This window comes from Corvus hawaiiensis, chromosome 3, assembly GCF_020740725.1.
Source record: "Corvus hawaiiensis isolate bCorHaw1 chromosome 3, bCorHaw1.pri.cur, whole genome shotgun sequence".
Lineage (NCBI taxonomy): Eukaryota > Metazoa > Chordata > Aves > Passeriformes > Corvidae > Corvus > Corvus hawaiiensis.
This window is the reverse complement of record NC_063215.1, coordinates 4,995,895-5,131,425: the sequence shown is the minus strand read 5'-3', so window position 1 is coordinate 5,131,425 and position 135,531 is coordinate 4,995,895. Positions and strand designations below refer to the sequence as shown.

Sequence of the window (135,531 nt, the reverse complement as noted above, 5' to 3'; positions counted from 1 at the left end):
AAACCTATTCCCTGTTCAAGCAATTTTGATTGGTTGTTAATTCTTCTGTAAAATGAGATCTCAGCTAATACCGATCAGACTCTTTAAGATCGGAATTGTGGCAACAGTAAAGCCCTCCCTCGCTGGGGACAGACAGAATCACAGAATAATCACAGGCAGAAGTCACAAAATTTATGGAAACACAAACCAGCACCATGAGTTTCATCAGCTCCTGCAGTCTCTCCTCATAAGAGAGATGCTCCAGATGCCTCATGATCTTTGTGGCCTTCCCTGGATCGTCTCTAGTACCTCCTTGTCCTCCTGCCTGGCTCCCAGCACCCTGTTCCTGACAGTGCTTTTTCTCCACCTGCAGCTGTGATCCCACATCCTGCACTGCTAGAGGATTCCCAGTTCTCATTTTCCAGGCTCAGCACTCTGTAGTGGTGCCTCCAGAAGAGGATGGAACATTTAGCCACTCCGATGAGAGGAATTTTCCCTATTCCCTGTCTTCTTCCTCCAATAAAAAGCACATAAGGAATCAATTATCTGTCTTAATTTCAGAGCCTTGTCCTTGTTGTACATGGAGGTGCACCCATTTGTAGAAACATTTGTTCAGTTTGTGAAACTTAGATGGCATCTTATTTTCAAATAACCGTGATGAAACCTCGAGGCAGAAACATTTCCAAAATCCTCTTAACTGGGAGTATTAAATTAGGCAAAGATGAGAGGAATATTGGCTTCTGAGTTTCAGCTCTCAGGGAGTTTGGGAATCTCTACAGAGTGAGAAGACTTGTTGATACTCCAAGGTGAGTGAAACAGATGCTGGGCTGAGCAGGATGCTCAGCCTAGACATTTTGCTGCCTCAGCAAGCCACAGCATGTGAAAAAATAAAAGTAATTCAAAAGTCTCCTCCTGGTAGAAACATCTGAGTCTCCCCCACAAGATGGCTCTGCAGCCACAGGCTCTGCAAGGGGAGAACCTGTAAATACAGGTTATTTCTTTGTTTTAAAGCATTAACTTTAAAACCAGCTTCTTTGAAAAATATCTCCCTCATTAGAAAACCTGCAAAATTCTGTGAAAGCTTTACAAAGATGTTAATGCCAAGCCTTTTTCCTCAAAAGTGGCTATTTCCCCTTTTTCTTAAAGGAAGAAACTCTGTCAACCTAGGATTTCATGATGCCATCATCCAGTGAATAAAGTGACCATGACATGGCTGAGGAATAAATCTGATGAGTCTGGGGAAGGCTGCATCTGTCCTTACAAGTCCATTGCAAAAATTACCTCCTGCAAATTCAGCTTGCAATGGAGTGATCAGAACCTGCTTGCAACTGTGCTTGCGCCCACACTCCAGCATGAAAAGAGTTGTGGAAAGTTGCTTGTAAGGAATAGGGGGGAAGTGGCTTTAAGCTGAATGGGCATTAGGAAGAAATTCTTTCCTGTGAGTGTGGTGGGGCCCTGGCACCAGTTGCCCAGAGAAGCTGTGGCTGCCCTATCCCTGGAAATGTTCCAGGCCGGGTTGGATGGGGCTTAGAGCAACCTGGGATAGAGAAAGGTGTCCCTGCCCATGGCAGGGAGTTGGAACAAGATGATCCTTAACGTTTCTTCCAACCCAAACCATTCCGTGACTCTGTGATGTATGGGATACTATGAAAAATTGAAGCAATCCCAATAAATTGTGATTAATTGAAGCATGGATTTTTGACATCTTTGTGGGCAGAACGGTGGCACAGACTTACCTCAGCTAACATAAGACATTGACCTAAGAGGTGTAACTTGAGAGTGTAGTCACCTTAGGCTGCTTCTAGAGCAAGTGGATTTTATCCTTTTGCATTTAATGCTGTAGTTTGGAAGGGCCTGTGACAGTAATTTCATAAGGTCTCACATCAGTATCTCTCACTTTGCCAGCCAGGGCACATGACAAAAAATTCAGCTGGAAATATCTTAGTTGAGCAAAAAGCCTGGAAGTCGAGGGATAATGTCACTTTTAGACCAGGGAGAGTCAGAGAACTGTGCCTGGGAAAATAACATAACTTCAGTTATGGTTTGGCAGTAAGAGCAGAAGTGGTATCTGAATACAAATCCAGCTAGAAAAGCATAGAAAAGAGGCTGGATAAGTTGTAAATGAAGTTATTAATCAATATCAGCTAATGTAAAGAGGGAAGTATCTCCAGAAGGGTTGCTCAGCCCAATTTCAACTGTATTAGGATTGTGAACTACAGGGACTGGGAGCTTTTTAACAGCCCAGATATTACAGTAACAAACCATGGCTTAGTAACTAAATGGCTTCTTTTGCTGTAAAACCTGCTGGGTTGCTTTTATCTTTCTCACACTCCCATTGACTCTTTTTTTTTTTTTTTTTTTTTTGGTCCCTTTTTGAAAACAGCTCCACTGAAGTCTGTTCCAGAGGGAAGAGAAGAAAACACATCAGTGAGGACAAAGAGCTGAGCAGCACTTAGGGACAGAGCCTTCTCACACCAAACGCCCACAGAGAGATGCAGCTGAGGATTGAGTCACACAAAATCCCAGCACACTCTGCTTTCCGATACCTTCTGCCCCAAGCAGATCTCCTTATCACTCAGTTCACCTTGAACTTGTGGAAACTGCAAGACTAGGAAAAAAAATCAGTCTTATGGTTAGGGCACAGGAGCCAGAAAGTTTGGTTTCTATTTCTGGCTTTTCTGCAGGTTTGTGAAAATCCCAATTGTTTGCAGAGTGTTTCGAGCTCTTCACATTGCTTTAAGAGAACAGAGCAGTGCTCTTATGTGTTTTCAGCTCTCAGCATTGGAAGTAGAGTTTGATTTATTGCCATACACAGCATTTCCCTAAATTGGGAGACAAATATATCCAAGCTAGAACTCGGGAAAACCTGGAAATACAGAGCCTTTTTTTCTGGAAAATGGAGCATGGTACATTGTGGTGGCCGGTGAACCTACATTACAAGGGACAGAGAGTTTTCAGTAAGACAAGTCCCTAGTACCCACAAGAACCACATCATGTTAGGGTGATCAAAAAAGGCTTCTCCCAGGATGCTTGTTCTGTTGTGTTAATCTGTCCCAGTTTGGATTCCCAGGTTGGCTGTCGGCTTCTACCCCTCCTCACTCCCCCAGAACTCCCCATTGGTCCCCGTTCCCTGCTCCCGCCTTTTCCCGCCCCCGGATAAAACCGTGAGCTTTGGGATCATGTTCATATTTGCTTCTGGAACCTTCGACAGTGTAGAAGGAGTAAATGCTCCTGGCGGAACGCAAATGCCCTTCGCGACTCTTTGCTACCGACTGTAACACTGAACCCACCCGTGTGTCTGTGGGAGCACGCGGGACCCCACGGAGCCAGGAGGGACAGTGTTAGTACATTCTACCGAGTTTGCTCTTTTTCTCTTCATAGAATCATGGAATAGTTTAAGATGGGAGGACCTTTTAAAGGTCATTGAATCCAACCCCACTGCCGTGGACCAGGATGCTTTCCACTATCCCAGGTTGCTCCAAGCGCCGTCCAACCTGGCCTTGAACACTTCCAGGGATGGGGCAGTTCTCTTGTGCCTTTCTGATGTGAAAGACAGAGATTGTCTGCCAACAAGGACAGCAAAAATGATTGATTTTTATGAAGCCACACTGATCTGAACAAAGTTAGCCCAAAACTGAATTATGGAGTTTGTTGCAGTTTGAGGGAGAAACAAACGTGGCAAAGAAAATTTCAGCTTGAAAGTTCCAGCATAGCAAGACCTCATTGTGGAAAGTGTGAGGAAATCTTAATAGAGGGTGTTGGTGCCTCCACCTTCTATGATAATGAGAAAACTGAACATTAAAATACTGGCAGTAACAGAGGGTAATGAGCCATCGCTTGTCAAAAATAATATTGTTGGAAAAGGTCAGCTCTTTGGAAAAACAAGTACCTGTGGATTGACAAGGTTAATCATAAAAATAAGTGCATTGCTGCTAAATTGCCAGTTACTGGGCAACCCACAGGTGAATGGAACTGCATTTGTGTAGTGGCAGGAATTAAATGATTCACCATCTGGGTGAAGTTTTCTTCAATGGAGTGTGTAAGACTTTTATTTAGGCAATGCAGTCTACCTGCTCCACTTGACCAGCTAATCTCTCTCTAGACTCCATTGATAGTATTGGCTGCAAGCTTAATTCACTTGTCTGAATATGAATAACAATAAAGAATTCCCTTATTAGTTTCCCTTATTAGTTTTGCTGTATCCTTAATGGACTTAAAATAACTTAAAATATCACGTCCACACCAGATAAGATAAAATACCATAATTAGTTTGTGGAAAAGCTGCTTCCTAGGCACAAGGTTTGGAGGCCAGCCTGAAAACATGATAAACTTTTTTTTTTTTTTTTTTTTAATAGAACAAGGCAAAAGTGCCTCACTCAAAACAGAGAATGTTCTATTTGCTTTTAACTGGATATTATTTTATTGTTTAGCTGTTTTTTCACATAGCTTTTGCATTAAATTCTTCCCTGTGAGGGTGGTGAGGCCCTGGCACAGAGAAGCTGTGGCTGCCTCATCCCTGAAAGTGTCCAAGGCCAGGTTGGATGGGGCTTGGAGCAACCTGGGATAGTGGAAGGTGTCCCTGCCCATGGCAGGGGCTGAAACGAGATGATCTTTAAGGTCTCTTTCAACCCAAACAATTTATGAATCTGTGATTTTATGTGGCAGGGCTTTTCTTCTGGTTTGGAGGCCTTTTGCTGTGATCTGGTCGTGGCCTATTGTGAATTCCTGTTACCTTCCCAAACTGGGTGATTAGGGACACCTTGCACTAGCCAGATTACTCTGGCTTGGATCCAGGCAAACTACAGTTCTCCTACACAATTTCCAGGTGCAGTTTAGGAGTTAGCATGGGCCAGGGCTAGTTTCCCAGAACAGAAATAAACAGAAGGAATGAGCAGAGAAGATTGATGCCTGTACAAAATCAGACAAGAACCTCTGGCATGTGTGATGCCATCTAGACAGATGTTTGCTGTAACATGTAAGTAACGTTTTGGTAGTGGGTTTCAAAAGATTCCTTTAAAAATCCCCCCCCAAACCTGAACTATATGCTGATCAGATGTAGTTTATGGAATTATAGTCAGCCTGGTAACTTGTCTGCAGCTCTGAGGAGTGTTTCAACTACAAGCAAAATAGATGAATGGTCTTTCAGCTGATTTTCAACTTTGTTTTGTATTCTGCAGCTGCTTCTAAATCACAGCAAAAACCAACAATATTATTTGTGCTGACAAGCCTGAAAATGATGAAAAATTATGGAAAAGGAGAAGCCAAAGATTTTTGTGTTGGCAACCTTTTCCTCAGCTAAACATGTCAGGTCCCTCCTAGCCTATTTTTGTATTTTCCTTCCAGCTTAGATGATTCCATCTTAAAATATTTTAGGTACTTTTTGCACTTTTAGCAAGTGCAAAACACTTGTTTTTTTCTGTAATTTTGCCTCGCATAAGTGGCAGTTACACATCGTGTTTAAAGTGATTGAGACATTCACCAAGTGGTATGGATTTCTCATTAGAGTAGGATCATTACTAGGGAGACTGAGCAGTCTAAAGGCATTATATTTATGTTTTTACTGTGAAGCTGGTGAGGCCCTGTCACAGGTTGCCCAGAGAAGCTGTGGCTGCCCTATCCCTGGAATTGTTCAAGGCCAGGTTGGATGGGGCTTGGAGCAACCTGGGATAGTGGAAGGTGTTCCTACCTTCAGGAATCTCATTCCTTATCTGTATTCATTCCTTATCTGTATTTCCTTATAGAACATTTAAAACCAAAAACGCTGTTCTTGCCCCAAACAGATCTGCATTCCCTGATAGAAGATACACATCCATACATCTCAGATACGTCTGTTAAGTTCACAAAGTGCTCTGAGATTTCAAAATACAGCTATTATGGAAATAGCCATTGTTATTCTTGTTTTTAGTAGCTGCTGACAGTCAGGAATATTTTGAGGTAAGTGCCAAGTTAGAAGCTGTGATTCTGAATAGAGTTTTTCAAATACTTCAGGGCTCTATTATGTTTGAGGTAATTTGTCTGGACTGTCATCCCAGAAACATCTGGTGGAAGGGGATCAGACTGTCACAACAAGGACTGGCAGTGGTACTCACATGTGCCCTTGTGGAGCCAGTTTATGGGTTTGGTCGTGCTAAAGATGTTGAACACTCTGCAGGGCTTTGCTGAATTTTCTTGAGCTGTGTGAAACTCAGCATTTCCATTTCATGGCAAATGTCGAAGTTTCAGTATGTTTTCATTCTCAGTATGAACAAACCCACAAGTATAAAACCTTTCCTGACCATTTAGAAAAGTGTTGCTTTAAACAAAGAATAAATATGTATAGAGAAACTTCACTTAAAAATTAAATTACTAGTTCAAAGCTTATTTTGTTTGGGTTTTAATCTTAGTATGAGATGCTGGTGCATATCTGAAGAAGGACAACAGAGCTGGGGAAGGGTCTGGAGCACAAGTCTGATGAGGAGCAACTGAGGGAGCTGGGAGGGCTCAGCCTGGAGAAAAGGAGGCTCAGGAGGGACCTTCTCTCTCTACAACTCCCTGACAAGAGGGTGCAGCCAGGTGGGGGTCGGGCTCTGCTCCCAAGGAACAAGTGGTTGGACAAGAGGAAACGGCCTCAAGTTGGACCCGGGGAGGTTTATACTGGATATTAGAAAAAAAATTCTTTATTAAATAGGTCATCAGTTATTGGGACAGGCTGCCCAGGGCAGTGGTAGAGTCACCATGCCTGGAAGAATTTAAAAAATATGTAGATGTGGCACTTGGGGACAGGGTTTAGTGATGGACTTGGCAGTGCTGGGTTAATGATTGCACTCAATGATCTTAGAGGTTTTTCCCACCCTAAACGATTCTGTGATTCAATGATTCTCTCCTGACACAACAGTCGTAATGGTTCAGGACATGGCACATCTCATCACACTGTGTCCTGTCAGGATAAGAACTAGATAAGGATGCTATTGCTGGGCAACCACGTGGCAATTTCTAGTGGATGAGATTCATCAGCAATTACCTAATTTTAGGCAGGTTTTTTTGTGTTGTGACTGCATTGGAGCTGGTAGCCAAATTCCTGATTTGGAAACGGATTTTCTACAGCCAACAGAATGTAATCCAAGTCAGTCTTAAATCAGATACCTACATTTAGACAAGTGATTTCCTGTCTCTGTTGCCTGTATTGAGTCACTCTCTACTGAGCATAATGGGAGTCTAGACTCTGTTGTAGACATGTCCATTTAGGTTTGAATTTGGTGCTAAATTTCCTCCTATTCTGTTCACCAGTGGGATGAGAACCTTCTGAGAACTAATTAGAGGCAATAACTTGAAGCCTCTTGTCCATTTATTGTTATTACCTTTCTAATATGCCTGAGATCATTTTGGGCCTGTGATCCATGAACCTGTAACCAGAGCAGGGTACCTTAAAGGCTGTCTTGTCACTGGAATATTTTTAAATTGTTAATATAAAATCCTACTCAGGCAAAGCTCTGTAGTTCATGCAAGACAACTCAAAACCAACTGGGTTTATCTGAACCTGTCTCCATTAGGATCTTGTGTTGACTTTACTGTTTGATTTAGCAATCAGCTATAAAAGACAACATTTTGGAAGCCAGTCTAATGAAGATACTTAGAGTGATGTTCTTCCAACCACATGTTTGAATCTGAGAAAATTACTTCAGGCTTTATTGTTGATGGGAATAGTGTGAGTCATCTGACCTATTTTAGATGTCCATTTTGGAGTGGTGAATTGCAGATGAAATGCTGATTTCTCCCCTTTGAGTACCAGAGGAGCAGAGGGGGATTAGTTTAGATGCAGGTGACTGATGGGATTGGATAAACTCATCCCATCCCCACTTCAGGGTACAATGTTTGGCCTTATCAGCAATAGCTTTATAACCCAGCAAATGCCATGGCCGATATGGATCTCTCCCAGGACTAGTCTGCATGGAGATGAGACCAGCCACTGGAACTGGAGCTCCATTTCCATTTGAGAATGATTCGCACTGAGGTCAACAGGAATCTTTCCACTGGCTTCAGTGGGCTTTGCAAACCCCAGGGTTTCGGCATACATTAATTTAGCAGCTGGGGGCCACAATTTAGGGTAACAGCATTATTATTGTCTTTATTATCAATGTTGTGACAAAGGGCAGCACTCTTACAGCCGAGCTGGCAGGACAAAGTGAGTCACAGACTAATACAAGGATTCACTCGGTCATAAAGGCTGTGCATGTCCTGTCCTGTCCTAACAGGATATTCTTTCACTTAGTACCTGAGTCTCTTCTACTTTGGTTGATCTAGCCCAGTCTTCATTATCGCAGTAATCCATACCTAATCCCTTTGTCTGTCTCCTCCAAGGCTGCCAGTGGTCTGTGGTTTACAAAGAACAGCCTCCCCATCCAATCCCCACTCCCTGACAGACGATCTCTGTCCTTTCAGCCTTTTACCACCTTGAAGCTGCATCTCAGTAGAAAGTCTGTGGATTAAACAAATCACCTCTGGTAAAGAGGGGACTGAAAGAACCTTTGATAAGAATTCAAGGTAGACAAAAAATTTGGGGTAAAAACTGGATGTTTTTCCTTTCTGTCAGGCAGTCAGAGCTGTTGCTTATTTGAAGGAAAACTATTAAGAGAAAATTCAGTATTGATTGTATAACTGAAGCTTGAAGCTTCATTAATTAACAATTTAATAACTTGAAAGGATATTGTAGCTTTTGGGGCAAGTGAACACTTTGGAGAGAAAATAGAAGGGTTTAAGGATTTGTCTTATTTTTGTGACATTGTGGGTGCTTTTGCAATACTTATACTTTTACTCACCCCAATTCCCCAAACATCCTTTTCAGTATCTGGGAAAGATTATTCTTTTAGAGCCCACAGAATGCTTTAGAGAACACGCTACTGCCTTACTAGAAGAGCCTTATGGGTACCAACAATTTTCTGCATCAAAAAAGGGATAAACCCATGTTCCGTGTGTTGTCCAGGCTGGTGTGATGTGACTTTCACAGTCAAACCAGGATCATTCAAATACTAATAACATTATTATCCTGGTCATGTTTCTACAGGAAGGAACTGGTAATTAAAAACCTTTGGGAAAATAGCATTAAAGTTGGACAGCTAAAATACTTTGTTTTGTTTTAAATAGCAAGCAGGCTTCGTGACTACTGCATGCTCTGAGAAGTTTCAGTTTTGGTAGTAATGGAAACAAGGGGAATATAAACAAAGTTGAAAGCCTAAACTCAAGATTTGAGAGCATATGTTCCAGTTCATCCTTTCTTACAGGTTTTTTGTGTTGCTTAGAATGTCTGTCAGAACAGGATTCAGATCAAACAAATTTAGCCCCCTCAAACTGAGTGGCTTATTTAAGACACCTCTCTGGGTTCTCTGTAATCACAGAATGGTTTGGGTTGGATGGGACCTTAAAAATCATCTTATGCCACCCCCTGCCATGGGCAGGGACGTCTTCCACTATCCCAGGTTGCTTCAAGTCCATCCAACCTGGTCTTGAACATTTCCAGGGATGGGGCAGCTACAGCTTCTCTGGGCAGCCTGTGCCAGTGCCCTCAGCACCCTCACAATGAATCATAATAATGATGGTATTATTATTGTTGTTATTCTTGTTATTGTTTTGTTGTTGTTGTTATCATCATTATCATTATTATTGCTGTTATTGCTATTATTGCTGTTATTTCTATTATTAAGTTTAATGCAAATAGACACTTCCAAATAACAACTGATCTCATCTAGAAAAGGTGTGTATTTCTCCACCAAGAGTGCCTTTCACTTCTATGATCTTCCACCATTTACCCAAGAGAAGTCTGGATGACCAGTTTCAACCAGATCTGAAACTTTTAAATGGTTTTATTTAGCTGAAATACATTCTGTGGTGAAGTTAGGGCTATAAAATCTGTTTAAGTACATGTGACAGATTTTAATATATTCAGTTACAAGCTAATAAATGTTTGCTTCAAATGTTCAGGTTATCAAAACCATTTCAACACATGTGACAGGAAAATATTTTAATATATTCAGGTACAGGCAAAAATAGATTGATATTACTCTGTCAACTCCATGCATTTAAAATGGTCACCAGTCAGTATCACAGCAATGAGTGAAAAAAGGGTCATAATTATGGCTCTTTATTTGCCTCTTGGTTTTTGCGCCTGTCGTATTCATGCTGTCAGAGTTTTTCTAAATAACCATAATGGATATAGATGGCCTAGAATTTCCCCTTCTGATTGAATACAGAGATTCTCTCCTGATGAGGACATGGAGTCTACAAACAAAGAAACAATGTTTGCAATGCAGACTGAATAGAAAATGCATCTCCACTTCCAGATAAGCCCAAGTGAGCCGTGGGAACCTTTGTCCCCATGTCCTGATCTGAGTTCAACAAGCCCCCAGCACCAAACCAGTGTGAACCTCATGAAATTCAGTGAGGCCAAGTGCAAGATGCTGCACCTCAGGAAAACCGCTGGTATCAACCCAGAGAATGAACTGGGAGCAGCCCTGACGAGGGGGTGCTGGTGAATGAAAAGCTGGGCATGACTTGGCAATGACTGGTCATTTCTTGCACTAGCAGCCCCAAAAGGGAGCTGCGTCCTGGGCTGCATCAAAACCAGCCTGGGCAGCAGGTCAAGGGAGGTGATTCTCTTTCTCTGCTTTGCTCCTGTGATATCCCACCTGGAGTGCTGCATCCAGCTGTGGGAGCACCACCACAAGAAGGACATGGACATATTGGAGCAAACCTATAGGAGGCCACAAAGATGCTCCAAGGGCTGGAGCCCCTCTGCTCTGGAGCCAGGCTGGGAGAGCTGGGGATGTTCATCTGGAGAATAGAGGGCTCTAGAAGACCTTAGAGCCCCATTCTATGCCTAAAGGGGCCTTCCAAAAAAGCCAAAAAGGAATTTTTTACAAGGGTATGTCGTGACAGGACAGGGGGAAATGGCTTCAAACTGACAGGGGGTATATTTAGGTTAAATATGAGGAAGAAATTCTTCCCTGTGAGGGTGGTGATGCCCTGGCACAGGTTGCCCAGAGAAGCTGTGGATGCCCCATCCCTGGAATTGTTCAATGCCAGGTTGGACAGGGCTTGGAACAACCTGGGATAGTGGAAGCTGTCCCTGCCTATGGCAGAGGCTGAAATGAGATGAGCTTCAAGGTCCCATCCAACCCAAACCATTTGGTTTCTGTAAAAGTGTGACAGTGATTTAAAGGTATAAAGAAGAAAGCTTTTATTTGCATCCATAGTTCAGTTCTGGGGCATTAAGGCACAGAAAGATTTAATCACTGGCCAAAAAGCAGTGACAGGAAGACTGTGGCAAAGCAAAGATCTGAACCTAGCATGCCCCAGGGCCCTCACCACAAGATTTTTTTTTTTTCTGAGGTGGGTTCATCTCTGTTTCAGTGTAATTGAGTGCAGGAAGTATTCACAGTCGCTGTTGCTGTTTTTGAGCATGGTCTATTAGAGAATAATTTGAACCAGCCTCTTAGAAGCAAGAAAATACTTTTCTGATGTACAGCAGGTTACCTGAGCAGCAGAGGAATTGATGTCATCCCTACCTGAGAGGCAGGAGGCTGCAGTGATGCTTTTCTGAGGCCCTTCTTCATCTTTTGAGTTTTTCACTGTAGAGTGGCCTGTGGAAGGCAAGCAGAGAGATGACACATTATTAGCAAAACAAACTGAGCACTGTGTAAACGTGGGGGAAAGAGCTGGAAGTTTCTCTGTGCACATACAGGGAATATCCACTAAATATTTAACTTACTCCCAGTTTTGTTTCCTGTCAAGTATCAAGAGCAATGAGCAGAGGACCTGGCTGCAAGTCAATAAGACTTGTGGAATTAATCTTTTTTGCAAATTTAGTCTCTTATATCCTTGCAAAGGGCATTTCACACCACTGCAAAGGAGTGAAGTGCAAAGAAGTAAAACCTAAAGTGCTTTCCAAGGTGTGGAAAATGCTCTCTGAAAGCAACATGTTGCTGTAGCTCAGTTAACCTTGAAAACTCAAGTAATTAAAATGCTGGTGACTAACAAATAATAATTTTGAGAAAGTAGTTTTTCTTCTTTCCCTCACAGTCCTACTCTGTGCCATATTTACAGCCATCTTGAACTGGCAATTTTGTATGAGGGGAATTAAACACTACTTGGCTTAAAGGGTCAAAAGACCTCAGAAAGGAAGTCAAGACAGAATAGCTGTGACTTTTCTCACTCATATGATTATAATCTGAAGGATGGAAAAGAGACCTCAACATAATTTGATGTACTAAAGTGACAGAGGGTTGTGACATGAGGCTTCTGGTGCTCTCCCTGCTTCCAGGGACCCTTAAACTCCAAGCAATATTTTTCACTGGATGTTAAAATCCAGGGAATTTGCCTTAGCAATGGGTTGTTCTGATAGGTGTCGGTCAGGCAGCTCTGCTCAGTGCTGTTCTTAACAGGGTCATTGTCAAAGTGCTGGTGCTGCCACCAGTTTATTGCAGAGCGGAAGTTTTGTCTTCCCCATTCTACCTATATGAGATTTGTTATCATCAAGCCTCTGTTGTGCCTTTGTTTCTTTTTTATTTCTCCATTAAACCTCGTGTTCCAGATTGAACGAGGAAACCTGTTCTTTTCCACCCAAGAGAAACATCTCCATGAATTTCCACTCTTATCTGCCTCTATATTTTTACAGGATTCAGTCTCAGCTATTTTTCTTTTCTCTAAATAATAAGTTGTAATCCTGCCATTTTTGAATTCCCAGCGTGGGTCTATTTAGAAATTAGTAAGAGTAATTCTAATATGAAAGAAAATTGGCCTCTTTAAGCTATTGTTGTGTCACAATGGTACTGAGAGGCACAAGCCAACAATGGCACTGCTTTGTTACCAGGCACTGGACAGAAATAGCTGGAGATTGGTCAGACCTTGAAAAATGTACAATCTCAGCGGGTCAGTCAGAGGCAGCAAGAGGAAGGAAGTGACTTGAGGAGTGTCACACAGTCAGCAGCATCAGAGCCAGGGCAGTGCCAGCGAGTTCATCTGTAGTGCCACAGGATTGCACCCTTGAACCCTGCCCTGTTGTCCGTGTGGGATACACAGCCATGCCTGCTCTGGGATCACATCCCTGGACTGCTCTATTCCTGCCCTGGTGGAGAAACTGGAACAGGGAATAGAAGTGGGTGCACCCAGACAGTGTTCACAGCCCCCACGGTGTCAGCACAACTGGGTTACACCATTTGGGTAAAGATTATCAGTATATAATCAGCTCTGTCCCCAGCAGTTGTATAAACACCTTGATATCTTATCTCCCAAGACAAGATTCCAAGGGGCTGGAGTGTATTGCTTCCCAGGTCACCTTTCTCTGTAGCCACACTCCTTGCCCAGAGGTGTGCTCACCCTAGAGGTGTGCAGAGGATGATGAGACAGAGCTGCTGCACAGCAATATTCCTGTGGTCGCTGCGTCCTGGCTGCTCCATTCTACAAATCGTGGGATTTTTTCTTGTTGTCTGAATGACACAAATGAATTGTGAATAAATGGAGTGCAGGACTGAAATACGAAAGAAAAGTCAGTGGAGCTTGCTACCAAAACCTACATGTCGATAAAAGGTTGAAAAAATACTTCAGCTGTAAGAAAGTGTCCCTGTGTGATTATTTGTGCAATATCCAGCATAACAGGGCATGTTTTTGTCTTTGAGCCCTTGAAAATGAGAGAGTTAGTGCTGTTCATACCACTGTTAAACTGAGATATGGGAGCACTGTCACCCTATTAAATATGAGCAGGTTTGCAATGTCAAATTCCATGCCATGGGCAATACATTTTATTTTTCTCTTTTCTTGATGCAATAGTAGCTTTCATTTTATTTTACCACCTTTGGAGCCATTTCCTTTCCGTTCTTAGAGTATTAGAGTCTGTCTTCTCACGCCTCTGAAATAGCTGCAGTATGCATCATACTTGCACGTTGAATTAACCTTTGCATATCTCATTCTAATCTCTCCCTTCCCCCCTCCTGCTGTGTTTCTCCTTTGCCTTGTTTTCTCACATTAGAGCCTTTCATTACATATTTGGGGAAAAAAAAAACTTAAAAATTGTCCCTGAGAGGGCAGCCTATTGCCCAGTTGAAAAGAGCTGGCTTGTTGTGTCAGAGACATCTTTACTCCACATGTGACTTTCCTCACTGCTGTACCTGTTTTTTTTCACCAGTGCAGCATGAATTTAATGGTTACAACAAATAATGACTTTGTTTAATAAATGTGAGCTTCTGGCTTCAGTTCCACAGCCTTTCCCCAGCCCTGTTCCCTTCCCTGGACACGCTCCAGCCCCTCAATGTCTTTTTTGTCATGAGGGGCCCAAAACTGAACCCAGGATTTGAGGTATGGCCTCTGCAGTGCCCAGCACAGGGGGACATCACTGCCCTGGTCCTGCTGGCCACACTATTGCTGGTACAGCCCAGGTGCCATTGGCATTCCTGGCCACCTGGGCACACCTGGCTCATGTTCAGCCGCTCTCACCAGCACCCTCAGGTCCTTTTGCAGCTTTCCAGCCACTCTTTCCCCAGCCTGCAGCACTGCAGGGGTTGTTGTGACCTTACTCGCTTGGACTGAGTTAACTAACAGCCAAGTTGGTTGTAGTGAAAGAGCAAAATGTATTGATCCAACTGAACTCTTCAATTCCTGCCAAGGGAAGTTAGGGAGTTTGGTGTCCCTAGACTGAATTTAGACTTTGTAAATAACCCCTCAGGCAATAACATGCAAGTCAGTGCAGGAATCCAGAAGAAAACAATTTAAAAATTACTGTGCTTGAGGTAACAAATACCAGCTTAAACAAGACTTAGCTGTTGAAAACATACAACTCCATGAGCAGACTCTGAGAATTCCACTTAAATGCTTGTTCTGGTTTTCATAAATAGAGGTGAAAGCTAGAGAAGCTCAGCTAGAGGTCTCAACTCAAAGATGAGCTTCCAAAAGTAAAACTGCAGAAATAAACGAATATTTAAAAGGAAGTGAGTTGTAGGAATTCTTGGAGAATATTACGAAGTAGCCTCTTGCAAGGAGTTTGGAAAAGGTGGCATTTTTTAATCAAAAAGCTTGAATTGTGCATCGTGGCAGAGGTGTTTTGCAGCAAGGAGAGGGCACCCAAAGGAACTGTCCCCACAGACTGTTGCACACGCTCTGCTCACTTGAGATCTCAGAGTCTTCACAAAGAGAAGATCTGGACAGAGCAGCCAGAGATGAACAGGAATAACAAAGTCATGTCGTCTTCTAAATCATACACAACTATTTTTGATAGACGTTTCTGATAAGGACCCAGATTCTTAGCCCTCCCCACATATCAGGAGATACCAGTGATTTTGATACATGGTACCAAACACAACCCAGTATTCATGTCCCAAACAGCTCTAAGCATTGAGACATTTTATCTCTACAAAATGAACCACTACATAGTGGAAAACTGGTAATTCATAGTAATTCCATTGTTCCTATGCATTCAGAATAATCTTTTTATTTTTTTTCCCTGTGGAAAGTAAAAATAAAGTTGTAGGACATTCTCACTTGGTAGCATGAAGTAATTCCTCAACTCATACCCTGTTTTATGCCAACAATGGGAACTTGTTTATATATATGTCCGTATTTACATCAAATATGTATAATAGTTTCATGGTGAGTTCATTTTTTGCTTGAAGTTTCACATAACCTTTCAGAAATGAGTAGGTAGCAACTTCATCCTTCCATCTCGTTTTAAGAGTACTTTATTAAATTGAAAATAAGTTTCACAAAACAATTCTAAAATATGAACACACACACCTTACACGCACCTTGCTCCCTGCCCAACCCCCCCCCCCAAATCTGGGTGTGTCAAGATGTATAAACTCGGGTGTTGTAAACAGATTTTCTGGATTGATCTGATGCGCAGGAAGGTGGTGATGAGCACAGCTTGCTATTGTTAAACAACACATGAATAATGCACTGGGTTTGGGATCAGTCAACTCTTCTGGTTTTAATCATTCATTTTCTTTTCTCCCATTTCGTAACTGGACTGCTGATGTAATCCTACCCCATGTGAATGCCAAGTTGAGGGTTTCACAATAAATGAAATGCTGTCTAAACCAGCATGAAAGAGCCACACAGTGTAGTCTAAGGTGCCCACAAGAGCTGGCAGAGGACTGGCTTCTGATGTAGCCAGTGGAGTCTCCAGTAATTAAATAATAATTAGCAATTAAATTCTCAGCAAAACGTTTTAATCTTGCCCTCGGTCTCCTTGCTTGCCTGAAGAAATGCAGTTTTATTTCAGTAGAGAGAGCATGGACTGTACAACAAGTGTGAAAGCAGCAGATCTGGCTGGGATTGGGTGACACCAGGGTCCTTGAACTGAGCCTTCTGCCATGATTTCACCAAGAAAGGCCAAAAAAGAAACATTAAGTGAGATGATTGCATAGTACAGGCCAGGAATTTTATCAGAAAGAATTTTATCAGAATTATAAGATCTATCTGAGAACTTTAAAGCAGACAATTCTCATCCAATGGCTGCACCTTGAGAATCTATTTGTCACCTAAATGTTTGAACTCAGGATAAGAGCAAAACCCAGGGGCAACATCTGCACCAGAAAACAAAACACTTCGTTTTCAAAGCAGATGGTGTTCCTGCTTGCTGGGAACAATTCTGGGCTCGTTTTAGGCAACCTGTGCCTGGGAATGACAGGACAGTGCCAGCTGGTCCAGCCCAAATCAGTGTCAGGAACTGCTCTGCAAATTTAACAAGGTGAGCAGTCAGGTTCCAGCCTCTTTGTGGTGATCTGGCATTGTTTAATTTACCAATACAATGGTTTTGTGTGTACTGTACTGGATTAAGTGTCAGAATGTGGCAATTTTCTACTTCTTGCCAAAGGATTTGTGTCTTATGCTACTCTAGCAGACATTTCTCCCTGTACTAGTTCTGCCCAGATGCTATAGAATCTCCTCCGGGTCCTGGTCATGCTCCTCGTGGCTACTCCAAAAATTAACCCTGTCCTGACCAGAATCAGGACACTCCCCCACAATGGGATGAAATGGTAGCCTCTCTTCCTTGCACAGACCACACTGAATTCACCAAGCTGTTTGAAACTCTCAGTACTGGGCATGTTTTTGAGGTGTCACCTCTGTACTTTTTTATTCTATTCTGGTAAAAGAACTTCCTTTTATAATTAATACTGTATATATCCTGCCTTCCTATGCTAAAATGAGTCTTGCTCATACACCCATGGCTTGAGAGCATTGCAACAACTACCCACATTCATTCAGCTGAATCTCTGCTGCTGAGGAACGTTCAGTGAAGGACACCTGCACTGAACATCTCATGAGCAGGTGCTGGATTTCAGGAATTAGGTGGTGTCTTTATTCCAAATCTGGGTGAGACTTTGAACAAACAGGCACTGGAGCAACTGTTGTGGAGTCTCCATGCTTGGAGATACACAAAACCCTGCTGAAACTAAAGGCTTTTAAAGTCTCCCAGATTCCTAAGTTTTTCACAGTTTAGGCTGTTATACTTGAGCACCTAAATTCCACCTAGATTGCATTTGAGATGCCTCCATGCTCTTGTGAATTTTAGAATTCCCTATCATAGAATCACAGGATGGTTTGGATTGGAAGGGACCTTAAAGACCATCTAGTTCCAGCCCCCTGCCATGGGCAGGGATGCTACCCACTGAATGGGATTGCTCATTATGGTGATTTTAGGCTCAGATACTATAAGGAGAAGGAAAACACAGAGCTGAGGCACTGCTGTGACTGCTTGCCAGGTCAGAACTCTGGAGTGTCACAGAGTGACCTCAGAGTTGCTTCTCCCCTGGTGCACTACACTGGACCGAGCATCCTCTAGTTCTGCACTGGAGCAGCTCTGACAGTCCTGTCTTCAGTGGTGTGACTTTGACCCTGCTGAGCCCCTGCAGCAAACAGCTTTCCTCTGACGCCTCAACTCAGAGACCCCTGCCCCAGCCTTGTGTCTCCCCTATTCAGCCATAAAGCTGGAAAACAACACTCCCAATCTTCCTTGCCTTGCCTGCCCCCCTCAGCCTGGCTTTATTTCCCAAGGCTGCTGATGGTTGAACAACAACTGGTTTTGCTCATCTGAGGGGATTTGCATTGTGAAGCTTCCTGACAAGCCAAGCAACAGAAGGGTGGGAGAGGAGGGATGGGAGGAGAGATGCTGTGCCAGCCAGGCAGGCAGGATCGCTTTGGCAGCAGCTCTGCCTGGCTTTCACTCTGCCTCCCTGGGGGAAATCCTTCCTCTCACTCCAGGCTTCTCCCCTGCCACACCAGAGGCAGGACAAGGAGGCAGCAGAAGGGTCCCTGCGCTGCCAGTACCCAACACCAGCTCACACCTGCAGCAGGCAAACCATGAGGACGAGCTCTTTGCTCCTGCAGCATCTTCACCTTTGACTGAAAACCTTCACCCACCTCCACAAGGGACCATGGAGGAGCAGTACATTTCCAAACTCCACCCAGTCGTGGATTATGGAGCTGGGGTCTTTCTTCTAATCATAGGTGAGTTCAGCTCATTTGCTTGGAGCCAGGGAAGAGGGAGACAGGGATTCCCTGTCTGTGCTGTGGTCAGGCAGAGGAACCTGGTGGGAAATGACAGCGAACGTTTCCCCACAGGTTCCCCTGCATTGTGCCTTGGAGTTGGTTGGCAGCCAGGATTAATCTCCACTCTTGGATCTGGAATCTTTTGTTTTAATGCTGAAGAATGGCCAGCACAAGTTTGCCTCTGTGGCATCACAAGTATTTGAAATAAGCTGTCAGTCACTTTCCATGACTGAACCAGGGCAGCTCAGGGGAAAGCAGCTCTGGGCTGACCCTTGGTGGGGGGAGGTGTTGTCCTGCTGTGTCTCGCTAGGATGAACTGCTGCAGAACAGCAAAGTGTTTCTAGATAGCAGTTCTGGGTTTTGTAGCAGCCTGTTTGCCCTGCTGCAGGCAGATTGAAAATGAAATACAAGTGGGGATAGCTACCAGCCCATGGCTTCAGTTAAGTGTTTTCTTCCTTGTCTCTTTCTTGCATGTACACAGGCATTTGTTTTCTACTCTCGTGGATTTGGAGAGGAGTGGAACTTGTTTAGGCATGCTTCCCACCTGAATTTTTGCTAAGATTCCTTCCTTCAGCTCACTTGCAAACCCAAACCCTGGCTGAGATAACAAGGACAAGCCTATATTTTGCAGTTTTAATACCGAGGCTCTGGGCAGCAGTGCTGGGCTTTAGCACTTCAAATTTCCCCTTGTTCTGCACAGCAGAGCACAACTCAGGGTGAGAAAATCCCTGTTTACAAAACAACCAAGGGCTTTTTCAAGTCAGGGTGCCAGGTCCCTTCTCTGAGAAATGTAAATACATAGATGCAGTTGAGGCAATGGGAAGGGGCAGCAAAAAAGGGCTGGAGGCTGGGGCTCCACTTGCTGACCTTGCTCGTGTGCCACCATGCTGCAGTCTCACACCTCTCCTAAAGCACTTTTAGGCACTGGAACTCCAGGCACAGCTTCCAGCATTGGATCCAGAGCCCTGTGTGGCAGCCAGGTTCACTGCATCCTGCAGGGACTCTCAGAAATAAAGCAGTGAGCTGAATTGGGAACAGGTGTTGTATTTACCCATAGCTCTGCCACCTCACTGGGGCTGCAGGTTAGTGCCCCGAATTGATGTTTTTGTTAGGAACAAGGCCAGGGCATGGGCTGCAGCACTCACCACCAGCTATTTGATTACTGGCCCACAGTTACAATTCTGTCCTGTGGGATGGAGGGGAAGAGCTTCTGTCATGGTAAAAAAGGGGCTGGGCCTGGATGTCACCTGATGGCAGAGCTGCTTCCTACCTCTTGTTTAGGGGTTAGGCTCTTACAGAAGAAAGTGAACTGGATTCATTTTGCTCCTGAAGCCTGAGGATGTTCCATTTTGGGAACCTCACTGCAAGAAACAGAATGAGGGGCTGGAGTGAGTCCAGAGAAGGGAACGGAGCTGGGAAAGGGGCTGGAGCACAAGTCTGGTGAGGAGCAGCTGAGGGAGATGGGGGGGGGGCTCAGCCTGGAGAAAAGGAGGCTCAGGGGGAACCTTCTGGCTCTGCACAACTCCCTGACAGGAGGGTGCAGCCAGGGGGGGATCGGGCTCTGCTCCCAAATAACAAGTAACAGGACAAGAAGAAATGGCTTCAAGTTGCACCAGGGCAGGTTTATACCGGATGTTAGGAAACATTCCTTCATGGAAGGGATTGTGATGCATTGGAACAGGCTGCCCAGAGCAGTGGTGGAGTCACCACCCGTGGGAGGATTTAAAAGCTGTGTGGATGTGGCACTTGAGGACATGGTTTAGAGGCAGCCTGGTCAGTGCTGGGGAATGGTTGGACCTGATGATCTTAGGGGTCTTTTCCAACCCAAATGATTCTATGATTCCATGATTCCCTGTCCCAGCCTGTGGAGAGTGCTCTGCCCACCAAGCCACAGGTTGCTCTGTCAGCACATGGCCAAGCCCCCGTGGGCATCATCCTGTGTGTGCAGGCACAGAGATCCTGAGAGCTCAGGGAGCTCTTCCAGTGCATCCAGAGGTGGCAAGTGAACGTGTGTGGTTAGAAAGTGAATGAATGAGGGATGTGGGGTCTCAGATTTGTGTCCCCATTTTGGTTAAGCCTTCTCTTGACACCTCTGTGGTTTTTGTACTTTTGCCGATATATTTATTCCATTTTGCTGCACGTGCCTCTGTTAACCCCTCTGTGGGCACTTCAAGTGGTACCTGTGAGCAAATGCAGCCTTCCTGCACTCACAGCCACAAGGGAACATGACAGAATCTTTTTTTGTCTCCCTCTTTCACATCTCACTTTAGAGGACACCTTCTCAGGAAAATCAAAATTTTTTGATCAAAAATGCTGCTCCAGCACCATGTTCACTTGAAAGAAGAGAGAAAATGAGTTGTTTGGTGCATGTACTTCTGACACTGCTGTCACCAGCACTTTGAAATCCTGTGGCACACCTGAATAATGTATGTCTGACAGGTCCTTTTGCAAAGCAAGCTCTGGGTCTTGTTGCACGCCCCTGCCTAAACAATTCTCAAGGTCCCACTGCTCTCAGAGACCACCAGAACAGTCACACTATTTCCCAGGGATCAGCAAGGATCCTGAGCTGCCCAGCCAGCACATGCCAGGCACTGAGGCAGCTGAGAGTCAGTGCTGAGGCTCCAGTGCGAGATGAGAGAAGTCACACAGAGGAGAGGCTTTGGGAAGTGCAGGACACCAGGTGAGAGGAGGGGACAGGCAGGTGGGACACCTGGAGTACTTCACCAAGAAGGAGAAATAAGGATATTTTTTCTCAGCACAAGAAATACGTGGACCTGCTAGAGTGGGTCCAGAGGAGGCCACAAAGACGCTCTGAGGGCTGCAGCCACTTTGCTCCAGAGACAGGCTGGGAGAGCTGGGGAGTTCTCCCTGGAAAAAGGCTACAGGGAGACCTCATTTTGTCCTTCCAGTACTTAAAGGTAGCTTATAAAAAAGACAGAAAGTGACTTTTTACACAGGCAGACAGAGACAGGACATTCCAAACCCTGCCATAGACAGGGACATCTTCCACCATCCCAGATTGCTCCAAGCCCTGTCCAACCCAGCCTTGGACACTTCCAGGCCTGGGGCAGCCACAGCTTCTCTGGGCACCCTGTGCCAGGGCCTCACCACCCTCAGAGAGAGGAATTTCTCCTTCATATCTAATGTAAACCTGCTCTCCTTCAGTTTGAAGCCATTCCCCCTCGTCCTATCACTACATAACCTTGCAAGAAGTCCCTCCTCAGCTTTCTTGGAGTCCCTCTCAGGCACTTCACATACTTCTGATGGATTTCACAGGTGTGTTAACTGTGTGATACTCTTGTCTGTGCTGATCCTTCCCTTTCAGCCATCCTGACGATCCTTGGGAATTCAGCTGTCCTTGCCACGGCTGTGAAACGCTCTTCCCTGCTGAAGTCACCAGAGCTGCTCACAGTGAACCTGGCAGTGGCAGACATTGGGATGGCCCTCAGCATGTACCCGCTGGCCATCGCCTCCGCCTGGAACCACGCCTGGCTGGGGGGAGATGCCTCCTGTGTTTACTATGCCCTGATGGGTTTCCTGTTCGGGGTCTGCAGCATGATGACCCTGTGTGCCATGGCCGTGATCCGATTCCTCATCACCAACTCATCCAAATCCAACGGTGAGTGAATCGCCGCTCTGGTCACCTGGTGGTGCTGTGTTGGGGCTGGGCTGCTCAGGGAGGTGCTTTGTGGAATATGGCATGGAATATCAGGTCAGTAGCAGCAGAAAAAGCCTCAATTTTTAGTGCATTATCAAATCCTGGTGTTCCCAGAAGGATTTGATTAAATTCTTTGTTAAACAGTGAGGTTTTCCACTTCTCAGTTTTGCCAAGTGAAACTACCTGAGAATGGAGAACACAAATGTTTTCCTGGACCAGACTGCCTTCCCTTTCTACTTGTATCCAAGCAGATAACACTGGAATTTGAAAGGAAGGAATATTCTTCTGGCATTCCTGGGCTGGGACCACAGCACATTTGAGGTGAAATTGATCTTGTAAAGCTCCCTGCGTTACTAAGCTCTAGATGAGCACTGAGGGCTGTATTCAGGTCTCACCCAACACACTGACACTGTTTCTCTAGAAGCCCAAAGGTTAAGGAACTGCAGCAGCAGCCCAGGTGTATCTGTAGCCACCATCCTTCTGGTTGAGGAGAAGTTATGGCAAAACCCCCCGTGGCTGGGATGGGATCCATCTACGCTTGCTCTTCCTCTTTCTTGCAGGTAACAAAATCACCAAAAACACCATCTGCATCCTGATCACTTTCATCTGGCTCTACTCCTTGCTCTGGGCCATCCTGCCCTTGCTGGGCTGGGGCTACTACGGCCCTGAGCCCTTTGGCATCTCTTGTACCATAGCCTGGAGCAAGTTCCACAACTCCCCCAATGGTTTCTCGTTCATCCTGAGCATGTTCCTCCTGTGCACAGTCCTGCCTGCGCTGACCATCATTGCCTGTTACTTGGGGATTGCCTGGAAGGTTCATAAAGCATACCAAGAGATCCAGAATATTGACAGGATCCCTAATGCAGCCAAGCTGGAGAAGAAGCTGACCCTGGTGAGTTATCCCCGTGATGGGAAGTGTTGGGGAAGATGAAACAGGAAAGCCTTGGAAATATGATTGCCTGACAAAAGATTTTGGGAATATGAAAACTACAGGCAACATCGAAATGAAAGCCACTTTTGAAATACCAGGTCTTAGTTACTGAACAACTAGAAAACAATGGTATGGCCGACTGAAGTAATCCCCTCTTGATGGAACAATACCCTCTGCTTGCAAACAGGTCCAAGGGTCAGAGCAGACCCTACTAGCTCAGCAGAAGGGGTCCAAAGAGTAGTTTTTAGAAGTTAAGATGTAACACTCTATGGTAATATAAGAACTCTTATAGGCTGTATGTAAATGCTATAGGATTTGTATCTTGTATTAGATTGGTTAGTGACAATTAGAATATTCAGTACAGAAGATGATTTATTGTATTGTAACCAGGACTTCAGACATTCCTCACTTCCACTTCTATTCTTGCTCTTACTCTTACTCTCTCTCTCTCTCTCTCTCACCCGTTCACTCTCTTGCTCTCTTGGGCCTGCTCAGAGCTGAGTCTACCAGCTCTGAGCAGTGCCCCAATACCCACGCCCTTTACAATAAACCGGCTGTGTCCCAAGACCTGCCTATAGAGATCTCTCGTCTCCATCCGTCACCGTCTATGTCCGGCCGTCCCGACTGGACCCCAGAACCCCGTAACCTACAGTCTGGCGCCCACCGTGATTGACGAGCCCACACCCAGCACCTGCAGCCTGGCACACAACGTGATTGAACGCCCGGTTCAGCTTTCTCCATCTGTAGGACTTTTCTCCATGGACGGTAACTAAAAGACCAGTTATAGCCACCTAGAACGTGTCGTGAGCACGGCATACCGATGCTGCGCATCGTAATAGCTGGAGCTCTGTAATTCTGCTGAGGCAGCCTTCGAGCACAGGGTTTACCTGGAGCTCTTGGAGGGAATTGCCTGGCAGTCCTCGAGCACGGGCCGCCACTGCTGCGCAGCGGCCCCCTGGAGCTCTTTGAGGAGGTCTGCCGTATCACCCCTCGAGCACGGACACGCTGCTAAGCAGTACTGACCGGAGCTCTGCGGAGGGAAATCTGCCGCACGCCCCGAGCACAGGCGAGTAGTGCTGAGCACCGCCTGCACTGGAGCTCAGTGCGGATCCACCCGTGAGGTCCTGAGCACGGAAAGCCGTTGCCAAGCGACGCCTGAAACCGGAGCTCTGGGAAAGGACCGAAAAGCGGCGTCCTGAGTGCTGAGTGGAGTGCCTGGCCAGCCCCCCACGACAGACATCTGAGTAAGGACACTGCTCCTGCGACATCACCTAAGTGAGTATCATACTGGTCTAAAAAAATGGGACAAACCCACTCTGCCCATGACAGAGATCTCTATAAGCAACTTAAGCATTTACTTATAAGCTCTGGTCCAAGTCAGTTGCCTAAACACGAGCTAAAAAATCTTTTAGAATGGACCCGACTTAATTTCCCAAATGCTGACCGTTCAGCCGTCTTTACAAGAGACTTTTGGGACACAGTTGGAGTTAAGCTCTTTAATAATATCTCCTACCGGGATATGGCAGCTGCACAGCTGCTCCCAGCTTGCAGAGCGCTGGTAGAGCTGTTTGCTGCGGTGGCGCCGCCCGCAGCAGTCACCCCGCCGAGCCTGGTTCCAGCTGCGAGTCCGCCCCTTGCCGTGGCGAGCCCGCAGCGGAGCACGGCCCCCGCCCCTCCGCCGGACCCCGTGGCTCCGATACCCGCGGTCCGGCTGACGCGCGCCGCCCCGCCCCCCGCGCTCGCGGCCCCCGCGCCCGTTACCCCGGCCCCAGCCACCCCACCGGACCCTACGGCCCCTCCCGCCATCCCGTTCCTCTCCGCTGCCCCATCCCCCGCAGCCCCCGCTGCCCCATCCCCCGCGGCCCCCGCTGCCCCATCCCCCGCGGCCCCCGCCTTCAGTGCCAGCGTCTCCGCGGCCCCGCCCCTTGCCCCTGCCCCCCCGTGCCCCCCCCCCGGTTCCGTCACCGCGGCTCCACCCCCCCCTGCTGCCGTCATTGCTACCCCACCCCCCCGCTGCTGACATCATGGTGGCCCCGCCCCCCGGCGGTACCCCGGCGGGGCCAGCGCCTATCCCCCTGCTACCTACGGGTGTTACCCCTCCCCCAGCCGCGCCGGTTATGGCCATGGCTGCCATTATAGCCGGCCCCCCCCAAAGCCAAGCGGCGACCCTTCTTCCAGCCCCCCAGGTCCCCCCCCCCCACACGGCGCCGATGATAGCCATTGTTCCATCTGCGTCCGCCGCTGCTGCGTCTTCACAGTCCCCTGCCGCTCCCGAAACACTGGTGCCCAGAGCGCCGGCCACGGCTGTCCTGCTGTCTCCGGCACCCCCTCTGCACGTTACCACAGGAACCCTACCCCCCCACCCTGCCGTTCAAGCGCACACAGCACGCCCCGAGCGGTCCCCCGGCCCCGTGGCGGCACAGCAGCCGCCTGTGTCTACTTCCGCTCCTCCTGCCGTTTCTGTGCGGTTCCCCGATCCCCGCACACCATCGCTTGCGCTGGGAGCGCCCCAGCTCCGCGAGCCACTTGATGCCGGTGCCGCGCTGCCTGCACGGATGTCTGCAGTCTCCTCCGTTCCTGCCCCTGCTCCAGCTACGTCTCCCGGCACTGCAGCCTCATCTCCCGCGGCACCACCACCCACCCCAGCCCAGCCTACAAGCTTCCAGCAGCAGCACGCCGCCATCCAGCCACCAGCCCTCCTGCCTCCCGCGACCGCAGCCCCAGCCCCTGGTTCTGCAGTCCTGCCATCTTTCGCTCCGCCCGAACCGCCCGCCACACGGACTGCTGCCCTTACAGCCTACCGCGCGGACCTGATGACGCAACACGCGCATGCGCCATTGCTGCAACTCCCGGACCAGTGGTATCAGTCCGCTCAGACTTCTCCAACCTCAGCACCGCTCCCGGGACCAGCCGCGCATCCTCCCGCGACTCCGCCGCGCAGCTCCACCCCGCCTCCTCGCCCGCCGCCACCGAGATCGGCTGCACCACTCCCGAACTCTGCCGTTCCATCGCTGCCCCTGCCGGGTCCCATCCCCGCGCCGCAGCCGCCCCCGCCGGGGTCCCCCGACACCGTACAGCCGTATCCCTCCGCGCAGCGCAGCCTTGCCTCAGAAGCCGCGAGCAGGGGGGGAACCGAGAGCAATAATGCAGCTCCAGTGGCAGGGGAGATGGAGAGCCCCTCTGCCGGAGCTGATGCTTTAAATCTAACACAAGTAAACTCTGAAAAGCAGCCAGATTTGTTTGCAATAAGCCCCAGAGTCCCGCCGGCAAGCGGCGGGGATCTTGCAACCCAGAAAGAGAAAACGAGTTCTGAAAGTTTGTCAGCCCTACCTTCTGAATCAAAAAATCCTCCAAAGTGCTCAGATTATTCTAAATTAACAGATTGCCATGAAATAAGACCCCAAATCTATAAAGATGAAAGTCTTAGTCTATTAACTAAGCCTGTGATAGCTAGCCAACAGCCTGACAGTCCTAAAATGTGGGCTCCCATCTCCACTCTCCAAATTAAAGAACTAAAAAGTGCTGTAAGATACAGTGGCATTTGCTCACCGTATCTTAAACAACTGCCAAAAAGTACCCTAAAAGGAACACATCAAACTTTAAAACGCATTTTAAATCAACAGAAAAGGGGAAAAGCCCAGGCTACACCTCAAAGAAGGTTGAATAAAGCCTTGTATGTTTTTAATTTCTTGAACAGCTCTGCAGAAGAGCCTGAACCCCCCATCTTCAGACATTTCTTAAACAACAAAAAAGCAAAACTGAAAGAGCACCCTCCAGTTTTAATTAAGAATTTAGCATCAGGAAAAATAGAAAGACCTTATGATCTTATAATGTGGGGAAAGGGATTTGCATGTCTCTCCACAGGTGAAGGAACCAAGTGGATTCCAGCAAAGAACGTGAAGCTGTACCATGCATCAAAGCCCACTGTCTGTTCCACTTCAGGCAGTGACCCCGCGAGTAGAAGCCGAGAAGCCGGCACTGAAATGTGAACTCGGCAGAACCACTGAGAGAAGATTGTCTGCCAGAAACAGCTCGAGAAAAGAATGGAGTTTTAGCATTATTTGTGTAGATGCATGTTGCTTTTAACCTTTTGTTTTTGTTTTTATAATGAAGCTTTACCTGTAAATCAACCAAAGACAAAACCTAAGGGACCTAGCTAACCAAATTACAACAGATAACTCGTCTTGGCTAGACAGTTTGTTTGATGGTTGGAGCTTTGCACCCTGGCTAAGGGAACTCTGTAAAATAGGCTTGATTATTCTTGTAGTAATAATTATAGTTTTAGTAGCAGTACCTTGTATACTTCAGTGTGTGCAAAAAATGACGAGTAAGACTATGTCTAATATCTTAATTGTCCGTCGAAAAGGGGGAGATGTTGGGGAAGATGAAACAGGAAAGCCTTGGAAATATGATTGCCTGACAAAAGATTTTGGGAATATGAAAACTACAGGCAACATCGAAATGAAAGCCACTTTTGAAATACCAGGTCTTAGTTACTGAACAACTAGAAAACAATGGTATGGCCGACTGAAGTAATCCCCTCTTGATGGAACAATACCCTCTGCTTGCAAACAGGTCCAAGGGTCAGAGCAGACCCTACTAGCTCAGCAGAAGGGGTCCAAAGAGTAGTTTTTAGAAGTTAAGATGTAACACTCTATGGTAATATAAGAACTCTTATAGGCTGTATGTAAATGCTATAGGATTTGTATCTTGTATTAGATTGGTTAGTGACAATTAGAATATTCAGTACAGAAGATGATTTATTGTATTGTAACCAGGACTTCAGACATTCCTCACTTCCACTTCTATTCTTGCTCTTACTCTTACTCTCTCTCTCTCTCTCTCTCACCCGTTCACTCTCTTGCTCTCTTGGGCCTGCTCAGAGCTGAGTCTACCAGCTCTGAGCAGTGCCCCAATACCCACGCCCTTTACAATAAACCGGCTGTGTCCCAAGACCTGCCTATAGAGATCTCTCGTCTCCATCCGTCACCGTCTATGTCCGGCCGTCCCGACTGGACCCCAGAACCCCGTAACCTACAGGGAAGAGAGTGCAGTAATCAGGAGCTGGCAGAGAGCTGGCTCTGCTCATGCACAGCTCACAGAACAGAGAGCTACACAGAAATTCTGTATGGAAACAGGATTTCAATATATTAATATTAAATATTATTTTTTATTATTATTATTACTATTATTTTTATTAACTTTTTTTTTTCAAATATGCACTTCAGTTGTGCATTTCTTGTGGAAAAGCAGAATTGATCCAAGCTTTCTAGAGGCCAGTCCTAGACTCACTGAATCATTAAGGTTAGAAAAGGCCTTTAAGATGTCAAGTCCAACCATTAATTCAGCACTGAGAGGTCCACCACTTAACCATCACCCTAAGCACCACAGCTACACATTTTTTTAATACTACTAGGGATGGTGACTCCACCACTGCCCTGGGCAGCCTGTCCCAATGACTGACAACCCTTCCAGTGAAGAAATGCTTCCTAATAACCAATCTAAACATCCCCTGGTGATTCCTTAGGTTTTAACTTTTATATTTTTCAAATCCTGTACTCCCTAGTGTGTAACTCTGAAGTTTCTTGTGGCTTGCTGTTCTCTTATGCTGGTTAAACATAACAAACCTCTCTAGGTTTCCACCTCAAGGACACCAGGCCCCAAAATGTGTAAACTAAAAGCCTCTGAGAGGGGGGCAAACTTGGGGTAATTCCAACATGAACTGAAGTTATAATTGGACAATTAACCCTGATATGCAAACGAACCAAACTTATAAAAGTGTGAAGAACTCATGACCTGGGATCCATCTTGGGTGTAGCCTTTGGCCTGTCTAAGGCATACCTTTGAAGGCCCTTCAAATAAATACCTACCTTTATTCCCTTATTCTTGTCTAGTCTCTGTTTTTAGGTGGCCATCTCAGGCATCCCCAGTGCAACCTGAAGACATTTCCTCTCGTCCTTTCATTTTTTAACTGGGAGCAGAGCCCGACCCCCACCTGGCTGCACCCTCCTGTCAGGGAGCTGTGCAGAGCCAGAAGGTCCCCCCTGAGCCTCCTTTTCTCCAGGCTGAGCACCCCCACCTCCCTCAGCTGCTCCACATTAGACTTGTGCTCCAGACCCTTCCCCAGCTCCATTCCTTTCTCTGGACATGTTCCAGCCCCTCAATGTCTCTCTTGTCATGAGGGCCCAGCAAGCACAGCTTCAGGTGTTGCAGGTTCAGGTGTGGTCCCACCCACACCTCATGTGCCAGAATATCCAACCCTGTCCATGCCAGCTGCCAACAGCCGCCCTGTGTTCCCTTGCAGATGGCCGTGCTCATCTCAGTGGGGTTCCTGAGCTCCTGGACTCCCTATGCAGCTGCCAGCTTCTGGTCCATCTTTAACTCCAGCGACTCCCTGCAGCCTGTGGTGACGCTGCTGCCCTGCCTGTTTGCCAAGTCCTCCACAGCCTACAACCCTTTCATTTACTACGTCTTCAGCAAGACCTTCCGCTGCGAGGTTAAGAAGCTGCAGTGCTGCTGTGGCTGGAGGGTTCACTACTTCAGCTCCGACAACTCCACGGAGCATCCCGTGTCCACCATGTGGAGCGGCAGGGACAACGTCCGTCTGTCTGCGGCGGCCAAGGCGGAGAACCCGGGAGCTGCAGCCAGGGCTTCACAGCACAGGTCAAACCTGGCCTCACTCCCAGGTCCAAAGGAACAGGGGAGCAGCAAATGAGGTTGTCATTGCATATCTTATGGCAATACAGAGGTTCAAGTATATATTTTTAAGCAACTCTCAAATATTGTCCTTAAGCCTCGCAGCAAAAAAAAAAAAATCTATTTTTTCCCCAAGAAATTCCACTTGAGAGGAAATAGATTTATGTACCAATCATGAAATCATGTAAATTAAACTTATTTTCAGGTAAAAGGAGATTTATTATTTTTGTGGGATTTTTTTCCTATACTTTTGATTTCTAACACAATCTATCTGCCAGCTCTTGGCTCTACCAGTAAAACAGCCATCAGAGAAAACCATAGGTTGCACACAGTGTTACCAAATAAACACAGCTGAGTGTGTAGTTTTCCAGCAATACAGACTGAAAACCATATGGGCAGCAAGAAATGTTCACTGCCAGGAAAACGTGAGAATGTGACTGCTCCCAAAAGGATGTAGAGCTCTCTGGTTCCTTGCTCTTTCAGAGGTGCAGCTCCAACTCCTCCAAACAAGTCCAAGGAGCTGAGCAGCCTTGGTTGGATGAGGTTTGGTGGGAATGTGGCAGTCAGTGAAGGATGCCTTCTGTGTATCCCAAATGGCACAGTGGGAAGGCAAGGAAGCTCTCAGCAGGAGCTCTGCAGCTCTCTGCACTTGGGCTGTTTGCTGGCTAATGTACAAAAGCTCTTCTGCTGCAGAAGCTGTTGGAGCATTTTAGGATCGTAATTGTTAAGGTTGGAAAAGACCTTTAAAATCAAGTCCAACCATCAGGCCAGCATCACCACCATGTTCACCACAAAACCACATCCTCAAGTGCCACATCCACACATTTTCTGAACACTTCCAGGGATGGTGACTCCATCACTTCCCTGGGCAGCCTCTCTCAGTGCTTTACCACCCTTTTTCTGCATAGGATGACACAAAGAATTCCCCAGGAAGCCTTCCTAGCAGTGTCACCCTGCAGCTGCAGTCCTCCTGGCTCTCATGGCTTCTATGGGAAGCTCCTGAGATCCCAGATTCCCCCCTGGCTGGGGCACTGACATGAATTTAACTGAGAACAGAGTTTGCTGATTCAGTACCACCATAACACCAGGTTTAACCAAAGAGGTTCTGAGGTGGGAATGATGAGCTCCTACACCTTAAAGATCTCTCTCTCTGACTTACTGTTTGTGATTTTAAAGGACATAAACCCCTATATTTAGGATTTGAAATGTTGCACAAGATATGGCTTGGCAGCTGCAGCAGTTCTGGCTGCCCCTGACCACATAGAATCACAGGATGGTTTGGGTTGGGAGGTACTTGAAGCTCATCCAGTCCCACCCCCCTACCATGGGCAGGGACACCTTCCAATGGAATCTTCACCAAACCTTAGCATTAGGCTTAGTCAAGACAAGAAGACTTAAGGCACCGGCAGATTTGGCCCAGATTTTAAACAACCTAAACCAACAGCAAACGAACTCTGAGCTCTTGAAAACTTTTGTCACCCTCAAACCCGAATAATTATTTTAATTTTATAAATTACGGCTAAGGGGAGGTTACAAATAGGTTTAAAGACTTCTGTGGCTCTGAGAATTCCAGTTACAGCAGAGTCTGGATAAAAAAAGAACAGAAAATGAGGCAGGAGCTGCAACATAGATTAAGGCTCAAATTAATTCCTAAATTGGGGGTTAGGAAACAATAAGGAAATCCCATGAAATCCTACACTGACAGTATTGCCAAGTCTCATAAATCTTCCACTAGATTAAACTAGCTAGATTTGTAAAAATTTGTGAAAAATTCCTAAAGTAAGTTGGCCTCCAGGACAGTATCTTGTCCTGGGTTGTCACTCATGGATGGTCCATATGGAATGAGGTCAGCCTCCTCTCCCAAGTGTGGTAAGGTGAAGCATCCTCTGGGAAAAAATATCCCATGGACTGGAAAATCAGGAAAGGGAAGAGGAAGAGGGGGAGCAGGAGGAAACACCAGTAACAGAGAGGGGAGCATGTGGAAGCTGAAGGAAAAGATATGGGAAGTAGGGAAGAGGCAGAAGAGCTTTATGGAAGTGTGGGAAGTTTCTTACTGTAAAAGTTGGCTATCAGTATTTCTTAATTTTTAAAAAATAACCTGACAGGAAAATGAAGCTGTATTTCAATAACCTCCTCAGAGTTTTTGCTTTTACTTGCTCAATTGCTTGGTGTGTAAAATAAAGAGTAAAATAAATAGTCCCATCTGCTGCTTGCAGACCAGTGACTGGAACAGTGACATGCATGTTAAAAATGTAATGCAATTGAAGCTTCCACTGTGAGAAATTTAGGAACAGAACAGGTCCACATCCATTCGTAAATGCTTTTAAAATGTATGTGACATGAAAAATATGCCACTCTACAACAGAAAAATCTCTGTAAACCCCAAAGATGTTTACTGTTCATGTTTAAGTACAATGCTTTAATAGCCTGATTTATTAATAACTGTTTATGTACTTAGTTTTTAAAAATTGAAGTGTTTATGTATCAAGTATGGTTTAAATTTATTTTTCAATTTTCATATTCAGTAAGAAGCAAATCTTAACTTTCCCAGTAGAAAACTCTGAATTTTAGATGGTTTTATGTTATTTATGGCAAATTTAAAAGGCAGGGCTGCCCTTGACCAAAGAACCAGGAAAGCAAATATAGCATTACTATCAGGGAACTAGTATGTTTGGTTGTTTTTTTTAAGTTTTGAGAAGGTAATTTATGGTCAAATTATGATTTTAATTCCATGGTATTTCCTACCCAGCCCTGGACTGTGCTGTCTTTTCAGAGATGGAAGCAGGATGCAAGTACTGAGTTCAGGAGTGAGTCTGGGCACCTGATGTTTGCAATCACCAGTGCAACCACCTCAATACAGACATATTTAATCTAAAAACTCCAACAAATCAGACCTCTCACTTATCAGGAGTTTTCTTACCACACTGAGGAAGTTTACCATGCAGACACCCAACCTGAGCAAGCTTTGGCTTCTTTCTTTCCATTGAGGATGAATAGAGCTTCCTACCTGGATGATATCATATAAAGTTAGATAACGCAACTAAAACCCTGATTTGTACTAAAAGAAATTGGAATTCAATGCCTTACTTTGAAAAAGCTTCTAGGCAGTTTCTGCCTATTAAGGGATAAGTATAACTTACAGAATTTTTATAGAAAATTTCTGTTAATGGTCAATTTTCCATCTGTAAAATTAAATGTGACTCACTTGAGAACAAAGATCAATTATTTGAGAGAGGTCATTATTCCAGAAGTTGGAGCATGAGGATAACACTGCAAAGGCTTGGATTCCACCCCATTACTTTGCCAGTAATACTGTGCAACTGGAAAAATAATTTAAACTTTGTCTTGGGTTCTTCTCTCATGCACATAACAGAGACAGTTTTGCTGCTCATGAATGTAAAACAAACTGTTTGATGAACAACTTCACAGAATCACAGAAACACAGAATCATAGAGTGGTTTGGGTTGGAAGGGGCATTAAAGACCATCTCGTTCCAGCCTCCTGCCACGGGCAGGGACACCTTCCACTATCCCAGGTTGCTCCAAGCCCTGTCCAACCTGACCTTGGACACTTCCAGGGATGGCGCAGCCACAACTTAACTCTCTTTATAAACCTATAGGTAGATAAACCATAATTTTTGAATTTCATATCTTAATAAGATACAAATGCTGTACATGGCAGTAGCTGTATAGGAGCAACTGTGCTCTGTACCCATCACTGCCCTTCCCTGATGAGCCACCATTTCTCAAATCAAAGTGCTGCTGGATTCAATCACATCTCTGCTGAACAAGTGATCTTGCCTGAAGACTTCTAGGTCTCTGCATGCAAAAGAGATCAGGCAAAAGAGACCAACCAAAGAGCTGCAGCAGTTATTTTATTTATCAGTATATCTGGAAAAAAAACCCAAACACACTTATTTGAATTCCCTTCACTTCCTGAAGTCATAGTTCTAGAGATAAAATTTTCTTGTGGGTACCTATATAAATAATCCTCAAATAGAACAAGCAGAGAGTTTAGAACTTTCTTAGAAAGCACAAAACACGAGGCCAGGGGCAGTGGGAGCAGAGGTTTGTGGTTGGCCATCTCTTGCTGACAATCAAGTGGTCAGTGTAAGGCTGCTGAGTGGTGACATTTCAGGGTCACATGGATTGCTGCCTCTTCTCCAGGCACTTCTCAATATCCTCCAACACTTGCACAGCTGCTTTCGGAATACGAGTCCCTGGCCCAAATACATTGGCAACACCGGCTTCATACAGGAAGTCATAATCCTGTTGGAAAAGAGATTTAAGATCTACAGTTAATAGTGAAACGGACAATTGATAATTGATTAATAACTGGTGCATGCTCTGTCCTCTATGCTGGGCCTGAGAAAGCAACAAGTCCCAGAGACAGGCAGCACAGCTTCAAGGAAATGGGAAAAGTGTGGAAGTTAGGAGGTAGAAAAGAAACACTAAAAAATATCCATAGGAAACGGTTTATTTCTTTAGAGTCAGACTAATGTCAATCTTTGGAAAGTATTCAAAAGTCAACTGAATGTGACTCTGAATAACCTAATCTAAATTTGATCTAACAATTTTGAAAATACTACTTTAAACAACGGCTTGGAGCAGATGACTGCCAGAGGTCTCTTGCAATCTAGAGTTAATCTACTTTTATGACTGTCCTGAAATTTCAAAAAGACTAGAAAGCAGTTCTGTATTCTCTTTCTTCTATATAGGACATATTACACCTTTTCCAACCACAGGGTAGTAGCATCCCATTGAGAGATACTGGGCAAAAGACAAATTCTAGAATACTATGGGTTTTGCTTTTTCAATTTAGAAGTCTGTTATTCTTGAGTATTTACTTAACTGCCTAGAAAAGGGAGAGATGTGGAAAAAGGGAATAACAGGAGATTATGTGCAAAATCAATTCAAACCATTCAAGACAGAGGATGACCCTAAAGGTGACACAGACAGGCAAACTATGGATGAGTTAAGGAAAATTTAAAGATGAAAGCATAGATCTGACTGCAAGGGAATCCAACAAACTGCTCAACAGTTTAGGAGAAAGCAGAGGGAATAAGGGGCAACACCTGCCTGACGATGGGGAAGGTGAGGAAAGGCTCAACAGGGAGTGAGATCTGCAGCCTACAGGTGATGGGACCTGCCAGGGGCCTTAGTCTCTGGCTGTGCCTCTTCCCAGCTATTGCTGGAAGTCATAAAGTGTCTTAAGACAGAAGCCAGCCTGTACTAGTGACATGTAAAGACTCATGATGGGAAACAACAGAGCATGAAAAACATCTCCCTGAGGCTCATCATTTCACAACACAGCTGCATACTCCATCCCACAAACACTCTAAGTTAAATCAGGGCATGGTGTACAGAAAATCAGATAGGGGGACCCCACCTTGCAGATCTGTGCTGGCCCTGGTGACTGCAGAGACGAGCCTTCAGCGCTCTGACATTACAGAATAGAGGAAACAGCTCAAACAGCACAGACAGAGATAAATCAGTCTCTTAGCTCGATGCAAATGATGCTGCCTCATACCTGAGGGGGGATGACTCCTCCACACATGACCAGGATGTCTGGGCGGCCCAGGGCGTTGAGCTCCTTGATGAGTTCAGGCACCAGGGTTTTGTGCCCCGCGGCGAGCGTGCTCACCCCGACACAGTGCACGTCTGCATCCACCGCCTGCTGCGCCACCTCCCGAGGGGTCTGCAGGCAAACAGGGCGTGGGACACGGCACAGCCCCAGCCCGGGGGCTAAGCACACATTCCAGGGAGAAGGAATGCATCGGGAATGCTCTGGGTGCCGCTCAGTCCTACCTGGAAGAGGGGACCTATGTCCACATCAAAGCCGATGTCTGCGAATCCGGTAGCGATGACTTTGGCTCCTCTGTCGTGGCCATCCTGACCCATCTTGGCAACGAGGATTCGAGGCCTGCGGCCCTCACGGTCCATGAACTTGTTAACTCTGGTTGAAAACACACATTCTATCAGTGTAAATCACTGAGAATCGTTGGAAGTATTCCTACACATAACAAAAAACTTGCTGCAAGTGTAGAGTAATTTCTGTATGTCAGATAAAAAGATCTGCTAAGTCATGGCTTGGCTGTGCAGTCTGCACACTGGTAATATTCATGTTATGCTATTACTAATTCACTTCTTGTATTTATCAGCCTCAAAAATAAAATATTAATTTAAAAAAACTCCTCCACTACTCTTCTGCTTTTTAACAGATAAAATCCTGAATTCTCTGAGGGCTTGATGGGCTGAATTACAACTCACTAAAACACAAGTTTTAGTGTTTAAGAATAATATATGACCGATTATTTCCAAAGTACTCACACACAGATGGGTCCTGGCCATCATATTGTGCATCATCATTCCACTGGGCAAAAATCTGTCCAAGGAAGGATTATTGTCTCTCCTATTCTGTCCACTCATTCCACTGCCCCTCTTTTTTTGGATAGTGGCAGTTCCTATTTCTGTTGTATTGATGCTACTGTGTAACCACAGCCTCAGAAATTACACTGTCATCTTACTGCTCATTATTCAAGTACCACCTGGATCTGTCTGTGGTCACAGGTTGGACTGATCTTAAAAGTCTTTTTCAACCTATATGATTCTGTGATTCTATGTAAGAAAGGGAGCTACATCTTGATTTTCAAGGGGTTAGTTCAGTTCTCTTTCACATAAAAGCATAATTACAAATAGCTAAATTTAAATAGTTAAAAGAACAATGGTGACATTCCCCAGCACAACTACTTTGAAGTCAATCTAATCATCTCCACTTCCCTTTCAGGAGAGCCTGAACTCTTTAACGGGTAAACCCCAACACTGCAGGGACTGATGAGAATCGATTTGTGTTACAACACCTCCCACAGCAGCAATTCAGGCTCTTTACCCCTGAGGGCAGCAGTGAAGGCCCAAGCTGAGAAAAGGCACAAACAGGCAACTGTTTTCACACATACCAACATCTTCGGATGCTTTATCCATCGGGATATGAGTAAGACCCAAAAACTGGAGGTTGTATGTGGATATCCAGACAGATTTTAGCAAGTTTTAGCAACAGTAAGAGTGAAATTGCAGGAACAATTTATGCGTAGATTAAAACGAGGCTTTGTGGTATTAACTGCTGGAAATATTTTAGAGATGACTATTACACAGCTTTTAAAAGAAACAACCCAATGTACAGGGATTTCAGGCAATGGTTCTCAGCTTCTTAATCCTGTGGCTGCTTAGGTTATTTAAACAAAACCCTCAGATCATAACTTCACCTCAGTGAATTTTGTTTGCAAGCAAATACAACTTCAATTAAGTTTTGACTATTGTCTTATTGTACTTAATCCTTGTCCTTCTACTTCCCTGCTTATGAGAGTCCTTTTGCAGGTCGTTGTTTTCCCCAGGGATGTCACCCAGGTTTGGGAAATTATGTTTTAGGGCGCTGTCAGTAGCACGTGGATTAAATACCTCCTGGACTAAATGTGAGACTATTACACGTTTGGCTACCTGGGAAGAGTTCTCACCTCTTGATGGCATGGAGGATTTCGTCACTCTCGCCGAACTCCTGGCGATAGGCCCCGCTCACCATGCGGTCGCTGGCTTTATGCTCCCCAAACACCTCCTTCATGGCATCTGTGATCTCCCCCACGGTGCACCTGAGACACAGACAAAAATTATTCATATTGTCAGCAGGCTGAAATGAAAACAGAACACAGACATCACTGGCACTAGCCCCACCATATTTGCCTTGCTGCAGGACAAATTCATTTCACATTCATTTCCCTTTCAGTGCTGCAATCCTGAACATCTGACTCACCCCACTGCCACCCACTGACAGAACATGCAAAGGTATTTTTAAGAAAATAGTTTATTGCTGATGTGAGAATTGATTTACAGCTGGCAAGGCAATGGGGATCACTGAATGGCAAAATGCTCTACTCCTGACATAGCTCCTTTACCCACTGAGATGCAGAAAGATCTGGGAAATTTATTTACATTCAAGTTACAAATTTTGTTTGGTACTGGACACACTGTGCACATTTGAAATAATTAACACTGTGCATGTTTGAAATAATACATGCTTTCCTGTCATAACACAAGTGAGAAAAGCTAACTAGGCTGTGCTGTCTTCTTGTACAAACATCAGCAATAACAGCCTCTATTCCAAAGCAATTAAAAATCTGTGCTGAATACAACTCGCTGCAAACTTTGTCAAAGGAAAGAAAAATACTACTCTTCTAAAACACTTTAGAAGTGTGCTTACAAATACAGACACCAAACCAATTAATTAGGCTAGTGCTAAGCCCATTTCAAACCGCTGGAATTCATATTTTCTCCTGCCATATTATATTTGTTCTCTAAAACTCCCTGAAAGAAGGGTGGAGCCAGGTAGGAGTCAGGTCTCTTCTCCCAGGTAACAAGTGACAGGACAAAAGGAAATGGCCCTAAGTTGCACCAGGGGAGGTTTAGGTTGGATGTTAGGAAAAATTTCTTCACTGAAACTGCTGTCAGGCACTGGGGAGAGGCTGCCCAGGGCAGTGGTGGAATCACCATCCTTGGAGGGATTTAAAAGATGTGTGGATGTGGATCCAGTATTAACCAGTGGGACACGGGTTAGTACTGGATTAGCAGTGCTGGGGGAATGGTTGGACACAATGATCTTACAGGAATTTTCCAACCTAAATGATTCTATGATTTAACTATAAGCTACTCTGATGCAAAATTAACTTAAGCATTCTCTAAAGGTTTTATATAAAATGCTCAGGAAAGACGGGACAAGATGCACCTTGTTGTCCACACACCTCTACAAGGAGATAGACAGCTAAGTGAGCTGTGCTCAGTTTTCCTTCTGCTGTTTGCAGTTTCAGCAGCTACTGATTCCTACATGTGCAGTCTGCCCCACACACCCCCAAACTAACAGAACATGGATTTCTGCTGCATTCCCTGAATCCTTCAGTAAATTTCAGAGAGATATTTTACTCCCTGTGACCCCCAATTAATTTGCTCTTTTGCTGGCTCATACTCAGCAAACTTAGTTATAAACTTAAACTATGGAAAGGTAAAATGTCAGAAATCCAATCCTGATCACATAGGCAAGATCTGTACAACTCAAGACATCTGAAGTGGCCTCTTATCTCTGGTATCACTTTTCACAGTCAGCCTGCTTTGCCAAAAGACAGCATCACACTGGAACCCACATTTTTAACTCATGTTATTGACACTGTCTTGGCCATTTTTGTTATTTCCCCTCCCATGGCTTTCTGGAATCCTGTTTAACTCACTGTTACTCATTCATATCATTGGGTTTTGATTTTCAGGACATCTAAATAATCTTATTAATATTACTGCTTTCTGTAATTACTAACAAAGAATGAAAAGTAAACTGCAAAAGTGCATTAGGTAAGGTGACTTCCCCAAGGCTAAAAAGCAAGTTTGCAGCAGACTTAAAAAGTGTCTATAAATACTGACTCCCTTTCAGAGTGCCAGACATCACAGATTGCAACCCAAATAAATACATCCCATACATAAACACTGAGGGCTTACTCCTGGCAGTGTGGTGAAGGGCTACACTAGCATAAAACACATATTTTCTTCTAGAGAAAACTAAGCTTAGATAAATCTTTCTCCTCCTCTTCTGGAGAAGCAGTATCTGAGTATACTTCAGTATTAAATAAAGCCTAGCACGTGTAGCTAGAACTGTGGTGTGCTCTTCTGTTCTTACGACATAAAAATGTGAATGAAATTTTCATGTTACAAATGAAAAATAAATGAGGCCTAACCTGGTGGCTGGGAAATGAAGTTGTTTTTGTCCACCGTAGAAAAATGAAACACACTTCTTTCTTCTATGAACACTGCTTCTGATATCCCTGTGTTTTGAAAATGGTGCCCCAAATTTTTGCAACCCTTTAAATCTAAAGTTTTTAAAGTAATAACAGGAGTTTTGCTTTTAAACTGCTCATGAATACTTTCCTTCTGTTTACCAGTAAACTTTTTTTTTTAGTCTCTGCCACATATGCATCCACAATGGAACAGCTGTCGCTGGAGCCAGGAATACAGCCTCTTCTCTTAACAGAATTGGTTTTATCAATCTGTATTTGTGTATGACTCTCTCCCAGTGGTTCACAACCAGCTGCAGAGCCTAAACACCACTTTGGAGAAAGTCAGTGACCATAATGTGCCTGCTAGAGCTGTGTCTGCTCAGCCTCAGCTGCTGCTGATGCTCTGCATTTTCCCTGTAAGCAGAGTGTGAAATCAGGTGAGGAAGTACTGCAAGGACCCAGACTGGGCAGACAAAGCAGCAGTACGAGAAGCTACACTGCACTTCTGCCTTCCCATTCCATGGCTGAACTGCAAGTCTGGAGAGGGACACAAAAACAGCACAGCAGGTGAGGGAAGAGAGAAGGAACTTGGCATAACCTGTCCCATTTTCCTGTAACAGGGCTTCTAATGAGAAATGAGGCACAGAAGGGAGATACTGCTCTCATTCCCCATAACTTTAGACCTGCCTTATTTCTTGGGTTAGAGTAACAACATTAACTTTTCTACTCGTGCTTGTCAGCACTGAAATCTCTGTACTAGTCCATGGAATCTTTTCCATAGTTCAGCACTGACAACTCTGTGCTACTCATTTTATTCCAAGTGAAATTATATTACATCATGCTCAAAATCCATCATTTCCCATTTAGCAGGAAAGAGGCATCTGTCCCTCTCATGCTGGTGATACTGGCCCTCTTGTCTATTGCTTGTGAAGGGCGAATGTGTTAATTTTGAAATCTCCCCCAATGTTGCCTCCAACAGGAAGGCTCCCTGAACATGTTCCCAGAGCTCACAATCCTCCTTCAAACACTCTGTATCAGATGCCAGGACAGTTTCTTTCTGTGGTCACACTCCATACATAGTTTTGGGGCAGAATTAACTTTGTGTTTGCAACTTACAAAGTGGATCTGCTGCAGTCCATTAATGCTTTTACAATTAATAAAAACAAGGTCACCAAGGAGAGAAACTAGGAGTTAACTGGTCAGTTTTGGTACAGAAGATATGAATCCCTTGTAAATCCAACTGCCCTCCTGGGACCTTCCCAGTTCAAAGACAAATGTAGACATACTACTGGAGATTCCTGACAGGCTGTAGTTAAATGTATTTAAAATACAGTTATTAAGCATTCTAGGAATGGGAATGAAGGAATTTGAGATGTGGCAGTAAAAACAGGGCAGCACCCCAATAAGGACTGAATTTGGTTTGCTCGTATTTGGGGCATTTAGTTAATTAAGGAACAGACAGACAGGATCCATTCTAGAGACTGATGCTGACCTTGAAACAGGAAAGAAAATAGCTTCAAAAGCATCTTGGCTGAAAAAAGTAACTGTTCCACTGGACTCTAAGGATGCCTCACACTGCTCAAGAACATTTCTTACAGCTCTGTCTGACTAAGCAAACTGATTTCTCCTTCAGCCAAAAAATGTTTTCACACCAATCTGTGGTGCAAGGAAAGATGAAGCAACAGAGCATGATAAGACTGTGAATATCCATTTTCACATCTCAGATGCTCCTTAAGCTCCTTGACCCATGAAACAGCCGAGTGATAGAGAAACCCGGTTACATCCTTGAACTGGTAAGAATATGAATTGTGAACACCAGAATGTATGAACAGCCTCATTTCATAAGAGATTCTTTATATCTGTAGTGTTCCTTGTGAGAAATCAAAACATTATATTTTTATCAGTCTGTATTTGTATTTACAGCTTAAGATGCTGTAAAATGTAATAACAGTATATCTTACAATGTGACATTGCAGCCATTATTTATTTCCACTTCTAAAGAAAAACCCCAGAACTCCAACCTCGCTGACACCACACTCCAGAAAAATTAAAAGGTGAAAATGAACCATGGATTTTTAAGCAAGAATTGACTGTTCAACCCGACCCCCAGTACCTGGCACGTGCTGCTTCCACTGCCAGAGCAAGTAAGTTGCCGTCCCCAGTGGCAGCACACTGTGTGAGAGCAGCCAGACACTGCTGGGCTGCTGCTTGGTCTCTGCTGGCCTTCACCTAAAGTGCAGGAGAGAGACATTCAGGTCAAACAAACCACAAAGTGAAATGGGAAGTGTGGAAGACTGTCTAATTTCAAATATTAATTCTGGATGTGTGGAATTGTCAGTGTCTACTTCATATTTCAATAGGATTGGAAGTCAGAAGGATCTCGGACCTTGAAATGTGTACAAGTCCATAACATAACTCTAAACCAGTTTTATCTACATTTTTATTGATTATGAAAGTGGATGTTGTTTTCTGGTTCTGTAACCCTCAGTAGGCACTTGACAAGAAGCACCCATTAGTAAGTGATTAAGCAATATTACAAGCTTTTAGAGCAAAATATTGCATAGCTGGTTTCTATCTTATTTTTAGAACATGTAAAGCTCTCAATTATTAAAGGTTGGACATATATATTCTAGTTTCTCCACTAACGACCAGAGTGGACTCTCAGAAATTGGAAGGTCAAACTTCTGGCAAGCTGCCTTCACTCAATCTCTGTCTGCAATTACAAGAAGTTTCATTTTCAAGAAGGCTGTTCCCACCTTGTTGATCTTCTCGATCTGCTTGGCACGGACTGCAGAGTTATCAATGGCCAGAACTTCTACTGTCTCCTCTTTCTCTAGCTGGTGCTTGTTCACTCCAACGATTACTTCAGACCCTATTTCCAGTGGAAACACCAGAAACTGAGAACACATTTGCAACTACTGTGAAAAGACACAATGTTAACAGGACAAGAAGATTTTGAGCATTATAAGGCATTGCTTTGCTTTATAACCATATACATTTCAAATACGTAAAATTTGCTCTTGTAGAAAGGATTTAACTCTGTATTTTCCAGATTTTATGATGAGAGATGATTAGATGCATGAACATTCAATTCAGTGAATACTGAACCAGAAAAAAACCAATAAAATATAACAGTATTTATCTTGAAAACTGATTTAGTAATGAGTCCCTAAAATACATTGGCTATTTTTCTCTTTTTAAGCTTACATAAGTGAATCTGAGAGAACCAAGCAAAAGTGCTGGTCTCCTGCATTTACTTTTCTGATTTAGTAGATAAATAAGAAAGTGAAGTTCCTATCTAAAACTACTCCATGCGCATAAAAATTCATTTATCATGTTGGTAAATTATATTTTATGTTTCAGTCAGTACAGACTTATCAACTTTTTTTTATTTGCAGTGCCTGATAACATTAATATACTCTTTGAAGCAACATGAAATAATTTACCTTGGAAGAGAAAACACAGAACTTCACTGATTATTCTTTACTGGTCTTAATTAAGACCTGCTTCAAATTTATTCTCCGTACAAAGAAGTCCATATAACTTCTTTCACGTCTGAGTTATCCCTAGTTTCTGTTCCTGGATTACTACTGGAATGCAGATTACAAAAAGTGGGATAGAGTTTCAAGCACACATGTATAAATATCTCCACAAATACAAATATGAGTATGTATATATATATATAGCAAACAAGGAACTGGATCATCCTCTGATGTGATCTGGCCATTCAGGAAAAACGGGCAGTTCGCCAGAAAACCCAGGAATTTGGCCAGCTACGGTGAGTGTCGCCATCTGGTGGCATTCCTGCTTTTAAAGTCAGGAATCACAGCTTAAAGCTCCTATGAGGAATCAAGCTATTCACTCTTGAAGGCTCCAAACACTCCTTTAAAATGCTCTTTCTACTGCTTTGTCTAATCTAGTCTTGAACTTGTCAAGCACGACTTTTCACACTGGTGCTGTATCTTGTACATGCTGTCTCTTTCCAGAAGCTTTCACTGACATAAAACCATCACCATTTGTTTTATCACTCACAATCTGATACGCCTAAACTAAGAAATAAAAAACCACAATGAGCATGTGTGTAAAAAACCTTTATACTGAAGTATTCTATTGGCAATTTTCCCTTCTTTAACCGCCCTGCTCCTACCAGAGTCAATCCTGGCTTGTCTCCGGGCTGCACATTCTTCAATACGAAGTTTGGGGATCCCCTCAGCAACAGCTTTGGCCATTCCACCCATTTCTTCTATCTCCTCAATAAGCTGAGACATGAAGAGGATTGAGAAAGTGAGTAGTAGCAAGGTTTAAAAATCGAGCTTTGTACCTGTGCTACCACCCAAATTTTTATTAAACCTTTTTTATACAGTTTTGTGCTCTAAACTGAGATTTGTAAAGTTTATTTACAAAGACATCACTGAACCAGAAGTGTAAAATAATTCCTTGATTAGAAGTTACCGATTTATCAAACAGGACATTTCTCAAAACTCCTCTCCCTAAAATTTTCCCAGAGAAGGTTTTGCAATCTGACCTTTAAAGCAGCTTCATAGACATCGTTGGTGAGGCACTCCATGAGGTAAGATCCCCCCCAGGGATCTGCCACTTTGGGAATCCCTGATTCCTCCTGGATTATGATCTGTGTGTTCCGGGCAATGCGAGCACTCTTCACTGTAGGCAGCCCCAGGGCTTCATCAAAGGAATTTGTGTGCAAAGACTGTGTCCCTCCAAACACTGCAGCCATGGCTTCGATGGTGGTGCGGATGACATTGTTGAAGGGATCCTGGAAAGAAAAGTGGAGCTCTGAAGCTCAGTGGTTTTGCCATGGGGCTGAGGCAGGTTAGTCATTATTGCAAAGAAACAAATGCAAAATTCCCCACTGAAGCACTGTAATCAGAACAAAAGCTGAAAAAAACCCAGGCATCAAATCAAACTGATTTATCATTTGTTGAGATCTTAAAAAAGATTAATCCATAAAGAAAGCCAAAATGATCACTGTGTGAGTAAACTGGTCACAATAACAAATCAAAGCCCAATTTATATTTAGTGGTGTTTCAAAGAACTTAGTGAATCCAGATCAGAGAGGATGGAACAGTAGGCCTGATGTCTTCCATCCTCCAAATACTGAATTCTTGGAGCAGTGAACACCACATGTGTCAGACAAATTACTAGTCAAGATGTGTTTTGGAACTAAATGTGTTTTAATATTTTCTTTAATGACAGCATCGCATAAGATAATTATAGAAAACTGATTTGGATAGGTAAGAATGTAAAACATAATTTATTAGTAGATACCTATCTAAAGGCATGTTAAGTGTATTTGCCCTCTGAAACGTATAAGGAGAAAATACTGCACACTGAGAAGCTATATTAAGATAAACCACAATGTTTAGAAAAAAAGAAAGAGTACAATCTAGCCAGAAATATATTTACACTGGACACTGGAAGACAGTTGAATATAGTTTTGGTAATAATAACATTTTTGTACTCACACTGTACTTTTAATTGGAGGACCCACAGAGGCCACTGTTCAGAAAATTCCATTGTTTTCGTTTTACTGTGTTGTTGTAATGTAAGTAAACAATACATTTACTTCAGGAAAAAAAAAAACAAACTAACAAAAAAATCCAAGGCACAGAAGTCAACAATGGTTGCAATCACAACCTAAAAGTAACTCCTATTGCATGGCTTTGGTTGAGGAGCAGGCCTTGGGATCAGAGCTCTGGAACCCAGCTCTGACCTCACCTGGGAGACTGTATGCACTCCAAAGATTTATTTCCTTGCTGTAATGTAACTGAGCAGGAAGAGCAGAGAATGAACCCAGTTTCAAAGGAGCAGATGAGCTGTAAGCATTACTTCCCTCTTCAGCACTGAATGACTCCCTTGGCTGCTCAAGTGAATTCTCAAGCCAGTGATCCTGAGAAAACAATGCCTCAAATGCCTCTGCTTCCTCACTCAGCTGCATTTTGAAAGGGTAACTCACAGGACAAATCCAAGAGAGAGCTTCATCCTCTGAGTCCTGAATTGACATAAAGGTGTTTCCAGTGCCGGTTGTGTGCATTTCAGACTGACAGGCCAGCTGCTGCACCTTTGTGAGTAATACCACCAGCCCCCTTTAAGATGCACACCACAAGAACACCTTTAAGTGAGGAAGTTGATGAGAGTCCAATTTCTAACCTGCTCAGTGAGTGACCAGCCCGAAGTTTGACAATGAGCTCTCAGCAGAAGAGACTTGGGATCCTTGGGCTTAAACATTTTCTCAATCAAGTGAGCCCACAGCCGCCTCCCAGCTCTCAGCTTTGCTATTTCCATATAGAAGTTCATGCCAATTCCCCAGAAGAAGGAGAGCCTGTAATAATATCACATAAACAGCATATAACATTGAATCACTCTAATAACTCTGGATCAGTAATGGAGAAGCCCTACAGCAAGGTCTCTAATTAATGTACTTTCACAGATAATGGGAATGTTCCTATTGCTTGTATGTGCAAAAATACTGAATTTGATAGTAAACTCTATAAATATTTTACCAAAAGTGAGTTTTATCCTTGCAAATTCCTTGAGCTCACCTTGGTGCAAATTCATCAATAGTGAGGCCAGCTTTAAGCCCAGTTCTGCAGTACTCCAAGCCATCTGCTATGGTATAAGCTAATTCCAGGATGGTGTCAGCTCCTGCCTCTTGCATGTGGTACCCACTGATGGAAATGGAATTAAATTTTGGCATATACTAGAACAACAAAAAAAAGAAAGATAAAACAGGGTATAACAGCAGAGGGGGGGATCGAATACTTGTTCTATCAACATTCACACAGAATCACAGAATGGTTTGGGTTGGAAGGGAATTAAAGGTCATCTAGTGCCAGCCCCCTGCCACGGGCAGGGACATCTTCCACTATCCCAGGTTGCTCAGAGACCCATCCAACCTGGCCTTGGACACTTCCAGGGATGGGGCAGCCACAGCTTCTCTGGGCAGCCTGTGCCCCTGGCACACCACCCTCACAGGGAAGAATTTCTTCTTAACATCTAATCTGAATCTCTCCTCTTTCAGTTTAAAAATGTTCCCCCTTGTCCTGTCACTATCTGCTGGTGTAAAAAGTTGCTCTCAATCTATTTTATAAACCCTCCTTAGGTACTGAAAAGCTGCCATGAAGTCACCCTGGAGCCTTCTCTCCTCCAGGCTGAACACCCCCAGCTCTCTCAGCCTGTCTCCAGGGCAGGGTGCTCCAGCCCATTTTTTTTAATTCCTTGTTGACTGCAAATAGAACCTATCTCTACAAAGTGGTGTTTACAGATCTGGTCTGACTTGAACTTCAAATTTATATTGTAAGTGATGTTGGATCTTAACTTCTCCTGCTGGCCGTTTCCACAACCACATTAATGTTCACTATGACAGCTCTTCCCATCTTTCCCTTGCTCTCCAAAGTGGCTCATAAGCAGTTAACCTAATAATAGAAGTAATATATTTAAACCATGAATACCTTTGAGGTGTACTGGAAGATGTCAGCAATGATCCGCATGGATGGTTCGGGGGGGAAAATGTAGGTATTTCTGACCATGAACTCCTTCAGGATGTCATTTTGGATTGTCCCTGTCAGCTTGGCCTGAGGCACTCCCTGCTCTTCCCCAGTCACAATGAATGTAGCCAGCACAGGAATGACTGCCCCGTTCATTGTCATGGAAACGGACATCTTCTCCAAAGGAATTCCATCAAAAAGGATTTTGGTGTCTTCCACTGTGTCGATGGCAACTCCAGCCATTCCAACATCTCCGCGAACTCGGGGATTGTCTGAATCATAACCACGGTGGGTGGCTAAATCAAAAGCAACAGATAATCCCTGCTGGCCAGCTACATGAAAAAGAAAGAAAAAACCCCCAAAAAACAACAAAGAGAGATAATTAGAAGTGTTGAACAGACTTGCATTAGGATGGGATCTAAATTTATTAACTCTATTTTACATGATTACATCAGTCATGGATGGCAAACTAACATATGATATTAAACACTTGTTCCCTCCCCAAACCTGTCCAAGCTCTAGTAGTCTTAAATTTTACATGAAAAAACTTTTAATTAAGAAAAAAAAGTACTCCTTACTGCGCTTAAAAAATTGCTGAATAGCAGGTCACCTAAGTTATAAATGTGTGTAGACAGGAAGTATAAGAGCTTATACACAGAAACTCAGCTTAGCTTAGCTGGGAGCAGAAGTGTCATAAACTGCCACGTTATCTCCTCTTTATCACAAACTAAACACACACAGACTGTTCCCGGGCTCTACTGACACACATTGTTATTTGTAAATCCGCAGTAAGAGAAAATTATTCATATAAAGCAGGGAACAGAACAGCCAGAGCTCTTGTTGCTGCAACCTGAAAGCAGAACCCAAAACTCTGCTGTTCCAAGGCATTCACCCTCTGACCAGTGACTGAGCTGTGCTACCAGCTAACTCAAGTTACCACTTCTGCTTCAGCTCCATGATCTCAGCTGCTTGAACCCTGGGATGGAGCCAAATTATGTCTATGTGTTAAGGTGCAATAACTAAAACCAGCATTTAATACATTCATTTTCCATAGCAAAATGAAGCAAAGGCACTTCCAGAAATGGTCTGATTTCCCAGTAATAAAGAAACACGGTGCCACTGGGAAGATCTTATCAGAAACCCAAACTCACAAGGCAGAATAATCCCACTTGTCATGTAACTGACTGAATTCATGCTCCCCATTGCTTCACACAGCAGTGTTGTTTCCCAGACCAGCTGCCCTACCTTTGATGTTGTCCTTGTAGAACTTGTTGCTCTCCTCCACTGTACTGAACCCAGCATACTGGCGGATGGTCCACGGCCTGTACGTGTACATGGTGGGGTAGGGCCCTCGAGTGAAAGGCTTCACCCCTGGCAGCTCCTCAGGAAAGTCCTCCGTGTCCCTTTTGGAGTATAAAGGCTTGATGTCGATCCCCTCTGGGGTGTGCCAAATTAAATCCTTTGGGTTCTTGCCTTTCAGCTGCTTCTGAGCCAGAGCAGCCCACTCAGGGTGCAGCGGCTGCCTATGCAGGGAGCACCAGGCCAGGAGCGCGCAGCGGCACGGCCGCAGCCGCAGGACAGCATCGCTGGCCCTCAGCATGGCTCTCCTCGCAGTATGGGGCAAGCTAGACAAAATAAAAACACATATTTTGCATTATCATATGCATCTGACATAGGAGAAGTGAGGATGGAGAGGCCAAGCTAAAGCCAGAGCAATCCCTCAGGAGAAAAACAAAGTGGGTTTAGTCATGCACTGGTTTGACAGACAGCTGTTCCTCGTGCCTTTCAACCAGACAACATATAAGACAGAGTTCAGGAAAAATCCTACATTTTCCTCTAGCCAAGGAAAACATACCCACAACTTATCTACGTCCACATCTGAGATGTGTAACTTATTTCAGTCCCTCAGCATCACCGTCATTAATCAGTCACTGAAAAGCCAGTGTGAGGCATGAAGATGGCATGCCCAGCTACCCTCTCACCTTCACATCTCTCTCATCTAGGAATTCCTTAATGTCAAAGAGGGATGCTTTTCCAGGGATGGGGCAGCTTCAGCTTCTCTGGGCAACCTGTGCCAGTGCCTCACCACCCTCACAGGGAAGAGTTACTTCCCAGTATCCACCATCAAGGAGGCACTCTGCAGGAAGGGCACTGTCAGAGAATTGCTGATATATCATACACTTAGGAAAAGGTGGCTTGGGCTGGATGGAAACTAGAGATGGGCTGAAAAAGAAAGGAGGAAAAAAAAAGTGGTATGTGAGAACACAGGGACAATACAAGCTGCAGAGCTTGTTCCACCATGCATAACTGATATGGGGGTAACCTGAACTTTCCCTGTGAGGTTGGTGAGGCCCTGGCACAGGTTGCCCAGAGAAGCTGTGGATGCCTCATCCTTGGAGGTGTCCAAGGCCAGGTTGGACACGGCTTGGAGCAACCTGGGATAGTGGAAGGTGTCCCTGCCCATGGCAGGGGTTGGAATGAGATGATCTTTAAGGTCCTTTCCAACCCAAACCAGTCTGTGAGTTCAGTAATTCCTAAAAGCTGTAAGCTTCTTTGCTTCTGCTCTCCTTGAACTTCCTTACAAAAACAAAACCTTTACAGCTTGTCTCCAAGGGTCAGTCATCCCCTCACTGCCTTATCCCTTTCACAACTCCCAAGAAACATGCACTTCCCTGTACCTTTATGAGAAATCCTTCATAAAACTGGAAAGCACCTGTATCACTGCAGCAACACCCTCCAAACACATGCTTTAATAATATATATGCTAAGTGTGGGATGCCTATAACCTGATGAGCGCAGAGGAGCACCTGAAGAGCGCTCATTCCCTGCGGGGATGTGATGCTGCAGCCAGGATGGAAGGTAACCTGTGCCCATACCATGCATCAGGTCACAGGATGGGTCAGGTTGGAAGGGACCACAGTGGATCATCTACTCCCACCTCCCTGCTCAAGCAGGGCCATCCCAGAGCACAGGGAACGGGACTGTGTCCAGACAGTTCTGGAATATCTCCAGTGAGGGAGACTCCACAGCCTCTCTGGGCAATCTGTTCAGGGCTCAGTCACTGCCCAGGACAGAAGTTCTGCCTCATGTCCAGGTGGAACTTGCTGGGCATCAGTCCCTGCCTGTTCCTCTGGTGCCATTGCTGGGCCCCATGGAGCAGAGCCTGGGCCCTGCCCTGAGCCCTCCCTGCAGACAGGAACAGACAGGGATGAGGGCCCCTCTCAGCTGTGTCTCCTCTCGAGGCTGAACAGCCCCAGCTCCCTCAGCCTTTCCTTGTCAGGGAGATGCTCCAGTCCCTCCATCATCTTTGTCACCCTGTCCTGGACACGCTCCAGGAACCCCACGTCTCTCTTGTCCTGAGGAGCCCAGAACTGCACACGGCACTCCAGATGGGCCTCAAGCAGGGTTGAGGGGCAGGATCACGTTCCTGCTGGCAATGCTCTTCCTAACGCACCGTGGGATTATTCCTCCCCCGGTGCTGGACGCTGCATTTACCCTTGCTCAGTTTCAGACAATTCTTCTCTGCCCATCTCCCAGCCCCGCACCACGAGGGAACCCCAGAGCCGCGCTGTCAGCCCCTATCCGCACCTCTCCCTCCTCAGCAGCCACAGCCGCACAGGAACGCTCCCCTCTCCGTCCCGGTGCAGCGCCCGCCGCCGCCGCCCGCCCACAACACGCCCCTCCGGCGGCCAATAGGGACGGGGGGCCGGGACGAGAGCTGCGATAGGGGATTAGGACAAGGACAGGGGCAGGGCTTGGGGCTCCGGACATGGACAGGGACATGGGAAGGGATCCGGAACAGGACAGGGATGGGATCCGCCCCGTTACCTGCCACCGGACCCTCCGTCAGCGCGCAGCCCCGCGCACGCGCGGTGGGCGGGAGCGGCGTTGCGCGTGCGCCGCGGGGAGCGCGGGTTTGTTTTGTAACGTCCCAGCGGGCTGAGGCGGGAGCGGCGGCAGCGCTGAGGAGGGGGAGGCAGCGCCGGGGAGGTGAGGCTTGGGGCGGGATGATCTGGGAGGAGAGGAAGGGTTTTGTGGAGGTGTTATCCGCGATGCTATCCGGCAGCACCGGGGGAGCGGGCATTTAGGGATGTGAGGGAGTATGGGTGGGAAGGACTACAACTCCCAACGTGCACTGCGATGGAAGGGTAAGTGTCCTAGGTGGTGGCGAGGAGCGATGCATGCCGGGAGTTGTAGTGCATGCCTTATTTGCAGTGGGCTGCGAAAGCTATCCCACAATATCGGTAGTTACGGAGGAGGGGAGAGGCATGGTTTAGGACTTATTTAGCTTGTGTGGAGCTTATTTGGCGTATATTTACCTGGTATATGGTTTATTTACCTGTTATAAGCCTCACTTACCCGCCCGGGGCTTATTTGTCTGGTGTCAATTTCGGCAGTCTCCTGGTGAGAAGTAACAGGACCTGAGTGAGGGGGAAAAAGTGGCCTGAAGGGGTGAGGGAAAAGCTGAATAAGTTTGAGTCGTGGTGCTTTAGAGACGAGAAGGGTGGCAGGATTTCTAGCTACTCCCTTCTGTGTGACTGCTTTTTCCTCTGTCTCTATAGTAAGTAAGAAAAGAAGCTATAGGTTCAAACTGTAGCAGGGACCACTGTGCTTAGGTGCTAAGGTAAAAAGTTCTGGTAATTGGATGACTGCTCTGAACATTAGGAAGATAAATCATAGAATCATAGAATGGTTTGGGTTGGAAGACATGTTAAAGATCTTTTATTTCCAACCCTCTGCCATGGGCAGAGATACCTTCCAAATGGGGATGTTTTTTTAGTGGTCCTACATTTAGGTAAATTTACAGGATATAGGCTCTAGGTTAGAAAATATGCAAACATTTCATCTCATTTAGGCTCATTTGGGGCTTATTGGGTTGAGTCCAATTTCCATCATTTTGCTTTTTAAAGTATGGTTTGTACTGTATGGGTTCTAATTGCTGGATTTTAATTTTGTCTTTGTTTCCTCCTGTTCCTGTTGGTTTACAGATAATGAAACCCCGCCACACATCTTCCAATAAAATGGGGAAATCAACTGGTGGGAGATCATCAAAAAGTCCTTTTAAATCACAAAATCAACAAGGGCCTTTCAGCAAACAAAAGGGAGCAAATGAACAAGGAAGAAAACAAGGTCAAAAAAGACAGGTATTCATTATTTTGGATCAAACAAAGTAGAAAAGTAACCAAAGTGGGGGGGAGGGGGAAAGAGGTTTTTTTTTTCCCCATTTTTTAATTGGAATTTTTAGAGAATAATTCATTAACTAGCGTAGTCCTCTCGAGGAAATGCCCAGTGTGAAGAGCTCTTTTGAGCAGCCTTTTTTGTGGCCAAAGACTTCTGTCAGGCACTGACTTAGTGTGTTCATAGAAGAAGATGAATGCACAGCAGAGGATGTCTCAAAATTGCCACGTTTGCTGTAAATTTTTCTCTTCAGCAGGTCCCTCAGATAGCCAGAAGGGAAGTTAAGGAACTGAAGGACAATTCCCCTGCAGGTAGGGTCCTCTTCTTCCCTGTTAAATCTGAACTGTTACACCTTTGACTCCAGTCTGACTGAACTGAGTCACAAAGCTGTCTATCCAGGTTTGACAAGTCATACCTTTCCCTTTTTTCCTTTGTGGTAACAGGAGAAAATGGTTCTTCAAAAAAGGTGAAGCTGTCCAGTGCTACAATAGGATCTTGGCAGCCTCTCTCAGAGAACAGCAGGCTTTTCCTGGAAAATGTAGTGGATTCAGTAGTACTGTAAGTGCCGAATATCCTGGTGGTTCTTCTTTGTTTCCATGAGGAATAAAATAAAAATCATAGTATTAATTGAAGTCAATTTGTCTTTTGATGTGTTCTCTGTGGTTGCTGGCTTTGTGATGGAAATTCTGCCTTTATTTTCTTTCCAGATCTGTTTTGTCCCAACAGAGGGAGAGAAAAGATGATGTTCAGAAGCACCTCAATGTACTGAAAGAAAGGTAAGAAATTATAAATTAAAAAAAAGCGGGAGAGAAGAGATTTCTTCTACCCAGTTGTTTTGTACTTTGAGGGCAAGCTGAAACTCTCACTCTGACATAAAGCTATATATCGTGTTTCATAAAAGCATTTCCTGGTTTTACTAAAATGGTCATTATTTGGAAGCAGTTAAAAATCCTCCTTTTAGAACGTAATTTGAAAAGCAGAAGGGTCAGAACTGGGAAAATATTGATTAATGTCAGTTTATAGTCAGGGAGTGTAGAGGCCAATGGAATATAAACCACACAAGGTCAGTGCAATAGCGAACATGAGAATATTGGGATTTCTTGTTCCTGGTTCCTTCCTTCAACACCTACTCCATGTGATTTTGGAAAACAATTCAAGACAGTTTTTATTCCTCTCTTCATCCTTTTACTTCATTAACAGCCAATGAACTTAAAACTAAAGTGATTGGTTTTTCCCCAGAATTTTCTTTTTGCTTTGCAAAGAGCTCCAAACAAGTCATGCTTTCCTTTTCCTGTAATTAAAGGGTGCTGAGAAGTTTCAAGACTTTAAAAGTCCCTCCAGGGAAGCTGGGCAACCTGAAGAACATCCTGAGCCTTCAAATGGCAGAGAAACAAATGCTTGAGACAAATGAGGAGTCTTTGGTACAGTTGCAGGTATGAAAAGCAAAGAAGGGAAGAAATTACCTTACCAGACTGCTGGCTGTGCCTGTGCTGTTGTGGAGGAGTGTCCAGTGTTCACTGTCCTCCACCATTGCTGTAAAGCTGTGTCTCTTGTTGGATGTTTTTCAGTGACTCAATGGTTCTGTGGGAAAGACTCACCATCTCTACAGTAAATTTTGTTCCGGTTTTGTGTCTGTTTTGTTTTAGGAAGAAATAACTGATGCGGAGCGGTCAGCGGATCGCATTGAGGAAAGTGTACAGCAGCTGCAGTACAAAATCCAGGTGCTCAAGAACCAGTTAGAGGAAGACGAAAAAGAGGCCAGGAAGGTATTTCTCATAAATAGTTGTGTACTCCTATAACCTAGAGGAATGGGCTGACTTCCAGAGCTGTCTCAAACAAACTGTTTCTCAGGCAGTGTCATTTAAGGAAGGCCTCATTTGCCTTTGTGAATGGATCAGGATCTTTCCAACTTTAGTTGCAGAATTAAGAAATTTTGTTTCAGAAGTGGGATAATAACAGACAGCTTATTTTCTTACTTGTGTGCCTGATATTTGGATTTTTGGATTGCTTTTTCTTTCTCTTTTTCCCTTTCTAGGTATTCCAGGAAAATGGTAGTGGAGCACTCCACCTCCCAGAACTCCCGAAGCGCAGTTTTCAGGCACCTACTTTGCAGGTGAGTGTGTAATATATATTTATAGTTTCAGAGACACTTAGGTTATGAGGAGGAAGGCAACAGAATGTGCTTCTATCCCTTAACCTCTGCCAGAGGAGGCAGTTCTGAAAATTCAGAAAATTTGATTTGAATAGGTTGGTTTTTTTTGTTGGTTTTTTTTTTTTTTTGTTAAGAACTATCTGCTTATGTTTTTAAGAACTATCTGCTTATGTTTTAAAACCAGGACAAAACCCTAAAAACCCTCCTTATGCCTGGAGGTGTTCAAGGCCAGGTTGGATGGGGCTCTGAGAAACCTGGTCTAGTGGAACCTTGTGGAAGGTGTCCCTGCCCATGGCAGGGGGTTGGAACAAGATGAGCTTTAAGGTCCCTTCCAACCCAAACCATTCTGTGATCTTATGATTTAAAACATTACATGTCTTTTCCTAGAAACCCTGCAGCCCTGTGTTCCCTGTGGGAACTTGTAATTTCTGAAATATATCTATAACTGCTGGAGGGAAGACTCCTTCTGCGACTTCGGATCTTTTTTGATTTAGCTGTAGCTGGGCTGCATGAAGGTGAAATTCCTATTGCACTCGACAAAAGCTGTTTTTTCATTTGTTATCTATCATTCTTTCCTTCTTTAGGAGGAAATTTTGAAGGTAAAGAACCAGAAGGGCCTTTTGAAGGATATGAATGCTATTCAGCAGTCAGCTGACTTGAAGAACTTGTTAAACCTCATTGAAAAGACCTATGAGAAGGTAGATTTGCTTTGAGAAGTTCAAATATGTGGAGTCTCCATGCTTAGCTTGGAAACTGCTTTCTTCCTAATGGCCTTCCTGTTGCAACTGCTGAATTTCTGTTAAACCATTTTCTATTAATAGTGGCATGTAAATCTGTAGATATATTCTGGGACTCAAGTAATTTAAGTCATCTGTCAAGGTTTTTGGTGGGGTTTTCTGACTTGGGATGACTTCTAATGGTGATATATCCTCCCTTAGGAGAAGGGAAGGAAATGGATTCTGGGTTGAGTGTTTTTACAGATAAGGGAACTATTCCATTGTATTTGCCCTTCTATATCTATATCTGTAAATCAATGAAGTGTGTTTTACCAAACTAGCTTTTCTTTGGGACTCTAATCTTTAAACCTGAAACAGGTAGTAAAAATAAGCTTATCTAATACTCAGTTGTAAATTCCCTGTTGAACTTTCTTACTATTTTTTAATAAAAAATCCTCAATGGCAGGAAATGAAATAATTTTTATGAAATGTACAAAATTGTTTTTACATCTTCATTACTTAATAAAAAAACCCAACATTAAACAACATAAAGTACTTTTTCAGGTCAAATTACCTGCTGGAAGCCAGCAGTGCTCTTTACACTGACTTGCCACATAAACTGTTGTTCTTCTGTTTACAAGTTGCTGGTACTCTTAATGAGGCAAGAGCTAATTATTTCTGTTCTCCTATAAGGGATTGAAAGCCTCTCTGTAGTTAGAATGATGGAATATCTCAAGTTGGAAGGAACCCGTAAGGATCTCTGAGTCCCAGCTCTCTCTGCTCCTCGCAGGATTACCTAAACCATACAGGATGAGGAAAACCAGATTAAGTACTTGCTTTATCCTGAATCACATGGAAAGGAATATATTTAGAAATATTTCTCAAATTTGTGATCACTTGGAAAAGGGAGCATTTACTGATACAACCATTATTCCAAAATCATTTAAGCCAGAACATGGGTTAAAGATCTTCCTGCATGCCAGGAAAAGGTTAAGTAAAGATATACTCCTTTGCTTTCATTAAGGGTGATTTACTGTGTGGGTTTTGAACTTCTTGAACCACAGAGAGACGTTTTTCTTTTTAAAAATCTTTTATTTTGGAAAGAAAGTGTGGAGAAGGGCAGTGGGTAGGAGTCAGATACAGCTTCCACACAAGGAAGTTGAAACAGCAGTAACTGAAGAATGAGCTTCTGCACTACAGGGCTGGAGAGTTACAGAGGCACACCATAATTAATTACATTTTCTTCCCTCAACACTGGGTGATTTATGGTAGGCTGGCTGCGGGGGTTGTTACTTTGGGGCTGTCATGCACACATAACCAGGGCAACGTGAGCCAGGGAACATAAATCCAGACATTTAGGAGGTGGCCTTAGCTTGTCTTGATGGTGGATACTCTTGGACAGAGTTGTAGAATTAGATTGTTGGTTTTGATGAGGTTTGAGGCCTCTTCCAGAAGGTTCACTGTTGATCAGTGTATGTGGAGCTGTGGCTGTGTATGATTTGACCTGGGAGCACCTGGAACTTCAATTTCACAAACCTTGGCTTTAAGTAGGTATGTGTGTATGCTTTATTTACTGAATTTATCCATTTAAAGAATACCCAGGAAAATCTTAATGAACCTCTGGACTCAGGTCAACTTGGCTTAGGGTTTTACCTCAGAAGTGATCTACAGCAAGTACAGAACTCTGATTTCTTTGCGTATGGAAATGGAAGGAGTCAGGAGAAGAGCCAAGGGAAGAAGCTGCACTGGAGCCATTGGGGAATATCAGGATATCCAGAGCAGCTTTAACCCCATCTGACGGCCAAGGTCAAACAGCTGTTCTGTTCTGACAGCCTGAAGCTCTGAACATCCCACATTTATCTCCTAGTACAACCTAAGCACAGCTTCGTGGTCCAAATGTCCTTTGGGAAAAACCTGGACAGCATTTTTTGGGATATGTTTTCAACAAACACTCATTGCCAAGTGAAAATGGCAGCAAGAATAAGAAAGCTGAGGGTCTGTTATTTAGCCAAGATTAGGTGATCTAAGAGATTAATCCATGAGCCATCAATTAGTTCACACTTCTGGTCCATTTCTGCCCTCCCCAATAAATAAAAAAACAACAACACTTTGAAGTACTGAAAACCTTCATTGAAATACGGATTATTTTGGTGAAAGAATTAAGAAGACAGATCTAATCGAAAAGTAAATTAAAGATTTTTCAAACACAGTGGATGCTGATTGGAGCTCTAGGAACGTGCTGTGGCACATATTTCATAGGGTTTGGGGATGATATTAAATGAAATGGCAGGGCTGAGGTCCAGGTCTGAGTTGGAAACTCCAGGTGGAGGGTGGAAGTTGAACCTCTGCAGGAGACTGGTGAAGAAGAGGAAGAGCTCCATTTTGGCAAGAGTCTCTCCAGCACAGATCCTCCGCCCTGGAAGGAAATGCAGAACGACCACAAGAAAACCAGTGAGAGCTGCTTCTTCAGTATTGGAAGAAAAATACCCTTTTATCAGCTCTTACTCTGAAAAAGGTCCATGGGAATCCAGAACCTTTGAATGCCATATCCTAGGTATGAATAAATAACACAGTAGATTTTTTAAAAGTCTGTTGGGTACAAGTTATCATAAAGAGAGGAATTTTGATCTTTAGAGGCATCATACCAAAGGCAGCTGGAGATGGTTTTTTCTTTTCCTTTGTCTAAATGCTTGCATTTGGAGATAAATGTATGCAAATGTATTCTGAATTCCTTAACTCCAGTATTCAATAAAATCTGAATTTTTTCTTCATATTTTTGCTCTACTTGGCTCAATTTTTGCATCCTAGACCAGCTGGTTTAGTCTAGACTTTGGGTCTATGTGTCTACTCATAGGCAATTTTTTATATAAAAATTTGTCAGCAAATTCCTTGAAGACTCACAAATGCTGGCTGGAGTGGGACTGAGAAGGAAGGTGGGGGAGATATTCTATGGATATTCAAAAGTGCTGTAAATATAAATACTTCTCAGTTTTGTCAAATCTAGCAGCTTGTAAACTGCCTTATGCATAGCATGAGGATTCAAGGCCAGAACTAACAAAAACCTGAACTAAAATTTTGTTTAAACTCCCCTGTGTGACAGAAAGTGGGAAATGAAGAGCTGTTGCATGGCTGTTATACAAAATGAGCCCTCCAGGGAAAGCCCAGACCTGACACTCCTTGGATGCGTTTTCAGCTGGGACATCTAGACTTAAATCTGGAAAAGAAGGCCTGGGAACTGGAAGTATCATACATTCTTCAACAAAAAAACACCCTGCAAAAAAACCCCCTAAAACAAACAAACCCCCCCCAAAATTACTGTGTACTGGATGCTGAGTATGACAAGAAAAAATCTGATTCAAATATCATGCAGAATTGAAAATATACAAATAGGATCAATAAAAAAAATGGAGAGTGTTGCGGATATGATAAAGAAGTTAGCCAGAGAGTGATGTATGAGAACTTAAAAAGAGCAATTACAGAGCTTGCAGAGCAGGAAAAATGCCAGAGAAGGAGCAGGGTTGGAATCTGCCATGCTTTGGCAAATGGTGCAGGTGTGTAAACTCAGGTAAGGCCACACTCTGGGGAAGCCTCAAAGGGCAACCCCCTTCTGTCTCTTGATTTTACACAGAATTTATATGATTTTACACAGGGTTTATATGACAACTCCTCCTTGTTGTTACACTTTATGAAATCTTGACCCAGCTGACATTATTTGTGACTTTTTAAAAGGGGCATGGAAAAATGAAGCAGGAAATGCAGAGCAGCACCTTTTGCTGTGTGTTTTGTGTAAATGTAAAAGAGAAAGCACCTGCTGAAAAAGGCATGAAAGCATCTTTCTTCACAAATTTCCCACTGGCATCAAGGAAGTGCTCAGGGTAGAACATGTCTGGTTTCTCCCACTGCGACTGGTCTTTCAGGACAGAAGTCAGTAAAGGGATGATGTAGGTTCCCTGCGAAATGGGACAGAGGAGTGAATCCCTGGACAAATTCAGAAAGAGGAAATATTAAAAGAAACAATCTTGTAGGCATCTCACCTTGGGAATGAAATAGCCTTTGAGGGTGACATCTGCAGCAGTCTCATGAGGCAAATCCAGGGGCAGGATATTGGCAAACCTCTGAATTTCATGGATGACAGCATCTGTGTATGGCATCTGAGCTCGGTGCTCGTTCCGTGGGGGGTTGGACCCTATCACTTGCTCTATCTCTTCTTGAACCTTTTCTGAAGAAAGAATCAACTCTAAGATAAAAGGATTCATTTGCCCCTGAGACACACTGTGCTTTAGTAATGGAAAGTATAATAGATCTGGAGTTCAAATCATAAATTCTCCAAAAATCTTTTTTTTTTTTTTTCCTTTCAGAAATAATGGGAGGTGAACAGGACTACAGTGTTTGATTGATTCTTTACCAACAAAAAACATAAAGACTTTTTTTCTGCCCTCTCTTCTATCTAAAGATCTTATTCTGCCCAAGAGTTGTCTCAAAACCCCCATTAGACTCTGAACAACCCTGTACCATCATCTGGAATGGAGATGCCAGGCAAAGGGCAATTCTCTGAATCTTCTCAGGTCCCTAAAGCCTCAGTACAACTCATTTAACATCTGCACAGGCCTTTGGTTTATCAGCAGTTTCTGATGGGAACCTGGGACAATTTCATTGACCAACACAGGACAGCTCTTTTCTTATTAATTAATGAGATTTGCCTGAGCAAAGGGCCTGGCCTGTATCAACTCTGTGTTGTGCTCCTGGCTGACCAGTGTGACCCTCACTGGGTCTGAACCACAGGGCACAGAGACAGTAATTGGCTGGAAATCTCAGGTTTTTGTAACTTGGCCTATTAACAGGTATGTTGATCCTCCAGGTTCCTGTTTGGTCCCTAATGCCCTAACAGTATCTACCATAAAACCACTTACTCTGGATTTCAGGGTACTTCAGCATCAGCAGCAAGCCCCAGTTTAGTGTGGTGGAAATTGTCTCAAGACCAGCAGTAAACAAATTGCTCACCAAGCTTAGCAAGTTGTCATTATGGAAATACCCACTGATAGTGGATTTCTGAAAAAAAGTGTTTGATATAAAAGGATGAAAACTTAAAGCTTTCCATGTGAAAATGAAATTTAAGTAGATAAACATTTGCTAAGAAATAAATCCTATATTTTAAAAAAGTGTGAAAGACAAGGAAAAGCTGTGGGCTTGTGCCTGGAGAAGAGTGCTGACATCTCTCTGTATTTACTGCGGCCAGCTGCAAAAAGAGCTGCTTTCCCCATGGGGAAGGTCACCCAGACATATCAGAGACCCCAAATAAGAGTCCCAATAAAGCCCAGGTAGTGATTTTGTTCTGTAATGCATTATGTTTTCAAAAGAGCCAGAAGGGCTTGGACAACAGAGAGAGAAGATAAAAAGCCTTGGTAAATATATTGATATAGTCTGAAGAAAATAAATAAGGATAAATGTTTGCTGATTAAAAGAGGTTGGAACTTCAACAGCATGAAGTATCTGTTCAACTCTGCCAATTTGTTATATGTGTTTTCTCAAAGACAGCTTCCCTAAAGAAATTTAGCTGTAACTGTAAGAACTGAAAGGTAATTGTAAATGTCTTCATAGAGCCATAAAATTTGGAATCAACAAGAAAAGATTCAGTTACCTCCTGCTGTTTAACCAGGAAAGCATCAATTAAACTTCTTTGGTCATTTTTGTCCAGGTTTTTGAGATGTTCTACAAAAGTAACTCGTACATAAGCCTGGAATTCATCTCTGTTTCGGAGGAGAGGCTTGTTAGCCCTTAGGAAGAATCCAAGGTATGGGAAGATATTGTACATCTACAAGAGTGGAAGTTATGAGAGAGAATTTATCAGCCAGAGCTCTGAAAATACTACAGAAACAAATTAGCAACATTTGGTCTATTTTGCAGATACAAAGTCAAAAACTTAAGATTCATATTTTGTTCTATAGAACATGAAAAAGTGACTGGATGAATTCATGGTAGAAAATTCATCAAGGACCACTGAATAGATTTAAAACCCCCACCCCAAATTACTATTTTTCAGGAGTAGTGTAGGTGTCAGGTTCAAACAGCTTCAAGTTGCCACCAGGGAGATGGAAATGTTGGCCAGCAACTTTTATGATTGTTTTAGTCAGCTCTTCCACTAACATTTTTTCTTTTTTTTTTCAAAGCCTAGAGGAACATAATCCAATGTGTGACAGCATTGCGTACAAGTATCAGAAGGTATTTTTTACTCATTATCACTCTTCAAACTATATCATAAATATGTTTTTGAGAGACTGGGGGTTTGATTGTTGACTTCATGATTCCCAGACTGTCTCTCAAGCTTTTTTTGTCCAAGAAAGTGCTTTGTCAACCTATTATCCCTCGAAGTCTCAGATTTTCCTATTTAATAAAAGAAACTGACTACCAGTATTGCTCTTTTCCTGTGGCATCCAGTGGAGCAGCAACATAAACAAGTGAATCATTACCGTAACCAAAGGTTTCCCAGCAAGCCTCATGCTTTCATTGGTCAGATGTAGAAGTCTCACAAATCTGCAGTCTTTATAGTCAAATCGTTTTCCAAGCAACATTGCCACAATTATATTAGCAACTGCTGCATTAATTATTTTGCTGGCATCGAAGGGCTTTCCTAGACAAAGAACAAGAGAATATATTACATTGTGGCAAGAGGTGTAATTTGTAAATGTAAATTTAATATTAAATATTGATTTTTTTTGTTATGATTGACTGCTGTTATTATTTTCCAATGTTAGAATACCATACCAAGACACAGAAATGCCAGAGGAGCCAAATTCGTCAAAATGAAGTAAATTTTGTAAAAAGGTCGGAACTTGAGAAGGCTCAAAAAACCTCTGCGTATTTGGACAAAACCTTAAAGGTAGTGAGGCCCTGGCACAGGTTGCCCAGAGAAGCTGTGGCTGCCCCATCCCAGGAAATGTCCAAGGCCAGGTTGGACAGGGCTTGGAGCATCCTGGTCTAAGGGACGGTGTCCCTGGCCATGGGAAGGGGTTGGAATGAGAAGTTCTTTAAGGTCTCTTCCAACCCAAACCATTCTGTGATTCTACAGGCTTGAAGAAGGAATAATCCACCCACCTTCCTGTGAGGCGATGGTGTCTGCCAGGTGCCCATACTCCTCTACGATTCGATCCTCAATGACCTTTTTGCCCATCCCAAAGTCTCGTAAGGTTGTGAGGGTAAATCTTCTCATCACCTTCCAGTTTTCACCATGAGCAAAAATAACCCCTGAGACCAAGAGAACATTTCAGGGTGGCAGAAGATTTTAAATAATTTTGTAGGCATAGAATGGAGCTGTTTAGTAGCAGTCACTATTAAAACAAGTTAAATTGCATCTGGATGAGGAAAAACACCACTGTGCCTTAAGTACTTTTAATCCTCAAAAATAGGGTTATTACACAAGCAAAGGATAACCTATCTAAGATTTATTTAATCAAATCTTAAGAAGAATATATGTCCTAAAAGACACTTGTCACTGAAAGAAAGTGGGCATTGGAAATTCAAGTTTGGACCGCTGGTCACCATAGCTTGAAAGTGGAATTGAACAGAGATCTCTGATGACTGCAGGAAGAACTTAAGTAGGCACAAATGTCTTTAAAATTTATATGAAGTCTTAAAACCTCCACTATCACCTTTTTTTTACTGAAATTGTTATACCATTTAACAGATGACTTCAGCTATGGGGTTTTTTTTTCAAATAAAAAACTACAATGAAAAGTAAGCTTCTATGCAATAATATGATCAAAAGATACAGCTGTTAACATTTTTCACAGAATTATTCCTGAATTTGTCCAAGGATCTTTAGAGATATAAATATGAAATTCTCATGCTAAATTAGAATGAGGTTTGGGTCTGAAATCCTTATTTTGAAACCCAGCTCAGTAGACAGTATTTCCCTTTTAAAAATAAATCCCCAGTTCTCTATGTGTTACATGCTATCTGTTGCCACATTCTGAATTTAAAAGCACTATTCACCACTTGAAATGATGAACAACAGTAGAATGATAATTTCAGAAAGGGTGGTTCTATGGATAAGCCAAAAAACCGCAAGTCCAGAGCCATATCATGAGACCTAGAAATGCTTCTCTGGCATGGATGCCCTGTTGTACATCCTGGAAGTGTGTCACTATCCATTATCTGTTCCTGTGGTTATTCTTAGAGTTATGGTTGTCTTGTTGCCACTGTCAGTAGTTTCAAAGTTGAATAAATGTGCTGAAATCAATGAAATGACTCCCTATTTCCAATGCTTTTTGTGATCTCTGATCCAAAGTATTGTCCCAGCTCCTGCTTTGTCTACAGGAAAAAAACTGAGTAGGTCAAGCTGATAAGGAAAAATAAGACCAACTTACCGTTTCCCTTGGTCAAATCTTCAAAGATTGGGACTTTAGGTCTCTCTGCAAATGCATCTGCCTGGTTTACAAGAGCTTCCTTCACTGTCTCATACCCAGAAATCACTACAATTTTCCTGTGTCCCATCTGAACACTGAAGACTGGACCGTATTTTTTGGACAGCTATTAGGAGAAGAGAATAGTGATTTACAACTTTTACAGCTTACAAAGAAATTCATCACCCTTTCCAGTGCTGCTTATTTTCCAGTCCTGCCTCTGGGTTACTAACATATTAGATATTTTCCTGACTACAGGAAAAGACACTTGATTTAAACAATGGTAATGTGCACATTGTGATGGATGACTAAATGGTACAGCTGGGAGAGGAGTCCACTTGTGCTAAACTGAGCAGAAGTGACATCAGCTGAAACACCAAGTCAGCAAAAGATTGCACTGACAGCTCTGTCTTCCCTCAGAAACCCTTGTAAATTCAATTTTTGACTCATGTCTTCACACTTACCTCTATACTATTGTGTTCCTTTTGTTTACAGGCTAAACCTGTTCAAACCTCTGCTATCATTAATGTATAAAAGAAACCCAGTTTGTTTCCGGGCTAGGATTCAGCATTAGGTAAATTCAAACTTTTTATACATGATTACATCCAGCATGAATCTGTCTCAGAGACAATGTGGTACCTTTTTAGCTGGTACAGGTAGATTTATTTTTGTGCAACTCAGTGTTCCTGATTCTCCTGACAACTGGCAGGGGTTTTCCTGACTGCACTTATTTTCTAGTCCGTTTGCAGAGAGAAACAGAAGGCAACTATGTTTAGCATCAAGATGCCAAATGTTCACCAAGTGGTAAGCAAGTACAGCCAGCTGAAATAACAGGAGCAGTGACCCATATCTGAATTATGCTCAAATCAGAGAATCGACCTCCAGCATTAGAGTGGAATCACTGAATTAGAGCAGACATATGTTGGTTCTGTTGGCCTGAAAACAAGTGGAACTTGCTTTTGTCAACGTGATTGGGCTGTGTTGGTAATATTCCAGATATTTCATCTAAGCAATCTTTTGATTTGTGATGCAGCATCCATACAGGTGCAAATGTCCCTTTCAAAATCATCAGCAAGGAGGATGTGTAATTTTAATGTCTAAGCAGAAGAAACACTAAGGAAGGAGCAGGTTCATAGAATTCTTCTGACTCAAAGCACTAGAAGTAAAGAGAAAGATTTATTATTTTGGCAAAGATTGGCTGTGACTAGTAAGAGTATATAGTTATATCTTCAGCTTTTGGGAAGAAAAGAGGAAAGAGAGATGAGAACGTAGATAAATCAGTGCAGGCAAGATGCTTTAGTCACAGCTCCAGGCGCATCAATCAGTGGAAGGCAGGACTTCGACCACCTATCAAAATTGTTCCCTTTTCAGTTGCCTTTTTCTCAGAATTACCGCAAAAATAAGGTGGGCACTTGCTATTAATTTGAGAGTCGTTGAAGGCTGAAACCTAGATGCATTGAGAAAGTATTACAGCAAAAAAACCATGCTGCATTCAACATTTTCTGCTCAAATAACCATCTCCTGTCCCTTGCTAAAGGCTCATCCATGGATAAAATACATCAGGTGCAATAGGAGAAACTCTCTGACATCTTGGACTATGGGGCTCAGTGACAGAACCAATAGAAAAGAAAATGAGTACCTGTAGATAAGTCCTGTAGGGTCTCTTCAAATCAAACAAAATAATATTTCCAATTATAGGTAATGGTCTTGGTCCTGGAGGAAAATTCTGTCCTTGGTTGTTCCAGAAACCTGCTGTTTTCAAAATGGATAGAAAAGCCAGGATCAGCACTAAAACGGTGGAAGTGCTGCTGTTCCACAAACCTGCTGTTTTAAAAATGGATAGAAGAGCCAGGATGAACACAAAACCAATGGAATTGCTGCTCTTCCAGTCCATCTCTATTCAGCCAAGTATTTGCCACAGAAGAGAGAAGAGAAAATGTGGACTCTGGGTCTCTGTCCTCCTGCAAGAATTTCGCTCGAGACACCCTTGTGTTAGTCCATAAACCTCTTTTCTAGTGAAGGGTATGTTTTACTTGCAGTTGGTGACTTGTTCTCTTCCCCTGTCCTTCCTAATGAATCCTCAGAAGGGTACAGGAGCAGATAAATATTTGCTAACCAGTGTGTGACTGGGTGGGAGTGTAGGTGACAGGGCAAGTGTGAAAGTCCAAGAACATAAATAATTTCAGGTCATCAACCTGACATTTGCTATGAAAGCCATAAATTCTGCACGCTGTCCTGGTTACTGATTAATCATGTTTTTGTCATTAGTACAGGTATCCTTGATACCCTTGAGAAATCAAAATTCCATTGCCCAGGGGAGTACTGCACACAGATTTAATTTTTTTTTAAGTGTTTAGGGGTGCCATAACTTTGATTCCATTGAATTCATTGGGAATTTCAAGTCACAGAATCACGGAATGATTGAGTTTGGAGGGGTCTCTGGAATTCATCTGGTCCAGCCTTCTGCTCAAGCTGGGCCACCAAGAGGCAGTTGCCCTAGGCTGTGCCCAGACAGGTTTTGAGTATCATCTCCAAGGACCTAAATAATTATATGATCCTAAGGAGGAAGACTCCACAAACTCCTGGGCAACCTGTCCCAGTGCTTAGTCACTCTCACAGTAGAGGTCTTTCCTGATGTTCAGAGAGAACCTCCTGTGTTTCAGTGTGTGTCCATGGCCTCTGGTCCTGGCACTTGGCCCACACTGAGAAGAGTCTGGCTCTGGCTTATTTGATCCTTCCCCCAGGTGTTTATACTGGTAAGATCCCCCTGAGCCTTCTCTCCTCTAGGCTAAACTCCCACCTCTCTGTGTTTCCTCATATAAGAGATGTTCAGTCCCTCCAGAATCTCTGTGGCCCTTTGCTCCAGTCTGTCCATATCTCTCCAGTCTGTCCATATCTCTTTGGTACTGAGCATGCCGGAACTGGACACAGCACTGGGAGAAGATGTCCTCTGTTGGCTGAGGATAGGGGGCTGAGGTAAAGCCTGACTCAGGTGTCTCAGAGTCTAAGAGAGTGAACAGCAGAGAAGGAGGTGTTGAAAGAAGAAGCCAAGGGGAAGGCTGAACAGAAAAGTTGAGTCACAGCCCACAGAACAGTGTTTGGAAGAGTTTTCTAGTAGAAATCTAGAACACTAAATTGCATGTGGCCTTGAGGCCAGAACCTGAAGGTTGTGTGAAATGCCTCAAGGCTGAGCCCCTTGTCCTTCTCTCCCAAAAGTGTCAGGATCCCTGCAGAGACGTGACCAGAGGCAGAGGAGAGGAGGGAATGGGGGAATTCCCCAGGGAATGGGGGTGCAGAGATCTAGAGGAAAAGAGCCCTGGCACATGGCTGGGAGCCTGGGAGGGGGGGCTCCAAGCTGCTCTTGGATTGGCTCACTGTGAGCCTGCTGCTGTCCCCAGGGGCTCTGAAGGAGGGACCAGGGCATTTCACCTACCTGGAATGTGTCCTGGGAAAAGTCCAGGGCCAGTGTCCAACTATGTTCCAGTTGGCCTGATTCTACTTCACCTTCCCAGAGTGGGTAAAAAGGCACTGAAAATGTCGAGTTTTCCACATATATCTGGAATTTAACTAATAGCAAGGAACTGAGAGGAGGCTGAAAGGTGAACATTTTGCAGCAGGCTTGAGATGAACAGGAAGAGCTCTCCATTGGCAAGAGGAGACATAGTTTGCTAACATACTTTTTGAAAAGGTTGATCCCAGTAGGAGAGAAAGAAGACATCCCCAAGAAATGTCAAACAAATCCAGTTGGTCATTTGGTCATTCAATTTATGCATTTATTCAGTAGCAGATTTGAACACAAATGTTAGAAGGAATTTTGTAAGCAAATATTGAGCCAATGGCTTTCAAATAAATTTTCTTTTCAGTAATGAAATACAAAGATACTGCTCTGACAGAGGTAGGACTGAAGAACTGTAAGAAAACCTTCAAAGCTATGGTCACCCGCTGGTGTTCTGAAAAGGGCTGACAGTAAGCTTGACCTTTGGTTAGTTAAAGAAGATATCATTAAAGTTTTTATCCATTTAAATAAACCCCAACAAACCACAATACCTTATTTAAGCTTTTTTAATGTAGAAACAAGTCAAAGTGAGAACAAAGGTAAGACAGAAACAGTGTTGAGCAATTATTGGAAGGGATAAAACATTTCCAGTCTTTTATGAGACAGAAAAAAAATGCTGATGATCTTGAACCTCAAATTTAGAATAGTTGTACTTTAACTTTTGTTTACTTTTCAGTCCCATCCTCTAAGCTCATCCTCCCCTCTGTGTCTTGCTTAACTCCTTTCTTTCCTTTCCTGCCAGTGTAAGGCTTCCTCATGGAACAAAAGACTTAGTAAAATATTTTAAGCTTAAGTCTTTTAAGTGTCCAGTCATATATTACACAGAAGTTGTAACTAATTACTAGTGAAGCTCTGCTGATTCAAGGTATTCAAAACTTTGATTAATTGGGAGATAACCAACCAGAGACAATACCCTAAGCCAGCGAACCAAATGCCACTGGCATTTGCAATGTGGAGGTGAGCAATTAGGGTAAAATACTTTTGGAAAAAGAAATTGTACACTTCAAGGGCACAGTCGCATGGAAAAGAAAGTAACATGTAAAGCTCTGATTAAACAAAAGTATTCATCTCCCTACTCTGTATTTTGAGTGAACCTAAGGGACTGATTTCTCTGGGGGAGGAATCTGCTAAAAAAGAAGCCAATAATGGGTACTTGGAGGATGAGGGTATGACTTACTATGGAAAGATTATAAGCAGAACTGGAGAAAAAAACTGTATAGTTCATTTTTTCCCTTTTTGATTAAAAAAAAAAAACAACTCTAAATGTAATTATTGAAGTTATCATTCACCAGGGAAGGTTCAGGTTGGATGTTAGGAAAAAATTCTTCACTGGAAGAGTGGTTAAACATTGGAATAATTCCCCCAGGGAAGCAGGGGAGTCACCATCCCTGGAAGTGTTCAAGAAGTGAGTAGACACAGCACTTCTCAATGTGGTTTACTGGCCATGATGATAATCCATCCAAGGTCGGACTTGATGATTTTGGGAGTATTTTCCAACCTTAAGGATTCTACGATTCTGAAAGATTTACTGACAGTGAGTTGTACTTCCTCACTCAAGTATTCCTCTGTGGTCAGCATGCAAAACTAGTGAAATTACCTCACCCATTCAAGGTGAATGAAAGACTGCCTGAATCTCCAAGTAGGAATTTGAGGGGTGAAATTCATGTATTGAGGATAAGATTTTTACAGGCTGTCCACAGATGGAATCTTTTTCAAGTACTTCAACACTTTGTAAATCATGCACAAAATACTTCTAAAATCTTTACAAATGTGATATTTACATTGTTAAATGTCTCCTCAGTTTTTAGAAAAATGAATGTGTGAAAGCTTTGAGAGGATAAAGGACGTCTTACAGCCAACAAGGTAGAAGAGAGTCAGTCATTGCACATCTGCAAAAGAGCTTATCTGAACTAAAGTGTGATACAACAAATGTATTTTTATTCATGGATAGAAGTCTGACATATGTAGCAGTATACAGTGGGTATAACATATGGGACATCCCTGCCTAGTATCTTTCTAAAGATTTTCAAGGAAAAATACTGCAGCAGAACTGAAAATATGTGCTATTTTATATGAGAGGAGTTTCCCCCTTAAGTCTGATAAGTAAGGCTTGAAATAAGATCCTAAAATAGAAAAAATCTTGAAAGTTCACCCACTTTGGTCTGACATCAGCAGTAGCTTTTCTGTGAATGATGGATTGAGGCTCCATGTTCCGTTTGATTTCCACTTTCCATCCATTGTCTCTCAGTGGAATATCCCATGCATGAAGGCACCTCATGGAGTTCCTTCAGCTACTTCAATTTTTGTCTCTGAACGGAGCAGCCACTGACATCACTTCTTAGGTAGAGTTAATTTACTTTAGCTACAATTTTCTTCCTTCTGCTTTCATTTCTTCTAGGAGACAGTAACTTCAGAGTCAGTGACTCACCCCATGGAAGCTCTCTGCCGAGTCTTTTGTAGGTTGAATGTAGTTTCTTTCCAATCAGTTCCAAACAATCTGTGTTTTTCTGGAGTTGGTTTTAGTTCAGGTTCTATTTATTGACATTAACACTGCTGCAATCCACTTATTACTGTTGAATAGAATAAGACCTATTATGCAATCACCTGGTTTTCATAGCTCCTACTCAGTTCCCTTATTGTGTCCTTGAAACTAACTGAATCTATGAGAATAAATAAATAGATCTATAGCAATAATGAAGTTTTTTTACAATTTCACTTTCTTCTCCCTTTCAATAAACATGTTAACAATGAGTCTTGATACTCATATTGCCTCTCATATTGCCTTATCAGTCACTGTATTTTGTGCTTTTCCATGAGAATTATTTCAACATTTTGCTTCCTGTTATAATCAGACTTCAAAATCCAGCACATTTTCTCCTCTGTCAGAGAACAAGACAACACGCTTTCTAAAAAAGTTAATCTGGGATGCTCTGGTGAAAAGTTTGTTCAAGTCCAAATAAGAAATATCAATTCATTTCTTCTTGATTACCCCTATACAGCTGAAGGATGTAACTCAGAAATCTTGCAATGAAGTATATTATCCTGTAATAACCTTGAAATCCAAAGTTTATTACAACAACTATATTGTTGTCAGTGACAACAAAAGATAAAATATATATAATTTCAAAGAGCAGTTTGGGGTGTCTTTTTCTGATGAACAAATATATTAGAAGGACCTAATTTATTCACCTGAGCTTGGCATAATGACTTAGCAGTTTAAAATCAAGCTTGTTTTCTCTTACAAAAATATAACTATCTATAGCCCTATCTTAAAAACCTGGTGTGGTTGGGACAATACTTGGGTGTTTTTTCATTGTTTCTTAGCATTAGAAACATGAAAGAGCATCATTAGGACAAATATTGCAGATTAACTATTTTTCTACATGGCAACTTCAAGTCTGCTCTGCTCGTCATGGTGGCTGGAGTGAATTTCGGGTACTGTCTCCTCCTCTGGAACCTGCCATGAAAAACAAAGAAGAGTTCGGTTAAGGAGATATAGACTTGCTTTTGCCATAAAAGTAGACTAAAATGTGCTGAGAATGTAATTCTATTTGCATATATATTATATATCTGTTTATTATCATGGACACAGCCTGACATGGACCATCAATTCTGGATACTGAGGGATGAGCTCAGGATTTTTTTCATAGAAGAAGGAGTTTAATTCATTAAATAAACTAATAAAATTTCCTTTTGACTTCACATTTTATTTACAAGGAATGTATATCATATAGGCTTCTTGCCTTGTTTTTTGGGTTTGTTCTGGCATAAAGGATAAAATTCAGGTTGCCTAAATTAAGAATATGTCATCAGTCTCTGATAAGGAAGAGGATACCTGATACAGTGAGCATGTAAGAGAGAGACAAAGGCCTCTACTGTGATACCGATTTGTTGTCTCTCTTTCTGCTTTTTGTTCAAGGTGAGTCCAATGAAAAAGGCATGATTACCTAAGAAGTCCAAAAAAGATCCTGGAGGTGGCCTTGATAAATTCACAGCCTGAGGTAGAGCAGCATTTTTGAATTTTGAAGAGGCAGATTTTCTGACTCATGTGTGCAAACCACAAAGGCCAGGAGAGTGGGGCTGCAGTGTCTGTACATTCTCCAACATAACGAAAATGAACTGAGGTTGTGTCTTACCTCCCAATAAACAGAGTCATCAAAGCAGTTCTGGTCAGATACTTGTCCCAAGAAGGGCAGCTTTAGAATAGCACCTGCAGGAAAACCAGCATCAGAGGTCAAAAAAATGAAGAAAATGACCAAATAAATGTCCCTCAGATGTTCCCTGGGCAGCCAGCTAAGTTTTCTAATTCATTTCCTCATCTACAGAAATGCCCAACCATTCTGGGGCATTAGGTCATTCATTCTGAGAAGTGATGCGGATTTCTTCATATAAACATAAATAAGAGCATAAATAAGAGCTTGTTTTTAATTGACCAGACTTCAGACCAAAATTTTCTATTTCAGCCTGATTTTTTTGTTTGTTTGTTTGTAAGTATTCACAAACACATGGAAACATGTGACACCTCATCGAGTATGTCTTGATCTCAAGCTATTTTCTGTTCAGAATTTTAAGTGTCAGAATCTAGAGAAGAATTTCATCCAGAACAACGCCTTATTATTCCTATAAATATAAAACTCAGCATCTTTGGAGCATGCGTTCAGTAAAATATCTAGAATCACAGAATCATGGAAACATGTAGGTTGGAAAAGACCTCCAAGATCATTAAGTCCAATCCTAGACCAAGCACCATCTTGTCAACCTGACCAGAGCACTGAGTGCCACATCCAGTCGTTCCTTGGACACCTCCAGGGATGGGGACTCCACCACCTCCCTGGGAAGCCTCTTCCAGCGCCTGACAACCCTTTCAATGAAGAAATTCTTCCTGATGAACCTGAACTTCATTTGAAGACAAAAACATTGGAAAACTACTTTTCCATATTTGAGTTTCTGCCATCATGCCATCACCCATTATTTCAATTTTGTATTATTCACATGAAATTGTTGATACATTTAAGTTCTTCATGGAGAAACCTCTAAATTCACAGGTGTTTTTAGTCACTATATGCATCATACTGACCTGTCAGTGCTCCTCCCACCAGTGCAATTCCAAGTGTACTGCCCAGGGCAGCAGCCTGCATGCTAGGAGTAAGCAAGTGACCATTCCTGAAAAGGGTAGAAAACCAAAACATTGCCTATCAAAAAACTGTTACACTTTGAGACTGATGATCAGTCTTATGACGTAGTACTTGCTGCATGCTGGACAAGGTGACTCATAGGAAAATATCCTAGAGTCTTTAAGGTTGGAAAAGATCTCCTAGATCATCGAGTCCAACAAATCCTGCCATTGCTACGTACAAGGCAGAACTCATGACTTTAATTTAGCTTTGTTTTAGGCTACAGATGAAAAGAAGTTCTTTGAGAAGGTTATTAACGTCCTGCAAGCCATTAGAGAATACTCCCTGCTGTCAAAAAGACCAGCATTTCATCTTTTTGGAGTTTTATGAGATAGTGGAAAAAAACCACTTTGCTTTTTTTTTTGGAATTCTTACAATTACCAGCAGTGTAATTGTAGAGTCGTAATAAAGATTTTTCTATGTTTGAATGGTCCAGTGTACTGCTTCTTTATGATGTTTTAATTTATTTATTTTTAGTTGAGCTTTTAATCTGTAAGAAGCTTGTCATTTAAACAGTGTGTTAAAGGCAGGAGATCCAGAAGAATCCAAATTAAATGAGAAAACAATGCCTGACATCAAATCAAAGATGCATTTCTGAAAAAAGATCATAATTAGATCCAAAGAAGGTAGCAAATTAGGATAGACATTCCAAAAATAAAAAAACTTCTCTCTCTCTTCTCTATATAACTCACCTAATTTCCCTTTTTGCCGCAGTTACTATGATGCCAGCAATACCTCCCAGAATTCCAGGTAAACCATGTAAATTATGAACTCCACAAGTGTCCTGAATTTTCAGCTTGGATGCCAACACAGGCTGCAATGAGGGGAAATAGGAAGTTTATAGTGAGTTTATAGTCTTTCATGACCTCTAGATTGAGAAAGAGCAGAAGTACAAGAATCAAATGATTATTAAAAGTCACCATTACCTGGAGTTTACTGTATCTATCCTCCCTTTGTAGCAAACCAAGGGAGCTCCAGGAAAGCCAGAGAGAAACAAGAAATGGGAGCAGAGCTGGGTCCCCAATACTTACAGTCAGGAACTGGAATCCAAGGACAGATACAATTCCAGCAATGACCCCAATGAACATGGCAGAAAAAGGGTGGATTTCCAGGTCAGCACAGGTACCCACTGCTACTCCTCCTGCCAGGGTGGCATTTTGAACGAGAACCTACAAAGGGGACATGGAGGAGGAGGTGACACATGAGGAACAGATGTTTGTTTTAGGGCTGAGTGCATCTGAAGGCTCTCTTGCACATGCTGGGCTCAGACAAATGACTGCAGCAGCTGGAAAGAAGTGGTTGAAAACAGGGCTGGATTTGAGGGCAAGGAGGTGGAAGGTTGTCAGCCTGGCAGCCCCAAGCTGGTTTGGTTTTGCCTGCTGTGCAGCTGCACTGTGAGATTGCCAGGGAACAAGTCATTGCCTTGAGAGACCTATTTTGGCTCTTGTAATAAGGAAGCTCACGTGGGACCACCTTTGGAATAAGATCCAAAAGTCCGCCTGAACACTGGACTAATGTTGCTATGGTCCAGCAGGTTCTGTGGACAAGAGAGAATCATCACAGAATCACTAAGGCTGGAAGAGACCTTTAAGATTAGTAAGTCCAACCATCAAACCAGCATCACCACCATGTTCCCTGGACAGTCTACTACACTGCTTTCCAACCCTTTCTGTGAAGAAATTTCTCCTAATATCCAGTCTAAACCTGCCCTGATGCAACTTGAGGCTGTTTTCTCTCATCCTGCCACTTGTTATTTGAAGAAGGGAACAACCCCCACTGGTTCCATCCTCCTCACTCAGGGAGTTTTAGAGAGTGAGAAGATCCTTCCGGAGCCTCCTTTTCTCCAGACTGAGTCCCCCCAGCTCCCTCAGCCACGTGTCATCAGACCCTATAGCTTTTACAAGTGTAATAGCTCTAGTATGAGCAAAGGCTCCAGATAGCCTGGACAGATAGATGGACACTGGGAATCTGCCTAGTCATCCTTATTACAGAGGGTTGACTCAATTTAACAGGGGTTAAGATGTGATTCTTACCATACTGAATTTGCCTCTTTTATCCACCAAGCTGGAGAGGGCAAATGTTACGATGGTACAGGCAGCCAAGGAGTAGTAAGTGTTGATAATGGCTGTTGTCCGGGCTTTCACGCCAGTTGCAATGGCAGAGTTGAAACTGGGCCAAAAAAGCCAAAGGAACAGGGTACCTGGATGAATAGAAGTCAAAACAAAGCAAAAGCTGTTTAGTTACAAGTGCCAACACAACAGTGAGCTACAAGAAATGAGGGCAATGATTAATAAGAAACAGGGAATAGCCAAAATTCTGGAAGAAATAATAGAATATGCAGAAGTTTTTGACAGTGGCAGCTGGGATTTTGACGCATGGTCTCTGTCAAATTTTGCTAGAAGGCTTTAATGACCCCTTGTCATGCCTGACTGACTGACAGAGCTCACCACCACTCTGAAACCCCAGCCCGAATAGGAGGCATAGGCAACACAGTTCACATGCAAATCCTTTATCATCTATCAATAAAACTGAAAGTTTTAGCTGGTGAATTGGTCTATGAACAGTTCTCATGGACAGGTAGATATATAGTTTCCAACATTCATTACCATGACAGGCACAGCTCAATCCTTTTAATTATGGCCAATTCCTTTGGAAATTTGCAGAAAGGCAGAAGATTTAACAGAAAGAAGTCAGCACTAATGCACAAAGAAAACACATCTTTAATTTGATGTTTCTTTTCTTTGAACCACGGAAAAACTGTAAAAATATGTATGCCACTGAAAACACGGTGCATGCATCAGACTAAAAGGAATTTGCCTGCAGAAGTGTACTTAGGAAAATGGATGTAGCATAATAATAGGTAATCAGTAAAAAATAGAGATGGAAGAGGGATGAACAGCTGATCAGCACTCGATATTACTTCACTTACCAATCATGGCAAACATGTCTGAATGATAGGTGGATTCATCATTTTCATGTTTTCTTGTCAGACCAGGACGGTACAAGATGAAAGCTGCAGCCAGACCAAAATAAGCTCCAAAAGCATGGATAGTCATCGAAGCTCCAACATCTGTGGCCTGCAATAGGGACCCAAAATCATGCCACAGATTTTATACAGCAGAAAGACAGGGGTCTGATGAACAAGAAGTCTGGAGGATTTAATGGTTTATTTTCTATGGTAGAACCTAGAGCTTAGCATATGCAAACTGGAAGTATTACAAAGTGAAAGCATTTGTTATAAAGAGAAAACAGTGATTGCTAAATAGTTGTACCTCTAATACTTCAGTAACTAGATGTTCATTGCATGCAAAGATGGTGATCTCCAGAAGTGTCAGGATCAGCATCTGAATGGGACTTGTTTTCCCCAGGAGTGCTCCAAATGAAATCAAAGCAGTTGCTGTACTGAAGTCTGCATTTATCATGCTGAAGTTAAGAAAAAGAAAAAAACCAAAACAAAACACATGAACAAAACCAAAATTAGTTTGAAAGCTGTAATATCCAATGTGCCATTAAAATGATATCATTAAAATAATAGAGCTTTAACTCTTCAGATACAAAATTATCAATCTCTTCTTTGTGGATAAAAATTAAATCAAAGCTTTCCAGACAGATCTTGTAGGGATCTTACCGGCTACTGAAGAGTAAGTGTAGAAGGTTTCCTCCCACTTATACCATCCATGTGTTTAACTGGTTGAAATTATAGTGAAAAGGCAGATGAGAAGTGTGGTGGGACATGCAGGGATGTCATGGAATCACAGAATCACTTAGGTTGGAAAAGATCTCTAAGACCATTGAATCCCAGCACTGCCAAATCCACCACTAAACCATGACCCCCAGTGCCATATCTGCATGTTTTTTTAATCACTTCCAGGGATGGTGACTCCACAGCTTCCCTGGGCAGCCTGTTCCAATGCTTGACCACCCTTTCTGTGAAGACATTTTTCCTAATATCCAATCTGAACCTCCCCTGGTGTGATTTCTTCTTGTCCCTTCAGGCCATTTCTTCTTGTCCTGTTGCTTGTTTTTTGGGAGCAGAGCCCAACCCCTATCTGGCTGCACGCTCCTGTCAGGGAGTTGTGCAGAGCCAGAAGGTCCCCCTTGACCCCCCCTTTCTCCAGGCTGAGCCCCTCCAGCTCCCTCAGCTGCTCCTCATCAGACTTGTGCCCCAGACCCTTCCCCATCTCCTTTGTCCTTCTCTGGACATGCTCCAGCCCCTCAGTTTCCATCCCTGACTGCCACCTAGGCTTCAAAGATGACAGCGAGCTCTTTGGTCAGATGCTTTATGTAATCCTGGAAGCCTTGCACAAGTTTCTGTCTCTGTGCATCATCTTTGCGTGAGCTGTCAGGCAGGAGCAGTGTTAGTATATTTTGGGGAATAGCAAAGGTAAATAAAACCTCAAATTCATCAAAAACGCGGAGCACAGAGAGGCACTAACCTGTGGGTCCCTCTACACATGCCTGCCTGTAACCATTAGGGAGCTACTTATATTGCTCCTGCTTTCCCCTCAGTAATGTTTGGATGCTGTTCCTTTCAAAATTGCCTACAAGTTGTCTTGGAAAACAGAACTGCAGATGTGGAAAACATTCTGAGACCTTGGTAGAGGCAGGACGGGTGAATAGGAGGGGCATTAAATGTGCTTAGAGACATTTCCCATGAGGTCTCTTATTCTGTGATCGGTGTTCAGACCCTGCTGGAGTATGACGCTCATGAAAATCATTCCTCAAGAAGTAAAAGAAAACCTCATGAGTGGATAGACATGCTTCTCCAGCCTTTCATCTGTGCTCCCATGTGTCACAGAAAGAGATCCTTCCTTGCCTGCTGGATGCAGGACGTGCTGTGCTACTGCTGGAAATCTTCCAGCTTCCACAGCTTCAGAGATTCAAAGCAATCTCTCTACAGGACCCACACCTCCCGCACATAATATAGCACCTCACATTTCATCACAAGCTTTGGTTGCCTTGGCCCAGTGCACCAGGAGTGGCCCCTTCAGAGGTGAAGGGCAGAAGGATGTGGAGAGGTGGACAATAAGGCTTAATGAAACTTAGGTAAAGTCTGACCCCATAGATGTTGTGGCTTATGGCTTCTCCTGATATCTTTAGGCATAGAAATATCAAGTTTTGTAAATTCACATATACCTTTTGATGTCAACAATAATCTTCCCTTCATTCATGTGCCAAAATCCTTGCATCAAAATTCCCCACTGGAGACCAAAGGCAGCAATGAGCATGTTGAAACCAACACTACTGAATCCATATTTCTTCAGAAAGGTCATCAGGAAACCAAATCCAACAAATATCATCACATGGACATCCTGAAAGTCTGAAGGGAAAACACATCTATGTAGTGACTGTGAAGAGAGACTGTGAAGAGAGACTGTGAAGGGTAAAAAGCCAGGGACAAAGGAGGAGTGAATAGAAAAGAGTTCCAAACTCCAGTCATGGATGTGATCCATTCTTCCCACTTCATGTCCAGTCTACCAGTTGAAGACTTGAGTGTCGGGAAAATGTCACACTAATTATTGATTATATTGATGCCTATATCATTATGGAAAACCACTGGATCTCTATACTCATAAATTTAATGTGTCTGGCACTGAACTCTCTTTGTGAAGCTGCCTGGAACATGCCCACAGCTTCACATCCTTACAGAAAAGTTATGTTTCCTTTTCAATAAAGGTGGTTGGAGCCAGTGTGTTCTGGCTAACTCAGAAATTGTACATGGGATTTGTTTGGGTGAGTGTTAGGTGTCCCAGTGCAAAGGAATGCTTGTCATCCCTAAAAATTACTGTACAAGACATTGATCTTTGTACATGGATAAAAGAAAAATTAATTTTAAGACAAAGTTTAAACTAAAAAATTAATATAAATAATCAGCATACAATTAGTCTTCATTCAAATATTTGATTGTTTTTCGAAATACGAATTTTGTTAAAATATGGCGAGTTCTTTTTCTACTTTTTTAAGTTATTACTTTTAATTTTCTTTTTAATTCTTTTAATCCAAACTGAATCTGTCACCATAACATGGATACTTGATATTTTAAAATATATTTTTTACTTTTAAGCCTTATGTGATTTAATTGACTCTAAACCAGACAGGTTTGAGTCCTGTAGTTGCAACTTTTTGTCCAATTCTACTGTTATTAAGAATCTCCAGTACAATGACACCATTAAAAGAATATTTCATGCCAATAAGTTGGAAAAACTTGAGCTGGTTAGTATAATATTTGACTTGAAGTTACAGTTCCCATTACTTGAAGCATTCCTCAGTTTTGCATTACCAGGCTTAGCCAAAAGAGGGCCCAGAAGTCTAAGAAGTTACTGGGGATTCCTAATAAACTGTTTTATATTTGCAGTGTCATCTTCCAGCCCTGACCTAGCACTGAAATATGCAGTAAAAGCCTTTACTTTGCATTTAAGAAACAGCATCGTTGGTTGGCTTGGAATGAGATGAAAAACTTTGAGGTCCCTTCCAACCCAGACCGTTCTACGATTCTACAGAAATACAGGTGGTTCACAAACATCTCCAACCTTTTTGCTTCCTCTTCAGGCTGGACTTTTTAAAGCTCTCTGGACTTATTTACACAAATGATTAAATGTCCTGGTTAAAACTATGTTAATTCGTGGGTGTTGAGGACAAATTCCTTCTAGTTTAGCCTGTACCTTGACCTCCAACTACCTCTCATGCATTACTTTAAAGAAGACTAGGTCTGGAATGGCTCTAAATGAGGAAGAAAACAGCATGATTTGAACGGAACTGGTTCAACAACCAGCTGTTTTTGACAAAGCATAGCATTTCTATTCTGTGAGACAGGAAAAGAAGGATTGGGAAAAACGTGCCAGTGGATCCTGAACAAAGCCACTGCCCAGAATTCTGCAAGGCTGGTCCACTGCAAGGTGGTTAGTCTGACACAAAGATGCTTGTGGCACACACTAAGACTGATTTTGCATGGTCTAAAGTTGTAGACCACAGAACCCTGAGAGAGATGCATAAGTTTTCCTAAGCCATGAGTCGTGGATGCTCACAGGACAATGCACACAGGATGGCAATACTAAAGAAATCCTCTTGTAGCGCTCTAGGAACCATCACACCCCCTTGTTCTCCCATTACAGTGGCACAACACACCTGAAATTGTCCATCCAATTTGCCGTGCCTGTACTGGCATCACCAGAAAGAGATGTAATGCAAAGCTATGCTTTGGGAATGATGTCAGCTTAGCCTTCCTTACCTGAGTGCAAAGCTATGCTGATCCTCCACTATTATTTTAATTTCTCTTCTGTTCAAAACCACTGAAGCAGCTTGCAGTCATGGTGCTGAGGTGTCTAAGGCATACAAAATCAGGCCCTGCACTGCAGTCCTGAGAATATAAATTAGCTCTTAGATGAAACAACTAAATCTCTGAGGTAGAGATGGGTTAACATCCTAAAGCATAGCGTGGGAAGCAGTTTGAACCCATCATTTTGGGGACTCAGGGGGAGTCCTGGCTCAAGATATTTACTAATATACCTATACAACCACAGCATTAAATTTCTGCCAAGTCCTTAGGCAAACTGTGCTTTTGTTGCACTTCCTATAGGTAAATTTGAGAGTAAGGGGTCCTAAAAGGGAAAATACAGGTATTGTGAAAATCTGCTTTTATTCCCATTCTTTATTGGGAATGACCTCTGTCAGGTCAGCATCTAAAAGTTCAGCATGATATCGGCGTTGGCTTAATTCATGTCTCTACTGGTAATCTGAGCAGCCTGGCCTAAAGAAGTATAAGTTCTTCTCTCTTAAAACACTGTTCCCACCTTAAGACCAGTCCCTTATCCATGCTATGCCTGGAGCCCTGCCTAGGAGGAGGTCAAGGGGCTGGTTTGCATGAGCCCAAAGCATTCTAGAAGGTTGCTCAAAGGTCAATAGTGTGGGCAGCTGAGGGACAAGTGTGCAGGAATAACAGAGTCATACACTGCCTGTGCAGGAGGCATGGGAGACAACAGGAAACTCCTCCAACACTTTTTAGACACTGATAATAGTGAAGAGATAAGCATAGGTGATCTCTAACTGGGTAAGTTACATTTAAAGATCTATATTGTAGTGTTAGTACAATTTTCTGTGCTGCCAAGTTATTAGTGTGGGTTTTTTTGCACAGCTTTTGTCTAGACCAAACTATCACCTCCTGGGTGATAGTGAACCAAGAGTTAATTCCCAATACACTGTCTAGATAAGGGCACCTAATTTAGGAACTTGGATAGTTCAATACAATTGGGATGGTTTAATATGATACCAGCTAAGAGAGCTGCATTTGTTCAGCCTGGGGAGACCTTAAAGCGCCTTCTAGCACTTAAAGGGGGCTTATAAAAAAGTGGAAGAGTGACTTATTGAATGGGCAGATAATGATAGGACAAGAGGGAGCAGTTTTAAATTTAAAAAATGAGAGATTTAGATTGAATATTAAGAATAAATTCTTTGCTGTGAGAGGGCTGAGGTTCTGGTAATCTGCTGAGGCTGCCCAGAGAAGCTGTGGCTGCCCCACCCCTGAAAGTTTTTAAGGCCAGTTTGGACATGGCTTGGAGCATCCTGGTCTATTGGAAGGCATTCCTGCCCATGGCAGGGGTTTGGAAAGAGGTGACCTTTAAGGTTCCTTCCAACCCAAACTTTCCTTCGGCTCTATGAACATCATTGACATGGCTAAGCTGTGTCACAAAGAGAGTGGGCTCTGGCACAGCCTAAGTTACCATATCTCAGGGATACTGCCACATCTCAGTGAAGCTAACCTAAATGTGAGTATTTAGCCCCTGAGGTTAATCAGCTGGCTTCCATCTGGAGCTGAACAATGCCCTGCCTTTGCTGTTCTCTGACCCAGACAATGCTCTCTGTGAGAATACACAAGACTACTCGACCCTGAGATCACATTCTCCTGTAACAGCCACTGAAAGGACAGTTAGGATGAGAGAAAAAGAGGGATACATTCAAAATTACACAGGTGCTACCTACAGGCAGGGAGTTCTGTACCCTGTCATCCTCATAAGCGCGCTGCAGTCAGGGCTACAAGTCTTTGAGGCCTCAGAGCCAAGAAAACGAAAAACAAACCTTCAGTACTGCCAGGAAAACACAGTTTGCATCTCTGCAAACTTGGTTTTCTATTTATTCACAATAGTCTATTCTTTGCATGAGGAAGAGGGGGTGAGAGAAGTGAGTAACTACTTCTCAGGCCAAAAGCTTTTTCTAACCTTCAACAAGTATTTCAGAGCAACAATTCAACAGAAACATTTTCAGGCTAAACCATTACTGCTTAACAGAGACACTGCTTTGGAAGATAGCAGGAGGTTATCCACCTTGTCAAAAAAACTATGGCCCTTTCTGGAGTCCAGCTTCTACAAACATTTTATAACAGTGCTGCATATGTAGCCCAATTTCCGTGTTCTCATAGGACAGCCTTTCAAAACCTGGATGCTAGTAACGAAACATTCTATTAATTTTAATTATTTAATACAGTAATCAGGATAGAAGGTCTGGCAAGAAACATCCCTATCTGTCTCTGGAAAATGCTGGAATCTTTCAAAGCAATACATAGTTCTCCAAGTCTTAACTTGCTGTGCAAACACTAGAACTATTTCCCAGGCTCTTCTCTCACAGAACAGTAAACTTCTCAGCAGCGAGGTACTTGCAGAATTTTATATGTCCTCAGCTTGGATTTGTCTTTGAAGTCCGCTGCTTTCATACCTCAGAAAAATTTGTTTGCCCCAAAACACAATTTTCTTTTCCAACTTTATCAGTAGGTAGGTCTCATAAGTGATTCAGAAATCTTACTTAGGATCAGTTTAAAGAAATTCCAGCTACTATAAATCTTAAACAGAAATACTTACATGGGTATAAATGTTCATGAAGAGGAGCTGTGTCATAATCCACAAATATCCCAAACAAAACAATGATGATCGCTTCAAGAAGAAGTGCCAGGATCGAGAACTTGAACCTCATGTTGGTGTCAAAGTCTGGAGGCATTGCTGGAGAGCAGGTGGCTGTGAGAGCTTGATAATGGGTGTCTGCCTTCAGAGGAGCTGACTAATTCCGTGGGTCTGGGTGATATAGGAAAAAAAAAAAGAAACATAGACGTGAATACACCGTCACACCCACCATGGGAGGGAAAAAGTACAGGTCAATATAATGATTTCGATTTCCCAGGGCACTTCTGTGTGTGAAATGCTGGCTTGCATGTGCTTTTTTTTTTTCCAGTTTGTAATACAAACCAGCTCATTCAGCCACAGTTGTACTTTTGACTGCCTTATATGTATTTTAAAAAGGAAATAGCATTCAAGAAAATCTCACACAGCCTGGTTTGCTGCATGTATTAAGGAACAGTGACTCTCGATTTGCTTCCTGTAGTCAATAATATTTTCAAGTTGTAGCTCTTCTTCCAAAAAGTAAATAATTTTGCATTGTTAATAAAACATGGAAAATCACCTTTCTTCATATAGGCTGTGATAAGCAAAGAGAATCTCTTTCAACAGTCTGAAGACATACTTTTTTTTTTATTTCACAGTGAAGTTCTCATTCTCAGAGCACAAGTCCTCACTGAAAACTGTTATTTAAAAAGGAAATGAGTGTACTTCTTTATATGTAAGAAGGTTATTAATAGTTGTTAAAAAAGAAAGCTGTAATTACTAAAAAGAGGAATTTGAAGTAAACAGCTCCATTTTTCATTTTGAATTATTGCTTTTCTTTCATATTCCCCTTAGCTCAGACAATGAAAACAGGTCGGAGACCAAATCTTCTACATGGTTTAAAAAGCTTAGTTTGTAAACTTTCTCACAAATGGAGAATAAAATTAAATTTCACTTAGTTTACTGTTGGATGATCTCTGGCTCTTGAGAGTCACATTGCTTGTCAAAATTTTTCTTGGGTCCTCAAAATTTTGTGGATAAAATATTGTATTGATAGAGTAAATTCACCTCTCTCAGTTCAGTAGTCAGAAAACAGAGCAAAATTGTATGGCAGGAGTTTTTATTTCATGAAAAATTGTATCTTTAGAAAGAGAGATGATATTTTAGTAATTGACTAAATTGACAGCATAAAATGCTGTCAATTCTTGGATATAAAAATCACCTTAATATAGAGATGTTGGGAGATGATGCTGAGTTGGGCTGCTGTCCTGGTGAGATTCTGCTGGAAAACTGCTCCCATGCTATGAGATTTAAAAACCCAGTTATTTTTTAAGATACCTCTATTCTGATGTACAGGGCAGTGACATGACTTTTTCTCTGTTCCTAAGGCAAATTTACAATTCTCTAATATAAAGGTATTAGACCTTTATAATGTATTTATAACGTATTAAACCATTATCCAAACTAAGTTTAAATTAATCCCAGCTTTTTCTCCTTGAAAATGAGTTTGTGCATTTGGAAGGGGAACCAAAGTATTTAGCAAGAAAACACTCATCTATCACATAATCAAGCCTGCAAGTGGCAAAGCTAAAATAAGCACATATGTATTTTTTTCTTTCATAGCAACTGTATTTCATTTGAACAGGTCAAAGAGAGGAAACAGAGCTTTGTTAAAAAGCTGTCACTCATTCTTACTGCACCACAGGATAGGACACACAGCCAGGTTTGATTGTGAGGACCTGTGAGCTCCTACATTTGCTCAGGAGGTCATTAAAAAAGAACAAACTCATGAGCAAAGGTTTTCTTACCCATAGCTCAGCCTTGAATATCTTGTGTATTCATTGCATAAAGTTTTTCCTAGTGAAGGTCTCACATGGCGTATGTGCAATCCTTATGTTAAGATCTTTCAGGGCTGCAGAAAAGGATCCTTGATGAAATCTTATCAGGTAAAGTGCCATTTAATAGTGTTTAAAATTTGAAATGGGTCAAGTCCATTCAATCAGGACTTCCTCTGAGGTTGTTATTTTTTTTCTTAAATCTTATGCAGGTACATACACACACAGAGACACAAAGTCTGTCTTGGAAGAATATTCATCCTTGTCTTTTTTCTTTTTTCTAGGCCAGGAAGAATAATTTAGCTATCTTCCCAGTGAGGTGAACTAATGCCCAGCAGCCACAGAATGCCCCCTAGACTTGTACAGGCAATTTACATACAAATAGGGATGCTGAAGAAATTATATTCCAATATTTATGCACCCTAATATTCATTCTCCTAAATAAATGAAGCATTTCTCTCTCACCACTAACAAGGCTGAATCTGTCACAAATTAACTTCAGATATTGCCAACTTTAAGCTAAAAGGACTGACATCACAATCTGCCAGGAAGAAGATGCTTTATCCCAGGGGTGGAGCTGGACTATTTTGGTCACTGGACTTTTTGGGAAAACACAGTTTGGCCTGACTCACTGCCTCAGTTTTTGCTTGTGGAGATGGTCTTTGACTCATGTCATGTTCGGGTCTGGGCACTGCTTCAGGAAATGGCAGGTGCTTTGGGTACTCTCATCAAGCCTCTCCAAGGGAAGAAGGGTGAATAGCTATACCCTGGGTACACACATACCCAGCCATACCATCTGTGGAGAGCACGGAATGTTTACCGTGTTCAATCATGAAAACAAGGTCTGGATCTTTCAGCCCTACAACGCAGTGCAAACTTTGGAGAAAATCAGTAGCTCCTGCATTTTGGGCTGATGTATTTCCCAATGGAAGCAACTGCCATCTCAATGGCTGTCTGTCATTCCCATTTTTTTCCTGACTGCCTTGTTCCTGACACAGGCTTTTCAGGTGATGGGAAACAGCCACTTCCAACACCTCATTTCAAAGGCCAGCAGCCTTTATGTGTCCATCCAGCTGCTGCATAGGGCAATCAAAATGGACACATCTTGAACTGCTTCTCTTTAGGGAATTCCCTCAGGCCTCCTTATTATCTTCATCCCAGTCCTGGTGGCTATAAATGCAAGGGAAGGAGTGAAGGTGTTCTTTGATAAATATTTTTGCACACCTGGATCTATGAAGTAACTTTAGGTATTTGTCATTTAAGTAGCTGTTGGATTTTTTTTAATCCAGTTTTCCATCTAAACAGGACATGGGTGACATATCACAAACTTTATGTAAATAAATGTGAACAGTTATGGCAGGGTTTCAAGCTTCCAGAAGGATAAAAGTAAGAAATAAAGGAGTTGATTGAACAGTATCTTACCTAAAGAATGAGAAAGAATGTGCATTTAATAATCTTCTTATAGAATGCCCTCAAGTATCATTACAAGTGGCATTCAACTGACCAGATACTCTCTGTGCATTTCTGTTACCTGATCTAACCTGCAATGTTTCCCTATTAAATCATGGACTCATGGAATTGTTAAGGTTGGAAAAGACCTCTGAGATCATGAAGTCCAACCACTAACCCAGCACTGCCAGGTTCGCCACTAAACTATGTCCCTCAGCACCACATCTACATGTTTTTTCTATTTATTTTCCAGAAGAAATAGAAACTTCCCAGAGCAATTCTCTTCATGGTAAAGGAAGTTTTAGGTAAACGAAGTTACCTAAAATACCTGGATAAATAGGACACGTGAATGGAAGTGCCCTTTTTGATTGTGTTTCTTGGCTGACACAGGTTCAAGTCAGGTTCAGGATGTCTCCTAGAAGAGCCTGATGTGATTTAAGACTCTGAGATAAGTTCACTGAAGTCTGAGCTACGAGAATCCCTCAGTCAGTGATGTGGACTTACAGAGCATAACTTGGGTGCACACCAATCTTCAATTTACTTCTTGATGTGTGCTGTTCTTGTGGATATAGCTATGGAGACCAGAGAAGTGGGATAAGGTGCATCTTGCCTCCATAGCAGGACAGAAATATTTCTTAGATCTTCTGGATTTTGAGCTAAGTTTTTTTGAGAACATTAACATTTATCCTATTTCTGTGGTGTCACAGTAGAAGCATTTTTTTCATTAAACATTAACTTCAGTTCTTTGAGTCAGCAGACCCCTAAGTCTCTTCAAGTTGAAAGCTCAGACAAGTAAATGCAGTTTGTCCATGCAGTCCTTAAATAGCCTCCTTCACCCTAAAGAGGGAAGTAAGTGTATTTTCCGAGTCCTTAGGCAACAACAGTAAGATCACAGAACGGGTCAGGCTGGAAGAAACCACAGTTGATCATCTGGTCCCACCTCCTTCCTCAAGCAGGGTCATCCCAGAGCACATGGCACAGGATTGTGTCCAGACAGTTCTGGAATATCTCCAGTGAGGGAGACTCCACACCCTCTCTGGTCTCTGTTCAGTGCTCGGTCACTGCACTGGAAAGAAGTTCTTCCTCATGTTCAGGTGGAATTTCCTGGGTATCAGTTTCTGCCTGTTTCCTCTTTGTCTTGACTGGATCCAAATCATCCCCACCGCCCTCTTAGCTGTTTTCTTGTAAATGTGGGTTGATATTGCAGTGTCTCTTGCTAAAATAAATGTGTTTTATTTTTCCATTTGAAATCTCACAGACTTTGTTCTCTAAGACCTTGCTTGATTACTAGACAGCATTTTTAATCTTTCCAGTACACAAAGAAGGTAACACTAGAATGAATTAGCTTTTTTTCTTTCCTCTAGATAGAATAGGCCAAATAATTACATCCATTTAGGCTGTGATCAGCTAAAGTGTGACTTCTTGAACAGGAACATGTTTCACTTAAAAACTTCACTCTTTCATTTCTGCTTTTATTGCATGAGTGTTGCAAAACAGGGGTTAACTGCAGGGGTTAAAACTGAAACATTTGGTTGAGGTGTATCCCAAAGACACAGGAAAGCTGTTCGCTAGAGATAACAGGGTCCTTCCCCCTTCCACAAGAGCTAGTGGGCCTGTCTGAACTGCTCTTGTGATAAAAAGGACCTACCTCAGCTAAGTTGGATGCATTGCCTGCACCTAAAAGAAATAGTAACAATTAGATGTCTATGTTTAAGTCTCAGATGGTGTGAGTGATGAATCATGTATGTTTATTGACTTTTCTTATGTTAATGTGTTTCTCTTGCTCCCCATCAGTTCCCTGTCTTACTTGTAAAGGGGCACTTGATGTGGCTGTTCCTGCCTGTGTGAAATCGCTTACAGAGTCTGGTTCTAAAGGCAAGCTGGTCTTAAGCTTCTGAAAAAGCACAAGGAGATGACTTCAGACATGGCAGTGAATCATCTCGGTTGTCTTTCCTTACAGAGGACTGGCTGCCTCGAGGTTTCAAAATCCACTCTGTAGCTGTGAGAACACCTGGATTTGTGTTCACTCTTTGCATCATGCCAGAAAAGCACTGGCAAAGGACACTTGTAAAGGAAGTTGAAGAGAATTGCATTGAGTTTTGGATATTAGGAAGAGATTCTTCTCTGTGAGGGTGGTGAGGCCCTGGCACAGGGTGCCCAGAGAAGCTGTGGCTGCCCCATCCCTGGAAGTGTCCAAGGCTGGACAGGGCTTGGAGCAACCTGGTCTAGTAGAAGATGTCCCTGCCCATGGCAGGGTGTTGGAAATGGGTGTTATTTAAGGTCCCTCCCAATCCACACCATTCTGTAGTTCTATGATTCCATAAATCTTTTGTTGCTCACTAACCTTTCATGATGCATTCCTTACTTGATTCAGCAGACACAAGCACAGGTCAATCTGAGCAATCCCAGAAAACCTCCTGCTAAGTGTGGCTCTTCCACTGTTTATGTAAACATCAGTCTCTGGAGGCTGAGCTGTGATCTTCTCAGTGGTACACCATCAGGGTGCAGTTAGGTGGTAGCATGAAATTTTTGGTCTAATCCACATGAGGATTTGTCAAGCCAGAGAGAGACAGTAAATATCAAATTTCTATGAGTCACTGAGTGCTGTAAACTCTGAGCCACACCACAAGTTAAACCCCAGTACAAACTCCGCATTTCATACCTGTATTCACACTGACCCACAAGTTCTAATCATTTTGACCTTGGCACAAGCTGTAAATATGGGTAGAACAATTAGTACATAACAAATTCCTATAAGAAACTCCCATATTATTTGTTTTTCCTGTGTACAACTAACATCTCCTCCAGCTGGCTGAATATTAGGCAAGTGGGGACTTCTTTGTTTGCAGCTTGAATGCTGACCTGATGGAACACATGATTTTTGACCTTCATAATTAATTTACATTACTGTTTTTAAGTTGACAGGAAATAGGTGCTAAATCACCGAATATCCTGAAGTAGTCCTGTGGTATTGAACTGACAAGATGAATTTATTATTTCTTCACAATGGGCCAAGGACAAGTTCAATGAACAACTACAACTCAACTTACTATCTAAAATACAACACCCTTTCCGGAACAAGCCAACACTGGAGGTACTACAATGAATTGGGAGCAAATAAATATGAGTATGGAAGGAAAAATTACCTCAGTGGAAAAATCCAGTCTCTGAAATGTCCATACCAAGCTGTGAAAGGTACAAGTTTTTGTGCCATTATTCATTAGATGCTGCGTTCTCCTTAGATACTTCCTATTTACCTCTAAAACATGCACAGTGTTAAATAACTCATGTAGGGCTGGATAAAAATCTTTATATTGGTTTGTTCAACTGAGCTGTCTAGATCTGCAATCACTCTTAGTGCAAGGCTACTGGAATAACCTAAGATCCAAAGACTTAAGCTTGGCTTATGACATGTTATAGTCAATATTATGTCAAAATGGTCTGGATTGTTTTTGTGTTTCCAATGCACAATGTTTCCATCCTTATGTTTATTGATTACAGAAAGGATGATCCGAGGCTTATCCAGGAGGCAGGGCAGAAAACAAGACTAGAGACAGACTGAGCCAAAACAGGGCTCCTGGGCCATGGGCAGGTGGTGGGAGAAGCTTCAAGGGAAGCTAAAATCTCCTCGATGCTCTTTATTAAATACTAGGCTCAGATGGTTGTTGATATTTCTGGTTATTTTTGCTTGCCCAGCACATTTCCACATCTTTGAATGGCTTCTCCCTTATCACGAGGTTTGTCTCCCTGCCTTCACGTTCTACAATTTTTGTTTCACCTTTCCCCTCCAGGTTCTTTACACATTTCTTTTCCCTTGTCATTTTTCTCCTTTCCCATCTATAACCCGATTTCCTCATGCACACTGAGCCGCTGCAATCTATGGAAGAAGCATGATCACTGCTCCCAACACCTAATTTATTGGGACTGACATTTTTTACCTCTTCAATCACCCAGCATTTGTCTCTTTAGGTACATGGAATTTTTACGTCATTGTGGATGTTTCCTTCAATTGTAGGTAGGTTATCACAAAATACCTTCAATAAATATTTTGCCCTCTGTTTGTAAATTTTTATGTCCTTCTTCATTCAGTTGGAAGGCTGCTGCTGACCCTTCCAGTTTTAATGCTTAGAAACTGATTTTTTTCCAGTAATTTATTAATGGAGTGTATAAATATCTCTCTCTTTTGTGCTGAAAATAAAGAATAAAACCCAAGATGTTGAGAAAAATCTCCTGCCATAAGAAATAGTGACACCTGCACAGGACCCTGTCCTAAAAACAAGCATCAACTTAAGAGTTTCTTTCAAAAATCAGGAGATGTTTTCTGATACTTTGTTGGATGAGGGTGAAAAATCACCTCCATTATCTGACCAGAGTTGCACAGCTGCATTTGCATAAGAGGTGAATCCATTCTTGCTTTGATTTTACAGAAATGGCGTAATTTCTGTGCCTCAGAAGCAGTAGTACTCAGAAACTATCCCTGACTCCTCAGTGTTTCAGCCCTGTGCAAAAATCACAAGGACTACAGTACAATTTTTGCTGAAATAAACTTATTTTGACCCTTAGCAATCACTTTGTGGGAAAATTTTCATATGTGCCTGCACAAAGAATGCTGTACATCACTAAATAAAATAACATATTTAATATTTGCTTCATTTGTTATCTCTAGTGTAGTTTTCTGGAATTTGTTTACATTGGGAAAAGACTTTTTAAAGAAGATAGGTGAATGGTTTTGCACACCCTGAAAAACCCCTGGCGGTTTAAAGTCAAAGAATGAAATAAAATATCTTGTGGTTCATTCAACAAAATAAATAAAAGCCATTATTTGATTTTTGTGTGGCATCCAGGGCTTTCTTCCTTTACTTCCACCACGTCATGGAGCAGTGGGGGAAGAGAAAAAAGCAGAGGAGTGTTAATGATACAAAACAACAAGCAAAAAATATCATTTGACTTGAAATGGTGATTTCAGTGGAGAAAAACCCCAAGAATCTGCTGATAATGATTTTAAAGTGTAGCTTCCAGTTATACATGTGTTGAGCCCTGGGCTGTCCATCAGTGGCTAAATGAATAGTTAACATGGGCCTTTTCCATGCCAGTTTGCTACCTCAACTTTTCCTAAAAATTGCTTTTTCTCAGAGTTGTTATTGATGCTGGTGTCAGAGTATCTGTTAGTCCTGGGGACCAGTCTGAGGGTGGTGTTTCACAGACCCCAGAGCAGGGGGCTGAGCCCAGTGACCAGCCCCTGAACCCTCAGACATCACTGGTGGGTCGGGAGGGAGTGTCTCATCCTCACTTGTATCTCCTGCGGCCCCCTGTCCCCTTTGACTTGTGGTTAAACTGAGATATAATTATGCTGGAAGCGTGGCTATCAAATGTGATATTATAATTTACAGGACCTAGTGCTTTGTGGGCTCCTTCTCAGCGTTCACTAACCAATCTTCCTTGCCCTGGCTGTGTGGGTTTATCTCTGCCTTGCAGTCGGTGAGGCTGAAGCTCGCAGGTCAAACGTCTTGCTCAGGGGTTAAATGTCTTGCTCACAGCCCAGAGCAGAGACAGGAGCTGTCAAGAAAGTTCTTAATCAGAGAGTCTATCTCCTGTGATTCACAGTTTAACCATGGCCTTTACCTTTAGAGGAATCCCATTTTTGGCAGCCTGGCCTAGAAAGCTGGGAGCAGCCCAGGGATGGGGAACATCCTCATCCTGTCCCTGCTCTGATGGCCCTTTTCTGCTTGGGCTTGCTCAGACATCTTGCCATGATTTTATTTTATGAGAATAAATTGGATATTAAGACAATACATATTTCTAATGGCATGTGAAGGTTTCCAACCCTTGCCTTCTATTTAGTATGAGGACTTGAGGAAGTAGCATCAAGTTGCACCAGGGAAGATTTAGATTAGGTATTAGGGGAAAGTTCTTCATGGAAAGGGTTGTCAAACATTGGAAAGGGCTGCTCTGGGAAGTGGTGAAGTCACCAACCCAGAAGGTGTGTAAAAGGCATGTGGAAGTGGCACTTGAGGTCATGGTTTAGTGGTGAAGATCTTTTCTGACCTTAATGATTCTGTAATTTCACATTAACTTGTTATTGTAGATGAGATGTGTCAAGAACAAGAGCGAGGCAAGTTTTGTGGAAGATTTGTTCTAACATAGCCATAGATGGAGAAAAACAGGGGAGATATAGGCCCATGACTCTCTGCAAGACATTGAGATACTGAAAGTGATAACCTTCCCTTTGGTTTAGCCCAGGGGTTAAATTTGGTAATGAAAGTGCTGCCATTGGTGGATTTTGAATATCAAAAATATTCTTTCTTCAGAAGCTGTTCAGTTACTTCAGACTGTTAAGTTACTTCATAACCTTTGTTTAAAACTGTGTTTAAGGCTCTTCTCAGGTGAGTTAACAACTGAAGAGCTCTTACACCCCTCTCCACAGATAAGGCTTAGGCTTGTACTGTAGTAGTTGCTCTTATCATCTCTCAGCATATGTGCTTCCTATGAACCAGAATAGAAATTGTAAGAAATTCCTGGTATTATTTGCTTCTTGCCTGGACTAACACCTAAAAGGTAGCACAGTTCAGCACAAACCAAACAGCATTTCCTAGTATCAAAAAGGAAACCACTGTCAAGACATCAGTATGAAAAATAACTTTGTGAAAATACAGGCAAAGAATGGAGAGAAATATCATTTGACATGCTGGATCTCAGCAAATGTCATGTTGGTTTTACCTCACCTGTGTGTGATAAACCCATATTCAGCAGCATCTCAGCTTCCCCAGGGACATGAACAACAAAGTGGATTATCCCAAGCACTCCTTGATGTCAGCTCCGAGAAACAGGAACACCCAGGCAGCATTTCATCTCACCTCCTGTTTGTTCTATTCCACATGAGTAGGGAAGCAGAATCTCTTGAAATTTCCAGAAAAAGCACAAAGGTTGTGCCTGGATACCCTGCAGTAACCCAGCAGGGTGCCTGGCACTCCAGGGTGGCACCTCAAGTTGTAGGAGATCCCTTCCAGCTCCTGCTGCTGCCATGCTCAAACACCATAGCTGGATATCCAGAGCATGAAAGTTGGCTCTCTGGGGAAGAGGCTCCCTCAGAAATCTCTGATAATAAAATAATTCCTTGTTGAATATTCATTGGCCCAGATAAAGGGGGAGGAAAGAGAAAAAACTCAGAAAATAACCCAGAAAACACCTGAGAGTTTTGCCAAAATTATGCATCCTCCCATAATTGAGTTGGAGTTTTATAGAATAGTGTTTTCTGAGGAAAACACAGGTTTATTAGGAAATTTTCACCAGCTTTAGTTTGAACTACACTCTCTACAAATCATAGAATCACATTTTGAGTTGGAAGGGAGCTGAAAGATCATCTTGTTCTACCCCTGCCATGGGCAGGGATCCCTTCCACTAGACCAGGCTGCTCAGAGACACATCCAACCTGGCCTTGGACACTTCCAGGGATGGGGCAGTCACAGCTTCTCTGAGCAACCTGTACCAGGGCCTCAGCACCCTCACAGGGAAGAATTTCTTCCTAATATCCAATCTAACCCTGCCCTCTCTCAGTTTGAAGGCATTCCCCCTTGTCCTGTTATTCCATGCCATTGTAAAAAGTCCCTCTCCAGCTTTCTTGGAACCTTGCACAGTGGCAGTGGTCATGAAGGTGAAACTGAGCTTCAGGCAGGTAGAAAATCAAGGCTACCAGAATTAGTAATTGATATCCTGGAAACCATAAATTTCCCTAATTTGACACTCTTGATTTCTTTATTATAATGGTGATTTGATCAATAGAAACAGGATGAAACAATAGAGGGGAGGAAACCACTGCCAAACTGTTTCTATAGGTAGTGATTATTTGTTGGGCCAATATTAGCTAAGAAACTCTGTGCAAGCAAGTGTTAAAATCAGGCCAGACTAGCCCCAGAACTTTAACATCTAATAAAAGGAGATATCCTTTAAACAGGTAGAAAAATGAAATAGAAATGCAGGTTCTTGGCTGGGTATCGCTCACCCTCTTGTGTCTTTATCTAGAATTGCAGTCTTGTGGAGAAAATTATTTTTACAGGCCTAAAATAGAAAGGGAAGGTGCTAAGTGGGTTCTGCCCTGCTCAAGGCTGGTTTATGTGATTCAAGGGCTATGGAAAACCAGGACCCTTTGGGGAGCAGCTGGAGGTCTGGTGGGACACCCCAGTAGGGTGCAAGGTTAGTGGGAAAGAGCCACATGAATGAAGTTATCATTTATCACCTGCATGCACAGATGTAGCAGAATCTCTGTGATTAGGTCAAAGTCAAACATACAACATGTGCCTCTTATTTTGCCTCTACAAAAATTACATCCCTTTTTGATTTGTATTTCTTTTCCTTTCTCATCCACACTCCCATGAAGTATAAAAGAGCCTCAAAATATCCATAAGGAATTTTCCAAATTAAAGAAAAACCACACCCCTTGATTTATAAATAACTTTAATTAAAATCTCTGTTTGTGAACTGGTGGTAAATCATGTGTTTATTGAGCAGGAAGACATTCCATTGGCAATCAACAAAAAGTTAGCAGAAGAAAGTTTAGTGGCATTTAACGAATTATGCAAAAAAAACTGAAGTGTTTTAAAAGTGGGTTTCCCATTAAAAAGAAATAAATCAGTGCCAGATCCACTGCAAGGAAACCCACAAAGTAACATTAAGCATGATTTCTACAAAACCTAAAATAACATCAGAGGTTATTTTGAGCTACTAGTCTAATTTAGGACTGAAGTAATGGTCAGATTTCAGATAAAATTGTTACCTATTGGTCAATATGAGCAGATGCTCTTTAGTGAATAAACTTTACAGGGAGTTCTACTCTTTCCTTATAATCTCACAGCAGCTGTAATGACATCCAGCAGGACTTTAGATGATTTGAGTGGTGCATTTGCAGCTTGCAGGACACTCCTTCTTCACCAGTGGGTGGCTACAGCCAAACAATATTTTCAGATTTTTGCAGTTTCCAAGGAAGTCTTGATACTTACAAGGGTTGGCTAAAATAAAAGAGAGAGGAGCAAACACATGAAAAAACACATGAAGTATTATTTGGAAGCCTTGATTTGATACTTCTGCATTTTCCAGAAATTCCAGTTGTTCATGTCTGTATAAACTTTGTACTTTTGCTCTGCTGTTAAAATGGCTTGAACATTACAGAATGCCTTTTTTAAGGAGAATGGAGTGACTTACTGCAAAGTCCTTTGTCACAGTGGCCAGGACAGTCAGCACACTTTGGTCCACTTCTGTAAGGCATAGCTATTTGCATGGGGTTATTTCCTCTGAAATTTGAAAGAGTTACGAGACAAAACAAGATCAACATGAAGCTCTGAGCCATTAACAGGAGTTTGTTTTTTATTGCAGTGAAAGGCATCCAGAAGTTTTTGGATAAAAGTATTTTCATAGGCTGTCATGTTTTAGTTTCAGATATTCACCCAATACAAAAAATTTGATTTTAAATAAGAGAGACAGTAAGGTTTAGAGAAACAAGATTAATTGATTATTTGCATTTTATAGCATTATCTGTTAAAAAAAAAATTATATGCTTCCTAGCTCTGCTTCTCTAATAGATTTCAACTGATTGAGGTAATCATACAATCACAAATCACAGACTGGTTTGGGTAGGACGGGACCTTAGAGATCACTTAGTTCCAACCCCCTGCCATGGGGGGGTTGGGAGATCACTTCATTTCAACACCTTCCACTATCCCCAGTTTCGCCAAACCTCAGCAAAACCATTCTGAAATGCAGTCCTTTACCTCTGTGAATATTCATTTGCTCTTGGATTTCACTTTGCACCCGATTTTCTTCTTTATGGTCAAAATTACAGCATGATTTGTGCCTGATCCCTGATTCTGACAGAGATAAGCCCTTGTTTGTCTGCTGAAATCTCCCGACATGCAATAAAATAAATACTGATATATTACACATGCTGTTAAAAACCCGCAATTCACATTGGTATTTTCAAAAGTATAAATGGTTAAAGTAGATTGCAATTGTTTTATCCTATAGCCAAGAATGTTTTGGAAACATATCCATAATCATCACAACTGAGTGAGAAGGCAGTACGTACGCGGGGCAGTATTGGCAAACGTAAAAGTACTTGTACGGGCCTGTGGGACAGTAGGAAACTCCACATCCCACCTTGTAACTGTTGTACCAGATTAGCTGTAGGATAAAAACCAAACACATTATTTCAGAGTCATCCCTCTTGAATTCTCATTAGAGAACCTCAGAAAATAACAGAACCAGAAAATAACTTTTTCTTTCATTTTTTCTAGTCAGCTTTTACGTTTAAAGTTTAGCTGTCAGAAAGAATACATAGAAAAATGAGTTTCCTCCAGTTACCAAATGTGTTTGAACACAGTGTCTGGCAGGACACTAAAGTTGAAATTCAAATATTTTCATCACAGCTATTTTGCTTTGACACTTCTTAATAATGTATTTCAATCCCTGTACAGAAAATATTTATTTCTGAATTGAAGATATTTCTAAAGAAAGGCTTTTCTACAGAATAATATTTCTCTTTTGAACAGCTCTTCTGAAATACTGGTTCCATTGCCTCCTAATTAGATGGAAAAGAATTTTAGCTTATAATTCATCTTTGGATCAGAGTGTGAATGATAGATAATAGTTTGATGACACTGATAGTTTTTTTCTGATTACAAATAACTCCCAGCTGCCTTAAGTGTACTCTTATAATTCTGGTGTACCCCTGCAGTTTGTTTCAAGTCTCCATACCTGAGTGTAGCTCTCAACATTGACATTTTTCGAGATTGCTCCATATCCATACTTGAAGTTGGAGGACTGACTGTACCACACTTGAATTGCATCAGCCCATGTTCTTGGGTAGGATGACAGCAACACATTCTCACCACAGGTGACACCTGGAGAAGAAGTAAATCTATTTCATTAGGAAAGAAGCAAACTGTAGGGCGGGAGGTGGGACAGAGGGGCTGTAGCTATATTCTTTAAAAAATGCCTATGATGCCAACCACTTTGCCCTGTGATTTTAAGGAGTTCCAAGTTGTCTTTCAGAGTATTCATCTGACAAAAATGATGTTTTTGTGTTTCATAATCACAGACTCACAGAGTGGTTTGTGTTGGAAGGGACCTAAAGATCATCTTGTTCCAAGCCCGTTGCCATGGGTAGGGACATCTTCCACTAGACCAGGTCCTAAAGTGGTATTCTAATAATCTTAAAAAGCTATTCTACAACAGATTAAAAGTCATCCTTATTTCTCTTTCACATTCACAGGGGTCATCTGCAAACTGCCATCAACCCATCAGCTCAGGCTCCACCTTTGTCAGTACCATTAATAACTCTCTTGTCTCTTGGACTGATTTTCATCCCACACTGACTTGCCCATTTCTGAGCATTTTTGGCAGCTTTCTCACTCCACACCTGAAAGACACAAAGGAAGAAGTATCCAGGTCATAAATAGGTTGGTGCAGCCCATGAGAAGAAGAAGAAAAACATAGGAATGGGTGTTGAGCACTAGATGCTCCCGTGGCCCTCAACAGAAAGAGGAGTTGTGCTGTTTTACTCTCTTGGGGCACGGGAACCACATTTCTTCAACTCTTAAAGGTGTCAGAGCAGGTTATTCTGCACAGTTCTGTCACACAGTCCCAATCTCCAGATGGTGCAGATTAAAGGGGTTTTTATAACTTACTGCTGAGCTCTTTCAGCTTTGTGTCCAAGTGAACACTGCTGGGTGCACTGGACTAAAAAGTATAAAACTGATTTTCAGTCCAGGTGCAGCTGAGTTGTGGCGATTGATATCAGCTGGGCTTTGAACCTGAGGAATGTTTGCAGGCCTTGCTAGGCAGGCTTAGCCACAAAGCACTGACCAGCTCATCTGTTCATGGGACAGGGATAACAAGGAATATCAGGGGTGACAGGGATGGGAGAAGTTTTGCAGATCTAGATCCCTTTTGCCCTCCTGACAGTGTGAGATTCAGAAGCTGCTGCTCGGGCTCCCGTTCCCCCTTTACTTTGCGTGCTCTTTCCTTCATTCAGGGCTTGTGTTTCTCTTTTTAGAATCAGAGAATCATGGATAGTTTGGGTTGGAATGGGCAGTGAAGGATCATCTAGTCCAACCCCTGTGCAATGAGCAGGAACACCTTCAACTGGACCAGGTGGGTCCAAGCCCTGTCCAACCTGGCCTTGGACACTTCCAGGGATGGGGCAGCCACAGCTTCTCTGGGCAACCTGTGCCAGGGCCTCACCACCCTAATAATAAAAATCTTCTTTCTTTATTTAATCTTAATCTACCTGCTTTTAATTGAAAACCATTACCCCTTGTATTATTGAAAGAGGCCCTGATAAAGTGTTTTTCCTCATTCTTGTAGACCCCCTGTAGGTACTGGAAGGGGCTCTAAGGTCTCCCTGGATCCTTCTCCAGGCTGAACACCCCCAGCTCTCCCAGTCTGTCTCCAGTGCAGAGGTACTCCAGCCCTTGGAGCATCTTGCTTGCTCATGTTGAGCTTCTCATCCATGAACACCTCCAAGTCCTTCTCATCAGGCTGCTCTTAATCCCTTCGTTCCACAGCCTCTTTTGATGCTGGGCTTGTCCTATCATTTCCTTTAAGGGAAAAGCAGACTAGCTGTAATTCATGGCTCACCATCTTCAGCATGTTCCTGGCTGTGGGAGTTACAGATCTCCGTATTTCATTGTGTAGCTCAAGGATCTGTTTTTCTTTTTGAGGCTTAAAATGAGGAAAGGAGAAAGCGTTCACTTTTTTATATGGAAAACCCTGGAAAAAAAAAACAAAACAGTGAAGGTCCCAGTTAACAGAAGTTTAATAGACAAGATAAATTATGAGCTTCTTGTCACTTTTGTTTGTCAACTGAATCTACCCCAAGAATTAATGTCATAAATTTTGTTTAACTTAAGACATTTATGGTGGTAGAAGTAACATCTCAGCCAGTTGTTTTAGGCTGCATCTATACTCAGGTAAAGGAGACTATCAACTTACAACATGGTGCACCTGATATTTACTGAAGAAAATTTTAATTTTCTTTCCTAAAGTACTTGTTTCTTTCCATTCATTTGTACGAATAAAATAATGAGATAAATAGCTCACATTCAAGTGCCCACTTAGTAGATATCTACATCTTACAAGATTAATCCTCTCTAAGAAGTTTATGAATCAGATTTCTGAAACTTAAATTATTTATTTATTTATGAAAAATGTCTTTTAAAAATTAGTCCCGTGAAGGGAAGAATATTTTGGTAGGCAGAATCACCAAATGATTTGGGTTGCAAGCTTAAAGAGCCAGTAGCTCCAAACCACCTGTCATATACATGGACACTTTCCACTAGACCAGGTTGCTCAACCAACACACAAATAATAATAATAATAATAACAATAATAATAATAATAACAGTAATAATAATAGTTATACAAAGTCTGTACGCAATGAGAGTTCGTCTTCAATGTGTTACATTAACATACTAACAATACTTGCACCCCTAAATTCTAAATGTCTAGAGATCAAAAGATCAGACTACATTAGGCCAGATATCTACACAAAGGAGTCAGATATGGGTGTTTTGTACAGATGAATGTTCTTACCTGTCCATCAAATTGGTGTAGCAGAGCAGCCAGGAGAAAAATTGCAGTTAGTAGATCCATTTCTATAGGGGGAAAAAAAAAATCAAAACCCCAGAAACAATTAGTCTCTGTTGGATAAATGTTATGGCACAATGTGGTATGTGAGCAAGATACAAAACTGCTGCAACGTCAAGCCTGAACAAAGAAGTTTATTTTAGGTGATCCTGAATATGGATGTGCTGAAACTGTGCACGGGCACGGTCTCCTACAGAGAGAAGACTCCACCTTGCATGGAAGCAGGGACTCTAAATATCATAAAGTTGTGTGTTACTTGAAACAGATGGTTCAGTCCCCTTTTGACTCCTTTATTCAAGACATCTTGAATTTGCAGCATTTCCTTCATGTTTGGCTCCTTGTGTGGAAAAAAAAGCCCATTAATGTGTTCAGTACTGTCACATCAGAATCCTTCTCAAGCATCATCTACAGTGAGATCTGGTGTTTTGGAGTGGAGCACTGAACACATGGGCTGTTTTCTCCATTTCTTTCCCTGCTCCCCATTTCCTCATTAAATCAGCATCATAATGGCTGAGGCAAACGGTGGTGATCACCCTCATGTTTCATCTGACACCTAGACACAAAGAAAACCTTCAAATACGATGTTGTTAACAAATAATGTTGGCTACTGCACTCTGAGTCCTAAGGCACCTCATACCGTTGTACACAGACACTCTGAAACCACTCATATACACAGGACAATTTTTCTGCATGTCAGGAAAAGCAAAAGTTATATAACTTTGTATTGATGAGAATATATGAGGGAAAATGTCTTTTTGGTTGTTAAAGAGTAAAGATGTGGAAAATCCCAAAGAAGACTAGCTTTGAGCTCAGCAGGTTACCTAAAACCAGACAGGCAAGAGAGAAATAGAGATAATAAAACCCAAAAAATATAAAAAGCCTTAGAGGTGGCCTCACAGAAAAACCCACGGTGTGAACAGTACAGGTCAATAGAAATCTAGGAAATCCTGCTTGATAGGGAAACTATCATTGTAAAAAAAAAAAATTAAATTGTCCCTCCTTTTGTTTAGAACCAATATCTGTTGTCCTATCCCGTAATTCAGATATTCAGTCTTTATTTTCTTCTTCCTGTGATTTCATAAGGAAATCATTTGCATGAGGTAGAGGCAGGGATCTCACTGATATTAATGAAGAATAAATTCTTAAACTGAAAGGATATTTTTAGACATAGAAGAGTTTTCTTGCCCTTACATGCAGAAACAAAATCTTTTTGCGACCTCCTGGATTAAGTGCTGCCACTGGAAACAATTTCTAGATCCAGAGTTAAAGTTGATTAAATACTACCGCACATCTTCGACTGCCAGACCTACTGTCCAATCTGCCTCTTGGACTAAATGTGTGGGGCTTTACTTTCAAAATCAAAAGATGATAGTTCCCAGATACAATTATCCTTCCCTGTCAATAGTGCTCAATCCACTAAGTCACTTCTATGCTTCTGACAAACAAATGCCAGCAATGCACTTTCAGGCAGCTCTTCTTGAAAACCTGAGGTCTCATGAAAATTTGATTTGGTATAAAAAGAGATAAAATAAACACTGATAGCTTCAAAACTAGAAAAAAAAAAGTTATATTTGAAAAATACAGTCTTACGTTTAATCCTGGTGTTTCACTCCTCAGCAGAACCTTTCTCCTGGCATTTGATACAGCTTTCAGGGCATAGCAGGTTTGAAAGTTTGGAAGAGTGGGAATATTTTCAGTTACTTTAATATCTTTTTCCTCTACCTTCTTTAATTTACATCTTTAAATTTCATAAAAAAAAAAAATTCACTCTGCATTAAGAAAAGGCAATCAGCTTATCACATACTGTAATATAGATCAGACATTTTAGCGCATATATACACGAAAGTTTGGACAGATAGTTAACATTTACAGATGACCAAGTTATGAGTTGAGCTATACTTGTATATCCCAATACTCAAGTGAAATAAATTCAACCTATCAAAATAATTCAAAAGACATTAGAAAAGCATTTCCCATGACTGACCACCCTCTGATTGATTTATATTCACATTTCAAGAATGAAGCAAGTGGGTCCAAGAGTTACATTTTGATCCAAGGAAATATGGGAATTAGACTCCAGTGAAGCCATTTTTCACCCCTACAGGTGCAAGGTGTGGTTTCAGAGCAGAAGATAAAAATTATTTTATGTTCTTCCTCTGAGATACTATAAACAGACATTTTCTTTTAATTATCACATTTGGTACAACTTAGCTATTAGTTGCATTAACCTTTGTAGCACAATGCCCAATCAATACTGACCAAGAGACTCTACGGGTAAAATCCCTAAGGCTGAAATTCAATTCTGCATACATTACCTTCATCCACCAGAATCCTCCTGTATCTGAGGAAGTGGCAGGGGTGTGAGGCTCTCCCCAGTGCAGGGTTGTATATATATATATATATATATATATATATACACATTTTGCCTTTTTTTTTCCTTGTCAATATTTATTGCTGATAAATGACATCAGCTTTGGGCCTGCCCGTTGTGGAAGAAAGAACTTTTCTTAAGGAACAGGTGACTGAAAATGAACCAATAGAGCTGCATTGTTCTGGATTTTTTTTTTTTTTTTTTTTTTTCTTATCTCCAGGGCAAGGAAAAAGAGAAGACAGAAGACCTGTCCTTTTGCAGAACTTCAACTTCTAGTCTGATCAGCAAGCTACAGTGCTAATGTGTTCACTAAATAAAAGCTTGAGTTCAGGGCTGTTGTTTCAAAGTTGTCTTTCCTGTCTCTGGCAAAAGAGTAGGATAAATATTTTGAGGCACATACATAAGTGAGCAACTTCTTAGCTGTGCACAGAATGACCTGCACTGTGGGCAACACAGTGATATTTTCTTTCAAGCGGTTCCTGAACTTCTATTTGCTGAATAAAATATATTCTATTAGCTCACTGCAGCTGTGGCACTGGACATAACTTCTTACCAGGGCATGTATTGATAGGACAGAGGGGAATGGCTTTAAACTGAAAGGGGGAAGGTTTAGATTGGATATTAGGGAAGAATTCATGACTATGAGTGTGGTGAGACACTAGAAGAGGTTGCCCAGAGAAGCTGTGGCTGCCCCATCCCTGGAAATGTTCAAGACAAGGCTGGATGGAGCTCTGAGTAATCTGGTCTAGAGGAGGGTGTCCCTGCCCATGGCAGGGGGTGGAACAAGATGATCTTTAAGGTCCCTTCCAACCTAAACCATTCTGTGATTATCTGATTCTGTGATTATTGTACACATAACTCACCCCACATGTTGGTCAAGGTTAACTTACTGCGGAATGGCTGCAGATGTTGCACATTTTCCCTCTTCAGTTGAGAGATGTGTGGCATGTGCTCTGCTCTAGTGCAGCATAGAATGGTCAGGTTGAAAGGACCTTAAAGACCTTCCAGTTCCAACCCCCTGCCATGGGCAGGGACACCTTCCACTATCCCAGGTTGCTCCAAGCCCTGTCCAACCTGGCATCACTCAGTTCACATTTCCTTTTTGCAGAATCTTTGCTTTCATTTGCTTAAAAGGTAATATCACAATGGCAGCTTTGACAGGCCCTCATTGCTGAAACACAACCTTTCTTGCTTCCTTCCATGCAGTCTAGTGGCTATCAGAAGGCATAAAGCATCTGCACATCTCCTTATTCCCTTCTTGGTTCCCTTCCTCATCCTTGCCTTTGCTGGGGTATGTTGCACACTGAGCACCCTTTTCACCATGCTGGCTCAAGGTTGCTGCCCACACTGCAAGTAAATATTGTCTCACCGTTTCCAGATTTCTGCAGAATTTCTGCAGCTGTCTGCTGTTGCCAGCATTTTAATACTGTATTATAATCCCTGTGTTGGAAAACATAGCTGCCTTTGTTCTTTCTTTGTATAGCGGGCAGCACTTAGGGGAAGTTGCCTCTGATAAGGTCTCCCATATCTTTCCATGTTCTGAGATAAGGGCAAAGGTACTTTTTTATCTGAAGTGCTTGTAACAATTTTGATGAGACCAGGGTTATCACCATCAGAAAGCCTCATAAGACACCTACCACAGTTATTAAGACTGCATTTCTATTGACTGTGAGGGGAGGCAGTCTAGCAGCTCCAGATTCCCAATGTCCTGGGAGATACTTCCATTCTTTTACCCCATCTACCATACTCAGCAATTTTCATTAATTCACTACAGTCACCTGAGTTTTATTTGTGCTGTTAAAACAAAATTATGCTAGTGCAAGTATTTCTTTAAAGCATGCCCCACCTGTTTGAATAATGAAAACGATTTGTTCTCTAAAGGATGACTGTCAGATATGCTGCAATTCATGGTCTGTGGGTGAAATAATTGGGAAGAAATAAAAGATTAATAAAACTGACATCTGGAACCATGGTACAAAGAACAATTTAGCGTAGCAATTGCTACTTCCTCATGTGGATTATCTGAAGGGGTGAGGTAATTTAAATAAAAAAATAAATTAAGAATTCATTCCATGGCCTTCTGCAAATGTATGAATATTTTTAAAGATAAATCTATGGAAAGTTCTTTAAAAAAAATCAGCTCAAAGGATTTGACTGTGGAAGTTCTCCTACTGCCCTTGTGAAGACAAAAATCCAGTTTCTTCAATTCTTTGTTTCCACTGAAGTTAATGACAGCTAAAGTAGGGCTTTAGATTCCATACAGTTCTGTGTGGTTCAGAACTTTGCATAGATCTTTTCCTTGGCTGTACAGAACACCTTGCAGACCCGACTTTATTTGGCAAAAAGGAACATTATTTCTTCCACACAACCCAACTCACCTTCCATTCCAGATTGTTATCATTAGGGAGAGAAGCAACAGAGTCAATCAATCCAACAGATGCTGTCAGAGGCGGGCAGATGCCCCTCCAAAAGAGCCAGCCCAAGCAAAGGCCAGGCATGGAAATGCAGAAGTTAGGAGTCTCTTCAAAGGCTGTTGGACCACCAGGGTTGAGATGTTGGGCTTGCAAATAGGAAATTGTGATGGCAGCACTCTCGTAACCCCACATCATTGGTTTTGAATTGGAGGAGGCGTGTGCCCAGCCAGGGTGAAAAGCAGGTAGAGAAAGTGCATGCTTCTCAGGAAAACGCAGCATTCCATGTGTGCCTTTGGTCTTCAGCGAGCCAAGCTCCTCACCATGGCTCCTCTCCATCACCTCTCGGTCCAAGGAGATGTGCTGGTCAGGTCTCTGCCCTCTGTGGCACAGGTGCAGTCTTTAAGGGTTGAAATTGGCTTTCAAAGGAGACATTTCAGGGACCTTTGCCTACAGGTGATCTCTAACAGCAGACCTGGAGGCTGGCAGTGTGAGGAGAAGCTGTGGCTGCCCCATCCCTGGAAGTGTCCAAGGCCAGGTTGGACAGGGCTTGGAGCAACCTGGGATAGTGGAAGGTGTCCCTGCCCATGGCAGGGGGGTTGGGAATGGAGGTTATTTAAGGTCCCTTCCAATCCAAACCATTCTATGATTCTATGACTGCAGTAAGTCTCCTTCTGTGATACTTTGAAACTTGAAACCTTTGCCTGTGTATTTATCACCAAGGAAAATAAACAAAAAACCTAAATGAACCAACAGTAACTGCACATAAGCACTGTATATTGGAATAATTAAAAAAAAAATATTGTTATCCAGAAACTTTTAGAGGCCTAGTCCTTCTCTTGTGCTCCCAGAAAGTGATCTGTAAAAAAAAATAGGCTGTTCCTTAGAGATGTTTTTCTATATGTTTCTAGAAAGTTTACAGCAAGGAGATTTCATGGTTTCCTTGGGTGATAAACTTATTTCATAGTACTACTATTCTAGAAGGCTTTTAAAGTCTAACTTACAAAATTGCAGAAGGAATTTTGCATATGTGTGTGAAAGTCATTTTCATGAAGCCCAAAATGGATTAGTAAATGATCCAATCACTACAACCATACACTTCTCGTATCAAAGTTCAATACATGCCCATGCTCATGCTCTTTTCAATCTTTGCTGAAATGTGGCAAATCTGAGTAGTGTAAAAATGCATAATTGTTCTTTTTTAAGCATACAGAGATTGTCACTTCAGCTTCACCATTAGAACAACAGTATTTTTTTCAGATATGTCTTCCTCTGTGAGAGTCAGGTGTAACCAAACAGAAGCCCAGCTGATCCTTTATAACAAATTGCTTGTTTAAAATAAGCCTGGCCAACAGGAAACAGAGCAAACAAACCACAGTGAGTTTTCTTAGAATCCAAACTGACTTTTGATATAGGCAATTTATTAATTTTACTGTTTTTTAAAGGAAGTGAGAAATACACCCTTTTCTCTCTAAGTAATAGTGAAAGACACAAAGCAATGCAGACTCAAGCTATCATAGATAACTTGAATGTAATGATCATCTGGAGGCATTTGTTTTTTACTCATAGACAAAACAGGTTTTATGGGGTTGGCTTCAGTTTACATGGTTAATGACTTCAGACATTCTTGTTTGAGAAAAACAGGCTACACAATTTGAAGTTTTTCATTAATACCTCTTGGTTTCCTACATGTATTTGCTGGAAAAAGATTTTCTGTAATTTAGCAGTAGTGACAATGTGGGGCCTTCTACTGTGAAACCTTTTCAAAATTATGGGCATAAAATTAATTCCTTAAAATATTTATATTCCTTAAGTGCTTATATATGAGCATTTCAGCCTTTTCATGCATTTGACATAAAAGTAAAGCAGAAGGTTGGTCTTCTTTTGATGGTGTCCAGTTGGTAAAAATATCTTGAACTTTGTGTGAGTGAAACTTATGTTAAAATGTATTAGAAAACAGGAAAATCTGACTTCCAAGTCAGTGAGTCTCACATGGAGAATTCTATTGGACTGGTTACAGTAAGCAAATGAGAAATACTGGGAACTGTGAAAATAAGTATTCATAGATTGGCCACTTAAAATCACAGAATCCCAGCTTGAAGCGTCATTTGGAAATGACATTGCTGATTAAATGCAGTTTGACTCATAATAATTCCTGAACCAATTTGATTTGGCCACAGACAAGCCTCTTTGTGGAGTGGCTTCTCACCTTTTTTTGTAGTGGAATAGATTTGATAACAGTCTGAAGCTGGAAACAAGTTGATAAAAGATGAATATAAGCTGCATAACTTCAGGGTATTTTAAATACACGTTCAAAGCATATCTTGACTGAGGTGGCTTTCTACGCACCTCACTGAAGCTGAGCCTTTCCACAGCCTGACGTGAAGGAACTATATGGCTGGATGGGGAAAAAGGCAAGAGGGAGCACCTACTTGCTGGAAAAGGCCCTGAGGAAAAGTGCTGCAAAGGCAGACATAGATTCCCGGTTTCTGCATCCTGCAATATTTTTCCTTTTAGAGACATGTGATGTGATAGAAAATGCACACACAGTCCAGAAAGATGAGCCTAGAACACACTGTTCTGTAATGAACCACGGAAAAATGATTGCTAAGGAAAAAATATTTCATGATTGAAACCAATACACAACTTTTACAGCTTTCTGCTGTTGGAAAATATCCAGTTGTCCACACGACTATCGATATCTCAGTACACATGCTTGCGTTAGTGCTTTTCTATGGTCAAGTCAGGGAAAAGCAAATATGTGCAGTTCTTCATAAATCGATGAATAAACTCTTTTGAGATAAGTCATAAAATACACTTGAATTATACAGTTGTCTAATTAAAAGAGGGTATCTGAAATGTAGGTTTCTACTTCTAAGTTAGTTATCCCATCAGAAGGAGGGAGATCTTCTAGGTTAGTGGAGACCTAAGTCTAAATGCAGCAGCCTGTAAGGAGGCACTTGGCACTATCTCATATAAAACAAGATCTCCAAGACACCCTCGCAGTGCTAAGGATGTTGCAAAGTGCATATGGAAAACTTGAGCCTTTCCAGGTTTTAGCTGGAGCCCTGGCAGGATACCCTGGGGAATGTCAGAGAGTTGTGGACTCACAACTGAGCTAAATGCTTAGGGGAATATGAAAGGCTGAGAGAATTGGGATTGTTCAGTCTGGAGAAGAGAAGGCTCCAGGGAGACCTTAGAGCACCTTTCAGCACCTAAAGGGGCTCCCAGAGAGCTGGAGAGGGACTTTTGGCAAAGGCATGGAGTGACAGGACAAGAGGTCATGACTTCAAACAGACTGAGGGCAGGGTTAGATTAGATGTTGGGAAGAAATTCTTTACTCAGAGGGTTGTGAGTTGGCACAGGTTGCCCAGAGAAGCTGTGGTTGTCCCATCCCTGGAAGTGTTCAAGCCCAGGCTGGACAGGGCTTGGAGCAACCTGGGATAGTGGAAGGTGTCCCTGCCCATGGCAGGGGCTGGAACAAGATGATCTTTCAGGTCCTTTCCAACCCAAACCACTCTGTGATTCAGCAATTCTATGATTCTATGAATATTAATTGACTGCTATGCAGGCATTTGTGTGCAACCATGAAGCTATTAATTATATCTCTGAGATGTAAACTGACATCTAGATCCACTATCAAGTTGCAATTATATAAATACTGTGACCCAGTTTTATTCTGTTCATCCAAACACTGACCTGATGAAGAGTACTTTGGGTTTTGCAGTGGCTGGCCCTCAGCTGTCACTGATGTCTGTCAATGTCCTTCACCTCCTATTGTTCTTTGATTCTATTCTTCATTTTCCCTTTTTCTGAGTTTGAGCCCATATTTTCCCTTCCCTTTCACCCCATTATCTGCTCTCAAACTCCTCTCAAACTCGTCTCAGATAAGCAGTCCTTTCCTGATTCCTTTTCTCCCTTTGAACCTAGTTTTGCCTCTAGTGTATCCAAACCATGATATTTCTGATCATTCCCATTGCAATCTTGTCTGTATATGGTATTACTGACACAGTAAATGTGAGAGCCACTGCAACCCAAAGCAGCCCTGCCATTTTCCAGGTCATACTGATTGTATTTACTTTACCATACCCAGCCACTTGACATAATTATTCCACTTTAGCCTTGATTCTTCCAGTTGCAAACAAGCAGGTTCTTATCTTTTTGTGCCAGCAGTTTGCATACCAGAGCAGCAGAGTAACTTGTATAATATTTTTGTACGTAAAGGAAAATGTAAAAGTTTCTTTTTAAGGACTTTGACCATGAGGCCTCTTCATCTCACAGGCTTGCTTGATGGAAGTTTGAAATATTAGACGTGTTTTGCCATCAGCATAGCTTCCAGGGATTTATGCATTGCTTTTTCAATAATTCAATTCAAAATTTTTCCCTGGATCAGATGAGGTCAGTGGTTCAAGTGCTCCTTTAGTTCCTTTTTTTTAGGCAGAAGTTCCATATCCATCTTCCCAATTTTCCCAATTCTCTAAATGACTTTTGTGTGATGATTTCCTTCATGAAGTTGGTTGCTAGAATCACAGAATTCCAAGGGCCCTTAAAGATCATATAGTTCCAATAGGCAGGGATGAGACCCACAGGTTGCTCAGAGCCTCATCCAACCTTGCCTTGAACACTGATCATGGTTCAAAGATTTGTTCAATTAGTTCTTTAAGTATTGGTGGTGAATTTCATCAGCCTTGACTGCCCCTCTGTCATCCCACTGTTCTGTTGTAGTGAAAATCATTTGCATGGACATTTATTGCATTTCATCTCTGTATGAGTAGGGGCTTAAATTTCACTGCCTGGATTATCCCCATTGAGGAGATAAATATAAAAAAAATTTTACATTGTGACATTCTCATATGACAGACCTGCAGATTTCAGTCTCACAGACCTTTTTCTTGCTTGTCCTTTGCTCTGTGGAAAGCAAACACTTTGGGTCAGTGAAGTACCACTCCCACAGAGCCAGAGAGTGTTTACCAGGAAACTTGCTGTTTGCCAAAGTAATTTTTCTTTAATATTCCATATTGTACAAGCGGGGCATTTTTTCATCTTCTCTAAGGACACTTTTAGTGCCAAGTAACAAATCACAAGCTCTGTTCAGGTTATCAAAAAATCAAGTTAAGGTATATTTACCTTAAAAGAACGTCATCATCTGAGAGCCTGAGTTTATTAGCAAATTACTACTGCTTTCCTTGATTTCCCTTCCTTCCTTCCTTCCTTCCTTCCTTCCTTCCTTCCTTCCTTCCTTCCTTCCTTCCTTCCTTCCTCCCTCCCTCCCTCCCTCCCTTCCTTCCTTCCTTCCTTCCTTCCTTCCTTCCTTCCTTCCTTCCTTCCGAATTCCTTCCTTCCGAATTCCTTCCTTCCTTCTTCTCTTTCTCTCCTTCTCCCTCTCTCTGTCTTTCTCTCTCTCTCTCTCTTTCTTTCTTTCAGCACTGCTATAATACCAATCACTATCAGCTCTGTGGACACAGATGGCTCTAATAGCTCACCCAAAAACCTGGTCATTCCCAATTAGCTCCTAACCCAATTTCAAGCCTTTTTAAAATAATTTTTTTTCCTTTTTACCTTTCAATGTTGATGTTTGCCTTTTTAAATCGTTGAGCTACTAATACACGTATCTCAACAGTACTTAATTTCTCTGTTTTTACTTCGCTGACCCTCTGCAAACTTTCCATCTGCTCCTTCCCAGTAGCAGGAGTGAAGTGTGAGTGACTGAGCCATGGATATCAGGAACACAAGCAGCCAAGCCCTGGCACGCATCTGGATGGAGCTCCAGATTGCAGAACAATGGGATTACACTCATTCTTAGAGGAAAACTCAAAGCTGGCACAGGCTGCCCAGAGAAGCTGTGACTGTCCCATCCCTGCAAGTGTTCAAGACTGGGTTGGATGGGACTTGGAGCAACCTGGGATAGTGGAAGGTGTCCCTGCCCATGGCAGGGGTTGGAACCAGGTGATCTTTAAGGCCCCTTCCAACCCGAACCATTCTATGATTCTCTGATATTTTCACCAAGCCACTGCCCCTGGTTTGACAACCTGGAGCCTCAGGGCTCTGAAGATTTCCTTGCAGAATGATAAAACACAAAATGACCAATCTGGCCTTGAAATATCCAGTGATGTAACTGAGAGCTGACCTGACCTTTTGGTTTACCAGCAACAAATTGGTATTTGCATTTGAGGAAAGATGGCTATTTTAGTGACACTGGAGAGTCAACTGCTCAGTTTTCCACCAGAGGGCACTCCTATATTTTCAATGAAAGCAAGTTTCTGAACAAGACAGCAGTTTTGTGTGTGCAGTACAATTCCAGCTGTGGCAGGGCAAAGGGAAAAATGCAGGAGCAGAATGACCTTGTTGCACATCTGCCAGTGCTGTCCATCATCTGGGACACTCCACTGCCACCTGATGGGGCACAGCCAGGCTTCAGAACCACACATGTGACAGGCTGATGTACATAAAATAAATAACCAGTTCATACACACAGTGTCTGAACTTAATTAAGGGATCTGTGTCTTCCTCCTGAGGAGGAGCAAGGCCACCTGTGTCACCAGAGTTGGTTCCAGATTTCACCATTTTCCATGGAATATTCCATCCCATGCACAGTCCTGTGGTTTTATCATCGTTCATAAAAATACACATTGTTATAAAAATTAAATCACTTCAGCAGCTGATGCAGCTTGGGTTGATTGTGTAGTTTTGATGCTGTGCAGTTTACATCAATATACAATGCGAAACAGCTATCTGGAGTCAAATCTGTAGAAACGGAAGAATCTGTTAGTTTAGCTGGACTGTGTCACTGTCAGAGACATATATTATATGTGTATCCCCATATGTGTGTGTATATCTCCCTATTATATATTACAGGGCTTTTTAACCCCTTTTTTAGCTTTTTAAACTTGTTTCTAGAAGGATTTTCAGTAATTAGGTAATATGCTTGAATGAAGGAAATCCAGGCACTTTATTGATGACAAAAGAGAAATCATGATTTTGGGGGGAAAAATAAAAAAAACCCTAAGACTCTGAAGAAAAATGTTTCAGAAAATTAGAAGTTTGTTTAATTTGTGCATACAAGAGTAAACCACATTTCTTAACAGGCTCTCTCAAATCTGAATTATTTCCTAAGAGTTTATTAAAGTCAGGTTCATTCTTTAGTTACTGCAACATTTGGCAAAGGCAGTTTAAGGAGGAAATAAGATTTTCTGGTAATTTTAACAAAATATATATGAACAGAGTCAACAGAGATTGTAATTATGATGCACTGAGCAGTTTACATGTTCTGGCACCATATCAAAAGTGACAGATTCTCACAGCTACTCATAAACTGATCAGGTAAATACTTTGCTCTTCCTCTTAAATCAGAGAGAAGGAACAGCCTGAAATCTGACTGTCACACTCAGCTCTGCTCCAAGGAAACATCTCTGTTAAACTGCACCCAGATGAGACAACTCAGGGGAGAGCCAGGCTGAGCTAACACAGGTATAAGCATGTGTCATTTTTTCAATCCTTTCTTCTCACTTGTATTTTTCCTATGGACACCTTTGGCATGGTTTTTGTCTGTCAGAGTTGTTGTTTTCTTTCCCCAGCAGGTTATAGCTCTGCTTTCTGTGGCTGTGTGATGGCACCTTTAGCTGCCTGGTGACACCTCTCCCTTGTGCTCCAGCAAATGCTTCAGCCACTGTCTGCTCTGGCCTAAATCATCATTCCTAATGTAATCAAAGGGAGATAAGGAATATGGATCTCCTTATGAATATGTCAATATGTGATGTAGCAGATGACCTCTCTGCCTTCAGGATTTGAATATGGGGAAACTGATTCATCTAATGGGACCAGTCACTTCGCTCCTCTGGAGTGTTTCATGATTACTTATCTTAATGTACTTCTTAAACTTTTTCTTTCGACCCACTGCAGAAAATGTGTCAGTGTTTAACTCCCTGACAGTGTCTCCACTATTCACTTCCTGGCTTTTTGATCCAGAACCCTTTTTCTCTGCAGACCCCTCACCTTCCAGCTCCACCCCAGCCAGACCTGTTGTCATCAAAATCAACCTCACTATAGCTACAGGTCTCTTGAACCTGCAGATGATGATGATGAGGAAGACCTGTCCCTGCCAGAGCATGATCCAGACTGCTGGAGAGGGATTCATGTCACCAGGGCTCTACTTGAAAGCCATTCTCCTTATTCTGCCTTTAGAAGTAATGGAGGTATTTCAGGTCTGTATTTCACCTTTTGTTCTACAGCAGATGCCTGAGACAGGCTGGATGAGCAGAGAAGGTAAATGACTGCCTTGACACCAGTATCTTTTAATAAAGCATTATATGAGTCAAGTCAGTCACTATTCTATATCTCTCTCAGGGTAAGGTCGAGGAAAACAGTTGTTTGGGGAAGAGCTGTAAGGATACGAATGGTACAATTTGTCTATGGTAACATTTTGGGTCTTAAGGCCACTGGTTTGGCTGTGGTCAGTACAGCTGAACTCTGTCCCTTGAACCATGTCTTCCAAGATGCTGAAGGGCCCTTGGCATTATTAACCTGTCAAACATGCCAAGGCTTTTCTGGAAGGCAATGCTATTTGGTCTAAGCCAAAATAGTGTCAAGGGCTAAGACTATAAAGGCACAGAAAACATTTCAGTGCTCAGACCTGTGTTCTGGCTCTGTGGAACCTGTCACTACAGACAGACACGAAAAAAAGAATGGATGGGAAGGTTTCGGAGGAAGATCTAAAAAAAGGCCTGAAGAATAGATTCAGGACATTCCATGGAGAAAGCATTTACTCATCCTACTGTAGAATGCCATCGATGATGGACCAAGAGTGTGTAGGTATCCTCTGAAATACACAAGTAAGGTGTTAGACTGCAATGGACACATGATTCATCTTCTCATCAGTGTGTTGCCTTTGGAGCGTGTTTGATGGTGTCTCCACAAGATCTGTAGGAATGATTAAAATGCACTGTGTTTCCTCTGTGAGAAGCAATGCAAAATCACACTTCTCCACTTCTTCAGCTGCTTAGCTACCCACAATTACCTCATGGACATGTGTGTACATGCATCTCCCATTCCTGCCTGGATCTCGGGGCTGTTTTTAGTGTGCACTGCAGTTGTTGATGTGTTTCCTGGTCATGAGGAGGGACAACAGTGCACACATCATATGTGTTCCATATATGTGGAATACTCAGTAAGGCTGCACAACAGCTATTTTGTCTTTTAAGCATGCCTGCTACTTCGCCAGAACTGAGCTGATATTGATATTCCTGAAATTTTCATGGTCAAACTCATTTGCTTTGGTTGAACCCAGAAGCTGTGTGGTCCATCTTGGCTAACCAGGGTCTTCAGTGCTCAACCTGTACAATCTTGTTTCATATTAACTGGTAATGGGTGGGCTGGCTGGCAATTATGGTTTAGCCTAAATGGCCTTATTTGCTGTTATTTCCTTAAATTGAGCAGAAAGGCAACCTATGCATTGTGTATCACCTGCTGGCAGGATGAGCCTCTTGCTCCCACCCACTGACAGGAAAGCAGGTCTGCTGCTGCAGTTCATGAAGTGAACAAAGACAGTGGGGACTCAGGGGAGATGCTTTATGCAGAGGATGAGATCAGGCTCAGACACTGAGCTGCTTGGGGCGATGCATTATTAAATGCTATCTACTGATACGCTCCTTCTGTGGAGGCTGATTAATGACATCCCACTTTATTATTCCTTATCTTTTATCTCCACCTTGTTTCACAGATGTAGCCGGCAGTACATGGCACTAACCACAGACCCGTGGCACTCATTAGATGGTGGCTGCTCCTCACAAGTGCCATCAGACATGCAATTCCTGTCCCTGATTTTGCTAATGATGCTGGTTAACATGTTGCTGTGTTGCTGTTCAGGCAACCTAGACAACATGGTCTTGTCAGTCTGGAACTAGCTTATCTTTTACTTATCATTTCTTTTGACACCATCCTCTGATAAGCTGGGAGATAAATACATGACAGACTCTGCAATGTATTCCCCTGGCACTAAAATCTTCGCAGTAGCTCTGTAGAGAGGTTTCATCTAACGAGTGCTTGTTTTGACCTGTTTTCTATTTTGTTTGAGTGTTGCCACTGCAGATCTTAAGGCATGTTTAAACCAGAAACACAATCTTGTTTAGCTGCTCCCCATACCTCAGGAACTGTTGTGTCTTTGTGTGAATATGGGTGTTTAATTCCAGCAGCTACAGGGTACAGGCAAGTCAAGAACATCCAGTTGCTTAAGGTCCTGCTTTTAGCTTTGATGCTATGATTAGAGGAGAGGAGTTACCCCTCTAAGACAAAACTAACCAGAGGAATATTTTTCTGCTGGGTTAGTGCCCTGGTTCATGTCAGCAAGAGTTAATCAGGCACCAGGACACTTTTTTTAAAGACAGCTAAAACTGCCTCGATTGCTTCTTATCACAACCAGGTGTGGATTTGGTGAGGAGGGAGAAAAGGGGTGGATTAGGGAAATGTAGCATCTTCTTAGTACTGGTGATAATGTTATGAGTCCTGTGTAACCAAAGACTCAAGGTCTGTCCCTCATCCTGAGGCTGCACCTGATCCTGGGAGCTCCATGTTCACCACCAAACCATGGCCCTAAGCACCATATCGTCATAATTTTTTTATTCCACCATTTCCCTGGGCAGTCTGTTCCAATGCCTGACCACCCTTTCAGTGAAGGAATTTTTCCCAATATCTAATCTAAACCTACCCTGGCACAACTTGACAACATTTCCTCTTATCCTGAGTTGTCCTGAGTTATTCCTTTCTGTGGCTGACTCTCTCTGTACCAGCCAGGCTGTGGATAATTTTCTGCCAGGTTAGGAAGTGAGATCAATTCAGTAAGGAGGAAATGTAGTGGTGGTACTGGGGATGATCTTCCTCTTCCAACTTGTGCAAGCCACCTCAGGTAACTTCACTTCCATGGTGAGGCCAGAAAAGCAGTAACAGCAAAACTTACAGGAAAATTGACAGCAATTTTTTGATACTAAATGATAATCCCAGCAAACCATGGACAAGCATATTATAGGCAGAGTAATAAATGGGCAGTGCCTGAAACTTTAAGCTGAGAAAGTATGAGGGTTTTTATTAACATGTTACAGCGAGTGCTGGTTTGTGGACAGGCTGAGACTGAGATTAAAGGATCCCTACAGACAGCTCAGGGAGACATACAGCTGCTTAAATCCAAATGTGTGGTCCTAACTGCCTCTGATAGCACTCTTCCATGCCAAGGGAAATCTTTAACCCTTGTGTACACCCCAGCACAAAGAGAGTGGAAGGATTAAAACCTTGATTCTTATTAAATTGAAATAGATCAGTTCTTGCTCAATCGTTTGTTGCAATTAACATTTAATTTGGAGGCACTTCCCTCTCATGTAAGTCACTGTGTGGGCAGCCTGGGTACCAAACAGAGGATCGCGCGAGCCACAGCTGGATTTCAGGGTCCAGAACATCAGGTTCTGGAGCATTTCTTGTATCAGCTGAGGCATAGATGTTCTAAGGCCCCTCTATGATCTCAACATGCATCTCCTGAGTATAGACCTGTTGTTTTCATTTCCAGCTACAAAATAATAAAATGATAAAATACAAACATCTGTAGATTATTTCTGTTTTCTTTAAATTTTGTCTTTCTTACCTGTTTAGCAATCTGATGCAGCAGAGCAGATGGATACTGACATAAAGTCAGGAAATACATCTGAAAATGGCCCAGTAAGAGTAATAAATGGGCAGTCCTGACACTTTACTCTGAGAAAGTAAGAGGGTTTTTCTTAACATATTACAATGATAATTTCTTTTACATTAGTACAATGTTCATTTTTTTTTTTAACACTTATCTAAAAAGCTTATCTGTGGCTAACTGTTGCAGAGAAAATCAATAAGGATTATCTCCATACAAGTAGAAAAGGTAACACCTTTCTGCTCAGATGATTAATATTTCAAGTGCAAGAGTCCCATTTTTTTCAAGGTCATTTTAAAGTACACTGTATTTTTATGATGTCTTTGCTTTTGCAGAATAGTAACCTGGCTGATGCAGACTGTAGATAGTCTGGAACTAGATGCAACATAGGAGGTAGCAGATAATAAAAACACCACCATAAATGATTAGGAAATTACTATAGGTCTTGACATCTTTGGAATGTATTGTCATTTACTTAAAATTTGTTTATTTTATTCAGAAGAACACACATTTTGCTCCTTTCAACTCACTTTCCCAGAGAACAAATGTTACTTTAAAGCATACACCATATCTTTTTTTTTTTTTAAATTTTGGAAAGTTCTGTTGCCTTGTACAGCCAGGAGAGCTTAAGTGAATTGCAGTCCATGGTTTTGGGAGGGGTTCTCAAAATTTTTCCATTCTCTCCATTGAAACGTCATTGTAACTGATCCAGGCTCTAGGCAAGCATTAGAAGTGTACTACATGCTTTTCCTCTTCAGGTTTCAAAACCATTTCTTTAACCTGAAAAAAAAGTCAATCATGTTTACAACTTGGGAGAGGTATAAAATCCATCCACCCATCATACAGCTCTCAGAGGGCTGCAATAGGAATAGGAATATCCACAAGCTTCATAACTAATGATGATACATTTTCAAAATGACATTAAGGTTTCTGTTTCAGCATTGAAAGGATGTCACGACTGTTGGACATCAAATCTGGAGAAAGAAAATCTCTGTTCTGCCTGCCACAAGATTTTTCCAACTGCCATTAAGGGACATTCTCTTTGCAATGGCAAGAGACAGGTCACTGCCTTGGATGAACTGTCCGTATCACCATGTTCCTCTTAAACCATTGCACAAGTGAGACAATTCCTGCAGTTAGAGAGGAACTTATTCCAAACTAATCTTTGGTCAGGCAGTTGGACAAGGTAGGTCCCTTTTAACTGAATTTATTCTGTCCTATCCTATCCTATCCTATCCTATCTTATCCTATATTGTGTACTTTTCCAGAGTGAACCAGGGGCTCCTTCATATGAGACATAATTCAGGCCCTGTCCCAGAGCAGCCAGCTCTCTGCAAGGATCTCCATCAGGAGAAGGTGAGAAGAGGGAATGAGAAATAATCCCTTTCCACAGGCACTCCCATGGCATCTCCTTGTTTGCGCTGGATCCTTGCTAAAGCTAGGGAGAGTGTCAAGGGTTTCCTCTTGAAAGGTAGAAGGAAGCAGGAGCAGATGGTGCAAGGAGGAATCTGTGCTCTGCTGTGGGGATCCCAGTGACCACAGGAGCTATCAGGGACAAGGCAAACTGCCTTGCAATATATTGGGAAGTGTATATTTTAATGGCTTTTAAGTCTTTTACCAGCACTGCCTGATTGCAACATGGCCTTTGATATCACGGTCAGTCACTGAATATTTCTCATGCTCTAGAAACATCAATAGCTGGGCCTCACATAAAGCAGTGGTCGTAGAGCACAGGACACAGGACTGTGTTTCCTGACAGTTCTGGAATATCTTCAGTGAGGAAGACTCCACACCCTCTCTGGACAATCTGTCCAGTACTCAGTCACTGCACAGGAAAGTAGTTCTGCCTACAGAAATTCTTTTACAGAAGTTCTGTCCAGGTGGAACTTGCTGGGCATCAGTTCCTGCCCGTTCCTCTGGTGCCATTGCTGGGCCCCACGGAGCAGAGCCTGGGCCCTGCCCTGAGCCCTCCCTGCAGACAGGAACAGACAGGGATGAGGGCCCCTCTCAGCTGTGTCTCCTCTCGAGGTTGAACAGCCCCAGCTCCCTCAGCCTTTCCTCAGGGAGATGCTCCAGCCCCTCCATTGTCTTTGTCACCGTGTGCTCGATGTGCTTCAGGAGCTCCATGTCTCTCTTGTCCTGAGGAGCCCAGAACTGGACACAGCACTCCAGATGTGCCTCTTTGGGTCTCCTTGCCCACAGGGCACACTCCTGGCTCATGGACATCTTGTCATCCACCAGGACCCTGAGGTGCCAGAGGTCTCTGTCTCTGTGCCCAGCACAGGAGCATCATGGATGTGTGTGTTCAGCTGTGTGGATGTGCCATGTCTTAGTACCTTCATCTGAACCACACCTCCTGAGTTTGTTACTAAAGCCATCACAACATCCTCTCATCTGAGTGACTCACTGAAGAGAGCTTGTTTTGGCTAGATCAGTTCATAAAGGATCCACGCTATTTAACACTCTACCAGTTACAAAATTACAGGTAAAAACTTTTTTCCAGTATCTTCCTGGTGATCTCAATTAAGTTTATTGACCTTTATTCCCTGGGTCAGATGTGTGATGATTGATTTTTACCTCATTACACTACTTTTTTCCTCTTATGAGTGACTGAGAAATAAGTTCTTGCAGTTCGGGTTGCAGTGGAAGGGAATAGAAATCACAACAAGAAAGACATTGAGGGTCTGGAGCATATCCAGAGAAGGGCAATGGATCTGGGGTAGGGTCTGGAGTACAAGTCTGATGAGAAGTGTCTGAGGGAGCTGGGGAGGGCTCAGATTGGAGAAAGGGAGGCTCAGGGGGGACCTTCTCACTCTTTACAAATCCCTATAAAGAGATTTTAGCCATGTGGGTGTTGGTCTCTTCTCCCAGGTAATGAACAATAGGACAAGAGGAAATGGCTTCAAGATTGGACATTGGTGCAAAATTTCTTGACAGAAGAGGTTGTCAAGCATTGGAACAGGCTGCCCAGGGAAGTGGTGGAATCACCATCCCTGGAAGTGTTCAAGAGATATACAGCTCCAGTTCTTAGGGACATGGTTTAGTGGTGAACCTGGCAGTGATAGGTTAAATGTTTGGACCTGATGATCTTTGAGGTCTTTTCCAACCTTAATGATTCTATGATTTCTTGGCCCATTATTCATGGTAAAGGACTCTTCCAGTAGTGAGGGTAATGGTTCTGCTCACTTCCTTCTTGATAACAACACTGGATTAACTATTGCAACATAATCATTCCGACTTGGACCTGTGCTAATTATTTCATAGTGTAGCAAATCATGTTCCGGCACTCACACCTACACCCTGGCATTGCCTAATTTACTTTTAGAGTTTTCTCCAGCAGTGTGCCATGGAGGGGAAAAGTGGTGTAAAGAAGTGAGGGCTTCGGTGGATCGATGTCTGTCCCTACTGGGACTCGTGGACGGCTTAGGCGGCGCTTTCCCAGCACCTGTGTGTGCACACAATCTCACCTTCGCAGGTGGTCGTGAACAGCTGCTCACACACAATCTATGTATGCATGAACCAGAGACAAAGAGGTGAGAGAGGTTCTCTGCATGCAATTCCGAGGCATTTAATGGCAACACCCCGAAGGGAACAGAGGCAAGAAAGAACAACAACCAAAAGCTCGCGCCCGTTTTATCCTGAAAACTCCCAGAGGCGGGCAGAGCATGAGAAGCCAATAGTCTGAGGGCTTGGGGGCAGAGGCAAGGTTGAGTGACATAACAGGGGCCGATGGGAAAAGGGATGGGAGGGGGAGAGGGCCAGTGACCAGCAGAATCTAGACAAAGGGAGAACTTTCTAGCACAGTGTTGTAAGGAGATACCACTTTCAAGGCAACTTGAGGGGTGTAAAGTGGACTTAACCCCTGCAACAGTGGTGGAGATGAACGAGGAAAGAAAACAACCCAAACCATAAGCACTTTGAGTTGTGAAATTGAACTTTTAAATTAATACTCATCTTTCACTCTAGAAGAAATGCCACTGGAATGAATGAGTCAGACATGTGTGATGAAATTATTCTGTGCCAAGGACACCAGGACTTGAAATCTTAATGACAGCAGCTTCCTTACTAAGAGAGGACTGGAATGTGAAACCTTTGTAAGGTGAGACTGAAATAATATTTAGCCCCATTGTTAACTGCACAGAAGAACACCTGCTTCCCAAAGGTCACAGAGTGGGGATTGCAGGTCACTTATGCTAATTGTTATTTCTCTCTGAAAGGCAGTCTGATGGAAGGTTGCTTGTCTGACTTCTGTTTTTGCCTAGGAAATCTTTTCACATGAGCTGCTTCTGCTGCTAAATATTTAGGCTCCCTTCAAGATGTAGTGCTAATAAAGTTACAAAGTTAATGAATTTTATTTCATGGTAATAAGAATGAAAACGATAATGGATTGGTCAGTGAAAAATGAGTAATTTAATGACTGATACAGCAAAAGAAGATATTAAAAAAAGCAGTTTGGAAGACATCTCTACTTGTTATTAAAAACAAAGTTTCCAAACCCGTGGACCTTCCCCCTTTTGACTATCTGTTGTCGTTAATTAAGCCCTTTTCTCAGACAGTCCTTTTTCATTACAAGGCAGGTTTGGTTACCTGCATTTAAGTGCAATCTTACACTATAAACAGGATTGTTAATTTAATTTAACTACATTGGGTTTATTTTTGGGGGTATTTTTTGTGTTTTTTCATGACTGTGAAAAAACACATTTTACAGTAGAACATATGTCAGCAACAGATTCTAAACCAGAATAGATCTAGAGGAAACTGCTCTGCTCTCCTAATTTCTTCTAAGAATTACATATTTCAAGCAATCCTGTTTATCTTCTGGGCCCGTTAACAGTACAATAGTTTAAAATTTCAATCAAGTTAAAAGTAGTTACATGACCAAGCACTATCCATCTATGCCAAGAACATAATAAGTATATGGAACCACAGAACTTCAAAAATGTTTATTAGATAACATTTTGGGAAGAGAAAGATGAGAAAAACTAATAATTAAATATATCTGCCAACCAAACAACAAATTTAAATTAACGTCTCTACCATGTTCTGGACCATTACATAAATAGAATATATACATCATGCTACAGATTTTTCTTGTGTGAGTCACTGGACTGAAGTCAGTCCTTCTCATATGTGGGAGAGGCAGGATGGAATCAGTGTTTGTGGAAGAATTCATTAAGGAGATGGATGTCCAGGAAGGCAAAAGTTGAGCCTATTATTTTAGTTCAGTTTTGCATTGGCAGGAGCAGGGCTGTAGACGAAGCTCTGGTACATCCTGAACACTTTGCCAGGAGTGTTGGAAAAAAGCATCTTCAAACTTTCAAGGGTTGGCTAAAAACGATTTGAAACACAAAATAAATCATGAGTGGGAAGTGAAAACCTACAGGATGTCCTTTCAGAATAATTTTTCATCAACATTATTTTCTCTCTAATGTTTTTCTCTCTGTTGCCATCTACTCCCCAGCAGTATCCAAACCCTTTGACCACACACACAAAATATGTGGCTCGCTCAAGATTTCTCACTTATCCATAAAGGTGTTTTAAAGCTTGCTTTCTTTATGCTACAGCCTGTGATGAGAATTTGGTTAATTCCATAACAGAAGATAGGAATTGAATCTTGCATTGTGAGACTCAGCCCATATGTTTTTATGTCCTATTAGAATTCTAAAAACTCAAGTTTGCCACTGGCTCTTATCAAGTATGCTGCTACTTCCATTTGGTCTGCCACCATTGTTCAAAGGATGAAGAAGGAAAAAAAAGTTAAGATGTCTCCTCCTTCCCTGGAATTTCCTAGGTTCAAGGATGAGATTTATCTCTCCTGGACACGGAAAAATATTATCTCACATAGGTAAAGCAGCCAGCATGGTGAAATGTGATTCTCTGATAGTGCTTTGCCCTAGTATTACAGCAAATAATTTTTTAAAAAATCAATTTGAATAAATTAATTGTTGTATACAGGTTTTTTTTAAGCATCAACTTTACCCAGGTTACAATTAAAATGCTTAGAACTTACTGCATAATCCATCCTCACAAGAATTAGGGCAATCCCCACAGGGCTCTCCTTCCTTGTAGGGTGTCTTCATTGAACTTATTAGGTTTCCCCTGAAACACCGATGTTACCAACATAAGCTATGAAGTCACCACCATATATGAGAGGAAAACTTAATTATAAAGATATTTACATTTACACTCAGTTACTTATGTAACTTATTGTTACATTTACACTTGGTCTTTGGTTATATGTCAATGAATTTTTACATATCTGTTGGGCTTATTTGGAAATGTTTTGGCAGTGGTCAGAAGGAAGGGGGGAATTTGCAGGGATGGCTTTTGTGAGAAGACGCCAGAGGTTGTCTCTATTCCAGGCAGGGCCAGCGTTCACCAGCTCCAGGTCGGACCTGTGTGATGGTGATAGTGGCTCTATGATAACACACTCAAGGAAGGGTAAATACTGCTGTGCAACAGCAACCAGAAGAAAGGAGTGAGAATATGTGAAAGAAATAACTTTGCAGACACCCAGGTCAGTGCAGAAGGAGGGGCAGCTGATGCTTCAGGCACCAGAGCTGAGATTCACTGGTGCAGCCCATGGAGAGGCAGCTGTGTCCCTGCAGTCCACGGACATCCATGGGGATGCAAAGATCCACCTGCAACCTGTGGAGGACCCCACACTAGAGCAGGACAATGCCTGAAGGAGGCTGTGATCCCATGGGAAGCCCTCGCTGGATCAGGCTCCTGACAGGACCTGTGACCCTGCAGGGGGCACACACTGCAGCAATCCATTCCTGAAGGATTGCATTGCATAAAAGGGATCCATGCTGGAGCAGTTTAGGAAGAACTGCTACCTGTGGGAAGGAGCCAGATTGAAGTTCATGGAGGACTGTCTCCATCCAGTGGGAGAGACAGCACACTGGATATGGGGAAGAGTGTGAGGAGGGAGGAGAGGCAGAGATGGCGTATGATGAACTGACCAGAGCCCCCAGTCCCATGCTATTGAGCTAACAAGGGGAAGGAGGTAAAGAAAATCAGGAATCAAGTTGAGCTTGGGCAGAAGGTGGGGACTCATAGAAGGTGCTTTAGATTTGGTTTTACTTCTTATTATCCTAGTCTGATTTTACCAGCAATAAATTAATTTTCCCAAGCCGAGTCTCTTTTATCATGAGAGTAACTGGTGAGTGAACTCCCCTGCCCTTATCTTGACCTATGAACTTTTTCTTATATTTTTTAATTCTCCTGTCCTGTTGAGGAGAAGAGTCAGGGAGACGGGGTGAGCTACTGGTGGTCAGTCAAGGTCAACCCACAACCAGATATCATGAATGTGGAAAACTATGTAGGCAGTATTTGAAATCATCACTTTAATATTCCCTTTAAAGTTTTTTGGTATTAATTATAGTCATTACTGTAATGTACATATTGATCTGCCTTTCTGAACCAAGATTTTAAGTAGAATGTGGAAAATATTTATTTCTAATTAACTATTATGAAAATTAGGATTTTTAGACAAGGGACATTTAATCTGAAAATCAGTGTCGTTTTTATGTATTTTATGCTTTTGCTTGTTTGACAACTCTTTTGATGAGTATGTTTCTGTCTTTTCATATTCCTAATATGGTCTTCAGACCTGTTCCTCAGCTATTGGTGATGTGCCCTGTTACAAATTTCACCAACTCCTGACTAATTTTGAAAATGTAATAAGTACCAAAATCAGAATCAATACATACGCGGGGCAGTACTGGCAGACGTAAAAGTAACTGTACGTAGTGTTGCTGCAGAAGGCTAAACCACATCCAATTTTATAAGAATTGTGCCAAACCATCTGTAGGTATAAGAATAAAAATCATGGGAGTATGAAAAATACACATTTGAAAATCATTTAATCACAATACGCATCACAGAAGTGTTTGCAATGATGTCATCACTTTATTTACCCTTTATAGTAAAATATAAGCCCCATTTTACTGAAAACCTGCTTTCACCCCCATTCAACCAAAGGATATTGGGGGTATAACAATAATAATTTAAAACACATGTATAAAAAACATTTGATTTTATATTTATGTCTTCATTCAATGGAAACTGTTGATGTAGGAATGATGTAAAATTTTGTATCCTGTGTTTTGTGCAGGTACCATAGAAGTTAAGCCATTGTCCAACTCCTCTGAGTCAAAAGGACTTTGTAGACTGCAACAAACCTATTTATATTTCCTTGCAGATATTTTTATAAACCTGTTTTTCCAGTGTCTGGGCAATATTCAGATGTTAAACAAGTAAGTTGTTTCTTCCTGAAGCCTTAAAATACGAGTATCTTTACTCCTAAAGACACTTAGCCTATTATTTTCATTTTAATTTTGTTACTTTGCCTATTCTTTTCATTCTAATTCTGTTACTTCGAAAGTTTTCATCTTGTTTTGTCAGAATAACTCTCATGTCTCCATTGTATTTTTTTCCTTTAAAGATGAGAGGGTAAAACTTGCTCAACAAACAATAACATTTATTTGTTCAGCCTGAAATATAAATATATATTAAAAAAAACATCTACCTGAGTGTAATGGCCAACCACAGCACCTTTTGTTTTTGCTCCAGTTCCATATTTGAAATTTTTTTCCTCATTGTACCAGGACTGAAGAACATATGACCACGATAACGGGGCAGAGGACATGAAGAGATTTTCACCACATAGTACATCTGTAAAGAGAATGGTGCTGAGAAATGCATAAAGAATACACACATGAGAAAAAAAAAAACAAAAACCCAAAACAAACCAGCAAATGTTGGGATCATTTCCATAGAAATTCTCAGCCTAAATGGGGCAGCAGGGTGTTGTTTCTTTCCAGTTAAATGACCTCACGCTTTGTAAATACTGAAGCTGTCACTTGACCAGTTTGCAGCATGGCCTGTTTGGCTGGTGGTTGGTTGTTGGCAGATTTTCTGCATGACTGTAGGAACATCTGCACAGGTGCACCACAGGTTCGTGACTGTAATTTTGCTATTTAGAAGTTGCCAACCTAGTCATTAGTCAGGTCACAGCCCAGTAATCTTGGGAAAATCCCAATAATCCAAATTTTACTCCTGGTATACAAGAAAGTGTCTACACTGCCTTCACCTAGTGTTTGTATTCAGGTCCAACCCCACTGCATTGGTCCTTAAATGGGATTCATCCAGGCAAAAACCAGAGGATTTGGATTTTAGGAAAAAATATGGACAGGACTGTCCACATCTTAGATATGGTGTGGTTAGGAGTCAGTGAGCAGCACACTGGGCTGTTAACATGGTACAGCTGTAACTTCAATATCCAGTGACTGACTGAAGTGTTAATCTGAACTTCAAAGACAGTTCTAGATTGCAATTTGCCAGGGGATTTAAAAGTCTGCTCTGAGAAACTATGCTTAGCACCACCAGCCAGTTCTAGACCTTCTCCATTTGCCCCTTTCTTCCCAGGTATTTTGAACCAGCACATGCAAACTGATCTCTGCCCTTAAGTGGGTCTAGATTCTCTTCATTCTGGTGGATATTTTAGGAGAATATGCTTTATTACCATGATTTTTTTTTTCATCTACTGTAGAAAATGGAATATACCTATGTAAAACTGATGAAATTTTTGATGGGAAATGGAATTGAGCTTTCCTCACTCACTGGGCAGATTTCTACCTAGAAATTTCCCTTTGTCCCATGACCAAAAAAATCAAAATGGAATATAAATTGCGTTTCATTCCCCCCCAACAAGCAAAACCCCAAACTGGTCACATCAATAACATGTATGATGTTGTTCAGTTCGACTCATGCTTCACTTACTGGTTCTCCTCAGATTAGGAGGACTGTGCCTTAAAGTACATTGATTGGCCCAGTTTTGGGCATTCTCTGCAGCTGGAGGACACCATTCCTTAACGAATAAAGAAAATATTTGTGACATACCTATGAATAACCTCTCATAAAGGAGCAACATTTAGAAATTACATTTAAAATAACATAAAAGTCAAATGCAAAATCCTTGTCATCCCATTTTTTGACGGGAGAGGTAGGTAGGAGCAAAGTTACTTGTTACAGTGAGGATGCTGTAACACGATGTATCAAACAAGGAGGGCCGTGGAAAAGAAATATATATGGACCAATTCTTGATAAATGTTTCTGAGATGTTTATTTCTCCAGCTGCATGGCTGGAGCTCTGCTGAGGAACTCTTACAGTCATGGGACCCGAGCGTCCCTGCCCGCGCAGGGGAACGCAAAACAACCAATGGGGAACGAGGCTGAGCAGGGGCAGGGAAACCCCGTGTCTGTGCCCTCAGGGCCCCTCTCTCAGAACCACATGACAGGGGGGAAGGGACCCCGACATCTCACCCGTTTATTTTTAACAAAAAGAAATTTAAAACTTAACATTGAAAACAACGAGGACAGTTTCAAAACAAAACAAGCCACCCTCCTGAGTCTTTAAATGTCCAAACAGATTCTGTGGAACATCTTAAGGCTGGCAGAAGGGAGACAGGACTCTCTGAGCATGCTTTGTGGGGAAACTGAGGCAGGAGAGGGTTTAATTTCTTCCCTCCCCCTTTTCATCCCCCCCTCGGCATCAGAGAGGAGTTGTAGGGAAAGGGAATTGTATAGGGAAGCCATGGGGTGAAAAATGGATTAGGAATAAACTGGGGATGGGGTAAACTTAGGAAAGGGTTCATATTAGGTATAGGGTAAAAGGGGAAAGTAGGTTGTGGGTAGGGAAATTGCTGGGATGGATATTGTTTATAATTTTATGCATAACGGCTGCCTTTGACTGGAATACCTCCAGGCCCAGTAACGTTCACTGCTTGTAAACCCTTCTTTCCTTGCACTATATCAAATTGTACAACTTCCCCATCTCCTGCACTTTGCAGGTAATTTTTAAGGTTATTTCTTTTAATGGCAGTTCTATAGATGAATATGTCTTGCTGGTTGTCACATCTCATTATAAAACCATAATTTTGTTTAACATTATACCATTTTACTATTCCTAAAACCTTAGCTGCAGTGATCGTTTCCTTTTTCCGAGTGGCTGCTGTTTTGTCTCTCTGCGTTTTTGGTTTCTCTTTAGCTTTTGGTTGCTCCCGTGTTGGAATTGTTGGGGCTGCTCTTGCCTGCACGCTCTTCCCGGGATCGCATTCGGGGCCGCGCAGGCCAGGCTGGGCTGCGCCGCTCAGCTCTCTGCGCTCTGCCGCTTCTGCTCTCAGCTGCGCTGCCGCTTCTCTCGGTCAGGCATTCATGGGGCTCGCTCCACCACGCGCTGCGAGGGGCTGGGTGGGCACCACTGGGTCGCGCGGCTCCCGCCACGCCTCATTCTGCTGCCGACACTGCAGCTCACATCGCTCTGCCTCACTGCTGCTCGGAGAGGGCTCGGTCCACGTGGCCTGGATGGCACAGACTCTGAGGCACGCTTCCCTTCGCCAAGACACAGCTGACACTGCTCAACAGTCTCGGTAATTAAATAATATTCACCAAAATATTCTTCCATCAGCATATATTTTGACTCAAAAATTAACTGTGTCCAAACGGTATTCCAAAAGTCTTTGGTAAGAATTAACTCCCAAGAAACATAGAAAAAGTTCTTAAACAACCATGCCAGGAAGTGTTTCAGTTCCTTTTGAGCTTGAATCAAGCTAAAATTCACAAATCGTTGTTCAAGAATCTTTTCAAGTTTAAGATAAATGTCCATATGCGGCTCTGAGAGCCAAGAGTCTTTCCACAGTTCCTCCATAGTTTAGATATGGAATAGCAAAGCAAAACCAAGAAGAGGAATCCAAAGTTTCCAGGGTTTACTCACACATCAGTCGCTTAGGGATCGGGGATCGTTCTGCTCGCAATTCTCTACCATTTGTTACAGTGTGGATACTGCAACACGCATATCAAACAAGGAGGCCGTGGAAAAGAAATATATATGGACCGATTCTTGATAGCTGTTTCAGAGAGATGTTTATTTCTCCAGCCGCATGCCCGGGGCTCTGCCGAGGAACTGCTCAATCATGGGACCAAGGGTCCTTCTGCCCGCACAGGGGAACACAAACCAACCGATGGGGAACGAGGCTGACCAGGGGCAGGGAAACCCCGTGCCTCCCCACCAGGGCCCCTCTCCCAGGACTACATGGCAGGGGGGAAGGGACCCCGACAGTTACTGTGCACCCAGGAAATAGAAACTGTGAAGTCTGATGAAGATGTATCTGAAAGAAATTAATAATGCTATGTATATTTTCTTTTTAATTTTCCTTCAAAAGAAAGAGATATTGTTCATACACCACAAAATTTTCCAGAATTTTTCCTCCTCCTGCCCAGCCTTATGTTTCTCTTGGTGCTGGCTGTGCACATTCCTTAGGAAAGGTGTGGATATGGAATTTGTGGCTAAACAAAATAATGTGACCCTGCATACAGTCCTGTATCTCTTATGGAGTCTACTACTCATTAAAAATAGATTTAGAGCACACAACTTACCATCTTCATCATGTTGCTGGCAGTTGGTTTTACTCCTTTCCTGAGGGCATTATGTCTGTCAACAATCAGCTTCTGCTGCTCTGCTCTGCTGCTTGACAGAGCACCAAGAGCTTCAGGTTCCTAAATCGAAAGAAAATGTATTTCTGTTTTATTTGAATGTAACTACATCCTGCATCTTGTGTAGGAAATATTAAAACTCTAAAGTATCAAAATGTTAATATCAACCTTGTGAGGGAGGAAGGACTCTGCTTTGTCTCCTGTCTCTAGGGGTGCTTCCATGTGGAGCAGCATTTCAGTGGTTCCATAGTGTAGAGCTTAGCAATAGCAACAATGCTGATTCCTGTATTTTATCTTCCAACCCTCTGTGGAGGACTGAGATATTCTGGAATGCCTCATGTGCCTGTAGATTCCTACATTTAGGCAACACAATCAGACTTATTTACTGATATTATAATTTCCTAATGAGATTTTGCAGAAAAAGGATCTGGAAATCATCTGAATGCATGAATTGTGTTTATGATGTGTTTCTCTTCTGCCTGATTTTAAACATCCCTATCAATGTTTTTCTATTGAAGAAATCTGTTGTTTAATGACAGGATCATCACAGGACTCTTGTGGTACTTCATCAGGACATCCTACTGAACAGAAAATGTCAATACCTTTCATGCCATAGATTTTCTTCCATTTCTGTAATAACTGATAACATTTCTCATGCTTTTCATGTGTTCTCTAATTAAAAAATAGCCATGGGAAGAACTCAGCCTCCTCTTTACATCCATTCTCAACCAATCTAGACTGCAGCATGGAGAGCAGAAATAGAAGAATTAGGGGGAAATGCCATCAAGCCATCAGTCACATTCAGTGTTTCTGAAGCAGAAGTAGCAAACTACAAATTTCAGACTAAGTATGGGTTGGGAGGAATGACTGTGTGTGTGCATTCAGGATGTTAATTTAGCTGTTTGAGGGAAACCAGGGATACTGCTGAGCGCTAGGACCGTGAGCAAAGAGAGAGGCACAGAGCTCAGGACCTGTAGGATGAGAAAGGAAAAGAGGTAGGTAAATGAAATCGGTAAACGTATGTGGAATTAATGGGAAGAGTGCTGGATCTTTGGGAGGTCCAGGCTACTGGATCTGTGCACAGAAACTTCTGGAAAATACTGTTATCTCTGACCCAACTCACAAAGTAATGCTGAATCTTTAGATGGTTTTTTGTGCAAATGTAGAACCAGGTGACTGCTTTGAAATGAAGCAGACTTCGAGGATAAATGCCTTCCAGATCCTAAATATCTCATCAGACTCTTTCCGCATATGTTTGGTGTGCATAGGAAAAGCCATATTCAGTCAGTCTACAAGTGCATCAGGGCTCACCCAAATTTTCCTAGTAAGAAAAAAAAAAAAACAAACCCAAAAAACCACAAAAACTTCCCTACCTGTCCAGTGGATGGAGGTAGCACAGCTGTGACACACAGGAACACCACTGTTAGAATCATCTCTGAAAAGGTGAGAATGAGGAATTAATTTATTTTTTACAGAGCTTTCATTTCTCTGGATACATTATACATCTTTGTCCTGTGTGTTTGCTGGCTTTTGCTCAAGTTTCTTTTCTTTCTTTCTTTCTTTCTTGTTTTCTTTCTTTCTTTCTTTCTTTCTTTCTTTCTTTCTTTCTTTCTTTCTTTCTTTCTTTCTTTCTTTCTTTCTTTCTTTCTCTCTTTCTTTCTTTTTCTTCCTTCCTTCCTTCCTTCCTTCCTTCCTTCCTTCCTTCCTTCCTTCCTTCCTTCCTTCCTTCCTTCCTTCTCCATTATTAGAACTAAAATAATAAAATTAATTTCTCCTCTTCATTTCCAAATTTCTATGGATCAACTCCTTTTTCCGTCTTATTCTTCCTGCTGTAATCCTGGATGAATATCTCCACAAATATCCACAGTTATTTTTGCTGCCCTTTCTGCAGGAATCCTACTGCTCATCACCAAACTGTGGAATGGGATGGGATGCTGCTCTTAGCTTGCTTCTGTGTCTAGGTTAGTCTGAAAATTCCCCTGCTCCCCATTGCTTTCTCTGACTGGAGTGCTTCAGTTGAAAGGGGAATTAGACACTGAGTCCATGTGACCTGTGCACTCGGGTGTAGGAGTCAGGATTCAAAACCTGTTCAAAACTTGATCACCAGCGCAGTGAAATCTTGCATGTGAGCTGGGGCAGAACCGGGAAACACCTTCTTTCAGGAAGCTTTTTTTGTTTTTATCTGTTTTAAGACAACTCTTGTTTATGTTGCAGATAATGAGGAATGACAACAGAAATTAGAGCCTTCTCTAACATTGTAATTCTTGGTGTTTCCTATGCAGGGACAGGAGTAGGACTTTGATGACCCTTGTGGGTCTCTTCCAACTCAGGTTATTCTACAAATATCTGATTCTAATTGAAGAAGCATCCACCAGGCTCTGGACTCCAAGACTCCACTTGCCTGGGAGGCTCAAAGCACCACCCCAGTGACGCAGGAGGTCACTGCAAAGTTCAGGTATCTGCAGTCAGTCACACGAGTTACATTCAGCTTGTTTCTGCTCAGCTACCTCAGGCAGACCAGCAGGTGACTAGAGTGGAATTTACTTGTTCTGGCAATTTTCCCAGCCTCCCTCTCCAAGGGAATTTATGGGCATGTTACCACAGAGCTATATTATTAACTTAACTTGCTTGGGTTTGAGGGGCTGCTGCTTTTAGTTTTAAATTATTCTTGGGGAGAGGCCAGTAGGGTTTGCTGACCTTTTCATATTCAGCAAAGCCCCTTTACCTTGGGGCAACCAGTTTATATAAAACACAAGGTGCTCTGGAGAGCACTGGTACTTGTGGAGAACACATGATTAGGCAAAACTACCTTTTCCAGGTGGGACAGCAAGGCCTCTGCTCCTCACCAGCTTTCTTACCTTGCACTGGGGGTGACCCACAATGCCCAGCCTTAGGCAGGGATGCTCTGCTAAACAACAAAGCCCATGGACTATTACTATGGGCAGCTGCAGCTCAGAGGCCAAAAAACTGGAAAGACTGGTCACATCTGTCCAGTTAAACTCTCACAACCTTCAAAATAGAGTGGCTTATTCCAAGCACTTGTAGTTGAGGGAAGACCTAGTTGATCCAGGGGAAAACACGGACACTTAACAGAATAAGCCGCTGATCTCCTGTTCTTCGTATTGCTTTATGTCCCTTGCTTTAATTTTGACGTTACCTGTGCCTCCTTGAAATGCTTTAGAAGCACAGGATTTCTTTCTTATTAATTTTTCTAATGCTTATTTCTCAGAGCCATTCCAAAACTTTGCACTTTATCTGACCTAGGTGTTTAGCAACAAAAGGTTATACTCCCAATATCATGAAAAAAATATGATTTTCACTTGATTTCTAACTGGAAAGTAAATAGAAGTGGGGGTTATTTTTAGCTGTACTCAAGTTACAAGCAAAAATATGTCTTTTGAGTGCAAAATATGATGAGATGCAAATAGAAAACAACCCCTTTTGCACGTAAAACAGATTTTAAAGGAAAAATAACTCTTCACTGAAATTGTGAAGCTTTCTATTTTGCAAACCAAGCTGAAAAAGCTAACTTAGAGACATAGGCAAAGTATTCATTCACAGTAATATTTTCTATGAATTAACTTACAATTAAATATAATTGGTAATTTAATACATGATACAAGTTTCAAAATGCCATTGGAATGCTTTTTAAGACCCAGTGGGTTTCCCGCTCCAAGATATTAACATACTTTTGGCAATCCCACTGATTTCAACCAAATGCTTACAGTTTATGAGATGTAAATTTAATTGCTCTGCATTAATTTCTAGGCACCGGTCCTAAAATCAGTCTCTCTCTCCCCCTCCCTTCTTCCCCCTCAATCAAACATAAATCAGGACATGTGCCAAGTCTTACTGACTTTCCTGCAAATCCATCTGTATACCGGGATCTGCCACTGAAAGATGGTGCTTTAGCATCCCAAGTTTGTATGAGTTTGGCAAACTCATGTGAATATGTTTTTCCCATCTCTCCTTCTTAAAAAAAAATAAAAAAGGTGTATCTTAAATTATTCATTTAATTGAATAACCATTACCAAAAAAATCCTCATTATTTTTTATCCTTGAAAAAGACCTGAAATAGAATAATGTCTCTGTCATTGTACTTGTAGAGCATTATTGCACAAAGTTGTACTCAGCAGCCACTTTGCAGAAGAGGAGTAAATTAAACAAGGTGGTAATTTCTCCACTCTGAAAATGGTGGTGATAGAAACATGAACCAATAGAACTTACTGAGCTGAATAAATATCCCATTCAATGTGTTTTACTGTCTCTCTGTCCTTTTCTCTATGTACATATAATTTACTAAGATGCTGCTTTCTTCATACAGGTGCCTTTTCTTGTATATCTGATTATTCATCCATTTTCTCTACCTTTTTGTTTTAGCTTGTGTTACACTATTGCCTAAATACTCCTTATTTTTCACCAAATAAAATCCTCTTCTGTGACTGTCCTAAATTTTTCAAGAGGTCTTCTGATGGTAGGTGGTATTTTAACACATGGGAAAAATCATAATACTTTAAGCCAACAAATCAAGGCAAATCCTACCTTCTGTTTCCAGGAAGGTCAGGAGTTTCTTCCGTCCTTCTTCAGGTAGTTATGGAATTGTCTGGAATTCTTCACTGGAGGGTGATTTATAGCTCTCCTGTTTCCTGATAGGACAAGGTGATTCAACGTCACCGGTATTACAACATTCAGGTAGTGACCATATAGAACAGCGTATTTTTCAAGTGCAAATTCATCCAAAAAGGAGGTTGGGTGCTTGTGTTCAATTTTAATTTCCTCATATTTCTTGTACTGGGAGATGGAATTCTCTGAAACGATTTTTGGATGTATTACACCTTAAATGTGAAATTTGCAGTCAATGGGAGCACCGGGTACAACTCTCTCTGCTAATGATTGACACATCCAGTTGTAGTAACATTTGATCCTAATCTCCAGCAATGCAAATAAACTCAGCTGGCTACTGAGTTTATTATTATTATTATTTAGCAATGTCTGCAGACTGACATTGTGGTAACCAAGATGGAATCTTGCCCATCGATTTTTCCATGGGGGTTTAAGAAGTCTTGGGCCAAGTACCTGTTCATGCTGTGGCTTCTTTATGTAGGTCCTAGAGTGTAAAAGCCAAAGAAGGAGACAAGGATATTTCTGTAATTTTTATTTGGATATTGGATAAAGAATCAAAGATTACTGTGTGCACTAACATTAAAAGACACATTTGTTTTGGCATTTCCAGGTGAGGTGGGATGGATGGAACACTGCCAGATCAGAAGGGCATTTTTGTGTGCACTGACTGCTTCTGTCCACATTCAATCTGCAGTAATTGCTGACCAGAGCAGCTGTCATTGCCTACTTTTATATCAAATGTTGCCATTTTTCTATTTAAATTCAGATCTGCACTCCTCATAGTCACTCAGCTCCTCCCTGAGTCCCTCTTGTTGTGCCTTCAGAACAGGCCTTTTCTTTTCCACACCTGGGAAAGCAACACTTTGGCTCTGCCAGACATGATGGCAATAGGGTGGTTTGATGATTTGTAATTATATGGAGAGGAACACACCATCAGCAAGTTTGGGGTTGACACCAAACTGCAGGGAGGAGTCCATATGCTGGATAAAAATCATTCAGATTAACCTCAAAAAGCTGGAGACGTGATTTGACAGAAAAGATCTGAAAGCAAACAATTGAGAGACAGCAATTGTCTAGGGAGCAGCTCTACAAAGATACTTTAGGGGTTTGACTTGATCATAGAATGGTTTAGCTTGGAAGGGACTTTAGAGGTCATTTACTTCCAGTCCTCCCACCATGGGCAGGGAGGATCTGAGAGGTCTTTTCCAGTGTAAATGATTCTATGAGAAGTTGCACAGGAGTCATCATGAACCACAAACTGCACTGCATAGTGCACCTACTGAAAATAGTGATTAAACCCACTTTTCAGCAATTCTGAAACAGTGGTGGGACTGTTGTGTCCAGTTTTAGCATCCCCAGTACAAGAAAGGCATTAACAGAAGGGAGTAAACCCAGGAAAGAGCTACTGTGTTGGAAAGGGAGAAGGCAGAGATCAGCTCTTTTACAACACAGACTTGAGGTTGAACATGGTGCTGGACCAGATGAGCTTCAGAGATCCTGTGCAACCAAAACTGTTCTAAGGTTGTGTGATTTTTATGTTGTTTACACTGGAGAGGAACAAAGTGAGACTTGTCATATTTCTTGTTGACAGATATGACAGTTTAACAAATTACAGTGGGAACCTCTAATTGCTGTATGAGAAAACAAGTGTTATTAGCATAATCATTATAACCATTACTAATGAAAAGGTTCTATGCAGGTGATCAGTGAGCAATGGATCATAAGGTAAAGTGTATATCCTATTACACTTGTCAGTCATCTCTCTGCCTAATATACTCTGAGACCTCGTGAATCACCTCCCCACTCAAGTGTAAGAGCTGCCTATAAACCTGAGAGAATGATTCAGAACAACAACCTATCCCCCGATTGCATTTCTGTGAATATTCTGTCATGACAATTCATAAATTGTTCCTGCAGTTTATTTTCATAGAATCACAGAACGTCTCAGGTTGGAAGGGACCTCGAAAGATCATTTCTCCAGCCTGTTGAGGTCCCTCTGAAAAGCAGCACAACCACCTAGTGTAGGAGCCCCTCCTTTCAGGTTTGTATCACCTGCAAACTGGCTGATTATGTAAACCTCACTTTTCTATCAAATCCCAGTAGGTCTCAGGCATTTATAGTGAGTCTTTATGTCTGGCATTGCTAATACAAATAAAATTCCTTTTCTTTCTTAAAATTTTCATGCCAGCTCCATCTCATCAGTCATAAGCTACTTGTTTCCATTTTTCAGGTATGTAGAGCCCCTCTTTGTCTCCTGACATTTACCTTTCAGCCACTCTTCAGATTCTGACCATGGCTCCTTGAGCCCCTGGTAATGACTTTAACCTATTAATTGGTACATTTTCAGCACCTTTAGTTTTGTTATGGGAAAGTGATCAACAAACATTTGCAGTTCTGGATTTTCTTAGTTTTGATGCCTACAAAATATTTCAGTGCAGTAAGCTAGATCTCTGTGGATATTGTCTTATAAATAAGTCAAACCTATTTTGTTTTTATTTTCTCCATTTACTATCCCTACTTATCTGTATCCTTCTTTTATTTTGTATCCAGCCATCCAATAGCTAGGAGGAAAAGCATCTGCTCATTCTTATTTCTACAGCATCTTCTAAAATTCTCAGAGCAGGATCCCGGAGCCTATCACAGCAAGAGCAAAAAACACTAATAAACTACATAAATAATTTAGATTCCTCTCAGCTATCTTTAGATGTTCAAATGATACATATCTACACAATATAGGAGTCCCTCAATAGTCAACAGATGGCAAGAGGCACCTTTCTCTTTTCCAATCTTAGACCCCTATCTTAAGTAAATTGCCTACTGAAAGTATTGTTCTGTTCTTGTTGGCCACACAGTGACTCAGACTAAATGTCACAAAAGCCTCCAAAACTCCACTCTGCCAAATTATTTTTGTATGTGCGAGGC

The 135,531-nt window shown here is 42.3% G+C and overlaps 7 protein-coding genes across 12 annotated transcripts; 2 read left to right on the top strand and 5 right to left on the bottom strand.

Moving 5' to 3' along the window:
- The first annotated feature begins 18,186 nt into the window (after nucleotides 1-18,186).
- LOC125323437 (opsin-5-like) lies at nucleotides 18,187-29,988 on the top strand. The gene is made up of 4 exons (XM_048298390.1): nucleotides 18,187-18,447; nucleotides 21,815-22,108; nucleotides 22,708-23,039; nucleotides 29,383-29,988. Exons 1-4 carry the CDS (start codon nucleotides 18,375-18,377, stop codon nucleotides 29,791-29,793), a joined length of 1,110 nt encoding a protein of 369 aa, XP_048154347.1. The 5' UTR covers nucleotides 18,187-18,374; the 3' UTR covers nucleotides 29,794-29,988.
- A 3,639-nt stretch (nucleotides 29,989-33,627) lies between these two features.
- Nucleotides 33,628-50,906, bottom strand: MMUT (methylmalonyl-CoA mutase). The gene is given in 14 exon segments (XM_048297131.1): nucleotides 33,628-34,042; nucleotides 35,304-35,471; nucleotides 35,582-35,729; nucleotides 37,285-37,416; nucleotides 41,693-41,808; nucleotides 42,336-42,451; nucleotides 43,727-43,838; nucleotides 44,105-44,353; nucleotides 45,748-45,919; nucleotides 46,140-46,297; nucleotides 47,049-47,416; nucleotides 48,330-48,709; nucleotides 50,673-50,698; nucleotides 50,700-50,906. Coding segments are annotated over 14 exon segments (2,442 nt in total). The 5' UTR covers nucleotides 50,868-50,906; the 3' UTR covers nucleotides 33,628-33,913.
- Nucleotides 50,879-57,903, top strand: CENPQ (centromere protein Q). Of its 5 annotated transcripts, none has more exons than XM_048297136.1 (10): nucleotides 50,879-51,074; nucleotides 51,433-51,488; nucleotides 52,073-52,228; nucleotides 52,519-52,573; nucleotides 52,706-52,820; nucleotides 52,970-53,038; nucleotides 53,566-53,695; nucleotides 53,909-54,028; nucleotides 54,298-54,375; nucleotides 54,999-57,903. In XM_048297136.1, the coding sequence occupies exons 1-10, from the start codon at nucleotides 50,894-50,896 to the stop codon at nucleotides 55,125-55,127; spliced, it is 1,089 nt and encodes a 362-aa protein (XP_048153093.1). In that variant the 5' UTR covers nucleotides 50,879-50,893; the 3' UTR covers nucleotides 55,128-57,903. The 5 variants fall into 5 exon arrangements, with proteins under 5 accessions (XP_048153093.1, XP_048153092.1, XP_048153094.1 ...); XM_048297135.1 differs by having other exon boundaries at nucleotides 52,516-52,573; XM_048297137.1 differs by lacking the exon at nucleotides 51,433-51,488 and having other exon boundaries at nucleotides 50,984-51,074; nucleotides 52,516-52,573.
- Nucleotides 57,239-65,612, bottom strand: LOC125322853 (cytochrome P450 2K1-like). Its single transcript, XM_048297133.1, has 9 exons — nucleotides 65,169-65,612; nucleotides 63,494-63,656; nucleotides 62,223-62,372; nucleotides 61,598-61,758; nucleotides 60,769-60,942; nucleotides 60,041-60,179; nucleotides 59,165-59,349; nucleotides 58,939-59,080; nucleotides 57,239-57,546 (listed from the first exon to the last, which is right to left on the bottom strand). Exons 1-9 carry the CDS (start codon nucleotides 65,421-65,423, stop codon nucleotides 57,359-57,361), a joined length of 1,557 nt encoding a protein of 518 aa, XP_048153090.1. The 5' UTR covers nucleotides 65,424-65,612; the 3' UTR covers nucleotides 57,239-57,358.
- Nucleotides 65,613-67,276: 1,664 nt separating this feature from the next.
- Nucleotides 67,277-82,316, bottom strand: RHAG (Rh associated glycoprotein). The gene is made up of 10 exons (XM_048297134.1): nucleotides 82,108-82,316; nucleotides 77,396-77,579; nucleotides 75,532-75,682; nucleotides 75,189-75,336; nucleotides 74,293-74,459; nucleotides 73,291-73,428; nucleotides 72,952-73,073; nucleotides 72,163-72,248; nucleotides 71,222-71,295; nucleotides 67,277-70,542 (listed from the first exon to the last, which is right to left on the bottom strand). Exons 1-10 carry the CDS (start codon nucleotides 82,241-82,243, stop codon nucleotides 70,465-70,467), a joined length of 1,284 nt encoding a protein of 427 aa, XP_048153091.1. The 5' UTR covers nucleotides 82,244-82,316; the 3' UTR covers nucleotides 67,277-70,464.
- An 11,524-nt stretch (nucleotides 82,317-93,840) lies between these two features.
- LOC125324182 (cysteine-rich venom protein-like) lies at nucleotides 93,841-101,418 on the bottom strand. The gene is made up of 8 exons (XM_048299815.1): nucleotides 101,357-101,418; nucleotides 98,988-99,049; nucleotides 98,034-98,165; nucleotides 96,723-96,813; nucleotides 96,150-96,295; nucleotides 95,482-95,576; nucleotides 94,602-94,690; nucleotides 93,841-94,408 (listed from the first exon to the last, which is right to left on the bottom strand). Exons 2-8 carry the CDS (start codon nucleotides 99,045-99,047, stop codon nucleotides 94,281-94,283), a joined length of 741 nt encoding a protein of 246 aa, XP_048155772.1. The 5' UTR covers nucleotides 99,048-99,049; nucleotides 101,357-101,418; the 3' UTR covers nucleotides 93,841-94,280.
- A 14,591-nt stretch (nucleotides 101,419-116,009) lies between these two features.
- On the bottom strand, nucleotides 116,010-132,624 carry LOC125324183 (cysteine-rich venom protein kaouthin-2-like). 2 transcript variants are annotated; one of them, XM_048299817.1, is made up of 8 exons: nucleotides 132,529-132,624; nucleotides 129,360-129,421; nucleotides 127,930-128,049; nucleotides 125,275-125,362; nucleotides 124,022-124,167; nucleotides 123,204-123,298; nucleotides 121,499-121,587; nucleotides 116,010-116,268 (listed from the first exon to the last, which is right to left on the bottom strand). In XM_048299817.1, the coding sequence occupies exons 2-8, from the start codon at nucleotides 129,417-129,419 to the stop codon at nucleotides 116,264-116,266; spliced, it is 603 nt and encodes a 200-aa protein (XP_048155774.1). In that variant the 5' UTR covers nucleotides 129,420-129,421; nucleotides 132,529-132,624; the 3' UTR covers nucleotides 116,010-116,263. The 2 variants fall into 2 exon arrangements, with proteins under 2 accessions (XP_048155774.1, XP_048155773.1); XM_048299816.1 differs by lacking the exon at nucleotides 116,010-116,268 and adding an exon at nucleotides 120,417-120,816.
- Nucleotides 132,625-135,531: the final 2,907 nt, after the last annotated feature.

Coding starts and splice junctions, on each gene's coding strand:
- LOC125323437 (XM_048298390.1), top strand. CDS start 18,375: ATGGAGGAGCAGTACATTTCCAAACTCCACCCAGTCGTGGATTATGGA. Junction 22,109..22,707: donor CAACTCATCCAAATCCAACG/GTGAGTGAATCG, acceptor TCTTTCTTGCAG/GTAACAAAATCACCAAAAAC. Junction 23,040..29,382: donor TGGAGAAGAAGCTGACCCTG/GTGAGTTATCCC, acceptor GTTCCCTTGCAG/ATGGCCGTGCTCATCTCAGT.
- CENPQ (XM_048297135.1), top strand. CDS start 50,894: ATGGGATCCGCCCCGTTACCTGCCACCGGACCCTCCGTCAGCGCGCAG. Junction 52,574..52,705: donor GAAGGACAATTCCCCTGCAG/GTAGGGTCCTCT, acceptor TTGTGGTAACAG/GAGAAAATGGTTCTTCAAAA. Junction 53,039..53,565: donor CTCAATGTACTGAAAGAAAG/GTAAGAAATTAT, acceptor CTGTAATTAAAG/GGTGCTGAGAAGTTTCAAGA.
- LOC125322853 (XM_048297133.1), bottom strand. CDS start 65,423: ATGGACTGGAAGAGCAGCAATTCCATTGGTTTTGTGTTCATCCTGGCT. Junction 61,759..62,222: donor CACCATCGCCTCACAGGAAG/GTGGGTGGATTA, acceptor TTCTTTGTCTAG/GAAAGCCCTTCGATGCCAGC. Junction 60,180..60,768: donor TCCTGGTTAAACAGCAGGAG/GTAACTGAATCT, acceptor ACTTTTTTTCAG/AAATCCACTATCAGTGGGTA.
- RHAG (XM_048297134.1), bottom strand. CDS start 82,243: ATGCCTCCAGACTTTGACACCAACATGAGGTTCAAGTTCTCGATCCTG. Junction 75,683..77,395: donor ATTATTGTTGACATCAAAAG/GTATATGTGAAT, acceptor TCTTAACTTCAG/CATGATAAATGCAGACTTCA. Junction 70,543..71,221: donor ATGACTCTGTTTATTGGGAG/GTAAGACACAAC, acceptor TTTTCATGGCAG/GTTCCAGAGGAGGAGACAGT.
- LOC125324182 (XM_048299815.1), bottom strand. CDS start 99,047: ATGGATCTACTAACTGCAATTTTTCTCCTGGCTGCTCTGCTACACCAA. Junction 96,296..96,722: donor AGACAAGAGAGTTATTAATG/GTACTGACAAAG, acceptor CTTCTTCTCCAG/GTGTCACCTGTGGTGAGAAT. Junction 94,691..95,481: donor GTTTGCCAATACTGCCCCGC/GTACGTACTGCC, acceptor TTCAAATTTCAG/AGGAAATAACCCCATGCAAA.
- LOC125324183 (XM_048299816.1), bottom strand. CDS start 129,419: ATGATTCTAACAGTGGTGTTCCTGTGTGTCACAGCTGTGCTACCTCCA. Junction 123,299..124,021: donor TGGTTGGCCATTACACTCAG/GTAGATGTTTTT, acceptor TTATACCTACAG/ATGGTTTGGCACAATTCTTA. Junction 121,588..123,203: donor GTCTGCCAGTACTGCCCCGC/GTATGTATTGAT, acceptor TCGGTGTTTCAG/GGGAAACCTAATAAGTTCAA.